The sequence below is a fragment of the Equus caballus genome, chromosome 5 (genome assembly GCF_041296265.1).
Source record: "Equus caballus isolate H_3958 breed thoroughbred chromosome 5, TB-T2T, whole genome shotgun sequence".
Lineage (NCBI taxonomy): Eukaryota > Metazoa > Chordata > Mammalia > Perissodactyla > Equidae > Equus > Equus caballus.
This window is the reverse complement of record NC_091688.1, coordinates 62,446,037-62,590,215: the sequence shown is the minus strand read 5'-3', so window position 1 is coordinate 62,590,215 and position 144,179 is coordinate 62,446,037. Positions and strand designations below refer to the sequence as shown.

At 39.3% G+C, this 144,179-nt stretch overlaps 3 protein-coding genes and 2 long non-coding RNA genes across 20 annotated transcripts; 2 read left to right on the top strand and 3 right to left on the bottom strand.

Moving 5' to 3' along the window:
- Positions 1-54,288: 54,288 nt before the first annotated feature.
- Positions 54,289-75,769, bottom strand: DRAM2 (DNA damage regulated autophagy modulator 2). Of its 10 annotated transcripts, none has more exons than XM_070267222.1 (11): positions 75,577-75,718; positions 73,422-73,476; positions 72,810-73,038; positions 70,005-70,091; positions 68,799-68,943; positions 65,307-65,374; positions 63,933-64,072; positions 58,414-58,591; positions 57,268-57,350; positions 55,759-55,851; positions 54,289-55,233 (listed from the first exon to the last, which is right to left on the bottom strand). In XM_070267222.1, the coding sequence occupies exons 5-11, from the start codon at positions 68,927-68,929 to the stop codon at positions 55,126-55,128; spliced, it is 801 nt and encodes a 266-aa protein (XP_070123323.1). In that variant the 5' UTR covers positions 68,930-68,943; positions 70,005-70,091; positions 72,810-73,038; positions 73,422-73,476; positions 75,577-75,718; the 3' UTR covers positions 54,289-55,125. The 10 variants fall into 10 exon arrangements, with proteins under 10 accessions (XP_070123323.1, XP_070123326.1, XP_070123328.1 ...); XM_070267225.1 differs by having other exon boundaries at positions 69,974-70,091; positions 75,577-75,717; XM_070267227.1 differs by having other exon boundaries at positions 69,974-70,091; positions 72,925-73,038; positions 75,577-75,717.
- CEPT1 (choline/ethanolamine phosphotransferase 1) lies at positions 74,821-108,375 on the top strand. 4 transcript variants are annotated; one of them, XM_070266373.1, is made up of 9 exons: positions 74,821-75,326; positions 83,049-83,458; positions 86,768-86,915; positions 88,600-88,741; positions 101,715-101,799; positions 105,596-105,727; positions 106,211-106,369; positions 106,874-106,999; positions 107,595-108,375. In XM_070266373.1, exons 2-9 carry the CDS (start codon positions 83,120-83,122, stop codon positions 107,712-107,714), a joined length of 1,251 nt encoding a protein of 416 aa, XP_070122474.1. In that variant the 5' UTR covers positions 74,821-75,326; positions 83,049-83,119; the 3' UTR covers positions 107,715-108,375.
- Positions 94,613-100,585, bottom strand: LOC138924111 (uncharacterized). Its single transcript, XR_011438765.1, has 2 exons — positions 100,443-100,585; positions 94,613-94,791 (listed from the first exon to the last, which is right to left on the bottom strand). It is a non-coding gene; the product is annotated as an uncharacterized lncRNA (long non-coding RNA).
- Positions 108,376-110,620: 2,245 nt separating the features above from the next.
- Positions 110,621-128,606, bottom strand: DENND2D (DENN domain containing 2D). Of its 4 annotated transcripts, none has more exons than XM_023641427.2 (12): positions 128,352-128,606; positions 123,695-123,870; positions 122,708-122,820; positions 121,675-121,744; positions 120,866-120,943; positions 119,575-119,715; positions 118,262-118,410; positions 115,670-115,847; positions 112,680-112,721; positions 112,172-112,253; positions 111,598-111,837; positions 110,621-111,142 (listed from the first exon to the last, which is right to left on the bottom strand). In XM_023641427.2, exons 1-12 carry the CDS (start codon positions 128,407-128,409, stop codon positions 111,066-111,068), a joined length of 1,404 nt encoding a protein of 467 aa, XP_023497195.2. In that variant the 5' UTR covers positions 128,410-128,606; the 3' UTR covers positions 110,621-111,065. The 4 variants fall into 4 exon arrangements, with proteins under 4 accessions (XP_023497195.2, XP_001498288.3, XP_070123321.1 ...); XM_001498238.5 differs by lacking the exon at positions 128,352-128,606 and adding an exon at positions 124,466-125,851; XM_070267220.1 differs by lacking the exon at positions 128,352-128,606 and adding an exon at positions 124,466-124,758 and having other exon boundaries at positions 110,621-111,148; positions 111,604-111,837.
- A 9,378-nt stretch (positions 128,607-137,984) lies between these two features.
- On the top strand, positions 137,985-139,477 carry LOC102147677 (uncharacterized). The gene is made up of 3 exons (XR_002808155.2): positions 137,985-138,406; positions 138,879-138,959; positions 139,288-139,477. It is a non-coding gene; the product is annotated as an uncharacterized lncRNA (long non-coding RNA).
- Positions 139,478-144,179: the final 4,702 nt, after the last annotated feature.

Here is a 144,179-nt window from a genome sequence, read left to right as displayed (position 1 = left end):
AGGGCACAAAGGAGGTGAATGAGAGGAAAGATCTACTGGTTGGTAAAATGATGACAGATGGTAAAGTAATAATTATAGCAATATATTGAGTTTGTAACATTAATAAATGTAATATGTATGACAATAATATGTATGACCACAAAAATGAGGAAAGGAATAGGGTTATATGGAGTAGTTTGCTTAGGCTACCATAACAAAGTGTCACAGAATGAGTGGCTTAAGCAACAGAAATTTATTTTCTCACAGTTAGTGAGGCTAGAAGTTCGAGGTCAAATCCCAGAGTTGATTTCTTCTCAGGCCTATCTCATTGGCTTGAAGATGGCTACCTTCTTGCTGTCTCCTCACATGGTCATTTCTCTGTTTGTATTATCTGTGTCCTCTTCTTATAAGAACATCAGTCATATTGGATTAGGGCCCATCATAATGATTCCATTTTAACTTAATTACCTCTTAAAAGGTCCTATCTCTGAATACAGTCACATTCTAAGGTACTAGGGGTTAAGGCTTCCACACATGAATTGGGGGGACACAATTCAGCTCATAACAAAGAACATTTCTATATATTACTGTAATTAAACTCGTATAAATCTAAAGCTGATTCTGTTAAGTTACTACCTATATGGTAAGCCCTGAAACAACCACTAACAAAATAACTTTAAAAATATAGAGAAAAAATCATTAATGAAGTTAAATTGCTTTTAATAAACATGATCCAAATATACGTGTCTAAAGAGAAATATCTTAGATTCAAAGTCACAAATAGATTGAAGGTAAAAAGGATGGAAAATATATATCATGCCACCACAGGAAAGCTGGAATGCCTATATTAATATAAGGCAAAATAGACTGAAAAATGAAAAAAAAAGTTACTAAAGAGGGATCTTTTGTCAATAAAAAAGCATCAATCTATCAGGAAGATATTTTTAAAATATAAACACACATATACCCAAAAAGAGAGCACCAAAATACGTGAAGCAAAAACTGACAGAAATAAGGGGAGAAATAGACATAAATAATATTTGGAGACTTCAATGGCCCACTTTCAACTGTGAATAGTCCTATACAGGAGATCAAAAAATATGCCTGTAGGACATACCACCCATAAATAACAGAATATACATTCTCCAAGACAGACCATATGATAGACCATGAAACAAATATCAGTTTATCTAAGAAAATAGAAATAATACAAAGTACATTTTCCAACTACAGCAGAATGAAATTAGAAGTCAATAACAGGGAAAAACTTGAAAAACTCAAAAATATATGGAAATTAAACCACACTCCTAAATAACCAATGGGTCAAGAAAAAATCAAAGAGTACATCAGAAAATACTTTGAGATGAATGAAAATCAAGGCACAACATACACAACATATAATATACAGATAAAGCAGTGCTTTGAGGAAAATTTATAACTGTAAATGCCTACATTATGAAAGAAGAACTATCTCAAATCAAGAGCCTAAGTTTCTACGTTGAGACACTGGAAAAAGAATAGAAACCTAAGCCTAAAGCAAGGTAAAGGAAGGAAATATTAAGATTAGAATAAAAAATTAATGATATAGAGAATAGAAAAGCATTAGAGAAAATCAATGAAATCTAAAGTGGCTCTTTGAAAAGAATAAAAAGTCAACAAATTTGTAGTTTTACAAAGGGAAAAAGAGAAGGCTTAAATTACTAAAATCACAAGTGAAAGAGGGGACATTACTAATGACCTTACATAAATAAATAGAATTATAAAAATTACTATGAACAATTGTATGACAGCAAATTAGATAACTTAGATGAATTGGCTCTTAAGCTTTCTATTCAAAATTATACTTGAGGTGCTAGCTGGGAAATTTGGGAAGAAAAGGAAATCCAAGAAATCCAGATGGGAAAGAATAAAGTAAAAGCATATCTATTCATAGGTAATATCATCCTGTATATAGAAAACCCTAAGGAATTTACTAAAAAATTAAAAAATAACTATTAGAGCTAATGAATGAATTCAGCAAGTATACAAGATCAGTACACAAAAATCAACTGTATTTCTATAAACTTGTAATAATCAATTGGAAAATAAAATTGAGAAAACATTGAAATTCACAATAGCATCAAAATAAATAAAATATTGGAAATAAATTTAACAAAAGAAGTGCAAAACTTAGACTTTAGACTCTGAAAGCTACAAAACGTTGAAAGAAATTAAAGCTAATCTAAGTAAATGTAAATACACTCACATGTTCATGAATTGAAAGATTTAATATTGCTGAGATGGAAATACTCCTCAAATGGATCTGCAGATTAATATAAAACTGATTAGAACCCCAGCTGATTTCTTTGTACAAATTGATAAGCCAATTCTAAAATTTCTAGGGAATTTCAAGAGAACCAGAACAGCTAAAACAATCCTGAAAAAGAAGAATATAGTAGGACTCACATATGCTGATTTCAAAATTTTCTTCAAAGCAGTGGTAATCAAGACAATGTGGTACTGGCACAAGGATACACCTACATTACAATGGAATAAAGTTGAATGTCCTAAAATAATCTCATACCTCTATAGTCACCTGATTTTCAACAATGGTTCTAAGACAATTCACCAGAGAAAGAATAGTCTTTTAAATAAATTGTACTCAGACAACTGGATATTTACAAGCAAAAAAAATAAAATTGGGCTCTTGCTTCACACCATATACAAAAATTAACTCAAAATGGATTAAAAATCTAAATGTAAGAGAAAAAACTATAAAACTCTTAGAGGAAAACATAGAAGTAAACTTTTGTGATCTTGGAATTGGCAAAGAATTCTTATACATGACACCAAAAACACAAGCAACAACAAAAGTAGATAAATTGGACATCATCAAAATTTAAAACTTTGTACATAAAAGAACACCAGCAATAAAGTGAAAAAGACAACTCATGGAATGTAGAAAATATGTGTGAAACACATATTTCATAAGGAACTTATATCTAGACTATATAAAGAACTCTTCCAACTTAATAAGACAACCCAAATTTTTAAATGGGCAAAGGATTTGAATAGACATTTCCCCTAAGAAGATATACTAATGGCCAATAAGCACATGAAAAGATATTTGACATCATTAGTCACAAGGGAAAAGCAAATCAAAACTACAATGAAGAAAAACTACAATGAGATACCACTTCACATCTAGAAGGATGGCTAGAATAAAAAGTCAGTTGGGTTTCAGTCTTGTATGTAAGAAGATCAGAAGGCTTCACTCCATAGCAACAATAAATAAAAAGCTCAACAAACTGAATAATCAACTCTTTTGAGATCTATCAGAGAGGTGAAGTCACAGGGCAAACTACCACCCCCAAAATTGGAGCTATAGACACACAGATACAGAGAATCACAATTTAGCAGAGCAAAAACTCATGAGCAAAAACCTCTCTGGGAACCATTACTGGGGTTGGAAAACCTAAACTTTTTAACTGAGGAATTGCTAGAGACTCAGTGTGGACAAGTAAAAGAGTTAAATACCCCAGGGGGGAGCCAGTCATAAGCGTGCCTCCCACACTTTTGCGAGTTTTATCTCCAGGAGCTCTATCAGGATCACACAGTGAATACTGAAGAAATATCCTCTTCTGCTTCCAGCACAAGGTGGGAAAAGTAACCATTTTGAAATATGCCAGAGAATCCTGCTCTTATTAACAACGTCTGTCCTCAAGAGAAACTATCCCATTGGAACCTATTCTACCACAGTTTTATCAGAGCCTAAATGTGATGGTTAATTCTGTGTGTCAATTTGACTGGATCACAAGGTGTCCAGGTATTTGGCTAAACATTTTTTCTGGGTGTTTGTGAGGGTGTTTCTGGATGAGATTAGCATTTGAATTGGTAGACTGAGTAAAGCAGATTGCCATCTTCAATGTGAGTGGGCATCATCAAATCCTTTGAGGGTATGAACAGAACAAAAGTGGAGGGAGAATTTGCTCTATCTTTGCCTGACTGAAAGTGCTGGGACATCAGTCTTCTTCTGCTCTTGGAGTAGAATTTACATTAACTGTTCCTGGTTCTCAGGCCTTTGAACAGGAAACACAGCACTGGATTTCCTGAATATACAGTATGCAGATGGACGAATGGGGGGTTTCTGAGCCTCCATAATCATGTGAGCCAATTCCTTATAATAAATCACTATATATAAATGTGTGTGTCTGTATGTCTGTATCTCCTATTGGTTATGTTTCTCTGAAGAACACTGACTAATACACAAAGCAATCTGTGGGAAGGAAAATACCCAACTCCAACCTGCTTCAGCTCTCCTGTCCCACCTAAGCGAGGGAAAAATGGAGGAGCACTTGTGAAGATCACAGCCTAGGGGCACAGACTCACTGAAGGACTGAGACATAATCATAAGACTACAGACTATTTCCCCTCTCACCACATCTTACCACCACATCACTAAATCCTTCTTTTCTTGTGTTTCTTTTAGTCAGTACATTATGTCCATCTTTCAATGGAAAATTACAAGGCATACTAAAAGGTAAAAAATACAGTTGAGAGAGAGAAAGCACCAAACCATACTCAGATAGGGAAGGGATGTTGGAACAATCAGACCAAGAATTTCAAACAAATATGATTAATATGCTAAGGACTGTAATAGAAAAATATACAAGATGGAAGAACAGATGGGTAATATAAGCATAGAGATGGACATACTAAGAAAGAATCAACAAGAAATGCTAGAGATCAAAACACTGTAATAGAAATGAAAAATGCCTACGTTACACTCATCAGTAGATGGAACATGGCTGAGAAAAGAATATCTGAGCTTTAGGATATATCAGTAGAAATTGCCAAAAATTAAAAAAGCAAAGAGAAAAATACTGGGGGGAAAAAAGGAACAGAATATCTGAGAACTTTGGGAAAACTACAAAAGGTGTAACACATACATAGTAAGATTATGAGAAGGAAAAGAAAGAGAGAAGAGAATGGAAGAAATATTTGAATCAATAATGACTGAGAATTTCCCCAAATTAATGTCAGACAGTAAACCATGGGTTCAGTAATCTCAGAAAACACAAAGAAGAATAAACGCCAAAAACAAAAAATACTCCTATACCAAGGCATATTATGTTCAAAGCACAGAAAATCAAAGATAAAGAAAAAACTCCTGAAAAAAATAGGAAACAAACCTTTACCTGTAGAAGATCAAAGATAAGAATTACATCTTACTTCTCCTCAGAAACCATGTAAGCAAAAAAAGAGTGGATTAAAATATTTAAAGTATTGAAAGGAAAACCCCCACTAACCTAGAATTCTGTATACTGCAAAATTATTCTTCAACATGAAGGAAATACAGAGGATTCTAGGCAGATGGCAAAGTAGGAAGAACCCGACACCTGTGTTCCCACCTAGACAACAACTACTTGGCAGAATATCTCCGATTTAACTATTTTGGTACTCTGGAGTCTATTGAAGCCTTGCAACTTCCAAGGGAAAGTTTGGATGGTAAATTTCAGTTAATTTTAGTCAATTTCATCTATTAACACAGTCAAAGCTATCCATTGCCAACCATCAGCCCATGGCAGGCAGCTGTGCACATGATCCTGGAGGAACTTGCACAGAGCGTGCAGGAGCCAGGGTGGGCGAAAAAGACCCTTTTCTCCAAATACTGGAGATCTATGTTCTGATCGTTGATTGTTGCTTCTGATCATAGAGGTGTAGAGAAAAAGTTAGTAGTCACTGTTGTTACATCTCTGCCCATTGTTGCAAGCCCCTCCTTCTCAGGCTAAAGTGACCTCCAGAAGATTTAAAGGGATGGCACTTTCACATCCATTCATTCTCCTATTTCTACTTTTTGGATCCAGACATCGAAGAGTAGGACACTAAAAGTAACCACATATATAAAGGAAATTAGAAAGTTACTGTGCATGTCCAAGAAAAGGCACAGGTTCAGAAAATACCTTAACTTTACACCTCAGTCTGAGTCTCAGCACAGAGACAACATACAACAATAAAAGCAAAAATGAACAAAAGGAGAAAACTCTGGAGAAGGGTGAGAATCTGATTTCCAGAGTTACCATACTATCCAATCCAAATATCCACTTTTCAATAAAAAGTCACAAGTCATTATGGGGTGACATGCGGGACAAGGTGGAGTGAGCTCACCAGGGACTCTCTCCCCGCCAAACTACAATCAAAAAGACCAACTGCTTCCCAACCAAAAAAAAAATCCTAATAATAGAAATTGTCAGAGACCCACAGCAGCCAAATGATGGAGAGCAGAGAAGATGGAGCAGCCCTTGGAGGAGCTGGAATGGGGTAAGAGAGAACTTTGCTCCCTCCCCTAGAGACTGGGATCACAGCCACGGGGGAGGGAAGGAGCGGGGGAGGGACCGCACGTCCAGGGGATCGTCCAGGACTCCCAAAGACCCATGCGGCGGAAACCCTCTAACAGGGGAAAGCTTTCACGTGGGGGGACCCCATCAAGCCAGGGCCCTGGGAAACCAGAGAGTGAGCCCTGAATGGAATCCAGGTCTGCGTGGGAGAGAAAGTGCCCCTCCTTCCCCAACCAGCCCTGCGCACTGCCATTGTGGCTGAAGGCAGAGGGCTCAGAACGCATGGCTCTTGACCCCCACCTAGTGGTGACAGGCTCTAACTGCAACCGAATAATAGCATGTGCAAAAACCGCTCCTCTGTCATCCAGAAATTTATAAAAGCTCCAGACCAAAAGGAAAATAATAAAAACACAGAATTATGTCCTGAGGACTTGGAAATAGGTAAACTAAGTGACAGTGAATTCAGAGTATCTATCAGCAAAAAAACTCAATGAGGTAAAGGGAAATATAGAGAAACAAGTCAATGAGTTCTGGAGTTACTTCACAAAAGAGATTGAAACTATAAAAAAGAAGCAATCAGAAAGACTAGAGATGAAAAATACAATGGATCAGATAAAATAGAATACGGATTCCCTGAATACCTGTGTAGACACCATAGAAGAGAAAATTAGCATAATTGAAGATAGACAGGCTGAATGGCTCCAGACAGAGGAAGAAAGAGAACTAAGAATTTTAAAAAAACAAAGAAAATCTCCAAGAATTAGCTGACTCAATGAGAAAATGCAACTTAAGAATTATCGGAATTCCTGAGGGCATGGAAAAGGAAAATGGAGCAGAAAGTGTGCTTAATGAAATAATAGAAGAGAAATTCCCAAATCTAGGGATTGAGACAGAAATGTGTGTGGAGGAAGCTTTCAGATCTCCTAGGTTTGTCAATGTAAAAAGACTTACTGCAAGGCATATAGTAGTAAAAATGGCAAAAATGAATGACAAAGAAAGAATACCCAGGGCAGCAAGGCAGAAAAACATAACCTACAAAGGAAACCCTGTCAGACTTGCAGCAGATTTCTCTACAGAAACCTTACAAGCTAGGAGAGACTGGAATGACATATTCAAAACTTTAAAGGATAAAAATCTTCAGCCAAGAATACTCTATCCAGCAAAAATATCCTTCAGATATGAGGGAGAAATTAAATCTTTTCCAGAAAAAACAAAAGCTAAGGGACTTTGTAGCCACAAGACTGCCACTACAAGAAATCCTCAAGAAGGCTCTCATACCTGAAAAAAGAAAAAAAGGGAGAAAGGGGTCACAAAACACAGAGTAGGGAGACAAATAGAATCAGAATAGGATAACAAATATTCAACTATAGCATTAGGATAAAGGGAAGTAAATCACCAAAGCAAAGACAATCTTATCACTCTAACCACAAACTCACAAGTTGGAATAAGAATTAAAATAATAATTTAGGAGTGGGGGAGGAAAGGGACTGAATCAGTCTAGCCTAAGGAAGTAAGAGACCACTAGAAAATGGACTATGTTATACATGACATTCTGAATACAAACTTCAGGGTAGCCAATAAACTAAACAACAGAACAGAGACACAAAACATAAGGAAAAATCTAAGAAACCCAGCATAAGAAAATGCAGAAGTCAATGGGTAGGCTAAAACACACAGGACAGAAACAAAGGAAATGCAGGAAAACCGGAAAACAAGCAACAGAATGACAACATTAAGCCCTCATGCATCAATAATCACCCTCAATGCAAACGGATTGAACTGTTCAATAAAAAGACACAGAGTGGAAAAATGGATTAAAGAACAAGATCCAACAATTTGTTGCCTCCAGGAAACACACCTCAGCTCCAAGGACAAACACAGGCTCAGAGTGAAGGGGAGGAAGAACATACTCCAAGGTAATAGCAAACAAAATAAAGCAGGTGTTGCAATACTTATACCAGACAAAACAGATTTCAAGTTAAGGCAGGTAAAGAGAGACATAGAGGGCCAATATATATTGATCAAAGAGACACTTCATCAAGAAGAAATAACGCTTATAAATATCTATGCACCCAACACAGGAGCACCAAAGTTCATAAAGCAACTATTAACAAACCTAAAAGAAGATATCAAAAATAACACAATAATAGTAGGGGACCTCAACACCCCACTCACATCAATGGACAGATCATCCAGACAGAAAATCAACAAGGAAACAGTGGACCTAAACAAAAAGCTAAAAGCGTTGGACTTAATAGACATATATAGAACACTTAATCCAAAAACAGCAGAATACACATTCTTCTCAAGTGTGCATGGAACGTTCTCAAGGATTGACTATATGTTGGGAAACAAGGCAGGCCTCTACAAATTTTAAAAAATTGAAATAATAAGAAGCATCTTCTCTGATCATAATGCTATAAAGCTAGAAATTAATTACAAGAAAAAAGCTGACAAAGGCACAAGGATGTGGAGACTAAACAATATGCTATTGAACAAGCAATGGATCATTGAATAAATTAAAGAATAAATCCAAAAATACCTGGAAACAAATGAAAATGATAACATGCCATATCAATTCATGTGGGATACAGCAAAAGCTATATTAAGAGGAAAATTCATCGCAATACAGACACATCTTAACAAACAAGAAAAATGCTAAATAAGCAATCTTAAACTACACCTAACTGAATTAGAGAAAGAAGAACAAACATAGCCCAAAGTCAGCAGAAGGAGAGAAGTAATAAAAATCAGAGCAGAAATAAATTCTATTGAAACAAAAAGACAGTAGAAAGGATCAATGAAATAAAGAGCTGGTTCTTTGAGAAGATAAATAAAACAGACAAACCCCTACAAAGACTTACAAAGAAAAAAAGAGAGAAAGCTCAAATAAACCAAATCAGAAATGAAAGAGGAGAAATAACAACAGACTCCACAGAAATATGACAGATTATAAGAGAATACTATGAAAAACTGTATGCCAACAAAATGGATAACCTAGAGGAAAAGGATAAATTCTTGGACTCCTACAATCTCCCAAAGCTTAGTCAAGAAGAAGCAGACAATTTGAACAGACCAATCACAAGGAAAGAGATCGAAACAGCAATCAAAAGCATCCCAAAGAATAAAACCCCAGGATGAGATGGCTTTCCTAGGGAATTCTATCAAACTTTCAGAGAGTATTTAACACCTATCCTTTTAAAGCTATTCAAAAAAATTAGGGAGGATGGAACACTTCCTAACACATTCTATGAGGCCAACATCACACTGATACCAAAGCCTAACAAAGACAGCATGAAAAAGGAGAACTACAGACCAATATCACCGATGAACGTAGACGCAAAAATTTTCAGCAAAATTTTGGCAACCCAAATTCAGCAATTCATCAAAAGGATCATACATCATGATCAAGTGGGATTCATACCAGGGACACAGGGATGGTTCAACATCCACAAATCAATCAACATGGTACACCACGTCAACAAACTCAGGAATAAAAACCACATGATGATCTCAATAGATGCAGAGAAAGCATTTGACAAGATCCAACAGCCATTTATGATAAAAACTCTGAACAAAATGGGGATAGAAGGGAGCTACCTCAACATAGTAAAGGCCATATATGACAAACTCATAGCCAACATCATACTCAATGGGCAAAAACTGAGCACCATCCCCTTGAAAACAGGAACAAGACAAGGATGCCCTCTATCACCACTCTTATTTGACATAGTACTGGAGGTTTTGGCCAGAGTAATTAGGCAAGAAAAAGGAATAAAAGGAATCCAAATAGGGAGGAAAGAAGTGAAACTCTCACTGTTTGCAGATGACATGATCTTATATATAGAAAGCCCCAAAGAATCCACTGGAAAACTTTTAGAAGTAATCAACAACTACAGCAAAGTTGCAGGGTATAAAATCAATTTACATAAATTAGTAGCATTTCTATACTCTAATAACAAACTAACAGAAAAAGAACTCAAGAACACAACACCATTCACAATCGCAACAAAAAGAATAAAATACCTCGGGGTGAATTTAACTAAGGAAGTGAAAGACTTATACAACGAAAATTACAAGGCTTTTCTGAAAGAAATTGATGATGTCATAAAGAGATGGAAAGAGATTTCATGTACATGGATTGGAAGAATAAACATAGTTAAAATGTCCATTCTACCTAAAGAAATCTAAAGATTCAGTGCCATCCCAATCAGAATCCCAATGACATTCTTTACAGAATTAGAACAAAGAATCCTAAAATTCATATGGGGCAACAAAAGACCGCGAATTGCTAAAGTAATCCTGAGAAAGAAGAACAAAGCTGGAGGCATCACAATCCCTGACTTCAAAACATACTACAAAGCTACAGTAATCAAAACAGCATGGTACTGGTACAAAAACAGGTGCGCAGATCAATGGAACAGAATTGAAAGCCCAGAAATAAAACCACACATCTATGGACAGCTAATCTTCGACAAAGGAGCTGAGGGCCTACAATGGAGAAAAGAAAGTATCTTCAACAAATGGTGCTGGGAAAACTGGACAGCCACATGTAAAAGAATGAAGATTGACCATTCTTTTTCACCATTCACAAAAATAAACTCAAAATGGATCAAAGACCTAAAGATTAGGCCTGAAACAATAAGTCTTCTAGAAGAGAATATAGGCAGTACACTCTTTGACATCAGTTTCAAAAGAATTTTCAGACACCATAACTCCTCAGACGAGGGAAACAATAGAAAGAATAAACAAATGGGACTTCATCAGACTAAAGAGCTTCTTCAAGGCAAGGGAAAACAGGATTGAAACAAAAAAACAGCCCACTAATTGGGAAAAAATATTTACAAGTTACTTATCTGACAAAGGGTTAATCTCCATAATATATAAAGAACTCACACAGCTCAAGAACAAAAAAATCAAACAACTCGATCAAAAAATGGGCAGGGGACATAAACAGACATTTCTCCAAAGAGCATATAAAGATGGCCAATAGACACATGAAAAGATGCTCATCATCACTAATCATCAGGGAAATGCAAATCAAAACTACACTAAAATATCACCTTACACCTGTTAGAATGGCAAAAATATCCAAAACCAAGGGTGACAAATGTTGGAGAGGTTGTGGAGAAAAAGGAACCCTCATACACTCTTGGCGGGAATGCAAACGGGTGCAGCCACTATGGAAAACAGTATGGAGATTTCTCAAAAAGTTAAAAATAGAAATACCTTATGACCCAGCCATCCCACTACTGGGTATCTATCCTAAGAACCTGAAATTAGCAATTCCAAGAGTCCCATGCACCCCTTTGTTCATCGCAGCATTATTTACAATAGCCAAGACATGGAACCAACCTAAGTGCCCAGCAACTGATGATTGGATAAAGAAGATATGGTATATATATACACATATATATATATACACAATGGAATACTACTCAGCCATAAAAAAGGACAAAATCATCCCATTCACAACAACATGGATGGACCTTGAGGGTATTATGTTAAGTGAAATAAGCCAGACAGAGAAAGACGAACTCTGTATGACTCCACTCATAGGTGGAAGTTAACATTCCACATAGACAAGGAGACATTAACATTAACATAGACAAGGAGAACTGATTGGTGGTTACCAGGGGAAAGGGGGGGAGGGGGGAGGGCACAAAGGGTGAAGTGGTGTACCCACAACATGACTAACAATAACGTACAACTGAAATTTCACAAGGTTGTAAACTATCATAATCTTAATAAAAATAAAAAATTTTAAAAAATGCAGGCAAAGAACAGATTAGTGGCCAGGAAAGGTGGGGTGGGGGGCGGGCACAAAGGGTGAAGTGGTGCACTTACAACATGACCGACAAACAATAATGTACAACTGAAATTTCACAAGATTGTAACCTATCATTAACTTAATAAAAATTAAATTAAAAAAATAACAAGTCATACAAAGAAGCAGGAAAGTATGGTCCATACAAAGGGGAAAAATAAATCAACAGAAACTGTCCCTGAAAAAGACCTGATAGTGGATCTACTAGACGAAAGTTTAAAAATAACAGTAGTAAAAATGCTAAAAGAATTAAAAGAAGATTTGAAGAAAGTCAATGGTTCCTGAACAACATGGAAATATAAATAAAGAGATAGAAATGCTCAAAAGACATCCAAAAATTAGGAGCTGAAAATTACAGTAGCAAAAATAAAAAGCTCACCAGAGGGATTCAAAGGCTGATTTGAGCAGGAAGAAGGAAGAAGGAAGAAGGAAGAGGAAGATAAGGCAATGGAAATTATTGAGTTTGAGGAACATAAAGAAAAGTGAAGAAAACCAAAAAGACCTGTGCAACACCATCAAGCAGACCAACATATGCATTGTCCGAGTCCCAGAAGAGGAAGGAGAGAAAGAGGAATATTTGAAGAAATAAAGGCTAAAATTTTCCCAAATTTGAAGAAATAGGTGAATATAAACATCCAAGAAGTTCAACAAACTCCAAGTAGGACGTTCTCAAAAAGCTCAACACTGAGATAAATATAATCAAACTGCCAAAAGCCAAAGACATGGAGAATTTCAGAAGCAGTAAGAGAGAAGCACCTCATCACATAGAAATGACCCTCAATAAGATTACCAGTAGATTTATCACCAAATACTTTGGGAGCCAGAAAAACAAGGGGTGATACATTCAAAGTGCTAAAAGAAAAAAAGCCTTCCAACGAAGAATTCTATTTCTGGGAAAACTCCTTCAAAAGTAAGGAAGAAATTAAGAAATTTCAGATAAAAAAAGCTGAATGAGTTCAATGCAACTAGACTTGCCCTATGAGAAATGCTAAAGAGAAGCCTGCAGGATGAAATAAAAGGACATAGTAACTCAAAGTCATGTTAAGGAATAAAGATTTCAGTAAAGGTAAATACACAGGTAATTATAAAAACTGGTATTACTGTAAAAATGGAGTATAACTTCACTTTTCATTTTCTATATTATTTAAGAATCTAATTCATTAAAAAATTAGTCTAAAAACTAGTATTATTGTAATTTTGGAATACAACTCCATATTTTGTTTTCTACACAATTAAAGGAACTACTGGATTAAAAAAAAATTTTGTTTTGGCTACACAATGTATAAAGATGTAATTTTGTGACATCAAGAACTAAAAGGAATGGGGACAGAACTGTTATTGTATGTATTTGAAGTTCAGCTAGTATAAAATGAAAATTAGGTTGTAATAACTTTAGGATGTTAAATGTAATCTCCATGGCAATTATAAAGAAAATAGCTAAAGAATATACATAAAAGAAAATTAAAAAGGAATTTAGCCATTCCACTACAAAAATCAACTAAACACAAAAGAAGACGGTAATTGAGGAAATGAGGGACAAAAAAGTTAAAAGGGATATAGAAAGCAAATAGCAAATTACAGAAAGAAGCACCTCCTTATTAGTAATTACTTTAAATGTAAATGAATTAAACTCTCCAATCAAAAGACAGAGATCAACAGATGGATAAATGAAAAACATGATCCAAAATTTCGAGTGGCAAATATTTAGTTAGATGGACTATGAACAAAAGAGAAAATTCAAATTACTAAAATCAGAAATGAAGGTGGGGACATTACTCCTGATTGTACAGACATAAAAAGAATTATAATGGAATACCAAGAGCAATTACATAGCAACAAATTGGGTAACCTAGATGAAATGGACAAATTCCTAGAAACATAAAACCTACCAAAACTGCGTCATGAAAAAACAGAGTAGAATAGACTACTAACTACTAATAAGATTAAGTCAGTAATCAAAAACCTCCAGGTCAAGAAAAGCCCCAGACTTGATGGCTTCACTGGTGACTTCTACCAATCATTTAAAGAACTAAAAGTCTGCAAAACTCTTCCAAACTTTGAAGAACAGAGAACACTCCCTAACTCTGTGAGGCCAATATTACCCTCATCCCAAGGACAGACAAAAGCACTATAAGAAAAGAAAACTAAAGACTAATACCCCTTTAAAAATTCTAATGCAAACATCCTCAACAAAATACTAGCAAACTGAATTCAGCTGAATATTAAAAGGATTATATGCCATGAGCAAGTGAAATTTATTTCTGAAATTCAAGAATGGTTCAACATATTAATATCAATCAATGTAATACACTATATTAATGGAATGAAAGAAAAAAAACCCACATGGTCATCTCAATTGGTGCAGAAAAAAAATTTGACAGAATTGAACACACTATCATGATAAATACTCAACAAACTAGAAAGAAACTACCTTAACGTGATAAAACCATATCTGAGAAGTTCACAGCAAACTTTATAGTCAATGGTGAAAGGCTGAAAGATTTTCATCTAAGATCAAAACAAAGCAAGGATACCTACTTTCACCACTTCTATTCAACATAGTACTGGAAGTTCTAGCCAGAGAAATTAGGCAAGAAAAAGAAATAAAAGGCATCCAAATTTGAAAGGAAGAAGAAAGATTATCTCTGTTTGCACATGATATAATCTAACATATAGAAAACTCTAAAGATTCCATAAAAAATCTTAGAACAAAGGAAAGAATTCAGCAAAGTATAAGGATAAAATGTCAACACACAAAAATCATTTGCATTTCTATACACTAAGAATGAAAAATCTGAAAAGGAAATCACAGAAACAATTCCATTTACAGTAGCATCAAAAAGAATAAAATACTTAGGAATTAACTTAAGCAAGGAAGTGAAAGACTTGTACAATGAAAACTACAAAACATCACTGAATGAAACTAAACAAGATATGAATAAATGGAAAGACATCCCATGTCATGAATTGGAAGATTTATTGATGTTCAAATGCCAATATTACCCAAAGTGATCTGCAGTTTAATTCAATCTCTATAAAACCCCAATGACTCTTTTTGCATAAATAGAGAAACCTAAAATTCATATGGAATCTCAAGGGACACTGAATAGCCAAAAGAATCCTGAAAAATAAGAACAAAACTGGAGAGTTCACACTTACTGATTCAAAACTTACCACAAAGCTACAGTAATCAAAACAGTGTGGTATTGGCATAAAGACAACATATAGACAAATAGAATAGAATAGAGACTCCAGAAATGAACCCTCACATATATGGTCAAGTGATTATCAACACGGGTACCAAGTCCATTGAATCAGAAAATGACAAACTTTTCAACAAATAGTACTGGGGAAACTGGGTATCCACATTCAAACAAATGGAGTTGGACCCTTACATACCACCATATATAAAAATTAACTCAAAATGGAGCCATGACCTAAAATTATAAACCTCTGAGAAGAAAGCATAGGGGAAGTTTCACAACATCGAATTTGGCAACAATTTCTTGGATATGACACCAAAGGCACAGGTATCAAAAGAAAAAATTGGGGGGCCGGTCTGGTGCCATAGTGGTTAATTTTGCTCTCTGCTTTGGTGGCCTGGGGTTCATGGGTTCAGACCCTGGGCACAGACCTACACACTGCTCATCAAGCCATGCAGTGGTGGTGTCCCACATACAAAATAGAGGAAGATTGGCACAGATGTTAGTTCAGGGACAATCTTTCTCAAGCAAAAAGAGGAAGATTGGCAATGGATGTTAGCTCAGGGCCAATCTTCATCACTAAAAAAAAGAAGAAAAGAAAAAAAATTGGACTTCATAAAAATTTTAAAAATTTGTGCATCAGAAGACATTTTAAACAGAGTGAAAAGATTACACACACAATGGGAGAAAATATTTCCAAAATCATATCTGGTAACTAATATCCAGAATATACTTAGAACTCCTAAAATTCAACAACAACAAAAACACAAATAACTTGATTCAAAAATGAGCAAAGGACTTGAATGTATATTTCTCCAAAGAAGATATATAAATTACCAATAAGCACGTGAAAAGATGCTCAATACCACTAACATGGAAATGCAAATCAAAAGCACAATGAGATACCACTCACATCCATTAGAATGACTACTATCAAAAAACCAGAAAGCAACAAGTGGTGGTGAGGATATGGAGAAATTGGAATCCATTACTGAAAAAATATAGTGGTTCTTCAAAAATTTAAAACAGAATTAACATACAATCCAGCACTTCTGCTTCTGGATATATACTCAAAAAATTGAAAGCAGGGTTTCAAGAGACATTTATACACTCATGTCCATAGCAGCATTAATCACAATTGCCAAAAGGTGGAGGCAAATCGATTGTCCATAGATGGATGAATGAATAAGCAAAATGTAGAATATACATAAAATGGAATGTTATTCAGACTTAAAATTGAAATAAATTCGGAAATATGCTACAATATGGATAAAACTTGAGGATGATATGTTGTGAAATACGCCAATCACAAACAGACAAATACTGTATGATTCTACTTATATGAGGTACTTAGAGAAGACAAAATCATAGAGATAGAAAGTAGAATGGTGGTTCCCATGGCTGGGGTAGGGGAGAATGGGAAGTTATTGTTTAATAAGTATATAGTTCCAGTTTTGCAAGTGAAAAAAGTTATGGGGATGGATGGTGGTGATGGTTGCACAACAATGTGAATGTATTTAATATTGTTGAACTGTACACTTAAAAATGGTTAAAATGTAAATTTTATGTGTATTTAACCACAATTTAAAAAGTAGGAAAATAAAGTGAAGGATAAATAAAGACTTTCTCAAACAAAAATTGAGGGGATTTGGGGCTGGCCCAGTGGTGCAGCAGTTAAGTTCACACTTTCCACTTTGGTGTTCTGGGGTTCTCCAGTTCAGACCCCGGGTGCAGGCATGGAACTGCTTATCAAGCCATGCTGTGGCAGGCGTCCCACATATAAAGTAGAGGAAGATGGGCATGGATGTTAGCTCAGGGCCAGTCTTCCTCAGCAAAAAGAGGAGGATTGGCAGCAGATGTTAGCTCAGGGTTAATCTTCCTCAAAAAAAAAAATTGAGGGAATTTGTTGCCAGTAGAACTGCCTTGCAAGAAATATTAAAAGAAGTTTTTCCAAGACAAGAAAGATGATACAGGTCAGAAACTCAGATTTACATAAAGAAAGGAAGAACATTAGATAAGGAGTAAGTGAATGTAAAATAAGGACTTTATTTTTTTATTCTTAATTAAAATAACAGATAATAGATTGTTCAAAGTAATATCAATAATACATTTGATGATTGTTGTCTATGTATAAGTGAAATGAGTGACAGTAATGATAAAAGGGATAGAAGGGAGAAATTAGGTATATTTTGTTATTAAGTTACTTGCACTATCTCGGTAGCGATAGAGTGTTATTCAAAAGTGGACTTGGATTAGTTGTAAATGTACATTGCAAACTCTAGGGCAATCTCTTAAAAAAGTAAAAAAGGAAGTATAATTGATATAGTAAGAGAGAAGACCAAATAGAATGATATAAAATGTTCAATTAAGATTGCAAAAGGCAGAAAAAGAGTGGAAGACAAAAATATGAACAAAGACCAAGGGTAATCAATAGAAAACAGTAACCAATATGGTAGTCGAACTGTATCAATAATCACTGTACATGTCACTGGTCTAAATACACCAATTAGAAGATAGAAATTGTCAGTGTTAAAAACAAATATGAAATGAAGATCAGACTTGAAAATTCCCTGAGCAGACAAATCCAATTAAGCCATATAAGTAAAACTTTAAGCTTTTTCTGCAAAACAGTGAAATTTAACTTGGGCTGCTTCTTGTAAATGCCTCTGGAAATCATAAATGAAACTTATGCTGTTCCTCAAAATTGGCATGACCTAGGTGCTGGCCCAGTGGTGTAGTGGTTAAGTTTGCACTCACCACTTCAGTGGCCCAGGGTTCACAGGTTTGGATCCTGAGTGCAGACCTAGCACCACTCATCAAGCCATGCTGTTGGGGCATCCCACATAAAATAGAGTAAGATTGGCACAGATGTTATCTCAGTGACAATCTTCCTCAAGCAAAAAGAGGAAGATTGGCAAGAGATGTTAACTCAGGGCCAATCTTCTTCATACACCCCCAAAAATTGATCTTTTAACCAAACCCCTACCAGTAGGAAAATTCTAATGCTATGATCAATCATTATAAAAAATAGATAGACTCTGCATTCTCACAATATAAGCTGTCTTATAACAATATTTCTCTGAAAGCCTCATTCCACTGTTGCTTTCAGAACTCCTAGTTCATGAACTATTTTTATGTGTACAATAAACTCTTACTAATTACTATTTCAATGACCTAGTGGTTTTACTTTTGCTATTTCTGGAGTTTTGACATCAGAATAGATTTTTTAAAAGCCTTAATGATATGTTATCTATGAGAAATCAACTTTAACTATAAGAACACATATAGATTAAAATTAAGAGAAGGAGAAAGATATACCATGATAAAACTAATCAAAAGAAAGCTGGAGTAGCTTTATCAATTTCAGACAAAGCAGAATTCAGAGCAGGGAAAATTATCAGGTATAAAGAGCAGCATTATGAAATGATAAAGAAGTCAACACTCCAAGAAGACAAAACAATCCTTAACATGTATGTGCCTAATAATAGGGCATCAAAATACTCAAGCCAAAACTTAATACAACTACAACGAGAAACAGACGAATCTAGTAATATAGTTGGAGATCTCAACACTCGACTGTCAGAAATGGGCAGATCCAGCAGGCAGAAAATGAGTATAAACATATTTGAACTCAACAGCACCATCAACCAACTGGATATAGTTGACATCAATAGTCTATTAATCCAACAGAGGCAGGATACACACTCTTCTCAAGCTCATGTGAAACATTCACAAGATAGAACACATTCTTGGACATAAACTGCACCTTAAGAAATTTAAAGCAATGGAAATTATACACTGTATGCTCTCAGACCACAATAGATTTAAACCATAAATCCATAACAGGAAGATAGCTAGAAAACCCCCCAAACACATTGAAATTAAGGAACATACATCTAATTAACACATGGGTCAAAGAAGAAATCTTAAAAGAAAATTTTAAAGTGTTTTGAACTAAATGAAAACAAAAATACAACTTATCAAAATTTGAATTCAGAGAAAGCAGTTGCCCTTGTCCACTTGGGCTGCTATAACAAAACACTATAGATTGGACTGTTTATAAACAGCAAACATTTATTTCTCACAGTTATGAAGGCTGGGAAGTCCAAGATAAAATCATGAGTAGATTCAGTGCCTTGTGAGGGCCTGATTCCTGGTTCAGAGATGGCTGTCTTTTTGCGGATTTCACACGTCAGAAGGGGGAACAGAGCTCTCTGGGTTCTTTTTTATAAAGTCACTAATCCCATTTATGAGGGCCCTGCCCTCATGACCACCTAATCACTTCCCAAAGGCCCCACATCCACATACCCTCACATTGGGATTAGGTTTCAGCCTATGAATTTTGGTGGGGAGACAAATATTCAGTCTACAGAAGTAGTGCTTAGAAAGAAATTTATAACTTTGAATGCATATATTAAGAAAGATCTAAAACGAATAATTTCAGTTTCTTCTATAGGAAACTAGAAAAATAATAGCAAATTAAATTGAATGTAAACAGAAGACAAGAAATAATAAAAATTAGGGCAGAAGTCAGTGACATTGAAAACAGGAATTCAACAGAGAAAACCAGTGAAAGAGAGAGGGTCAAGATGGTGGCATAGATGGACTCTGAACTCACCTCCTCCCATGAGCACAACCAAGTTACAACTAGTTTTGGAACAATTACCCCTGAAAGAGAACTGAAAACTGGATAAAAAGAACCCCCACAACAAAGGACAGTCCTGACTAAGGAGGAAGAGGCAGAAATTCCTGTCTGGAAGGGAAAAAGTCAACTTAGCAAGCCATGGAGCTTCATGGCTGGCTGGCCAGGAGCAATCCTAACAACTGCAGCATTCCCTGGAGGAATGGGGGATCTGAGCATGGGCATGTTGCTGCTATAAGCATCCTTCAGACTCAGCACAACTGAGATGAGTCTCATAATATATGGCTTTGCTGGCTATTAACTACAATGGAGAATACCCCTAGAAAACCTATAGACATAAGCAGAAAAAGCCAGCTCTTAAAGGGCCCATGCACAAATCCACTGATTTCTTAAAGCAACCTAAAATCACCAGAAAGAAAGGTGCACACTCCTTTGGTGAAAAGAGACTCACCTGATAGGCTCTGAGTGCATCTCAGTGAGAGGTGAGACCTCTCCAGGGATTAAGACATTGGCAGCAGCCATTATTGTGACCTAGTACAGGCATGATGACACAGACACTGCCAGATGCCATTGGAGTTGTTCCCCTGGCCTGTGAGCCCAGGGTCTGCCCCACCCACTAGAGTGCTGATTTAATCCAGCTAAGCCAGGGCAGGGAGCCTACCCTAGGGACTGGCATCACCCAACAGCAAACCCTCAGGTGACTTCACAGCCTGCATAGACTGGTTGCCTGGACTTCTGCAGGCATGCAAGTGGATCTGCATCTTTAGGGCAGGGTGTGCATGAGGAATGGGTGGAGAGTGTGGGGTATTGGTGGAGTGTGTGTGGGTCTCTGCAATGGGGTGACTGGGTCCAGTCCAGAAGGTCGAGAAATATGCACAGGCCTGGACTGTGTTTATGGGGGGTGTGGACCTATGGGCCATGGGGCTCATCAGCAACAGAAGACCTGTGCTTCTCAAACAGCCACATAAGGGATCGACCCTTCCTTCCAAAGCCTGAAACAATTTGGCACTCCTGTCCTTGGGGCCATTCCCACTGAGCTGAAATCCTGAGAGAGCTGACAACAACCTTGCAGGCCAGAGGCCTACAGCAATTTTAAGCCCAGCCATGCTGGGCTGGGGGCCTATTCACTTAACAGAGAAACTGCAACAGGAATGTGCTATTAGACCTTGCAGCCAACTGTGCTGCGACTTCCTCACCCAATAAACTGACTGAAGGGTCCATAGTAGCCACATGCAGCTAAGCACTACAACCAGCCAGTCAGGGAGACAGCCTAGAATCCCTGAGCACCTGCAGCAAGAGCAACCCTGCCACAAGAGACAGATATATGTAGCCCAGACAGGGGTCACTCCTGGAACATTTGGAACTGGTGATGAGAGGGAAGCACATTGCTGGGCCTCCAAAAGGGTCTCCTACATAAGCCCATGTCTCCAATATCAGGAGATGTAGCTGACCCACCTAATAGACAGAAGCACAGAGAAAGAGGCAAGAGGAGGAGTCAAAGGAATACATTCCAAGTAAGAGAACAGGACAAAACCCCAGAAAAAGAACCAAATGAAACAGAAATAAGCAATCTACCTGACAAAGAGTTCAAGCAAAAATTCATAAGGGTGCTCACAGTTCTTGGGAGCAGAATGGATTAACACAGTGAGAATGTCAACAAAGAACTGGAAAATATAAAAAAGAACCAAGAAAAATGAAGAATATAATACTTGAAATGAAGAATTCACCAGAGGGACTCAATAGCAGAGTAGATGATACAGAAGAATGGATCAGCGAGCTGGATGAAAGATTAGACAAAATCACCCAAGTTGAACAGATTAAAGAAGAAGAATGAAAAAGATCGAGAACAGCCAAAGGGAACTCTGGGACAACATCAAGTGCAGAAACATTTGTATTATAAGTGTTCCAGAAGGAGAAGAGAGAGACAATGGGGCAAAGAATCTATTTGAAGAAATAATAGCTGAAACCTTTCCTAAGCTAAGGAAGGAAAACAGACATCTAAGTACAGGAAGCACAGAGAGCACCAAACAAGATAAACTCAAAGAAGCCCACACCAAGACACATTACAATTAAAATATCCAAAATTAAAGATAAAGAGAGAATACTAAATGACAGAAGAGAAAGGCAACAAGTGACATGCAAAGGAAAGCACATAAGGCTATCAGCTGACTTCTCAGCAGAAACCTGACATGCTAGAAGGAAGAGGCATGATATATTTAAAGTGCTGAAAGGAAAAACCTACAGCCAAGAATACCCTATCCAGCAAGGTTATCATTCAGAATGGAAGGAGAGATAACAAGTTTCCCAGACAAGCAAAAATTAAAGGAATGTATCACCAAGAAACTGGTTTTACAAGAAATGCTAAAGGGACTTATTGAAGTGGGAAAGAGAAGGCCACAAATAGGAATAAGAAAATTATCCGAAACCAAAGGTAATAAAACCACTGGTAAAGGGAAAAATACAGTGAAGGTAGCAGATAAACCACCTATGAAGGTAATATAAAGGTCAAAAGACAAAAGTACTAAAATTACCTATTTCAATGATAAAAGGGTAATGGATACACACACACAAAGAGGTTAGATATGATATCAAAAACATAAAATGTGAGAGGAGAGGAGTAAAAGTGTAGAGCTTTCAGAAAGACGTCAAACTAAAGAGACCATCAACTCAATATAGATTGCTATGTACGTAGAATATTATATATGAACCTCATGGTAATCACCAGCCAGAAACCTATAATAAATAAACAAATAAATAAGAAAAAGGAACATAAACACAGTACTAAAGAAAGCCATCAAACCACAAGGGAAGAGAGCAAGTGAAGAATAAAGGAACAGAGAAGAACTATTAAAACACCCAGAAAAAAAGTAACTAAATGACAATAAGTACATATTTATCAGTAGCTACTTTAAATGTCAATGGACTAAACGCTCCAATCAAAAGGCATAGGATGGCCAATTGGATAAAAAACAAGACCCATTGACACACTTCAGACCTAAAGACACTCACAAACTGAAAGTGAAGGGAGGGAAAAAGATACTCCATGCAAATGGCAATGAAAAGAAAGCTGGAGTAGTGACACTTCTATCAGACAAAACAGACTTTAAAACAAAAATTATAACAAGAGACAAAGAAGGGCACTACTTAATGATAAAGGGACCAATCCAACAGGAGAATATAACACTTGTAAATATCTATACATCCAATATAGGAGCACCTAAATATATAAAGCAATTGTTAACACACATAAAAGTAGAAATAGTAGCACAATAATAGTAGGAGACTGTAACACTCCACTTACACCAATGGATAGATCATCCAAACAGAAGTTCAATAAGCAAACATTAGCCTTAAATGACACACTAGACCAGATGGACTTAGTAGATATATAGAGAATATTCCATGCAAAAACTGCAGAATGCACAATATTTTCAAAAGCTTATGGAACATTCTCCAGGATTGACCACATATTAGGCCACAAAACAAGTATCAATAAATTTAAGAAGATTAAATAATACCACACATCTTTTCTGACAACAAAAGTATGACACTAGAAATTATCTACAGGCAGAAAATAAGAAAAGCCACAAATATGTGGAGAATAAGCAAAATGCTACTGAACAACAATTGGGTCAATGAATAAATCAAAGGATAAATAAAAAAATACCTGAAGACAAATGCAAATGAAAATCAGCATGCCAAAATTTATGGGATACAGCAGAAGTGGTTCTAAGAGGGAAGTTTATAGCAATAGAGTCCTAGCTCAACAAAGAAAAATCCCAAATAAACATTCTAATAGTGCACCTAAAGGAACTTGAAAAAGAAGAACAAAGCCCCAAAATAGCAAAAGGAAGGAAATAATAAAAATCAAAGCAGAAATAAATGAAATAGAGATTAAAAAGCAATAGAAAAAATCAATGAAACCAAGAGCTGGTTCTTCAAAAAGTAAACAATATTGACAAACCTTTAGCTAGACTCACCAAGAAAAAAGAGAGAAGGCTCAAATAAATAAAATCAGAAATGAAAGAGTAGAAATTACAACAGACACCTCAGAAATATAAAACGTTATAAGAGAATACTACAAAAAGCTATACACCAACAAACTAGATAATCTAGAAGAAATAGATAAACTCTTAGAATTACACAACCTTCCAAAACTGAATCAAGAAGAATTAGAGAATTTTAATAGACCAATCACCAGTAAGGAAATCGAAACAGTAATCAAAAACCTCCCAAAAAATAAAACTCCAGGACCACACAGCTTCCCAGTTGAATTCTACCAAACAGTCAAAGAAGACTTAATACCTATTCTTCTCAAACTCATCCAAAAAAAAAAAATGGAAGAGGAAGAGAAGGTTCTTAATTCATTCTATGAAGCTAACATCATCCTGATACCAAAACCAGACAAGGACAACACAGAAAAAGAAAATTTAAGACTATTGTCACTGATGAACATTGATGCAAAAATCCTCAACAAAATACTAGCAAATCAAATACAGCAATACTTTAAGAAGATAATACACAATGATCAAGTGGGATTTACCACAGGGATGCAGGGATGGTTCAATATCCACAAATCTATCAATATGATATACCACATTAACAAAATGAAGAATAAAAATCACATGATCATCTCAATAGATGCAGAGAAAGCATTTGAGAAGACACAGCATTCATTTATGATAAAAACTCTGAGTAAAATGGGTATAGAAGGAAAATACCTCAACATAATAAAGGCTATATATGACAACCCCATAGCATATCATTCTCAATGGAGAAAAACTGAAAGCTATCCCTCTAAGAACAGGAACCAGACAAGGATGTCCACTTGCACCACTCATATGTAACATAGTTTTGGAAGTATTAGCCAGAGCAATCAGGCAAGTAAAGGAAATAAAAGGGATCCAAATTGGAAAGGAAGAAGTGAAACTGCCACTATATACATATTACATGATTTTATAGAGAGAAAACCCTAAAGAATACACTAAAAAACTTTTAGACATAATAAATGAATACAGTCAAGTTGCAGGATAAAGTATCAATATACAAAAATCAGTTGCATTTCTATACACTAACAATGAAGTAACAGGAAGAGAAATTAAGACTACAATCCCATTTACAATTGCAACAAAAAGAATAAAATATCTAGGAATAAATTTAACCAGAGAGGTGAAAGACCTGTACACTGAAAACTATAAAACATTATTGAAAGAAATTGAAGAAGACACAAAGAAATGCAAAGATATTCCTTGCTCTTGGATTGGAAGAATTAATATATACTTCCTAAAGCAATCTACAGTTTCAATGCAATCTCTATCAAAGTTCCAACACAGTTTTCACAGAAATAAACCAAAGAATCCTAAAATTTATATGGAACAACAAAAGACCCCAAATAGCCAAAGGAATGCTGAGAAAAAAAGAACAAAGCTCATGGTATCACACTCCCTGATTTCAAAATATATTACAAAGATGTAGTAACCAAAAGAGCATGGTACTGGCACAAAAACAGACACACAGAGTATTGGAACAGAATCAAGAGCCGAGAAATAAACCCACACATTTATGGACAGCTAATTTTCGACAAGGTAGCCAAGAATGTACAATAGGGAAAGGAAAGTCTCTTCAATCAATGGTGTTGGGGAAACTAGCCAGCCACATGCAAAAGAATTAGACTAGACCACTATCTTACACCATACACAAAATTAACTCAAAAAGGATTAAAAACTTGAATGTAAGACCTGGAACCATTAAACTCCTCGAAGAAAACATAGGCAGTATGCTCTTCGACATTGGCTTTAGCAGCGTATTTTTCAAGTACCGTGTCTGACTGGGCAAGGGAAACAATAGAAAAAATAAACAAATGGGATTACATGAAACTAAAAGCTTCTGCACAGCAAAAGAAACCATCAACAAAATGATGAGACAGGCTAACAACTGGGAGAAGATATTTGCAAAGTATATATCTGAAAAGGGGTTAATATCCAAAATATACAAAGAACTCATACATCTCAACAACAACAAAAATTAACAACCCAATTGAAAAATGGGCAAAAGATCTGAACATTTTTCCAAAGAAGATACACAGATTACCAACTGGCACATGAAAAGATGTTCAACATCACTAAATATTAGGGAAATGCAAATCAAAACTACAATGAGATATCACCTCACTCCTGTCAGAATGGCTGTAATTAACAAGATAGGAAACAATAAGTGTTGGAGAAGATGTCAAGAGAAGGGAACTCTCATACACTGTTGGTGGGAGTGCAGCCACTATGGAAAACAGTATGGAGATTCCTCAAAAAATTAAAAATATGTATACTATATTATCCAGCTATTCCACTGCTGGGTATTTATCCAAAGAACACGAAAACACACATGCATAAAGATATATGCACTCCTGTGTTCATCACAGCATTACTCACAATAGCCAAGACTTGGAAGCAACCTAGGTGCTCATCAAGGGATTAATGGATAAAGATGTGGTACATATACACAATGGAATACTACCCACCCATAAGAAACAACGAAATATGGCCATTTGTGACAACATGGATGGACCTTGAGGTTATTATGCTAAGTGAAATAAGTCAGAGGGAGAAAGTCAAATACCATATGATCTCACTCATAAGTAGAAGGTAAAAACAATGACAACCAAACACATAAAAGCAAAGACTGAATTGGTGGTTACCAGAGAGAAAGGGAGAAGGGAGGAGGGTGAAAGGGGTGATTAAGCACATGTATGTGGTGATGGATTGTAATTAGTCTTTGGGTGCTGAATGTGTTGTAATCAACACAGAAATAGACATATATAACAATGCACATCTGCAATTTATATAATGTTATAAACCACTGTTACCACAATAAAAATAAAAGAATAAAAGATTAAAAAAAACAAACAATGAAAGCAAAAGTTGATTCTCTGAAAAGATCGATAAAATTGATAAGCCTCTAGCAAGGCTAAGAAAAAAGAGAGATAAAGCAATTACTAATATCAGAAATGAAAGAGGGATATAACTACAGATCCCATGGACATTAAATTATAATAAAGGAATATTATGAGCAAGTCTATAACCACAAATTTGATAACCTAGATGAAGTGGACCAAATGAAAGCCTCAATCTATGAAAATTCACATAATAAAAAGCAGTAAATCTGATTAGGTCTGCACCTATTAAAGGAATTGAATCAATAATTAATAACTTTCCACAGTAGAAAACACTAGGCCTAGATGGGTTCACTGGTGAATTCTATCAAATGTTTAAGAAAGAAATTATGTTAATTCTCTACAATCTCTTCTAGAAGATAGAAGCAGTGGGAATAATTCCTAACTCATTCTATGGGGCTAGCATTACCCTAGTATCAAAACCAGACAAAGATTACAAGAAAGGAAAACTACAGAGTATGACATCAGCAAGATGGTGGAGTAAGAAATCCTAAACCGTTTCCCTGTCCTCCCACACACACCAAATGAGCAACAATACATGGACAAACTTGCTTTGTGAGAAGTCCAGAAACTAAGTGGATGGATTCTATACTGAAGGTGACTGCAAACCCAGATTCACAAAACTCAGATTCAGAATACCCTCTCACTTGAATCCTTGCCCATGGCACAGTGCCATGTGATCAGAAAGAGACTACTTAACTTCCGACTTCTACCAGGGAGGGAAGAATTTGATTATCATGTCCAGCTCCCCAACATTTCTGAGGGGGTTCCACAGAGAAATGACCTCTGCCCTGCCAGGACTGTGGAGCTAGGATGGATTCACCAGAGGTTGTCAGCTTCAGGAAGAATGGAGAAGGCAGCTTGGGCTTGTATACATCACAGCTACCCTTTCTTCCCGGCACAGACCAAGGGGACAAAACAGCCAAGCTATCAGATTCTCCTTGTGGAGGAAAAGAGTAGAGCCTTTTGTACAATGACCCAACTTCTCAGAGAGGGCTCCCTAGAGTACTGACCCCTGTTCTGCCAGTCTTGGAGTTCAGATATGTCTACAACAATTTAGAAGCCTACAGGATAATGGAGACTACAGTTTGGGCTCACAGACACCATTACTTGTCCTCCTGCTTAGCACACAGTGAGGAGACAATAAAACCCAGCTATTAGCTTCCGCATGGAGAAGGTAAGAGTAGAGTCATCTTTACAATGACCCAACTTTCCTGAGAGGTATCAATAGAGAACTGACCTTGGTCTTACCAGTCGTGGAACTCAGACAGGTCCACCATAGTCTACTGACCTTGGGGAGAAAAGAGACAGCAGCTTGGGCCAGCAGATGCCATAGCTCACCCTACTGGCTCACCACATAGTGACCTGACAAAATCCACAGCTGTCTGCTTCTACCAGGGAGGGAAAGTGTTAACAGAGTACCTCATAATCTCTAGTTGGGCTGATTTGCGGGGGTCATTTCTAGTAAAAGTCCAGCCTATCATGACTGTGAGAGGTGCCTGCCTTGTTTACCTTTAAAACATAAACACAGAGAGTCAAAGAAAATTTAAAAATGAGTCAAAAATGTTCCAACAAAGGAACAAGATAAATCTTCAGAAACCAAACAATGAAACAGAGGTACAAGATTTATCTGAAAGAAAATTCAAAATAGCTGTTATAAAGATGCTCACTGAGGTCTAGAGAATGATGCATGAACAAATTGAGAATTTCAACAAAGCGATAGAAAATATTTTAAAAATTCCAACAGAAATTGGGGAGTAAAGAACACAATAATTGAACTGAAAACTTCACTAGAGGCATTAAACAGCAGACTAAATGAAGCAGAAGAAGAGATCAGTGAACTCAGAGGTCATTGGAAATAACTCAATCAGAGAAACAAAAAGAAGAAAAGTTCAAAATGTTATGAAAGTTTAGGGGACTTATGGGACACCATCAAGGGGACCGATATACACATTATTAGAATCTATGAAACATGAGAGAGAGAGAGAGAGAGAGAGAGAGGATTTGAAATCTTATTCACAGAAATAACAGTTGAAGAAGTGGACATTCAGGAAAAAAAAAAAAAAAAAACAGACATCCAGATAGAAGAAGCCTGAAAGTTATCAGATAGGAAGAATTCAAAAAAATCCACACCAAGACACATTATAACCTAATTTTTAAAAATCAAAGACAAAGAGAGAACTTTGAAAGCCTTAAGGGAAAAAGTCTCATTACATACAAAGGAACCCCCTCATAAGATTATGAGTGGATTTTTCAGAAAAACCCTTGTGGCTAGAAGACAGTAGGATAATATATTCAAAGTGTTGAAAGAAAATAACTGCTAAGTAAGAATATCATACCTGGCAAAACTCTCCTTCAAAAATGAAGGAGACTTAGAGACATTCCAAGACAAACAAAAGCTGAGGGAGTTCATCCCCAGTAGACCACCTGCCTGACAAGAAATGCTAAAGGGAGTCCTAAAAGTTGAAATGAATGGATGCTGAACAGCAACATGATATCATAAGAACATATGAAACTCATTAGTACAGGTAACTATAAAGACAAATAAAGAACACTGTATTACCATATTGGCGGTGGGAAGATCACTTCTAATTTAAATGTATAAGTAAAATAAAAAAGTATTAAAAATAACTATAACTACCTACATGTTTGAAAATAGATAATATAAACAGATGTAAACTGTGACTACAGTAACATAAGGGGGGGAGAAGTTAAAGTGTAGAGTTTTTGTAAGCAATTGAACATAAGTTGTTAATTCAAATTAGACTATTATAACTATATGTTATATTACATAAGCCCAAGGTAACTGGAAAACAAATAAAACTATAGAATTTATACAAAGGAAAAACAAAAAGGGATCAAAGTGTATCAATACAAAAAAATCAACAAAACAAAAAGGAAAACAGCAAGAGAGGAAAAGACAGACAACAGAACTACAAAACAGAAAACAACTAACAAAATGGCGATACTAAATTCTTCCCTATCAAGAATAACTTTACATGTAAATGGATTAAATTCCCTAGTCAAAAGACATTGAGAGGCTCAATGGACCAAAAAAAGAAAAAACATATAGCAACTATATGCTAGCTACAACAAGCTTACTTATTTTTTTTCCATGGCTTTACTGAGGTAAAATTGAGAAATAAAATTGTATATATTTAAAATGTACAATATGATGATTTCATATCATATATGTATACATTGTGAAGTGATTACCACAATCAAATTAATTAGCACATCTATCACTTCACATAGTCACCTTTTATTGTTGTTGCTGAGGACACTTTAGACATACTCTCTTAGTAAATTTTCAAGTTTACAATACAGTATTATTAAGTGTAGTCATAATGCTGCAATTACATCCTGAGAACTTACTCATCCTATAACTGAAAGATGGTACCCTTTGACCAAAGTCTCCTCATTTCCCAGCCCCTGGCAACCACCCTTGTACTATGTATTCATATCTATGAGTTTGATCATTTTTGTTTAGATTTTGCATATATGTAACAAGATACAGTATTTATCCTTGTCTTCCTTAATTCACTTAGCATAATGCTTTCCAGGTTCATCATGTTGCAAAAGGCAGGAATTCCTTCTTTTGGTTGAATATTCCATTGTGTATATGTGTGTGCGCGCGCGTGTGTGTGTGTGTGACATTTTCTTTTTCAACTCATCTGTTGACAGACATTTAGGTTGTTTCCATATCTTGGTTATTGTGAATAATGCTACAATGAACATGGGAGTGCAGATATCTATTTGAGATACTGATTTCATTTCCTTCAGATATATACCCAGAAGTGGGATTGCTGGATCATATGATAGTTCTATTTTTAGCTTTTTTATGAACTTCCACTCTGTTTTCCATAATAGCTGTACCAATTTACATTGCCATCAACAGTATATGAGAGTTCTCCTTTCTACACATCCTTGCCAACACTAGCTATCTCTTGTCTTTTTAATAATAGCCATCCTAACAGGTATGAGGTGATATTTCATTGTGGTTTAATTGATTTAGATTCCTCTTGTGATTAGATATGTTCAGCACCTTTTGTGTACCTGTCAGTTATTTCTATATCTTCTTTGGAAAAATGTCTATTCAGGTCCTTTGCCAATTTATTAATTGGATTGTTTGGTTTCCTGCTATTGCATTGTAAGAATTCTTTATATTTTTTGGATATTATCTCCTTATTGGATATGATTTGAAAATGTTTTCTCTCATTCTGTGGATTGCCTTTTCATTTTACTGCTTCCTTTGCTGTGCAAAGGCTTTTTAGTTGGACATAATCCCACTTGTTTATTTTTGCTCTAGTTGACTGTGCTTTTGGTGTCAGATCCAAAACATCATTGCTAGGATCAACGTCAAGGACCTTTTCCCCTAGGTTTTCTTCTAGACATCTTACAGTTTCAGGTCTTACATTTAAGTCTTTAATACATTTTGAGTTTATTTTTGTGATTGATGTAAGATAGAAGTTCAGTTTCACTCTTTTGAATTTGGATAACCAGTTTCCCCAACATCATTTATTGAAGAAACTAACCTTTCCCCATTGTGTGTTCCTGAAAATCTTGTCAAAGATTAGTTGACTGTATACATGTAGATTCATTTCTACACTCTCTATTCTAGTCTATTGGTCTATGTGTCTGTTTTTATGCCAGTATCATGTTGTTTTCATACTATAACTTGGTAGTATAGTTTGAAATCAGGAAGTGTGATGCCTCCAGCTCTATTCTTCCTTCTCAGGTTTGCCTTAGCTATTTGGAGTCTTTTGTGGTTCCATATGAATTTTAGGATTATTTTTTGTATTTCTGGGGAAAATTCCACAGTAGTTTTGATAGAGATTGCATTGTATCTGTACATCACTTTGGATAGAGTGGATATTTTACAACTTTAATTCTTCCAATCCATGAATACGGGATACCTTTCCATTTATTTGCGTCTTCTTCAACTTTTTTCATCAACTTCTTAGAGTTCTCAGTGTACAGGTCTTGCACCACCTTTGTTAAATTTATTCCTAAGTATTTTATTGGTGCTATTGTAAATGGGGTTGTTTTCTTAATTTCTCTTTCAGATAGTTCATTGTATATAGAATTATAACTGATTTTTGTATGTTGATTTTGTATTCTGCAATTTTACTGAATTTTTCAGTTTTAAGGGGTTTTTGAGTTTTTTGGAGTCTTCAGGGTTTTCTATATATAAGATCAAATTATCTGTAAACAGAGATGATTTTACTTCTTTTACAATTTGGATTCCTTTTATTGCTTTTTCTTGCCTAATTGCTCTGGCTAGGACTTCCTCTACTATGTTGAATAGAAGTGGTGAGATGGGGCATTGTTGTCTTTTTCCTGACCTTAGATAAAAAGTTTTTAGCTTTTTACTGTTGAGTATGATGACACGAATGATGTCAGCTAGATGGCAGAGTAATTGACAACAGCCTTCATCCCCTCAAAATGACAACAATTAGATAGTTATCCAGAAAGAAAAATAGCCCTGGGAGAGCTCAAAAGTATAATTAAGAACCTTCAGCAACACAGTGGAACAAAAAGTGGAGATCAACCAAACAGAAAGGATCAGTGGGGAGATTGCCTTAGTTGAGATATATGGACATGGCTGGGGAAAAAGAAGGATGGGGTTATCAGTATCAGTCATGTGGTGTGTGTCCTCATGTTCCTCACTGGCCTGCTCTGCAGAGAACCCTGGTGGCCTTTGCCACTGAGGACCTCAGTAGCCCCCAAGACAATCTGAGTCTCCTGTAGCTTTCACAGTGGAGGTCCCTGAAGTGTTCATCAGTGTGGGACCTAGAAATCTTGTCCAAAGAGGACAATAGCAGCTTTTGCCACTGAGTTAACCAGCAGACGTGACTTCCATGGACTCCCTGGAGAGGATGCAGCAGAAGAAGAAATAATAAGGAAATTAATTGTGATAAATGCATACATTATCACGGAAGAAAGATGTTAAATAAACAACCTAACTTTAAACTTCAAGGAACTAGAAAAAGAGAAATAAACCAAACCCAAAATTAGGAGAAGGAATAAAGTAACAAAGATTAGAGCAAAAATAAACAAAATAGAAAATAGTAAAGCAATAAAAAGAAAAACCAGAACTGAGTTGGTTTTTTGAAAAGATAAATAAAACTGATAAACTCTTAGCTAGACTAAGGAAAAAAGAAAGAAGTCTCAAATAAAATTAGAAATGAAAGAAGAGACATTAGAACTGATGACACAGATAAAAAGGATCATAAGAGACTACTATGAACAATTATGCCAAAACAAGGGATAATTTAAAAGAAATGAATAGAGATTTCTGGGAAAATGGTGGCATAGGAGGACTCTGAACTCACCTCCTCCCATGGACACAAGAAATTTACAACTACCTTTGGAACAATTGTCCCTGAGAGAGAGCTGAAAACTGGATAAAAAAACTCCCACAACAAGAAACAGTGCTAACTGAGGTGGAAGAGGCAGAAATTCCTTTCTGGAGAGAAAAAAGGCATATTCTAGTCATGGAGCTTCACAACCGGGAGCAATCTTAAAGTACAAAGCATTTTCTGGAGAAGCAGGGGATCTGAGTGGGGGTGTTTTGCCACAATAAGAAGCTTTGGACTCAACACAATTGAGATGAGTGTCACAATATCTGGCTTTGCTGGCTATTAACAACAAGGGGGAATACCCCAGAAAGCTATTGAACATAAGGGACAGAAAAAGTCTGCTCTTAAAGGACCCATGCACAAATTCACCCATTTCTGAAAGTAACCTAAAATCACCAGAAAGAAAGGTGCACAGTCCTTTGGTGAAAAGAGATTCACTTGATAGGCTTTGGGCACTTCTTGACAAGAGGTGAGATCTCCCCAGGCTGGGACCATTGTCCCAGGGACTGAGACATTGGCAGCAGATATCACAACCTAGTAAAGCATGCTGACACAGATGCTGGTAGACACCAATGAAGTTCTTCCCCTGGCCTGTTAGCACAGGGGTTCCACCCACTAGAGCACTGATTTAATCCAGCTCAGCCAGAGCAGATAGCCCACCCTAGGGACTGGCCTCACCCAACAGCAAGACCTTGGGCAACTTGTGGGCCTGCATTGGCAGAGTATGTCAGAACTCTGAAGTGGGGCAAGTGGGTCCACCTCTTCAGGGCAAGGCACGAATGAGGGGCAGGGTGTATGTGAGGGGTTGGCCTGCATTGGCGGAGCATGTGAAGCCTCTGCAGCAGGGCAGGTGGGTCCACTTCAGTAAGCTGGGGTGTGCACATGGGCAGGGCTATGTGTGAGTGTGTGGGCCTGTGGTCAGTGGGACTTCAGCTGCAGCAGGCTTGTGTTTCTTAAACAGCCACATAGGGGATTGGACCCACCTTCCAATGCCTGAAACAATTAGGTGCTGACACACTTGGGGCTCGCCCCACCCAGCTGCACTACTGAGCAAGCTGACACAGTCTTGCAGGTTGGAGGACTACAGTAATTGTAAGCCCCTGAGCCTAGCAATCAGTCACACTGGGGGCCTACTCACTTAACAGAAAAACTGTACCAGGAATGTTCTATTAGAACTGAAGCCAATTTTGCTGGGGCTCCCCATGCCTGACAAAGTGACTGAAGGGATCATAACAGCCACATGCAGCTGAGCATTCTAACCAGCCAGCCAAGGGGACAGCCAAGCCTCCCTCTGCACCTGCAGTAAAAGAAACCCTGCTACAACAGAAGCAAAAATGTAGCCCACACAAGGGACACTCCTGGAACATTTGGAACTCGTGACTAGATGGAAGCACACTGCTGGGTCTCATAAGGCATCTCTTATATGAGGCTACCTCTCCAAGATTTTGGGGGATGTAGCTGATCTACCTAATACACAGATGTGAGCACAGAGAAAGAGGCAAAATGAGGAGACAAAGTAATATGTTTCAAATAAGGGAACAAGACAACTACTCAGAAAAACAACTAGATGAAAGAGAGATAAACAATCTACCTGAAAAAGAGTACAAATCAATAGACATACAAATGTTCATTGATCTTGGGACAAGAATGGATGAACACAGTGAGAATGTCAAGAAATAACTGGAAAATATATAAAAGAACCAATACAAAATGAAGAATACAATAATGGAAATGAAAAATTCACAAGGAGAAATCAATATCAGAGTAGATGATATGGAATGGATCAGCGAGCTGGACAAAAGACAAGAGGAAATCACTCAAACTGAACAGATAAAAGAAAAAAGAATCAAAAAGATCAAGAACAGTCTAGGGGACCTCTGGGACAACATCAAGCACACTAACATCTGTATTATAGGTGTCCCAGAAGAAGAAAAGAGAGACAAAAGGGCAGAGAATCTATTCAAAGAAATAATAGCTGAAAACTTTCCTTAAGGAAGGAAACAGATGCCCAGGCACAGGAGGCACAGAGAGCATGAAACAAGATAAACCCAAAGAGGCCCACATCAAGACACTTTATAATTAAAGTGTCAAGAATGCAAGATAAGGAGAGAATCCTAAAATCTGCAAGAGAAAGGCAACAAGTGACATACAAAGGAAACCCCATAAAGCTATCAGGTGACTTCTCAGCAGAAACTTTACAGACTAGAAGGGAGTGGCATGATATATTTAAAGTGCTTAAAGGAAAACATCTACAGCCAAGAATACTCTGCCTGACAAGATGATCATTCAGAATGGAAGGAGAGATAAAGAGTTTCCCAGACAAGCAAAAACTAAAGGAGTTTATCACCAAGAAACCAGCCTTACAAGAAATGCTAAAGGGACCTATTTAAGTGAAAAAGAAAACAACATAAATAGGAATAAGAGAATTACCAAAAAATAATAATAAATGAAATAACTGGTAAAGGCAAATATACAGTAATGGTAGCAGAACAAACACCTATGAAGGTCAAAAGACAAAAGTACTAAAATTATCTATTTCCATGATAAGGGAGTAACAATACACCTGCTCAAAAAAGAGGTTAAATATGATATCAAGAACATAAAATGTGGGACCAGAGAGTAAAACTTCTAGCAAAAGGTCAAACTTAAGAGACCATCAACTTAACATACATTGCTATATATATAGTTATTATATATGAACCCCAAGGTAATCACAAACCAAAAACTTATAATAAAAACACAAAAAATTAAGAGAAAGGAACTCAAACATAATACTAAAGAAAGCCATCAAACCATAAGAGAAGATAGCAAGAGAAGAAGAAAAGAACAGAGAAAAACTACTAGAACACCAAGAAAAAAGTAACAAAATGGCAATAAGTACATAGTTATCAATAGTTACTTTAAATGTCAATGAACTAAATGCTCCGATCAAAAGACAGAGGGTGGCCAATTGGATTAAAACACAAGATCCATATTTATGCTTCATACAAGAGACACACTTCAGACCTAAAGACACTCACAAACTGAAAGTGAAGGGATGGAAAAAGATACTCCATGCAAATGGCAATGAAAAGAAAGCTGGAGTAGTGATACTTATATCAAACAAAATAGACTTTAAAACAAAAACAGTAATAAGACAAATAAGGACACTACATAAAGGTAAACAGACCAATCCAACAAGAAAATATAACTTGTAAATATCTATACACCCAACATAGAAGCACCTAAATATATAAAGTGATTATTAACAGACATTAACAGAGAAATAGACAGTAACATAATAATAGTAAGGGACTTTAACACTCCACTTACATTAATGGATAGGTTATCCAAATAAAAGATCAATAAGGAAACATTGGCTTTATATGATACATCAGACCAGATGGACTTAGCAGATATATACAGAACATCCCATCCAAAAATGTCAAAATACACATTATTTTCAAATGCACATGGAACATTCTCCAGAATAGATCACATATTAGGCCACAAAACAAATTGCAATAAATTTAAGAAGATTGACATAATACCAAGTATCTCTTCTGACCAAAACAGTATGAAACTAGAAATAAACTAGAGGAAGAAAATTAGAAAAGCCACAAATATGTGGAGATTAAACAAAATGCTACTGAACAACTATTTGGTCAATGAAGAAATCAAAGGAGAAATAAAGAAATACCTGGAGGCAAATACAAATGAAAATATGACTGCAAAAATGTATGGGATGCAGCAAAAGCTGTTCTAAGAGGGAAGTTTATAACAATATAGGCCTACTTCAACAAACAAGGAAAATCTCAAATAAACAGTCTAAAAGTATGCCTAAAGAAACTGGAAAAAGAAGAACAAACAAAGCCTAAAATCAGTAGAAGGAAGGAAATAATAAAAATCACAGCATAAATAAACAAATAGAGACTTTAAAAAATAGAAAAAATTAATGAAACCAAGAGCTGGTTCTTCGAAAAGATAAACAAAATTGACAAACCCTTAGCTAGACTCACCAAGAAAAAAAGAGAGAAGGCTCAAATAAATAAAATCAGAAATGAAAGAGGAGAGATTACAACGGACACCTCAGAAATGCAAAAGATAATAAGAGAATACTATGAAAAGCTATACGCCAACAAACTGGATAATCTAGAAGAAGTGGATAAATTCTTAGAAACATACAACCTTCCAACACTGGACCACGAAGATGTAGAAAATCTGAACAGACTGATCACCGGTAAGGAGATCGAAACAGCAATTAAAAACCTCCCAAAAAATAAAAGTCCAGGACCAGATGGCTTCCCTGCTGAATTTTACCAAATATTCAAAGAAGATGTAATACCTATACTTCTCAAACTCTTCCAAAAAAATTGAAGAGGATGGGAAGCTTCCTAACTCATTCTATGAGGCCAACATGAACCTGATACCAAAACCAGACAAGGACAACACAGAAAAAGAAAATTACAGGCCAATATCACAGATGAACATCGATGCAAAAATCTTCATCAAAATACTAGCCAATTGAATACAACACATTAAAAAAATAACATACCATGATCAAGTGGGATTTATTCCAGGGATGCAGGGATGGTTCAACATCTACAAATTAATCAACATGCTACACCACATTAACAAATGAAGAATAAATATCACTTGATCATCTCAATAAATGCAGAGAAAGAATCTGATAAGATATAGCATCTATTTATCATAAAAATTCTGAACAAAATGAGTATAGGAGGAAATTACCTCAGCATAATAAAAGCCATACATGAGAAACCAACAGCTAATATGATAATCTATGGAGAAAAACTGAAATATATGCCTTTAAGAATAGGAACCAGACAAGGATGCCCACTTTCACCACTCTTAGTTAACATAGTATTGGAAGTCCTGGCCTGAGCATTTAGGCAAGAAAAAGAAACAGAAGCAGTCCAAATTGGAAAGGAAGAAGCGAAACTGTGACTATTTGCAGATGACATGATTTTGTATAGAGAAAACCCTAAAGAATCCACCAAAAAACTTTTAGAATTAATAAATGAATATGGAAAAGTTCCGGGACACAAAATTAACATACAAAAATCAGTTGTGTTTCTATACACTAACAATGAAGTAGCAGAAGGAGAAATTAAGAATACAATCCCATTTACAATTGCAACAAAAAGACTAAAATATCTAGGAATAAATTTAACCAGAGAGGTGAAAGACCTGTACACTGAAAACTATAAACCATTGTTGAAAGAAATTGAAAAAGACACAAAGAAATGGAAAGATATTCCTTGCTCTTGGATTGGAAGAATTAACATAGTTAAGATGTCCATACTTCCTAAGGTAATCTACAGATTCAGTGTAATACCCATCAAAGTTCCCATGACATTTTCCCAAGAAATAGAACAAAGAATCTTAAAATTTACATGGAACAACAAAAGACTCAAAATAGCCAACGGAATCCTGAGAAAAAAGAACAAAGCTGGAGGTATCACACTCCCTGATTTCAAAATATACTACAAAGCTATAGTAATCAAAACAGAATGGTTCTCACACAAAGACACAGAGATCAACTGTACAGAATTGAGAGTCCACAAATAAACACACAGATCCATGGATAGCTAATTTTTGACAAGGGAACCAAGAACATACAATTGAGAAAGGAAATAGAAGATAAGAACTACAACAACACACAAACACATAGATGCAGAGATTAGTTTGATGCTTACCAGAGGGTAAGAGGGGAGGGAAGACAGTGAAAGGAGTGACTGGGCACATGTGTATGGTGATGGATGGCAATTAGTCTTTGGGTGGTGAACATGATGTAATCTACACAGAAACCAAAATATAATCATGTACACCTAAAATTCATATGTTATAAACCAATATTACCTAAATAAGCAAATAAGTAAGTAAATTAAATTAATACAAACTACCAAATCATGAAGAAATAAAAAGTCTAAACAGACCCAAACTGGAAGGGAGATTGAATCAATAGCCAAAAACCTCCCAATAATGAAAAGCCCAGGACCAAACAGTTTCACTGGTGAATTCTATAAAATATTTAAAGAACTAATGCCAATCCATCTCAAGTTCCTCCAAAAAATTGAAGACAAGGTAACACTTCCAAACTCATTTTAAAAGGTCTGCATTACCCTGATGCCAAAGCCAGATAATGACACTACAAGAAAAGAAAACTAAGGACCAATGTCCCTGATGCTATAGATGCTAAAATTCTCAACAAAATATTAGTAAAGTGAAATCAATAACACATCACAAGGATCATACACCATGACCAAATGGGATTTATTCCTGGGATACAAGAATGGTTCAACATATGTAAGTCGCTTAATATGATACACCACATTAATAATATAAAATCATAAGATCATCTCAATAGATGCAGGAAAAGCATCTGACAAAATACATTATTTCATGATTAAAAACCCTCAATCAGTTGGGTATGGGAAAAACATACTTCAACAAAATAAAGGCCATATATGACAATCACACAGCTAACACCAAACTCAATGGTGAAAGAATGAGAACTTTTCCTCTAAGATCAGGAGCAAGACTTGGGTGCCCATCTACCACTCTTATTCAACATAGTACTGGAAGTCCCAGCCAGAGCAATTAGAAAAGACAAAGGAATAAAATGCAGTCAAATTGGAAAGGATGAGGTAAAACTGTCATTATTTGCAGATATGATCTTGTATATAGAAGATCATAAAGACTCAACCAAAAAACTGTTGGAACTAATTAATAAATTACAGAAAGTTGCAGGATATGAAATCGACATACCAAAATTAGTCGTGTTTCTATACACTCACAATGAAATATCTGCAAAATAAATAAAACTATCCCATTCACAATAGAAAGAAAAAACAAAAAAATACTTAGGAATAAATTTAACCAAGGAAATGAACAGAAAGTACAATGAAAACTACAAGACTTTGATGAAAGAAATTAAAGAAAATACAAACAAATGGAAAGCTCCATGTTCATAGACTGGAAAAATTAATATTATTAAAATGTTCATACCTCCTAGAATCATGTATAAATTCAATGTAATCCCTATCAAAATTCTAATGGTAATTTTCACAGAAATAGAAAAACAATCCTAAAATTTGTATAGAACCACCAAATATCCCAAATATCGAAAGCAATCCTGAGAAAAAATAACAAAACTTGAGTATCAAACACCCTGATTTCAAACTATAGTACAAAGCTATAGTAATTAAAATAGTATGGTACGGACATAAAAATAGACACATAGTCCAATGGAAAAGAATAGAGAGCCCAGAAATAAATCTCCATACATATAATCAACTAACATTTGACGATGGATCGATAAACACTCAAAGGGGTAAGGATAGCCTCTTCAAAAAATGATGCTGGGAAAACTGGATAACCACATGCAGAAAAAATGAAATTGGACACCTATCTTACACCACTCAGTAAAATTAACTTGAAGTGGATAAAAATGTATACAGCAGACCTGCTACTGTAAAACTCCTAGAAAAAAATGTAGGAAAGAAGTTCCCTGATATTGGTCTTGGCAAGGATTTTTTGGATATGATATCAAAAGCACAGTCAACAAAAGCAAAAATAAATAAGTGGGACTACATCAAACAAAAAAGCTCCTGCACAGCAAAACAAACAATCAACAAAATGAAAAGAAAACCTACAGAATGGGAGCAAATATTTTCAAACTGTATATCAGATAAGGGTTTAACGTCCAAAATATATAAGGAATTCATACAACTCAATAACAAAAAAGTCTGATTAAAAAAATGAGCAGAGTAAAACAATAGACAGTTTTCCAAAGAAAACATACAAATGGCCAACAGGTACTTGAAAAGACGTTCAACATCACTAATAATTGGGGAAATACAAATCAAAACTACAATGAAATACTACGTCACACCTGTTAGAACAGTTATCATGTAGAAAACAAGAAATAACAAGTGTAAAAATGTAAAGAAAAGGAAACTCTAGTGCACTGTTAGTGGGAGTGTAAACTGGTACAGCCACTATGGAAAACAGTATAGATGTTCCCCAAAAATTAAAAATAGAATGACCATATGATCCAGCAATCCAACTTCTGGGTATATATCCAAAGGAAATGAAGTCAGTATCTCAAATAGATATCTGTATTCCCATGTTCATTGCAGCATTATTCACAATAACCTAAATATGGGGACAAACAAAGCATCCTTCAATGGATGAATGGATGAAGGAGATATGATATGATATGATATGATATGATACATGATATATATATATATATATATACACACACACACAATGGAATACTATTCAGCCATGAGAAAGAAGAAAATCCTGCCATTTACAACAACATAGATGGACCTTGATGATATTCTGCTAAGTGAAACGTCAGACAGAGAAATACAAATACTACATGATATCACTTACATGAGGAATCTTAAAAAGCTGAACTTATAAAAAGAGAGTAGAATGGTAGTTACCAGGGGTTGAGGGGTGGGGGAATTGGAGAGATGTTGTTTAAGGGTACAAACTTGAAACTAGTAGATAAGTAAGTTCTGGAGATCTAAGGCATAACATAGTGATTACAGTCAACAATACTGTATTATAAACTGCAAAGTTGCTAAGAGACTAAATCTTAATTGTTCTCACAACACTAAAGATTTCTTTATGTGACTGCAATTAGAGGTGTTAGCTAATGCTAAGGTGATAATCATATTGCAATATATAAATGTATCAAATCAACACATTGTATACTTTACACTTACACAATGTTATATGCCAATTATATCTCAATAAAAATAAAAAATAATCTTTGCTCATTTTTATCATGTTATGTGCCTTTCTGTTATTGAGTTGTAGCAGTGTTTGCCTTTTAATTAAAAAATTTATCATTCATATTTATAATTATTGGTATATTTGGATTTAAATCTATGAACTATAGATATATTCTATATTAATCTCATTTGTACTGTTGCTTTTTCAGTCTCTTCCCTCCTTCTGGCTTAAATAATTTTTGTTATTTCATTTTCTCATTTATTAGCTCTTAATTATGCAGTTTTTACTGAGGTATAACAAAAATACAGTATTGTATTAGTTTCAGATATAATATACTGATTTGACATTTGTATATATTCTGAAATGGTCAACACAGTAAGTCTAGTTACCATCTGTCACCTTACAAAATTAATATGATATTATTAACTATATTCTCTGTGCTGTACATTACCTCCCCAAGACTTATTTTATAACTGGAAGGTTGTACTTAATCCTCTTCACCCATTTTGCCTCACCCCCTTACCTCCCTCCCCTCTGGCAACGACCAATCTGTTCTACCTATGAGTCTGGGTTTTGTTTTGTTTGTGTTTTAAATTCTACATATAAAGGAAATCATGTGGTATTTATCTTTCTCTGTTTATTTCACTTAGCATAACACCCTTAAGGTCCACCTATGTTACTGCAAATGTCAAGATTCCATTTATTTCATTTGACCATATATGTGAGGGTTTATTTCTGGGCTCTCTGTTGTATTCTATTGGCCTATAGGCCTGTCTTTATGCCAATATCACACTGTTTTGATTACTGTAGCTTTGCAGTAGGTTTCAAAATCAGGAAATATGAATCCTCCAGCATTGTTCTTATTTTTCAGGAATTTTTTGGCTCTTCAGGGTTCCTCGAGATTCCATATGAATTTTAGGATATGTTTTTCTATTTGCGCAAAAAAAAAAATCATTGGGTTTTGTTAGGGATTAAATTGAATCTGTAGATGCTTTGAGTAGTATTCACATTTGAACAATACTAAAGTCTTCTAATCATGAACATAGAATGTGTTTCCATATATTAGTGTCTTTCAGCAATGTTTTGTAGTTTTCATTGTACAAGTCTCTCACCTCCTTGGCTAAGTTAATTCTTAAGTATTTTATTCTTTTTGATGTTATTGCAAGTGGAATTCTTTCAGTAATTTCCTTTTCAGATTGTTCATTGTTAGTGTATAAAAATGAAACTGATTTTTTGTATGGTGACTATGTATCCTGCTACTTTGCTTAATTCTTTTATTAGTTCTAAGCTTTTTTTGTGGAATCTTTAAGGCTTTCTATATATGATCATATGATGTACAAATGTATATAGTTTTACTGCTTCCTTTCCAATTTGGATACCTTTTATTTCTTTTTCTTGCCTAATTTCTCTGGCTAGAACTTCCAGTACTATGTTGAATAGAAGTGTTGAAAACAGGCATCCTTGCCTTCTTCCTGACTTCAGAGGAAATGTTTTCAGTCTTTCACCATTGAGTATAATGTTCACTGTTGGTTTTTCATATATGGCTTTTATTATGTTAAGGTAGTTTCCTTAATTTTGAGTGTTTTTATCATGAAAGGGTGTTGGATTTTGTCAAATGCTTTTTATACATCAACTGAGATGATCATGTGGGTTTTTTCTCTTTCTTTCTGTTGATGTGATTTGTGTGGGATCAGAATTGGCCACCTCAAAATGTCTCTTTGCCTTGATTATTTTCAAGAACAAGACTCTGAAAGAAACTTTGACCTTCCCCCTAACTGCCTAAAAGAAACTTAAGATAAAAGGCCTGTCCCCAGGACAGGCCATCACCACAGATAACTCTAGGTATCAGTAGACTGTGAGGGTCCTTGCTAAGCCCATTTTTATCAAAGTTCTGTTTACCAAACATTTGCCTTTCAATTTCCATGTGAATTACCTTCATCCCCTTTGAAGCCCCAAACCACCACCCCAACATCCTCCTTTGTCTTTAGTGGAAGATGATACTTAAGGTGACAGCTTTGGCCACTCTAGTCAGTTATCCAGTTTTCCTGGGTTTCTTCTATGTATACATGTTATAAAGCTCTGTTATATTTTTTCCCATTATGTCTCATGTCAATTTAATTCTTAGGCCAGCCAGAAGGACCTAGAGAGGGTAGAAGATTTATCTTCCTCCCCTACGGATTACATTGATCAATTTTCATGTTGAATCTTCCTTGCATTCAGGAATAAATTCCACTTGCTGATGGTGTCTAATCCTTTAAATATGCTGCCAAATTCTGTTTCCTAGTATTTGTTAAGGACTTTTGAATCAATATTCATAAGGAATATTGGTCTGTGGTTTTCTTGTAGTATCTTTGTCTTTGGTATAAGAGTAATGCCGGCCTCATAGAATTAGTTGGGAAATGTATACTCCACTTCAATTTTTGGAAAAGTCTTAGAAGGATTAATTCCTCTTTAAATGTTTAGTAGAATTCACCAGTGAAGATCTGGTCCAGAGTTTTTGTTTGTTGGGAGACTGTTGATTACTGATTCAATCTCCTTACTATTTTTAGGTCTATTCAGATTTTCTATTTCTTCATGATTTGGTCTTGGTAGGTTTTGTGTTTCTAGAAGTTTGTCCACTACGTATAGGTTATCCAATTTTTTGGCATACAAGTGTTCACAGTACTCTCTTACAATCCTTTTTATTTCTGTAGAATCAGTAGTAATGTTCTAATTTTATTTCCAATTTTAGTAATTTGAATCTTTCTTTTAGTCCATCTAGCTAAAGGTTTATCAATTTTGTTGATCCTTTCAAAGAACCAACTTTTTGTTTCATTGATTTTCTCTATTGGTTTTCTGTTCTCTATTTTGTTAATCTCTGCTCTAATTATTATTATTTCCTCCTTTTGCTAGTTTAGGGTTTAGTTTGTCTTTTTCTACTTCTTTAAATGGTAAAATTAGGTTGTAAAATGGTAAAATGATATTATTACATAACATAATATTATATAATATTTAATTATATGTTTAATTATAATATAATTATATTATATATTAGATATATTACATTTTTTCATGTAAGCATTTATAGCTATACATTTCCCACTTAGCACTTTTTTTCTGTGTCACATAAGTTTTGGTATGGTTTTGTTTTGACTCATCTCTAAGTATTTTCTAATTTCTCTTGTAATTTCTTCTTTGACCCATTTGTTTTTAAAGATTATGCTGTTTAATTTCTACAAATTTGTGAATTTTCCAGTTTTCTTTGTTATTAATTTCTAACATTATCCAATTGTGGTCAAAGAAAATACTTTGTACAATCTCAAGCTGTGGTATTCTGTTACGGCAGTCCTAAAAAACTAATACAGATTTTAGTACCAAGAAGTAGAGTGTTGCAATAAAAAAATCTTAAAAAAAATGTGGCTTTGGAACTAATTAATGATTAGAGACTGCAAGAATTTTGAGATGTTAGAAAAAGCCTAGATTGCTTTGAAGGGGTTGTTGGTAGAAATATGAACATTAAAGGTGCTTCTGGGGACGTTTCTGATGGAAATGAAAAATGTGTTATTGTACACTGGAGGAAAGGTGATCTTTACTATAAAGAGATTAAAAAAAAACTTGGCATAGCTTTTTTCTAGTGTTTTGTGGAAGATAGAATGTGTAAGTGATGAACTTGGATATTTAGTTGAGGATATTTCTAAGCAAAGTGTTGAAGTGGCCTGGTTCCTCCTTGCTGCTTATGGCAAAATGTGACAGGAGAGAGAGAAATTGGAGTTGTTAAGCAAAAAGGAACCAGAATTTGATGACTTGGAATATTCTCAGCCTATCCATATTGCAAAAAACAAGAAACCATGTTTTAAGAGAACATTAAGAGTGTGGCTAGACAGTCATTTGATAAAGAGATTACAGGTGTGCTATAGACTAAATGTTTGTGCCCCTCAAAAATTCATATGTTGAAACCTAATCCCTAATATGATATTTGGAGGTAGGGCCTTTGGGGAGTGATTAGGTCACGAGGCTGGAGCCCTCATAACGAGATTAGTGCCATTCTCAAAAGGACAACCCAGAGAGCTCCCCTCCTCCTTCCTTCATGTAAGGACACAGCAAAAAGACAGTTATCTATTTACCAGGAAGAGGGTCCTCACCAGACACCAAAACTGCTAGCACTTTGATTTTGAGTATCCTAGACTCTAGAACTGTGAGAAATAAATGTGTTATTTATAAGCCACTGTCTCTATGGTATTGTTACAGCAGCCTGAATGTACTAAGACAGAGTGTTATTCATGGATCTAATCAGCTTTCTCAAGAGAAGCCAGTAATAAAGATTGGGTTATAGCAGCAGAAACATTGCTAGCTTGGACGAATGAGAGAGAGAGAGGACAAAATGAAGGCAGGCTATCAGATTTCTGGGATACTACAGAGTTGGACAACAACGTTAACCACCTGTGAATGCTTTTTTTGTTTATGTTTTTTTGGGGAAGACTGGCCCTGTGCTAACATCTGTGCCCATCTTCCTCCATTTTATATATGAGACACCTGCCACAGCATGGCTTGATAAGCAGTCCACAGGGCCATGACCAAGATCCGAACCAGTGAACCCTGGGTCGTTGAAGCAGAGCATGCCAATTTAACTGCCAATTTAAGCCACAGGGCCAGCCCTGTGAATATCTTTTATCTTTCAAGAAAAGGAAAGAAAGACCCTGAAGGTAACAAGAGATCGGCAGGGCTGCCACTGCCACCATGGGGTCAGAGGGCAAAGGTCCATGGGTCAAGGTTCTTTCATCTTCAGTTTCAGAGGGCAGAGCCTCCTCCTGGGTTTCAGCAGGCCAGACTTCATGGGCATCACAGGCAAGGCTGCCACCCAGGGCCTCAAGGACAAGACTACCACCCGAGTAGGCTAAAAAGGTGAGCTACCTCCCCAATGGGCATGGAAGAAAAAGCATTGAGCCAAACATTTTCTTTAGTCTTAAAATCTAATAGAATGTTACCTGCTGTTTTGGATTCACTTGGGACCCATGACTCCTATCTTTCTGATTTCTCCCTTTTCAAATGGAATGTCTACCCTATGTTTGTTACACCACTGTATTTTGGAAGCAGATAACTTACCTGGTTTAACAGGCTCACAGCTGGAGAGGAATTTTGACTCAGGATGAGTCTTGCCCACATGATTTAGATTATATTTAGGTGAGATTTTGGACTTAGAGTTGATGATGGAATGGGTTAAGATATTTGGGCTGTTGTGATGGAGGTGAATGTATTTTGCATATGAGAATATGAATTTAGGGGGTCCAGAGGGTGGAGTGTTATGAACTGTGTACCCCAAAAATTCACGTGATGAAATCCTAATCCCCATTTCCTCAGAATGTGACTGTTTTGGGAGACAGTGCTTTTAAAAAGGTGAATTAATTAAAATGAGGCCATCAGGGTGGGCCCTAATCTAATCTGGTGTCCTCATAGGAAGAGAAAATTTGGACACACTAGAAGATACCAGGGATGTGCATGCACAGAGGACATGTGTGAAGACACAGCAAGAAGCCAAGGAGAAAGGCCTCAGAATAAGTCAAACATGCTGACACTTTGTTCATAGGCTCTAGCCTCCAGAATTGTAAGAAAATTAATTTCTGCCATTTAAGCCACCCAATCTGTAGTATTTTGTTATGGCAGCCCTGACAAACTAATACAGGAGAGTATGTTTTCATGCTACACTTCACACAAAATTTTGGTTACATTGCTTTTCTATCAAAACAAACAATTCGCACATAATATTGAGGTTCTCTATTCTATGGAAATTGGTTGGTTTAAATTTTCTATTGCAAATTAGATCAATTTTGATAAATTATATTTTCTGAGAATTGACACTTTGATGAAAATATCAAATTTCTGTAAGTTTATGCAAAGTAGTATCTTATTATTTAAAAATTTTGCTTTTTCAATTATTTCTCAATAGTTCTCATTTTGTACAGCTGTTTTCATACTTTTAAAAGAAGTTAGCTAAATATCAATTTTACTGATTTTTCCCCAAAGCATCAGCTAATTGTTTTATTTGTTCTACTGTTTTTCTATTTTCTATCTTCTTAATTGAATAAAGAAGTATAGATCTTGTGTTTAACATGATAAGTTGACAATTGTATACATCTGCCACATACATCCCTTTCAAGCGGAAGAATGTTTGCATCAGCCCCAGTAAGATCTTTGTATTACAGTTTGCTAGGGTGCCATAACAAAGTACCACAGACTAGGTGGCTTAAATAAACTTGTTTTCACAATATTGGATACTAGAATTTTGAGATGAAGGTCTTGGCAGGGTTGGTTTCTTCTGAGGCCTCTCTCTTTGGCTATTAGATGGCCATCTTCTCGCTGTGCCTTCATATGGCCTTCCCTCTGTATATCTCTGTGTCCTGATTTCTTCTTCTTATAAGGACACCAGTCACAGGATTAGGGTCCACCCCAATGACCTTAGTTTAACTTAATTATCTGTTTAAAGACACTATCTCTGAATACTGTCACACACTGAAGTACTGAGAACTAGGACTTCAACTTATAAATTTGTGGGGCCACAACTCAACCCATAACAATCCCTCATGTCCCTTTCCAGTCAATATTTCCCATAAAGCACTCACTTTCTGATTTCCATCACCATGGTTTTGCCTGCTCTTTTGCTTCAAACAAATAGCATCATATATTATATATTTGTGTTTCTGTGTGTGGCTTCTTTTGCTCGATACGTTTTTCTTATTCATCCATGTTGTTGAGCATATCTGTAGTTTATTTTTACTGTGAAGTAGTAAGTCATTGCATAAATATACCTCAACTTGTTTGTCCCTTTTCTTCTTGATGGTCATGAGGGTTACTGCCACACTTGCACTATTTTGAATAAGATTTCTGGGAAGATTCTTGTTACAGTCTTTTTGTGAACATGTTTTTATTTCTCTTAGGTAAATTCCTATTAATACATTTTGCAGGGTCACTGAGTAGATATATGTTTAACTTTAGAAGAAATTACCAAACTGGCTTACCAGCAATACAAAAGGTCCAGTTTCTCATATTCTCATCAACATCTGGGATTGTCAGTCTTTTTTATTATAGCCATACTAGGGGGTATGTGGTGATACCTCATTGTGGTGATTTCCACTACTCTGATGTTGAGCATCTTTTCATGTGCAATTTGCCCATTCATATATCTTCTTTTGTGAAGTATCTGTTCAAGTACTTTGCACATCTTTTAAAAACTGGATGGTTCATTCCTTACTTTTGATTTGTTGAAGTTCTTTACATATTCTACATACAAGTTATTTGTATAAGAGACATGCTATGAATATGTTCACCCAGTCTGGTTTGCCTATTCAGATTCTCAGGAGTACCTTCTGATAAACAGAAATCTGAAATTTTGAAAAAGTCCTTTGTATTATTGTCTCGTATGTTCCTAAGAAAACTCTGCCTTCCCAAAAATCACAAAGATATCCTCCTAGGCTTTCATCTAGAAGCTTTTTGGTTTGGGCTTTCCCCAACCATAGGTCTAGGATGCACCTCAAAATGTCTGTATAGGACTGAGGTAAAGGTTGAGATTCATTGTTTTTCACTTGGAGATTCTGGTGTAAAAACACCAGTTGTTGAAGATTTTCCTTTCCTCATTGAATTTTCTTGACTGTGGTTAAAAATCAATTGACTATGTATGCATGATCTATTCTAGGAGTCTACTATGTTCCACCAGTGTATTTTTCTATCTTTATATCAGCACTACATTGTCTTTATTATAACATAATACATCTTGAAATCAGATAGCATAAGTCCTCTAATTTCTTCAAAATTGCTTGTCAATTTCTTCAAAATATCCTGCTGGAATTTTGTTAGGGGTTAGATTGAATCCATAGATAAAGTAGAGATTGGGCATCTTAAGTATATTGAGTCTTCCAATAAATGAATATGACATAATCTTCCACTTATTTAGGTATTTTTAAATTCTTCACAGAAAATTTTGTACTTTTCAGTGCAAAGGTCTTATAAGTCATTAGATTTGTTTCTAGGTATATGAGTTTTATATAATTGTAGATAGTATATTATTTCAGTTTTCAAGTGTTTATTGTTAATATAGAATTGCAATTCATCACTATTGAACTTGCCCTATAATCTTGTTACTTATTAGTAAAAAAGTTAGTTTTAAAAATTTCATAGGATTTTTGTAAATACATTTTCCCTTTTTTCTTAATCTTTCTTTCTTTTTCTTGCTTCCTTGTATGGTCTAGAACTTCTATTGCAAGGGTGAATAGAAGGGGCAAGAACAGATAGTTCTGCCTTCTTTCCAATCCAAGAGGAAAAGGATTTAATATTAAACCACTAAGTATAATATTAACTGTTAAATTTTCACAGATGTCCTTTATCAAGTGGTAGAATTCTCTTTTATTTCTGGTTTGCTGGAAGTTTTTATCATGAGTGTTTAATTTCATCCAATTTTTTTTTTTTTTTTTTTGTATCTGCTTTTCCTCCTTTATGCTAATCCAGTGAATTATATTGCTGGGATAAACCCCACTTGGTCATACTATGTCTTTTATTTTTTCATCGCTAAGTTCTATTTCCTGCTATTTTGTTAAGTATTTTTGTATTTGTATTCATGATTGATACTAATTTTAACTTTTTCTCAAAACGTTTGTCGAGTTTTGCTACCAGGGTTGTGCTGACATCATAAAACTAGTTGAAAAGTTCTCTATTTTTTTAAAGTTTGTATAGAACTTAGTATTATTTCTACCTTAAATATTTGATAGAATTCACCACTGACATAATCAGGGCTTAGAGTTTTCTTTTTGAAAAGACATGTGACTACAAATTCAATACTTTAATATGGAGCTATTTTTAGATTTTCTTCTTGCATCACTTTTGACAAATTACATCTTGAAAGGCATCTGTCCATTTCATCTGAGTTGTTGAGTTTGTCAGCATAAAGTTGTCCATAATACATCCTTATAATTATCTTTAATGTCAACAGGCTATGTAGTGATGCCCCATGTTCATTCCTGATATTAGTAATTTGTGTTTTCTCTTTTTAACTTGATCAGCTTTTTTAGTTTCCTAGGCTGTCATAACAAACTACCATAAACTGGGTGGCTTGACACAACAGAAATTCATTCTTTCATATTTCTGGAGGAAAGAAGTCCAAAATCAAGTCTCTCTCTAAAGGTTATAAAAGAGGATCTGCCTTGCCTTTTACTAGTTTCTCCTTGTTGGCAATCTTTGCCTTGGGGCTGCATTACTTCAATCTCTGCTTCTGTCTTCACACGGCCTTCTTCTCTGTTTGTGTGTCTTTACACGACCTCCTTATAAGAATACCAGTCACTGGATTTAGGGCTCTTCACAATCCAGTATGACTTCCATCATAGGTGATTACATCTGCAAACACCTCATTTCCAAAAAAGGTCAGATTCTGAAGTTCTGGATGGACATGACTTTTTGAGGAATACTATTCAACCTGGTAATTAGTGTTGCTAGGTGTTTATCAATTTAAATCATTTCCAAAAACTGCTTAGATTTTGTTTGCTGTGTTGATTTCCATTAATTTGGAAAAGTTTTGCCAACATCTGTTCAATTTTTTTCTGTATCCTCTCTCATCTTCTCCTCATGAAACTCAATTACAACACATAAGACCATTTGATTTTACCTTCAAAACTCACTCTATTTTTTATTTTTACTCCTTTTTTTCTCTTTGATATTGTTTTTATACTTCCAGTTACCTGTTTCCAAGTTTATCAATCCTTTCCTCTACCCATACTGGTATCATATTCTAGAATTTTCTTTTTTGTGTGTTTTTCAAAGTTCACATGTCTCTGTTGAAATACTCCATCTCTTCATGCATGTTTCCCATCCTTTTTACTAGCTCCTTCAGCATTTCTACCTTAGTTATCTACCCCTGATAACTGCAACGTCTGGACAATCTCTGAGTTTGGTTCTATTGACTGTTTCCTCTCTGGTTCAAATTTTTCTGCTCCTTTGCATGTCTTATAATTTCTTACTGTATGCTGGATATTTTCTATAGAACAGTAGGTATGAAGACAATTAGTAGTTCCCTTCAGAAAAAGGCATGCCCATACTTTCGTCAGGATCCTAGAGTGGGTGGCTGAGTTAATCCATAGCTGAGGTGATGAGCTTTGTTGCTGATTTAGTTTGACTCACTTTATCACTGAACATTGGTGAGATTGTAATGAAATCTTTGTGCTTTTCAGCTGAGTTGCCAGCTTTCCAAACAATGAGGGATTTCTCTCTGCGCTACATTCCAATTGCATATTTTAGAATTTCTGAGGTATTATCTTTGTACTCTACACAGGCTTTCTGAATAGGTAAACTCTCTGTTTCAAATTACCATGCCTTGTGAAGGATATAGTTGCTTACACTAAGACTCATAAGGCCTCAGAAAGATTTTTCCCTTGTTTTCAGTGTTCTATATTCTAATCACCCTAACAAATGAGTACATTCTTTCTAAAACCAGCATTTTGGCTGGATGAAAAGAGGCAAAATGTACATCATGGATTTACAAGGACACTAATAAGCTGTGATTTACTGAACTTCATTTCACAGTGAATGTGTGACAGGACACTGCAGAAGACATAAGAAAAGCTGTCTTTCTCTTTCATAAATCTATTGAGCATTTACAATATATGACACTATTTTAGAAATATACAATATAATCTTACTAACTGGAATGAATAAAAACAGAGTTCCTAAATTATACTAGATTTCTAGTTTGATTTTCTAAAATCTGATTAAAAGTGGATTAGTTCAGCTCCTTCCACCATGTGACTCTGCTGTCTCCTAAAATCTTGTCATCAACATCCAATTAGTATAAGGAGAAAAAATTGGGAAAGAACATTCCTGTTTTTCAAAACCTTAACATGGAAACAGCAAACACATTCCTTTCATTTATATTTCATGGCTAAAATTCAGTCTCATGCCTAATCTTAATTGAAAGGGAGGGTGGGAAATGTAGCCTTGTGTACCCAGGACAAAAAAGAAAGAGATTTTTCCCTATCAGTTCTTTGGATCCGCTAATTTTGTTAGCTTAAAACCTCTTATTCTTAAAGCTAAACATTCAACACAAAAATGTTGATAAAAGTAAAGAGAAACGCCTTATCCATTCATCCAAGCTACTGGATGACACTACTGAGTGTAGGCAAGGCATATTTTGAAGGAGGATATGGTTGTTTTCCATTACTTCAGCCTTAAGGTGAGGGATGAACACATATTCAAAATTCCTCTTTATTTATAATCCCTTTTTGAATCTACTAATATTTTCAGCCTATGTTATCTCTTAGGGTAAAAGTCTAATGAAATTAAAATATTATCAAAGTAATATTTTTTGTCATAAAATAATTTGTCAGCATAAATCTCTAAGCCTAATATTCTAGTATGAACATCAAGTCCATGCTCTTCCCTGTGCCATCTTCCCCACACAATTTATAATCTTATGAACTTTGATTCTATTTATTTCCCTCTCACCATTCTGTGGTCCTTCACAACTTGAATGACAGCTTCCTTGATGCATAGCAATCAGGCCTGGATGTGTTTCCCAGGTGTGGTTGCACCAAGAGTTTCAAAAGCACGATAAAAATTTTTTACAGTTTGCATCCAATTTTTTTTCTAGTGATGCCAGATTTCAATCAGTCGATGTTTATCGAAATGTGTCTCATGTTCACCGCCACTTGATATAGGTAAAAACAGTATTTTATTCCATTTTCTGTCTTAATAAGCCCAGAAGTCTTCAGAAATATTATTTATAGAGTCCTATATCTAGTAACTTATTCATAATTGAGATCGCTAGTTCCACCATATAACCATTTTCCCTTAAATTGCTCCCTCTTTCACATTAAACTTGTTTGCACCATTTTTCATTCTGGCTACAGAAACATTTCTTCTAAAAAGATAAACCTTGTTAATTAATCTTCTTCAAAGATTCTTTTGCAAACCAGTTTGTCACTGGGTACCTTCTACGTGAACATTTTCTTCTTTTGAATTTTATCTGCGATATGTTAACCATTCTTTATCTGCACAAATAGGGATCCAAGCAGAAGTTATCCAATTGCTGGTATGACCAGAAAGAAAGAGAGAAAATTGTTTTCATGGATGCATGTATCACAATTACTTTGTACCTAGTTTTTCTCGGATTACTGATTTTGTCCTTTAGAATTTGGGTTCTACAAAGATCACATCCCACTAGAAAAGCTGAATATTTTCCTGTTCAAGGTTACTTTTATAAGTAATTATAATTTGCTATAAATGAAAATCTAAGAAGCTCTTGACTGCGGTTTGAGGTGACTTTTATTTGAGATTAATCATATCTGCTGTTATTCACAAACTTCTCAGTCTTGTGTGTGAACACTAACCCTCATTTTATGTAAAACATGATTGGAGTAAATTTATCTATAGCTACTGCTCTTATTCATTAGTGATTAAAATCTCATAGCAGAGAACAAACTTCACGAAATGATCGCAAGCACATATGACAGACCAGTTAGCATATTATCCGGCCTTGTGGCAGGAATCAAATTAATACCTATAGAATCTCTTGTGCAAAGATTAAGCAATGAAAACGTTCACGTGAATTCAGGTCTGCTTCCCTTTACAGGTGGATTCCAGAAGAAAGAAATTTTATAAAGACTGTAAGAAATATATTAATATGATAAAACTATTACTTCAAAACCCAATTCTAAAGGAGCTGCTGAGCAATGTTGATTAGGAGGTCGTGGACAATGCTTCTCATAAAAGTGCTCCAAACAAAACATGCTTTACGATGATTTACAAGGTGTGAAAGGCTGGGTTTTGCAGACTGCTTGGTGCACTTCTGGCTGTTTCTCTTACACAAAGTAGAAAAAATCTACAGTGCTGTAGTCCTTTGGTTTTATTTTCTGGGATAAAAAACGTATAGGCATAAATCTTTTTACATGATCCTCTTGATGATGTCCTTTAAAACAACTTATCAAGTGGTTTAACTAATGTCTCTTGATTATCAGTATTCATCAATGTCGCTGTCAGTCTTGATTAACTGGTTGAAAATTTCAGAGCAGAATCAGTAACTTTCATGAACATTTTCCCAATCCCTGAGAATTATAATCACCACAGAAGTAGTTTATGCTTTCATCATAAATCTCTGGGAAGTAGCCGTGTTCGTTCATTGTTAATAGGGCAAGGAGCAGTGTCATAGAGGGTTAATCCGTGTAAATTGGCTTCCACCCGTAAAGAAATTTTCTGGAACAGAAAAGAAAATTACACACAGAAGTTTGCTCCTTAAAGACAGATCACATCTTCAATACGTTCTGTAGACTATCTTTTGTGATTAGGAATGTAAATCAATTCTAATGAGCAACAGAGTGACACAGCTGTTGTAGGGCAAAGGCATCATCTGTAGTACCAATAGAGCTGGGAAAACCATGCTTCTCTACTCAGAAGTCCCTCAGGTTTTCTTTGGTTTCTATGAAAATCAGTAAAACTAAATGTTGAGGACGGCCTACGTAAATGTAGACAGAATTGATGAAAATCCTGTGAAAGAATTTCTGCAAATTTTGTTGTTTTACAATCCTATTTTCAAAGCTGAACCTCGCTAGCAATACACTACTTCTCCAGACAACAGGACAATTCACCTGAGAAGCTACACTTTCAGCAGCACTACTTATGAAGTTAACTTTCGAAAAGGTTGGAGACTTGCCAAAGACAGTTCTGTTATTCCACCTGAAGGAAGTTTGACTGCATAAATCTAATTCTGTCTTTTCTTACCTGAAAATCACGGATATAAGTCAGGAAAAAACCAAAGAAGGAAAATGACATAGACCATTCTGCTGCAGTAGTGATCATGTGAAGCACATAACCCTTGAGTGACAATGGAAAAAAGAATAGTTCTGTGAAATTGTATTCAAATGACCTACAACTTCCCTCAAATAAAAACCCCATAATTCTTATGAACCAATCTGCCTTCTGAAAATCAACTCTTGATTTATTGAACATATCTCAAGAATTAAAGGCAGCCATTAGGTAAGTCTTCCTAAATGATCTAGCCATGGTAGTTTCCTCTTTGTTGTTGTTCCAGCCAACCAGTCAAATCTGACTCCTAGCAACCTTGTGTACAACAGAGAGAAACCCTGCCTGGTCGTTTTGCATCATCCTCTCACCTTCTGGTGCTATATCAGACAATGCTACAACGTCTAGTGCTGTGTACAGACAATGCCTATGAATAGGTTTTCATGGCCAACGTTTTTGGAAGTGGGTGGCCAGGTCCTTTCTCCTAGTCTGTCTTAGTCTGGAAGCTCCACTGAAACCTGTCCACCATGGGTGACCCTGATGGTATGTGAAATACCAGTAGCATAGCTTTCGGCATCATAGCAACATGCAGCCACCACAGTACGAATCCAGCAGATGGGTGGTGTGGTTCCCTGACCAGAAAAGGAACCCAGGCCATGGCAGTGAGAGCACCGAATCTTAACCATTAGACTAGGAGGGCTGGCTACTCTCATCTAGAGCAAATAAAATTTCCATTTGAATAACTAACACAGAATAGGAGAACTCTACAATCAAGAAGTTACTGCCTTTCCCAAAGCCATAAGATTCATAAAATGTCACTAAAAAAAGTTTAAGTAAACAATGCTCATAAGAAATTTAGTGTTATTTTTAGAGCCTTAAATAATATATAGATTATAATGAGAATCTAGTAAATTATGTCATTCATTTATTCTCACAAACATGTCCTATCCACCGTTGATTCTTTAAAAATAATTTAAAATAAACTGTCACTGAAAGTGTTGTGAAAACAGATGAACTCAATTTATTATCTATTTAGTACATGTCTTTTTTCTCAGGATCAAAGATGCTGTGTCCATTCAGATATCCACTATATTAGAACCTGAATGCAGAGTCTAAAATAATAAACTTCCAGATTACAAAAAATGGAAGAAGATATCTTTTTAGTTCAGAAAACAAGCATTCTAATAATAAAAGATCTCAGTTTGGTATATTATATACTATATTCATATGTAGAGAAGTCAATTTCTGAGAAAACTCTTTGCCATTATAATTCTCTTCAAGTCTTGAAAACATCCACAGATCACAGGTGAGAGGAGAATATGGATGGTTCTACATAAACTCTATTATATATAGAAAACAATCCTAATATCTAACTGATTAGTCTACTGAAAAAGTTTCATTTTAGTGATGCAATGAAAAATACATGAAAATCAACCAAAATAGTCATCTTTAATAAAAAACTAAGTTTTAGAGACTCTCAGTTCTTACTTTGTCCTTTGGGCTCCAGTGGAGCTTCTCTACTATATCAATGCCAAAACTGCCATGGTACAAAAGTGATGAGCAAGTCAGCACTACAAAAAAGTAAGTCAAGGAAGAATCTCAGAGAAGACCTGTTTAAATTAGATTATAACAAAAATCACTTTAAAGGTCCAAAAAATTACTCATACATTTGTTCCAAAGGTTCATACCCAGTTTCTTAAAGGCTTCATGTTACATGGCAGTAGTAAAATTTAAATTGTGCCCAGAGAATTACCATGAAATGGTTCACATGGTCAATCCCTCTTTGCTCAGTAAACTAGCAGCTCTATCATAAGCCTTTGCAAAATAATTGCTCTCAAAGATGGCACTAACTCATCCTTCATATCTTTGAAGTGAGTACAGTAGTCCCCCACTTATCCAAGGAAGATACGTTCCAAGACCCCCAGCGGATACTTGAAACCACAGATAGTACTGAACCCTATATATACTATGTTTTTTCCTATACATACATACCTATGATAAAGTTTAATTTATAAATTAGGCACAGTAAGAGATTAACAACAGTAACTTCTCTTTGGAATACCCGAATTGCCAGAATCACTACTCCTGCACTTTGGGGCCATTATTAAGTAAAATGAGGGTTACTTGAAAACAAGCACTGTGATACTTCGACAGTCCATCTGATAACTGAGATGACTACTAAATGACAAAGGGGTGGATAGCGTACACAGCCTGGATACAATGGACAAAGGGATGATTCATGTCCTGGGCAGGAGGGAGCGGAATACTCAAGATTTCATCATGCTACTCAGAAAATGGCATGCAATTTAAAACTTACGAATTGTTTATTTCTGGAATTTCCCATTTAATATTTTCAGACAGTGGTTGACAGTGGGTAACTGAAACCACGGAAAGTGAAACCATGGGTAACGGGGCACTACTGCATGATCAGTCGAAACCTTATCTTTGTTCCTAGCTCTGTTACTGAGGTCCTACGCCAAATCTGAATTTCATGTTTCCAATCTTTTAATTTAGGGTTACTAACCCAAGAACCTCACACATAAAAGGACTGTTTACAATATGTCAACAGTGTTCACTTAAATTTTGTTATTCAATTCTCTTCTAAGTGTAGCCACATTTTACAGCAAAGGATACTGCTAAATGCACTTACTCCACACCAGATAACTAATAGCAGTCTGATCCAGAAGACTTGTTTGCCATGAATTTTGGGCTGCATTTGGTAGGAAAGGATGGTCTGAACAAACATATATAATGAGCCCATACCAAAGGTGAGCACAGCTCCACATACATGTATAGCAAAAAAGGTGGTTTTCTGAGAGGTAGAAAGAAGAAATAAGTAAAAGAAATTCAAAACACATTGCCAACACAATATTTAAAGGGACAAGCCAGTCATTTCAATAGGACATTTTCTGACTGGAAAAGCTCTGCAGATTCTGCAAATTACTTCCTGAAGTAATTTTCTTTCATCATACTCAGCACAAACCTGAGGATTACAGTAAAACCAAATTATTTCATGTGCCACTACTGAAAATATAATAGTTCTTATTCATTTACTCATTTTTTTTTGGTGAGGAAGATTGGCCCTGAGTTAACATCTGTTGCCAATCTTCCTCTTTTTCTTTTTTCCTTCTCCCCAAAGCCCCAGTACATAGTTATATATAGCCTAGTTGTAGGTCCTTCCAGTTCGTCTATGTGGGATGCTACCACAGCATGTCTTAATGAGTGGTATGTAGGTCCATGCCCAGGATCTGAACCGGTAAAGCCCCAGCCGCTGAAGCAGAGCGGGCAAACTTAACCACTATGCCACCAGGCCAGCCCACTCATTTACTCATTTAAGAATATGTTTGCTTACAAGTGCCTCACTGTTCTAAATACTCAGATATGTTAGTGAACAAAACAGACAAAAATCTGGCCCTCAAAGTTTACATTCAAGTGAAAGAGCACAAATAATAATAAACTTTAGAAATAAGTAAATTCCACATATATTAGATGGTGATAAGGGTTACAGAAAAAGAGCAGTGCAAGGAAAGAAGATTAGGATGGTTGGGAATGCTGGGCGTAGGGAGCTTCTATTTAAATGTAATGGCAATTTAAAGACTCAAGAAACTAAAACATTTCCCCTTGGCTCTAGTTTGGTTGGTTTTGATAAATTATACAAAGAGATTATCATAAATTGTAATTTTTTTCTCCTTTACCTTACTTTTATCAGTATCCATTTACATTTTTTACTTTTTACTATATATACCCTCTGCTTAAAAGTGAGGACAGTAATTCTTGAAAAATTCTATAATCAAAGACTTTTAGTTGAACTACTCTATTTTTCTAAACTGATGCTGTCTGTATGTCATTTGGCTGAGAAGGTACTATACAGCACGTGGCACAGAGGGTATGACTAAGGTAATAAAAGAAGAGAAGTTAGGGTGGGTTTCCCTTCTTTTATAAGCAACTGAACTAACCCACAAACACAGAGTAAATTCCCTTAGTTGAAGGTATAGGAAGTTTCTAGTATAAAGAAGTAAAAGATAACTTATTTGCCAAAGGCATTGGTTTCCTTTTGGAGAGAGAAAGGGCTACCTTGATATGGTTTGGGGTGTTATAACTGGCAATAAGTTATGAGCACTGGGAAGGGAAAAATAACTGTCATTACCGTTTTGGGTAACCAAAAAGAAATAAAACATTCAGCACCCATAAAATAACAGAAAATGCTAATACCTTCTCGCGTCATAATTATGTGAATTTATTTACACATATGCATAAAGTCTGCAAAAATATAGGCGAAAATGAAAATAACTAAAAGCAGGAATATGGGTGAATTTTCCCCCCTAAAAATATTCTCACATATATTGATGAAGCTAAATACAGATATAGCCTGATCAATGTCCACTTGTAATCAGCACACAATTCCATCAACAAATTCTGTGAATTAAAAAGCAAACATAAATAGAGAGCATTTACTCCTGTAGTTTTATAATTAAAATAGAAGTATATAAAACTGGTTTTAACTAGCTGTTCTTTTGCTTAATATAAATTAATATTAATTATATATAATATATAACTATAAATCATGTAAATTATATTTTGTCATGTATGAGAGCATGTTTGTGCTAAGCACCATGTTAGATGCTGGGGATACCACAGTGAACAAAACCACTGTGCTTATAATTAATGGAGAAATATACCAACTAAAAAATTTAAAAATAAATTTAAAGAACAATAGCTATAAAATTAGACTATAATAAGTGCTATAAAGAATTAGTTTCCAGAGGCTTCGAGAACACAAAAAAAGAAAACTTGAAATGTACTGGAGCAAGTCTATTGACAGAAAAAACTTCCCTGAGGAAGTATAGTCTGCACTGAGATCTTAAAGATGCCAAAATCTATTTAGGCTTGGGGTTGGGGAATGTCTATCAGAAGAAACAATGTACGAAATGGAGTAACATAAATTTGCCTTATTTAAGGAACAAAGAAAGGCCTGTGTTACGCACAACAGAGACATTAAGAAGGGGAATGATGCAGAATGAGGCTGGAAAGGCAGACAGGATCCAAAACATACAAGACCTCTGAGTTAATTAAGCAGTTTGGCAGTTTATCAAATTAACTGTTTCTCTCATTATATCTCTTTTCATGCAACTTTGGACCTGTAGAGCTTTAAGCAGGGGTATAGGGAAACCGAGTGACATGTATATAGTCATACACTGCATAATGACATTGGTCAACAACGGACCACGTATATAACGGTGGTCCCATAAGATTAGTTCCACATAGCCTACGTGTATAGTAGGCTATGCCATCTGGGTTTGTGTAAATATATTCTATGATGTTCACACAATAATGAAATCACCTAATTACACAATTCTCAGAAGGTATCCCCGTCGTTAAGCATCACATGACTTATAACATATAATTTACAAAAGATTACTTTGGCTACAATACTAAAAAAGGGATCTAAGAGTGAGTACAGAGCAGCTATTCAGGAGGACATGGCAGTAGTGCAGATTAGAGATGATGAAAGCTGAATTGGTTGAGAAGGAGGTGAGAGGGAAAGAAACAGAAATGGAAGTGGAGAGAAGCAGATGCTTTCAAGAAATACTCAAGAAGTAAAACCAACGATTCCCTACTTTAAAACACAGTGCTCGTCTCTCTTCCAAGTCAAGCTCTGTAACTGTAAACCATTTATAGACCTGGTTTGTACAAAATTTTTTTATATGAATCAACTAGAGTTTGTCTCTGCAAGAGAGAAGTGGGAAGAGGAGGAGGAGGAAGGCACTCACCACATTAAATAAGCAGTAAAAGTTACATTAGAAAGGAAGGAAGGACAACTGTTTGATATTTGGGTAATGCTGTAGGGTTTGCTTATAAACAGGGCCCAGCAAGGAAGCCATCAGTGAAAGATGCAGAGAACATTCAACAGGTGCAAAGTTGTATAAAAATAGATGTAATCAACAGAGAAAAAGAAATTTGATTCAAAATTACAAGGCCAAGAGGCCCCCTGTGGTGAGGGTGAATTAGAATGAAAGCTGAAAACAAAGGAATACAGAAAGCACATAAATATAAACTGTGTTAATAGATGAATGAGATAAAGGCAGAAACGCAGCTTGCATGGGTGCTATCAGGAACTGCTACTAGAACTTCCCGGGCTGTGTAAACAAGTATCAGTTACTAACAGAAGGAGTATGCTAAATGTGGAGGTGACTTTGAGATTCATTTTTACCCTACAGTGATGATATTGTTAAATTGATCAAAGGACAACTGGAGCAAAGAATGAACTATCCATACACTAAAAATTTCAAAAAACATATTTTTAACATTGAGCTATTAGAAACTGATTAGGAAAAACAGGACCTTAGTTGAGGTAAAGTCAGCCAGCTAGATGTCCACCAAAATTTTTGTGTCCCCTCCATAGTATACAGTTGTCCAGGGAACTAATGCACACCAAGACTACATTTCCAAGCCCCCTCAATGCATCTTGCAAATGAATGTCAGTGGAATGATGTGAGATACCGCCAGGTCAAGGTTTTTAAGGAACAAGCGTGATTTTTGCATGTTCTCTTTATTTCAGCCAGCTAGATGCAGAAGACAATAAGGACTTACGGAATGGCAGAGACCAAAGATAGATAGTGTAGGGGCCTTAAATCACTGTGGGAGGAAAGCCATCTATCACCAACAAAACCTGCACTGGATGCATGCATGTAAGAAATAAACTTCTATTGTGTTAAGCCATTAAAATTTTGGGCTTTGTTACAGCAGCAAGCACCACCCTAATATGTACCTGATATACTTACAGAAATTACTAGTATTAACCATTACTAAAAAACTGAAAAACAGGAGACACCAATCAGAAGCAGTATAGGAATGGAGAACTTTGAATAAGAGGGATAGAATATGCCTATATATGTGTACTTGATACGACGAATGTGTGTTTATATGTCCAAATAGTTATTAGATGTCTAAACAGGTTATCAAATGTCTACACTGAAACTTTAAAGACTTCAGAGAGAGACATCAAAAAGCACCATATGTCCAGCATGCAGTTGATATTACCAAAGACTCATCTGAAAGAAGGTCAACAGAAAGGAACATGGAGAGTGTGCAAACATTTGGTAAAGGTTGACTGCTGCTTTAACATTAAGAATTCTCTGAGATGGGGGGCCAGCTCCGTGGCCGAGTGGTTAAGTTCGCGCACTCCGCTGCGACAGCCCAGGGTTCAGATCCTGGGTGCGGACATGGCACTGCTCGTCAGGTCACATTGAGGTGGCGTCCCACATCCCACAACTAGAAGGATCCACAACTAAGATATACAACTATGTACGGGGGGTTTGGGGAGATAAAGCAGGGAAAAAAAAAAAAAGATTGGCAATGGTTGTTAGCTCAGGTGCCAATCTTTAATAAAAAAAAAGAGAAAAAAGAATTCCCTGAGAGGGGCTGGCCCGGTGGCGCAGCGGTTAGGTTCATATGTTCTGCTTCTCAGCGGCCTGGGGTTCGCTGGTTCGGATCCCAGGTGTGGACATGGCACCGCTTGGCAAAAAGCCATGCTGTGGTAGGCGTCCCATGTATAAAGTAGAGGAAGATGGGCACAGATGTTGGCTCAGGGCAAGTCTTCCTCAGCAAAAAGAGGAAGATTGGCAGTAGTTAGCTCAGGGCTGATTTTCCTCAAAAAACAAAAAGAATTCCCTGAGAAAAAGCTGGAAGAGCTACAGATCCTCCCTTTACCCCCTTATATGAGGTACTGGGCACCTAGGAATTCAGGCGACAAATGGCAACATCTAAACAAGAATAGAAAACAGGTAAATGAGTATAACTTATTAGGCATATTAAAAAAAAGTTTAAGTTTGAATTGTGTCGCTTATCATTTATATCAATTCTCTCTGGCCTTGGAGTAATCTCCAATTAAGTAGTAATACAGTCTAATAACTTCCTGTGGATCCCCCAAAAACTTAGAATAATTTATACATGTTCAAGAGATTATTGAGAACGAATTTTTATAATTGTGAATGTAGCTATTTCTAAGAGGGTCAAATAATTTAAAGGTGGTGGATTCTATTTTGTTAAGGTAAAGAAAATAACAGCATGTAACTGAATGTTTCAGGTTTACTTTTTTAACAAGGATCATTATGTACTTCAGGAAAATACCTATGCTGGACTAAAACACAAACCTGGAAGTTTGCCACAATAGAAAGTCCTAAACAACTCAGTAATCCAAGTACAAGGCCGGCCTTGTTTAATCTGATGATACGATTCTCTTCAGGATTCAGAGCCTGAACTTGCTTATAACGAACATAAATAGTAGCAACGCCTGGAAGAGATAATCCGAAAAACAATAAAGTAGTAAATAAACGAGGAATAAAGTTGCCAATAAAGAGTTGACAAAAGTCACTGCTATTCAGAAACATAGACTTTCCTTTCAAAGTTAATCTGAGAGAAGAAAAAAGACAAAAAACAAAAGCAGCTGTAGATTTTAAAGAGCTTTTAAGGTTGCGTTAAGGAACTACTGATATCTGTGTGACTGAGCAAGTTATTTGCCTCCTGTGGGCCTCATATTTATAAACATTTAGGATAGAATTTAAGAGAGAAGTTTGATGTTTTCTGAAAATCTCTAATGATAAGTGTTATATATAAAACACAAAATATTCTATATGATTAGCATTAAAGTCTAAAGTAATTAGTTCTAGAATATGGATAAAAATGGACATAGGCAAAAAACACCAAAAGATTATTTGTCTTTCATTTCAATTTATTTCAAATTACTACAACTTGGCTCAATCAGACATAGTTGTCAATTACACAGAAAAATCCCCACTTAAACATCTTTATTAGTCAAGAAGGGGCCAAATTGAACTTTCCATTGCAAAAATATTGCCAAAGAACTCAGGAGTGTAGAAAACATAACAGAGATATGCTTTTGAAAACTTTAGTTATAAGATGAACTTCTGTACATTGAATCATTTTCTTGACTTCAATTTTTGACCCGATAAATAATAAACATACAGAAGAACACATATTTAAAACAATCAATTGATGAAAGAAACAACATTTTAGTATATGATTAATAAAAATTTGGTTCAAAAAATAAATAAACAGGAATATAAAATACTATAGAACACTCCATTCCTTTGGCATCAGAATATCACTCAAAAGTCAAAACGTGGTTCCATCACTATTCTTAAACTTCTAAACTGTTTATCCTAAAGGAATTTAAATTAGGGTTAGAGTGATCAGTGTGATTATAGCTGTCATCTGCTGGCTGCTTAAGAAACCCACTGTAGGCCTCAAGGAATATTTGGTTACACTTTACAACTTCTATCTGGATGAGCAGTCAAATAGCCTTCTAGATACTTTTTTAAGTTTATTTTCATAATTTAGCATTTCTAGAAATTGTTTTTCTTTTAAAAGGAACACATCTGTGATCAATAATTTAGTGATAACATTCCTTCAAGTATAACTAGAAAATAAAACAAGTAACACATAGTGTTTAAAGAAGGGCAATTTAGCTATTAATTTCGATTGTTAAAACCCCTCTCATTACTTACATAAAACTGCGGCGATATTTAACATGGCCCCAAACAAGCATTTTTCTGGAGCGACTGTACCAGTGTCGCTGAAAGAAAAAAAGAAGGTGTGTGGATTTCTCACACTAGATATACACATGTATGTCTGCTAAGGGATAGGAAATAACAGAGGTTACTTCAAATCCTTTATCTTTTTATAAATCCATGAGTTCAACTCATATAATCTTACAATGAGAACATGACAATTTGGGCTCACGATATTTGCCTATTCACTTTTTTCTCATACCACTTAAGACTACTTCTTCTTCACATAATAGAAATCAATGTAAATTGATAAAAAGCTATCCTTGGCATGTTAAGGCTGTATAATTGACATTTATCAGTCAGGCAGATGTGTTTATCTATCTCACCTGAATATTCCCTAAACACCAGAGGTCCTTTCACAACTCTGTCTCTTGGTATCTGTTGTTGACTCTGCCTACAATTACCCTTAATAACTTCCCGATTAACTAAAACATTTATCAAGCACCTACCATGCAGCAGACAGCATTTTAGGGACAGGAATACAGTGGCAAGTAAGAGACAAGGCCCCGCCCTCCTGCAGCTTCTGTTTAAGAACGGTTTTGAGGCCCCTGCTCTCTACAGCCTTGGCCAAGTCCTCTGGCAGAATGCTGACTCGTACACCACTCTGTCTCGACTTCTATTAAAATCACTTATCACACTGTATTGCAGTACATCTGTCTACATGCCTGTCTTTCAGGGCTGTCTTTCAGGGCAGTGTGGAATACACAGATCCAGATTCACAGCTCACCATTTACTAACTGTGGAACTTTGGGTATGTTCTTCTATCTCCCTGAGACTGTTTGCTATCTGCAAAATGGGGCTACGAATTCCCTCCCAGCCTCATGGGATCAGTATGAGGAAATGAAACTGGGGTGATGCATGTGAAGTATCTAGCATAGTAGCAGGCACACGGGAGACATCCATTAAATGTTAGTTCCTTTTCCTTCCCTCAAACTACTGCAAACACTAAAAGGATAAAGTTTTTAGTCTCAAAGTGAAGTACTATAGGAAAGAGATAATAAAGATGTCAACCGAGACAATGTAACGGGAATAAAAAAGAAATGTAAAGTCCTATCTGGTAGGGAATTAGTAAGATTTGGAGAACACCTGGATTAGGAGGTTTAGGAATACTAAAGTATCAAAAATAAATTCTAAGGATTGCTCCTTCCGACTCTAAAATGTATTTTCAGATACAAAAGATTTTGTTACGCTGTGATCGTCTTCAGGGAGTAGAGATTAGAGTTTTTTTGTCATTGTTGTTCCTTCGACCTTTCAAGTTTCAAAGAATAATGTATATGAATTACTCTTATAATCAGAAAAAAATCCATAATGTTAATAGTTGTATTCCAAATGATGCTCCTATTTTGGATTACCCCATAAGTAAACAGCAGCAGTCATTTCCAAGATGGCTGGCTAAGTGTGCTCCCTCTTCAGCTCTGGAACAGAACGACAGAAACTACCCTACAAGTGAAAATGGCCATGCCCATCACCTCATCAGCACAGCACTTCAACCCAGCGGTCATCAAACTATTTTGATCACACACTATCAAAAAAAAATGTCTCATCATGTAACTTCAAAATATATGCATTTATTATATTATTATTATATGTTAAATATAAGTTTAAATATTTTGAGATTAAGAAAATATACATATAAGTTCTAATAATTTCTTCTCATACCCTAGTGCCCAGTTTCACGCACCCTATTTGGGCATCTGCTACTTGGACCAACTAACAGAACACCTGCAGCTCCCTTCAGCGGAACTGTCTTTGAGGTGAAATTTGCATTCAGTTACGTCCTTTGAGGCTATTACAATTAAACCTCTTAGACAGGGTCTATGAACTGAAAGGAACTTTGAAGAGTATCTAGTTTAACTTAATCATTTTTCAGACAAAGGAAATGAGTCTGAGAGAAGCAAAAATAAGTACCATTGAATTTAAATATATTAGAAACTTGGAGAAAAATCCCAGGGTAATACTACTAAGTTCACTAGCAGAAAAATAAACAGGCAAAAGAACAGGGACAGAAAAGGAACTGTCTAGGGTACTGTCTATCAGAAAATCACATGCAGTACCATGAGAGAACTGAAACTGAAAAAGAACTCAATGGTCCCTTAAATTATTAAAAGCTCTTTAAAGTGAAAGTAGACAAGTTCCTGAAGGGGAAATAAAAATGCTGAAGGATCCTCATGAATCTTATATATGTATCCTCTCTTGGAGTTATTAAAGAATGAACTGGCTCTTTAAGCTACATATTCCTGGTAAACAGTGGTGATTATTTATCAACTTATTCCTAGAATTGGAACCTTAAATTTTAAAATATCCTTGGGTTTTGTAAATATTCCCAAAGTGCACTCAATTTGTTGATAGCCTTTGTGCCATACCATACCATTGCGGAAACAACAAATGTAGATGGTTAATGCCCTGATCTCTTCTTGACATTTTAAAAAGATAAATTTAGCCTTTTGGTTTCTCATCCTTTAAAAGTTTACTATTTTCTGTGTTGGAAAGGTTATTTTTCATAAGGTAAACAAACAAATGAAACAACTACAACAACAACAAAACAAACCAAGCTCTGGAAGGAAATCAACCAACCATGAAACACCTTGCCGGGGGCAGAAACTGGAAGGGGGCTGCAAGACACTTTCACTTTTTCTTTTTATAAGCACTCCAGTATTGTTTAAAATTTGTTATAACAAGCACATATTGTCTTCATAATTGGAAAAAAAGAGGGTTATGGACATAGCACATGCAACTGAGTACCCACACTTACATCATTAGTAGTTTTGAAATTTCAAAAATATTACCAATAAATTTTGATACTTAATATGTCAGAAAGATCTATGCAACATTTCATAAAGAGTAAGAGCACAGCCTCTAGAGTCAAATTGCCCAGTCAAACTGAACCTTGGTTCCAACAATAACTGAGTTGCATGCCCTTGGACAAATAAACAATGTAACCTTCCTGGACCTTATTTCCTCCTCTCTCAAATAGGGGTTGTAGTTCCTACTTCAAAGGGTGGTTGTAAGGATTCAATTCTTTAAGACGTGAAGAATGCTTAGAACATTACCTTGTACAGAGTAAGCTGATCAATGTTTGTCATTACCATTGTCTCTTAATATGTTGCTGTTTGTAGCATTTTTGAATTTTAAGAGGAAAATAATTCCAATTCTGTCTTCTGAGACGACTTCAAACAATTATTTGGAAGACATGGCACTAAAATGTCGCAATTCACTAACATATTCAGTCACTGAATCTTGCCCGTCTGTCTCCACATTTCTCTATTACATAGAAAGTGCCAAATACAACTTCCTTTTTATGTTCCTTTTATTGTTGTAATGTCAAACACAAAATGTGAATTTTAAAATGTTAACATTAAACGTTGGCTCCAATGTTAAAATATGAACGAGACATAAACATTCTCCTATAAAAGAATACATTTCACTGACCTGATATAAGGCAAAACAGGGTCAACATGGTGGAGAGTTATGGCAGTAATGTATGAAAATATGAAAGCAGCAGCCGTCCAAATTACGAGGGCTGAAGGAAGGAAACTGAGGCCTTGCTGAAACCACCACATCTCAAACAGGTCTTCTAAAGTAGAAAAAACAAATTAGAAAAGATTATTCACAACTGTTTCATCTGTTCTACTTTAGCCACCCACTCCCACAACCTTGTACTTATCACTCTGAGCTGTTCCACTTCTGAAATCACCCCCTGCTCATCTACTAACACCTGCTCTCCTTTGATTTCTCCGTAAATGGAACCAAGACTCACCCACTTGCCATATCCAGAAACTTTCTTTCTCTTGCATCTTTCCACGCAAAATCAAGTACTAGGTAGTTTATTCTGCCTCATAAATTTCTTTCAAATCTACCCCTTCTCTCCATCTTCACTGCCCCTACCCCACCTAAGCCACCATCATTTCTTGGCCATATTATTATTATGACCTCCTAAATGGTCCTCCTCTTGTCTGGACCACAACCAATTTAAACTCCACCTTTAAACCAGAGTGATTGTTCTAATTCTAAAATACCAATCTGTGCACCTGATTCTCCTACAAAGAATCTTTCAGTGTCTCCCTTAAGACTTTATAAATTGTCTTTCCTCCTCTGCATGGTCTATAAGGTCCTTGCATTCTCTGATCTCTACTTACCTTTCTACATTCATCTTTGGCTACTCTGTTCCCAATTCCTTGCTCTAGCTATCATCATCTTCGTCATGATTACAAAAGCAAACACAGGGTTTACTCCATGTCAGCAATGTTACTAAGCACCTGAAATGCATGATTTAATTTACTCCTCTGCAAAGAATTATACAGGTTAAGAGAACTGCCCAAGGACACAGGGCTGGAACATGGTAGAGACAGGATTCAAACTCAGGCAGTTCCTAACACCAAACACTATGCTGTACTCCCACAGCTAACTTCTTTCAGACTTTCAAATGTGCCATGTTCTCTTGTGCACCTTTAGACCTCCATGCATGTTGTTCTGTCTGGATGGCTAGACTACAATGCTTTCAGCCCGCCCTCCCCACTACCACCAGTTAACGCCTATACGTTTTCAAGTTCTAACTCTTCGAGCTTCAGCTCAGTGTCCCCTCTGTTTCCAATAGCACCGTTTACCTCCCCAATGAGGAAATTCATCACACTCAACTGTTACTTGTTTGGTTTTATCTTCCTTCTAAACTTTAATTTCTGTGAGAGCAGGAAGCAATGGTTTTGTTCATCATATTTCCAGCTCCTACATGAGGGAAAAAAAAATGGACCTAAATACACATAATACACATCACCACTTTCTCCCTCAAATCCTGGACTGAGGAAATTTGTAATAATGAGTCGATGTGAATTAGAAAACATAAATGTATCTTCATGCATTTAATTTTTTTAAAACATATACAGAAATACTTCCAAATTACAAGAAATTACTCCTATGCATGTGAAAATACTTTCATGTTTGGATGAGCATTATCTCGTAGTTTGACGGAATGAAATTTAGTATACCCCATGAACTCTGCAAAACTTACAACTCTTTATCTCCACATCCTCCAACGTGCTCAGCTTCCTCATCTCAGACTGACTTCCAAATATGAAATCTCAGCCACTTTTGACTTACACTCGGTATCTACTCTGATCATCTGACTTGTTGCTAAATATGTACATTTAAATCTTGCTAAATAAGTTTCTTTTCCTTTTCCCCTGAAGTCACCATCATAGACTAGAGTTGAATAATTTCCTGCCTGAATATATCATGATCTCTTCTTTTCCGTTCGTCTTCCCTAGTCAGTCCTTAACATCCCATCAGAATTTTTTTCTTCATCTATTTAGTTAATTATGACAATTCCTCACCAAGTTCTTATAGAGGTTTCCCCAGTATAAATTTCTAGGACAATAATTCTCAATTTTTGTAAATTTTGAATTACTTCAAAAATTTTTAATTTTTCATCATTCATCTCTTTAAACATTATTTTAATTTGTTTCTGATAATTCCAATCTAAAGTCCTTAGGAGTTTAGATCCATATTTGTTGGTTCTGCCAACGCTTGCAGATGTGTTTCCCAGTTTTTTGGGTTTTTTTTTAAGATTTTATTTTTATTTTTTTCCTTTTTCTCCCCAAAGCCCCCCAGTATCCAGTTGTGTATTCTTAGTTGTGGGTCCTTCTAGTTGTGGCATGTGGGATGCCGCCTCAGCATGGCTCCATGAGCAGCGCCATGTCCGCACCCAGGATTGGAACCAGCGAAACCCTGGGCCAGCGCAACGGAGCGTGCAAACTTAACCACTCGGCCACGGGGCTGGCCCCATGTTTCACAGTTTTTGACTGTGAACTCATATTTAGACGATCTTAATCTGGAAGCATTCTAAAAGGCTTAGATTAAGGGTGAATCATTCCAGGGAGGATATTATATATTTCTGCCCGGCACTCTGGCACTTTACTCACATGGGCCCTTTTAATCTCTTGGTTTCCGAGGTTTTTTTTTTAAATCATTTAAATAAGTAAATTTGAACCTTGAATCTAAGTCACAGCAGACCCTACAGTTTCAATTTCTCAGGTGGTTTATTCCCCTACCTGGAGCTGTGGTGGAAACGAAAAACTTCCTCTGTGATCTCTCTTTGCCAGGAAGGAGATATTTTTCAAAGCTCACTTTTCACTGAGTGTACAGATTTTCGAGGGTCCTAGCTGAATTTGAGGGGAGGTGGTTCTACAAGGCTATGAGTCATACAATTTCAAGCGGAAACATTTATATTTTCTTTTTTATGAAAAAGTCATCCCCTGAAACACAGGCACCATTTACACAAACTACCCTTTGAATAGTATCTCCTGGAGCTGTATACCTGGGAGGTCAAAGGGGTATGAATTCTACCTCTCTATAGCCTGGGTGGGAAGCAGGGGGAGCCTGTAATCTGCCCCTAATTGTGCTTTATTTCTGCCACCAGCCAAATACCCCCAAAGGAGACAGACTGCTAGTTTACTACTCTGGTTGCAGCTCTATCTTTGACTTTTTAGCCCTGGGGATTTCCCTTTCCTTCCTACAAGACCTGCTTTGCATTTAAAAGGCTAATTTATTCAGCATTTAGATGTTTTGGCAAAAGGGATTTTCAAAATATTTTGTCCACCCCATTGCTAGAAGCATAACCTCCTTCTCCATTAATCGTTTTTGCATGTCCAAATGCTTCCTATTCTTCAAAATTGAGCTCAAATACTGTCTTCCACACACAACTTTCCCTAATCCCTTTGCATCTGGAAACAAGCACTCATCCCTCTGAGCACACTTGATTTGCACATCTCTTACAGTTCACTATCTTCTACAGTACAAAAATTTAGGAGGCTGTCTTCTTCAGTGCTTAAATCCTTGAAGAGGTACTCCACTTCTCTACCTAAGCAGAGCAGAGGGCTTTGCCCAAAGTAATCACTCAATAAATACTGCTTGAACAAACAAATAGCCAAAATCGAATCCTTTCACTCGAAAAAGGTTTTATTATTTTCCTATTTCAGTAAACAATGTTACCATTTTTCCAGGTTATCCAGAGTCTAAGACCTCAGAGTAAGCTCAGATTCTCTCTTCCAAAGCCCTCACACGCTGCCAGTAAGTGACAGCAATTCCACCTCCAGTCATTTGCAACCATTCTTCCTCCCAGTTCCCAGTGTAAATACGCAAGTCAGATTCTCAATTCTCTTGGCCTAATTGCTTTTTTTCTTCCCCTCCATCTATTCTATACACACTGCCAAATTAACATTCCTAAAAATTCTTGTGTTCAAAAGCTTTTTTTTTTTTAATAAAATTGTGTGAATTTGGGCAAGCTTTACCAATTTCTCTGAACCAGTTTCTCCTTTGAAAAATGGGAATCATATTATTGGCAAAGGCTGGCACTGTCCAATACAGTAGCCACTGGGCATATGTGGCTATTTAAATTTACAATTGATTAAAATAAAATAAAATTCATTTTTTTTTAAAGATTGGCACCTGCGCTAACATCTGTTGCCAATCTTTTGTTTTCCTTCTTCTCCACAATGTCGTGCGGTACATAGTTGCATATTCTAGTTGTGAGTGCCTCTGGTTGTGCTATGTGGGACGCCACCTCAACATGACCTGATGAGCGGTGCCATGTCCGCGCCCAGGATCCGAACCGGTGAAACCCTGGGCCGCCGAAGCGGAGCGCGCGAACTTAACCACTCGGCCACGGGGCTGGCCCCTAAAATAAAATAAAATTTAAAATTTCAGTTCTTCAGTCATACTGTCAACATTTCAAGTGTTCAAAAGCCACATGTGTCTAGTGGCTACCATATAGGATGATAAAAATGTAGAACATTTCCATTATTGTGGAAAAGTTCTCTTGGACTGTGCTGGATACTTACTGCAGAGATTGCACTCATGTAACACAAGTAAAGAACCTAACACATTGCTGAAACATAATAAATATTGAATTTTAGTACTAACTGATAAACGGTCTAAAATAAAATAACACCTGCTTCATAGAGGTTTATTCAAGAACTAAATGAGATAATATATGTAAGATACTGTCACAGGTGGTCAATAAATGTTTGTTCCTCTTTTAGAATGTAAAAGGCGAATTACCTGTTCACATAATATCAGTCTTCAAATCTGTCCAAACCTGCACCTTTCGTAAATCCTAAAATCCACATACAAACAAAATAAGAGGTGGTTTCATCTCATATGCTTTTAAACACGTACAATTTCAAGACAATGCACCAATATTGTTCATGGGCAGAAAATTATGCTACAGCACTATTAACAGATTTTTTTATGTATTTTATAATTATGTCATATCATCTGGAATTAAATATTTTAAATCTAGGATATCAATTTTCTTAAGCTTTCTCATTTTAGACACCTTTCACTGATCTCAAAAAGGATTAAAAAAAAAGAAAAACAGAGTTTCCTCCTATAGAAGGAAAAATAAAAATGACAGCTTATTGTTAAGCAAAATAAAGCATTAACTACTCCGTGTGATGCAATGGAGTTGCAAAATTAGATATATCTAAGTGCAAATCCTAGCTTTATCAGGTCCCAGCTGTATGATTCAAAGAAGGCAAGTTACTTACCTTCTTTGAGTTACAGTATTCTAATTTGTAAAGTAGCCATCTAAAGGATTGTTCCTTAGAGTAGAACAGAAAAGGCACAATACATAATAATGATAGCTGAGTTAACAATTCTGTACGATCGTTATGAGCCACAGGGATGGGAAACGACAATACAATTCTTTGTATATATAAATCATCTTGGATTCGTATCTCCTTAGCTTTGAGGGTTCTAGTTGTTTAAACTGACAACTTAGAGAAGTAGGGCTTGAAATAGCTTATCACTTGGCTAACAACAACTGAGAAATTCAAGTGCACCAACTAGGTGAGGAAAACCATTGCCCACGTATTTTCACATTGGAAAGCTGGAAGAACGGTTGCCTACTGCCAATCAAGGAAAATTAGAATTCTAATGGTTAATAACCTAAGAAACCTTTCAAAATACTTGAAAATATGCAGGAATAACCTTCAATAGCAGTAAGAGTGTTTAACAAAACGTTCTTGCATCTCTCATCTATCTTCTCCGCTTTCTTTGAAGATCCCTGAATCAGAACTGCAGTTACAATTTTTAAATTTCACAGATATTTAAATGCCACTGGTAATAAGATGAATTTCTTATGCTGTCTCCTCTAAATGCTGACTGCTAAGATACAATAAGAAAGTAAATTCTGGATATTCCAAGTGAAGAGAGAAAGCCCTAAGCTTCTTTAAGAGATGCACAGAACCATCAGGCCCAAAGTATAATAGAAAATGGTTATTTTTCTAAACTCTAACTTAGCCTCTCGACAAGTATAATATTCTTGTAATGGTTAAATCCTAGAGTCGAGAAGATTAAGCAATTTTTTAATAAGTGGAATCAAATGTTACAGGGAGAGAAATAGGGGAGAACCTGATGATGCAACGCAAACTACAGAGCTGCATTTGGGTACCGATTTATAAATTAAAATTTGAAAGAACAGGAAAAATCATTTCTGGGGTGTGTTTTGTTTTCCAAATCTATCTTAAGGTAAAGCTCGGCTGTGAGGATACAAAGGACTTGCCGCGTACCTTTCAGTATTGGGCCCCCGCCCCCCGCGATAGAATTGAGAATAGCCGACCGGAGCTTCGCGTAAACACAAGGTCACCACAGATCTCAATTTCAAACCTTCCTTCCTTCCCCCCCACCCCCAAGGAATGTGAGCCCAGGAGTGACAACTGGAGCGCGTATTCAACCGCAGATTTTGTGGCACTGGGGCGAAGGTTCTTGGTAACCGCTTAAGACACAAAAAACGGAATGATTTAGACCGCTGCCTCCTTCCCGAGGAGCGAAGCACTCCGACCAAGATCTCGGCTCCGCTTTGCCTGCGGCCGGGAAAAGATAGGGGAGGCGGAGCTTGGCCCGGCTTTGGGAACCGGGGTGGCGGGGGAAGAAGGGGAAGAGACCAAGGACGGAGACCGACAGGTGAGTCGCGGACCACCCGCCCCCGGGGACCCCGGAGCCTGCCTGCAGCTCCAGCCACCACCTGGTCCCTCTCCCGTGCCTCGCACATTGTGGCCCCTGGAGACTAGGCGCGCCAGCACGCGAGACGCCTGCCCGCCACGGGGGTGAAGGGCTCCGGGCTGCGTCCACTTTCCCGACCCGCCTGATGGCATCCTCAGACACACACCCTCAGAGCGGACCGAGGCCAGTCCACATCCCCTTTCCGGCCTACCTTGCTTGGACGAGCCCGCTAGTGCTGGTGGCCGGGTCCGGAGTCTGCCGGCCGGACGGACATGGGGCGGGGCCCCGGGGCGCGCTCCCGAGCAGCCCGGCGGGGCCCGGGGCGCGCTTACCTCCCCGAGGAGCGCGCCCGCGCCCCCGCTCGTTCGGACTCTGTATCCCTTTACGGCAATCGCGAAAGTGTCGTGAACGTGCTGCCGCAGATCAGAGTCACCCAGTCGGCTGGAGGCGGAGGTCTTATTTCCAGGGGTGTGCTTTTTGCTGTCAGGGTAAGGCTGCGGGGCTCGGTCTTGGGAGGATGGCCAGAGAGTGAAGGACGTGTTTGAAGGGCGCGACTCCGACGAGGGGTGGGGAGAGGGCTGCATGCTCTGGGGTGGAGCGTGGAATATAGCTGTGTATGGACTCGCGCGAGGCAAACGCAGTTCTTCCTCGCTCGGGGTGGCCTGGCGCGCGGGGTTGTCGGGAGGGCGAAGGGCGACTGCCCCTAGGAGAGATTGAGATGGCAGAGTGCCAGCGCGGGAGCCCGGGGGCTGCTGTGTGGGCTCCGGGAGTCGGAGTGGGCAGACCCTCGGCGGGCCGGGGCCGGGGCTCGGCGGGCCGAGGGCTGGGGGCGCTGCCGGCGCGGAACCGACCTTGCCGGTCAGGTCCACACCCTCCTGCTCCGGGGCTGCCCAGTCCACAAACCGTGTTGCATCCTGTGCCGGGGTTGCCTTCCCTTTGGAATGCGGTGCTGGTGTTTCGTGCCTGGGCCACTCTTTTTGGTCAGCAACTTTTCTAGAAATTTCAGCGTATATTGACAAGCTCTGAGATTGCCCGCTAGGGTTCATTTCCGCAGTATTTTGAAAGAGAAAGGACACGAGGGTTGCTAGTGTTTGTCCGTGTTCCCAGGGACGCTGGATGAATGAGATCTTTACATTCAGCTGCGTTTAACTTGTTTTCTCTAGTTCGGCGCTTGGCATTTTTGTGTTATTTTTGGTGTTTTGCATCATTGGTATTCTATATGTAATTTTGCTTTGAGTCTCTTAGTTCATTAGTGAATCCATATTACCATAGTAGGCAAATTCATGGTTGTCTTTCAACAGATTAGCTTCTTATCTTGTATGTGGACAAAGAATAAAGATTCAGTTTCTGTTCTCGAACTAGTAGTAATGTGTTCAATGTGTGCATGGAATTGACTAACATCACAAGTTAGACTGGTAAGGGCGTTTAGAAATTACTACTTTAGAACCATTGGTATTCACATAACATTCCAGAGGTTGAAGTTCTAAAAGCATTTTGCTGAGAAAAACTAGTCAAAGCCCCTTGTACAATTTGTGTTTACAACCCTTGCATTGAAGAAATGTTAGATAAATCCGCCTCTTCTATTAACCTGTTCCACCACAGGCATCTTTATTTGTTGTCCAGTTAATTTACAACTGTGGTTTCATAAATTCATTCTCCTTCTTCTCCCACACCGAGTCTCTCTTAAAAATTACATTATAAACACTAAAAAATGTTTGATATATAACTAAACTTTTTTTATAATCCCAAGTACATTTTATTGCGTAGTTGATTTGTTTTCTAAGCAGCAGTAGACTTGTTGTTTAAGTTGGCTGAAAGTACTGGTGATTTTTCTTTTATTTTTGAGGGTCATGCTGTGCTGTCTTTTTTAAGGGAATAGGAAAATAATCTATAAAATGCCAGGCTTTTGCTTTTTTTTTTCCTGGAGGAAGCTGTTTCCTTTTTTTAAGGAATTCAGGATTTTACTTCAGCAAAACAGTAGATCTAAATTGTATTACACAGTACCGTTTCTGCTTCCAAGTCTGCTGAAAAGGCTTTTGTTTTTTGCTAACTTGTTCTGTGTATCACTTGTTAAATAATGCTGAATGTAATCCTGTGATCCTATTAGTTTTCTTTCCTTTTTTTTCACTTGCTTTTTATAATTTACTCTGCCTCCCAAATAGTGTTGTCCTTTAGTATTTTCCTGTAGTAGTGCCATAAAGGTTGGAAAGAGCTGTGTAGTCACCAATTCCTGTGAAAAGACGATAAACATACTGCTGAATCAGTGCAGCTCAAAACTTGGCACTCTTAGACATGGGGTGATGGGACTTCTGGAATCTCTCCCTATCGGTTAGAGGTTGTGTGAGCTTACCTTATGCTCTGCTGAGCAGTTGGAGATTTCTTTTTTAGTGTAATACTTGTCAGATGTTCTCCAGTGCTGAACACAGGAATAATATAGGCAGCATGCCCTTATCCTCGGCTGCTGTAAGCACAGATGTTCTACATCATAGATTTGAGGTCCATAAACTGTGCCTAATTTTAGTAAAAATATTCATTAAATAGGTCTGATTATATTTTTGTACCTCTGTTGGACTTTTCACATAAATATTCATGCCTGCACAAAGAAAATTCTTTATTAGACCATATGTATGCTCTCCTCTGGACTCCCACAACAGTTTGTTCACAGCATGTTATAACTTAGTTGTTTACAAGACTGCCTCCCACCACTCTTTTGAGCTTCTTGAGGGCATAGATGGCATATGGTAGTTCCCCCTTATCCATGGGGGATATATTCCAAGGCCACCAGTGGATGCCTGAAACCACAGATAGTACTTCACCCTATCTGTTACTGTGTTCTTTCCTGTACATACATACCTCCGATAAAGCTTAATTTGTAAATTAGGCACAGTCAGAGATTAACAACAACATTAATAATAAAATTGAAGAGTTATAACAATATACTGTAATAAAAGTTATGTGAATGTGATCTCTCTCTTGAAATATCTTATTGTAGTACTCATTCTTTTTGTGATGATGTGAGGTGATACCATGCCTACATGATAAGATGAAGTGAGGTGAATGACATAGACATGTGACTTAGTATTAGGTTGCTATTGACCTGACAGTCCTTCAGAAGGAGGATCATCTAGCCATGACAATGTTGATGGGTGGATGTCAGGAGCAGACATGTCGATGATGGGTGGGGATCCAACAAGAGGATGATTTACATCCTGGGCGTGATGGAGTGAGATTTCATCACACTACTCAGAAGGACATGCAATTTAAAACTTGTGAATTGTTTATTTCTGGAATTTTCCATGTAATATTTTCAGACCATGGTTGACTATGGGTGCTGAAACCATGGGAAGCAAAACCACAGATAAGGGTTGACTATTGTATTTCAATCTTTCTGTTTCTTCAGAGTGTAGAACAACTAGGTGCTCATTAAATACTAAATGAATCATACGTGTTCCTTGTTCCACAAATAAGTGCTGATTACCTACTTAGTGTGTTAGGTGTGGTATGAGATTCTGGGAAAAAATGTTAAGACAGTCATAGCCCCTGCACTCATGGAGCTTACAGACCAGTGTATGGGGAAGACAAAAAAACAACAAACAAAGTCCAAAATGTGGTAAGTGTTATGAGGGGAGCAGTGTTATGAGGTGGAACCAGGTTATAACAGAGGAGGGGAATTTGCTGTTTAGCAGTGGAAATGTTACAATAACTGTAGGGCTCTGATCAGTATCATCATTAACTGAATTCTAGGTGACAGGAAGTTTTTACAGTTTAAAATATTCACTTTTACTATTATGACTTATGAAAACATATCTTCAGTTAACAAATGTGCTGTGCTACAAAATTACATGTTTCTTTATAAGCTCATTGATGGCTTTCTGCAATATCAGAATAAAATCCCAACTCCTTGCCATGGTCTACAAACCTCTGCCTTGTCTGGCTTTTCAAACTTTATTTTATCCCAGTCTTCCATCTGGTTTACGACTTTCTAGCCATAGTGATCTCTAAGGCACCTGAACAAGATAAGTTCTTCCTTGCCTCAGGGCCTGTTCCCTTCTCTTGGACTGTTCTTCCTCTTGCTCTTGGAATGGTTAGCTCTTCCTCTTCCTCAGAATTTGGTGTAAATGCTACCTCTTCATAGACTTCAACCACTTTATCAAAAAGGTGCACTCCCCAACTATTTTCTGGCTCTGCACTTTGTTTTCCTCAAAGTACCCCTTCGTAATGTGTAATGTTATTTGCCTGTTTACCTATTTTTAGTTATTTTCCCATTGGACATGGGAGCTGGGACCATGTCTGTCTTGTTTACTGTACTCAGATCTTGGCTGAATGCATTTGGAACTTGGAATCCATTTTCACATAAAACCTTATTACTGGTGGCTAGGTTTCTAGGCTATCCAGCACTCATTTTAATTTCATACCTTAATTTTTTTACTTCCTTATAGTGTGGCAAGGAAAGCACATTTTCTCTTCACCCTTTTGGGCATAGGCCTGACTCCAGATAAAAATCTCAAGTGGCTGAAATAACTTTTATAATATTCATACCTCCTTTCCATATTCCCGTTCCACATCCTTTTTCCCTTTCTCTCCGTATAGTCCAATCTTCCCATTGTAGCCATCTACCCTGTCCTGCTCCCTTGAGGTATGCTTGCTTTTCATTTGCTGAAATTTAGAAGCTCCTGTTTTTTTCCTGAAATAGTTTTTATGGCAATAGCCTCTGGGTCTCAGGTATGATGGGAAGAAGGAAGAGTAGAGGGGACCTGTGGCAGTATGTGTTGAAAGCATAGTAGCCATATGTCAGGGGCTACATGTATCTGAATTTATATTTGCAATCTTGTTGCTGATAGCTTCACAGATACAATGTTGCCAAATTGAAGTGTTCGGAAACTCATTGGCTTTTTTTCAAGGATGAATTATATAATGGCTAGATCTAAAAGGTTTGTCAAAATGTAGATTTTTCTAAAAGAGAAATAGAAGGTAAAAAATAAAAATCTAGGTCAGAGGCGTAAAACAGAAGGAAAGTATCAGTTTATCGTATAGTCCTGCCAAATGCTCAAACTTAAAACCGTTAGGATCAGTTGCTTATAGGTGTTCAGTGCCAAAAGCAGGCCAGCACCCTCAATATGTCACCTTTTCTTTTTAACAATAGAAGAGTGGAACACTACAATAATAAAGCATAAATTGAGTTGACTAAAATTTGTATTCCCATTTAAGTAGAACTCCATAAGAGCTGATTGATTATAGCTCACCAAATATGAAAATGCATGATTCAATTTAACTCTAGAAAATTTGGCTACTATAAAGCTAAGTGTTTTGGTGGTTATCGGTCTGTCATTTGATCTAAAATGATCTTGTAACCAGTTGTTTGACATTATATAAATATTGCTTAGAAGCAGTTTTAGGGGCTGGCCCGGTGGCACAGCGGTTAAGTGTGCACATTGCACTTCGGCAGCCCCGGGTTCGCTGGTTCAGATCCCAGGTGCAGACATGGCACCATTTGGCAAGCCATGCTGTGGCAGGCATCCCACATATAAAGCAGAGGAAGATGGGCATGGATGTTACCTCAGGGCCAGTCTTCCTCAGCAAAAAGAGGAGGATTGGCAGCAGATGTTAGCTCAGGGCTAACCTTCCTCAAAAAAAAAAGTAGTTTTAAAGTTGCTTTGTGATACAGTTGGGTATGTGGAAAAATTCTTTGAAATAAGCTTTCATTTGCCTTGGTTTAAAAATTATTTCAGTATTTTTATTTCAGAGCACTTCACTTAGTTAAATTGTGGCACTGGTGGTTCTTTTGAGATTTTTGAAAATTTATCTAAAGCAGTTAATGACTACAATAACTATGTTCTTAACTATGTTCTGAACTAGTTATTGAGATACATGATTGACTGAGATTTTGGATGCCACTTTAGATTATTAGTGACATTGAAATTTTGGAATTTGTTATTTATGGTAATGGAGGGAAGAAGTCCTGTGCATGTTTTGATACTAGGTCCATTGCTGAGATGTCCTAGACCCTGTGTCACCGTCTGTATTCCCATAGTGCAGCATTTCCGGGAATTTCATATTGCATTCTGGATAGCTTCTATCCAAAGATCAAATACACCTGTCTTGGTTCAATGCCACTACTGTTTTTTAGGTCTATTAAGATTATTCCTTTTTTTTTTTTTTTTTTAATAATCCTCTTATGGCTTCTCTTCCTCTTGCTCACTAACCATGAGTTTCCCACAAGGTTCTTAATTCTTTTCCTTTTCTCTTGATACTTAATCCTTTCAAGAACTTTTCTACTTTCTAGTGTTTAAGTAGACTTTAGCTTTTAAGTTGATAACTTGAAATTTTCCTCTCTTACCCAAACTCCAGCTGTTTGATTTTGTCTAAAACATCTCTACTTAAAAGTCACCTGTGTGCCTTTCCTACCCTCATCACCAGGTCCTCTCTCTTCCCCAGCAAAAGCCAAAATAACAGTGATTTTCCTTTCCAACCCTCGCTTTTGACAGTAGTGCCGTTAGTCTCTGACTGTTGATTCCTTTTTTCTTCTGCTCCTTCACCCCTCATTTCTAATCCCTACGTACTTTCTCTTGATTCTTCCTTCTAAATGGAAATTACTCACAGACTTGGCTGTCTTTCATATTTCCATTTTTACCACCCTACTCTCGGCACTCACTACTTCAAACCTTGAGGTCACCATACTGATTTTTGTGTTCTCACTACTTTGTCCATTCTAATGAATATATATATCTACCTGTTAATCTTGAAAATATACTTGTCATTATTTTCTAGCATTGCTTAATAATGTAACAATTATGTTATCTCTCATCTTTTCTAAGGGCAAGTACTTCAAAGATTAAACTCTGTCTTTTATGAACAGTCATCACTTAATGCACGTATACTTTTTTCTTACTACCTCAGTTCATTACAACACTCTGCTAATATGTATATACTGTCCTCTTGAAGTTAATTTTTTTTCATTGCTTTTTATTCCCGCTTGGAATACCATCTATATCCCTTTCCACTAATAAGTTTTATCTTTTAATTTAGCTTACATAGAAACCCTGGGTTTGTTTGAACTCACTTACCAGCTGTATGAGCTTGACCAACTTAATTAGCCTCCCTGAGCCTTAGTTTCATTTTCTGTAAAAATGGGGATAATTAATAGTCCTTACCTTCTAGGGTTGTTTCAAGGATTAAATGAGTTAATATATAAAAACGTGCTTAAAGTGTTTAGTACATAGTAAGTGCTCAGTGTTAGCTGTTAGCATTAAATAAAAATCTAGTTTAAGACCCATTTTATTCAGGTCATTCCTCTGACATTAATACTAATTTGTTAGCTATCATTGAATATGCCTTTGGATCTCAGTTTCCATATATGTGAAATGATTAGGTCATTTCTAAGATTTGTTCCATTATTGAAAGTGTGAGATAGGAAAAAAAGGGTGAGCTTTGAAGTCAGACAAACAATAAGGTAACAAGAAGCATATTACTATTTAAATCCTTTAATATTTTTCACTTAAAGGTGAGGTTATGTGACTTCCTTTGGCTCACACCATCAGTAAGAATTAGAACGAAAGACAATCCCTGGTTTTCTGATCCCCGTTTGATACGTATTACTCTATTACCAGTTTGGTTTTTTTTTTTTTTAATTTACTGATAGTGATATAAATAGTGGCTGACAAATATATCTTTTCTTTTTTTCAGGTAAAGACCAGCCAATAAAAGCTATAAAACAAGATAAATTATTTTCTACAAATAAAAGAAGGCCAAGATCCATGAGTGGGCATCGGTCAGCGAGGAAACGATGTGGAGATTCTCACCCGGAGTCCCCTGTGGGCTTCGGGCATATGAGTTCTCCAGGGTGTGTATTAAATAAATTGTTTCAGTTGCCTACACCACCCTTGTCAAGACACCAACTAAAGCGACTAGAAGAACACAGATATCAGAGTGCTGGACGGTCCCTGCTTGAGCCCTTAATGCAAGGGTATTGGGAATGGCTAGTTGGAAGAGTTCCTTCCTGGATTGCCCCAAATCTCATCACCATCATTGGATTGTCAATAAACATCTGTACAACTGTTTTATTAGTCTTCTACTGCCCTACAGCTACAGAGCAGGTAAGAGGAATTTCTTAATGACAAATATGAACATTTGTTATATGCCAGAAACACTGTAATTGGGATTTTTAGGTTCTTTTAGCTAAAAATAAGATAATCTGACAGCTATTTGTCAACTGTTTAAAAATATCCTATCGCTCATACTGTTAATAAAGCTCATAACTACAACCTAGTTTATACACTATGCTTATGAGAAACCAGAAGCAAAAGGTGGACTGTGATCCTAATAGGTAAATTAATGTTAGCAGGGATTAATATGTAAAATATTCCTTTTAAAGTCAGTAAATCTCGATTGTTTATAAAAGAGTTTTATTCCATTTTTTAAAAATGACTGAATAAAGTCTTAGCAAAGTTTAAAATGACCAGAGAGAAAAGTCTCTGGTAGTGAGATGGCATGGCTGTAAATCAGTCTTATCAAAAGTGTGTTTTTCAACATTCCAGTGAGATTTTTGAATATGCCTTTTCTCTTCCTGTAAATGTAGTGGCTGATAGACTTCAGGTGTATCTCTCTTACTCTAACAAAGCAAAAGCAATGTAAGAAAAAGTCGATATAATGTATTTCCTGTTCTGTATCCTGCTGTGGCTGCCAGTAAGAAAGGAATCGTGGTATTGCTAACAAAGACCCTCTCCCTGGGTCTTCTCAAGAACAAATCTCTCTACTTGTGTTCCCTCTTTTACCCTCTATACCCATTACTTAGAGCCAAAACTAAAACTAGAGCCTTTTATCAGAATGGGTAAATTAACGTTTATTTCTTTGGTTTTAAAATTTCCATGTCAACAAGTGAACTAAAGTAGTTAGGTAGATGAAAGAGAATCAGAAACATTTGTTGTGCCTGTCTTAATCAGAATGTTGCCTCACAGGTAACCCAAGAAGGTAGAAGACGATCCTCATCTAAAGGTGTAAAAAGTGACTGAACCATATGGAATCATAATAAGAACATTCTTTGTCTTGTTTTAAGCTTGAAGTAATGTTTTTTTTTAAAAAAGCAGCCTTTTCAGATGATCTGTCCTTTGAGATAAAATTATCACCATCCAACCCTCTATCCCTTTCTGCTTTTGTGAGTTCATTTGTTTTCACATATAGCTCTTAAAGTAAACAGCTGTTGAGGGTCACAGTAACCTATAAAATACGTTTTGGTTTTCTTTTGTTTTCTTCCAGGCACTCATTTCTCCCTCACCCTTGAATACTTCTTTTTTTTTTTTTTTTTTTTTTTTGAGGAAGATTAGCCCTGAGCTAACTGCTGCCAGTCCTCCTCTTTTTGCTGAGGAAGGCTGACCCTGAGCTAACCTCCATGCCTATCTTCCTCTACTTTATATGTGGGACGCCATGTCCACACCTGGGATCCAAACCAGCGAACCCTGGGCCAGCGAAGCAGAACATGCGAACTTAGCTGCTGCACCACTGGGCCGGCCCCTGCCCTTGAATACGTTTAATTCCTCCTGTACTATACAAATACAATCCATACTGTCCAGATTGTATGGCTGTATTTCTGGTATTCCCTCATTGTCTTAACTGTCTTGCTTTACATCAATCAGGAAGCTTAAAAAACAAAAATCAATATGATTGTTTAAATATGTCCTGGGATTCTTTATCACCTGTCCTTTGGGCTGTTTACCTGTGGCTTACTTGAGGACCTGACAGCTGCTTCCAGAGGAATTTGGTCCAGATCTCACACATCCTTAGAGATAACAGCAAACAACAGGGAAATGGGTCGATTCCTTTGGAAACCTTGCAGTAGTCCTAAGCTAGTTCTAGGATGGGGATCAGGGTATGAGAGCAGGTTCAAAGGTAGCTCAGCCACGAACAGTCATTTATTGAACACTAAGGATGTACCAGGCACCATGTTCCCTATAATAGTTTTCCTCAGCTTCTGTTCTTAAGTGATTTGGAATTATTGGACTAACCCTAGACCCAAAGGCTAGAAATGGGGTTCTTAGTCACACAAAATTAATCACTCAGTCCAGTGTGCTTGCGTGTAAACTGGCTACATGACCACAGTTATTGCTTTCAGAGTTTGTAACTCTGGCTCAGGGGAGGTATATACTATGGTCCTTTTAATAGCCGCAGTGTCGTAAAATATGAGACTCCAAGAAAATGTCCTTATCTTTAATAACTGAGAAGTAAATAGATCTCTATCAGAGAGAAACCTCTTTGCAGTGCAGAATATACTGAAGATTATTTGCAGCTCTGAGCGCTTAATTCAGTTTAACTTAATAAATAATATCTGAGAAAATATCTTGTGATTATAAAAATTTTTTCATGGCCTAGACATGGGAAAATAGTGAAAAATGGTACAAAGCACTCTTGTCCATTTTTAAGGAGAACAAACCAAATAGAAGCTCTCCTTTTTTAATGCACAACATTTAAATTCAATATCAGTGGTTCAATTTCTGTCTGGGAAAAGAGAAACTATTCTTTGAGTATGTGATCATAAATACTTGAAAAATAATGTTCTAAGGACTTGTGTATGGGCCGGCCTGGTGGTGCAGCAGTTAAGTTTGCACGTTCCACTTCTCGGCAGCCCGGGCTTCGCCGGTTCAGATCCCGGATGCAGACATGGCACCGCTTGGCAAAAGCCATGCTGTAGTAGCCGTCCCACATATAAAGCAGAGGAAGATGGGCACGGATGTTAGCTCAGGGCCAGGCTTCCACAGCAAAAAAGAGGAGGACTGGCAGTAGTTAGCTCAGGGCTCATCTTCCTCAAAAAAAAAACAAAGGACTCGTTTACTAGATCATGATTTCCCTAATGTTGTTCCATGGAACAGTAAAGAGGTGTGTTTAAAAATAAGTTACATGCTCAAATAAATTTGGAAAATGCAAGCATATTGTGTCCTCTTCCTGAATGTTCACAATATGTGTTAGCATCGTCAAGGGCTGGAAGAAGCCCTGCAGTAGAGAAGTCTGTGTAATGTTGTTTAATCCGGTCTTTCCCATGTGAGTTTAACATGGGATTTTTTTTTTTCACGTAATACCTGTAAACATCTTGAAAGGTACAATTTGGGAAAACTGTATTGCATTATTCATTAATTGACTCTTAGAATCTGAAAGTTAGGGGGAATCTTACAGAACTTAACTTAGTCTAATCTCTGATGGAATTTCTGTAATACTCTGTGAAGTAGTTATTGAGCACCATTACAAAACAGGGAATTTAATTCTTTTACAATTCTGATTGTACACAGCACTTGATCTTCTCCCCCATAGCTTCTAACCAGTAGTATGTCTCTGGAGAGTGAAGATAAAATATCTACAAGTAAAACATAGAAATTCATACATCTTAGTACTCTTGCTTTTCTTACTTTACTCCACAGGCACCTCTGTGGGCGTACATCGCTTGTGCATGTGGCCTTTTCATTTACCAGTCTTTGGATGCCATAGATGGAAAACAGGCAAGAAGGACCAATAGTAGTTCTCCTTTGGGAGAACTTTTTGATCATGGTTGTGATTCACTCTCAACAGGTATTGTTGATTTTTTAGTGTTAATGATTAATAATGATAAAAGGAATGTGATAATGTTGGAATAAATAAGTTTATAGTGTCATAATAATTATCAGAATAATTTTGCATTGTTTTAGTATTTTCAGAAAACTATAAATCTGGTTACTATTTGTTCATTGTTGTCAGTATTGGGAAATTTAGAAATTAAAATAATTTCTACTTAAGCTGTTTTTAACCCTAAAGATTATTGTTTTGGCACCTGTTGTTTTTAAAATCTTAGGGCATAATTGTTATCATTAAAAAACTCATAAATTATAGATGAGAGTTCAATCGTAGAAAACTAAGAAATTCATAGTCTTTATATTGAAGTGGATATTATTAGACATTTAAAATTCAGCTGTCACCTTGGAGTATAACTGTGATAATGGGCCTGGATAAAAAGGCTTGAAAGAAATACACTAAAGTGCTAGCAATAGATGAGTTACTATAGTTGGATAATAGGTGATATGTCTTTATTTGTACTGTTCTTAAAATAATATTTGAGGTTTCAGTTTCGTTTTGTTTTGTTTGCTGAGGAAGATTGGCCCTGAGTTAGCATCTGTTGCCAATCTTCCTCTTTTTGCTTGAGGAAGATTGCTGCTGAGCTAACGTCTCTGCCGATCCTCCTCTGTTTTGTATGTGGGATGCCACCAAAGCATGGCTTGGTGAGCGGTGTGTAGGTCTGCTCCCCGGGATCTGAACCTGCGAGCCCTGGGCAGCTGAAGCCAAGCATGCAAACTTAACCACTGTGCAACCAGGCCACCCCCTCAGTACTTTTTTAAACGGAAAAAAGATTTAGAAACTAAATGACAGTTTCTAACTAGTCTTCCTGACAGGAATTCCCCCACATACACACACACTTAGTTTTATTTAGTTCTTGTTGGTTTCTTGTCATTTGGCATAGCATTTAAAATATTTTAAAAGAAACAAACAAAAACTGTTGATAGTTTTACGTTGTGAAGTCAGATTCGCAGATATAGGCACATGTTAAAATCATCTTGTCAGTGTATCCTGACAGCAGCTTTCTTAATGGAGGAGAAGGAACAGCTAAGCTCCTATAGCTTTTAAGACTCAAGAAAAACTCAAAACTTCCAATGAATAAAGGCTAGTTGGGCATCTTGAAAGGCTATTATAATTTAATTAGAGGACAGGAGAATGATAGGTATCCTTTGTTTATAAGTGATGATCATTTTTGCACTGTAGTTTGAGTTCCAGACTTTTATAGGAAGACTTTTTCTGTGTATGTCACACGTAGTGATGTTTGCTAAATAAGAAAAGGCAGCTGTCAGGCTGAAGCAGGTAGGTCCCTTTTTGAATTATCTAGGCCTTTTGTTTTTCTTTCTTTTTGACTCTGCCTTGTAATTTTTTATTGCTCACTAGTACACTGTCGCTAAGTTGAGAGAATATTCCAAAAAATGCTACAGTATTTTAGTTGCTTTCAAAAACTTTATTTGCACTAAGTGGTATAGTGAAAGAAGAGATTGAAATTAAGGGGTAAAAAATTATGTAAAAGATTATATCTGACTTTCCTGTTAACCATAGATAACTGACAGAAGATTATACACTCATGGCATATCTTCTTTTCACCTCATCTAAAATCATTTCCAGTTCAGTTCATGTTTGTTATTCGGATTGTTCAATTTTCATTGGGATCTTTCTTTTGCAGTTTTTGTGGTTCTTGGAACTTGTATTGCAGTGCAGCTGGGGACAAACCCTGATTGGATGTTTTTTTGTTGTTTTGCTGGGACATTCATGTTCTATTGTGCACACTGGCAAACATATGTTTCTGGAACATTGAGATTTGGAATGTAAGTAACACTTAATGGTGACTTTCTTTTCTCTTTCAAATATGGAGAATGTTGCTTACAGATATTTGAGTATTAGGAATTGATCAAATCTCTAAATTAGTAAATAAAAGAAGTTTAAAACTCATTATTATAGCTGTTACCTAGTGGTCTCTATCCTGTATCCTTCTATCACACTTTCTAAAAGGAAATATTAGAACCTCCCAACCAGTATTTTTAAAGCAATATGAAAAGCAGTAGCCTGTCCTCACCTATATCCATTTGTCTTTCCCTCCAGCAAGTTTACTTTCCTTTTTCCTACTGTTAGTTCACTTTAACTCTGTGTTTTATTTTGACATATTAAAATGCATTTTCAGGAAAGAAAAGATATTTATGAGAGCAAAGACCAACTCTCGTCTCTAAATATCATAGCTTAATTAGATTTTCTTTTCATGTTTTTTATTTATAAGTCTATAAAAATCTAAGCTCTTGATAATTCTGTTGACATAAGCACATCATATAGATTATTATTGCCAACAAAATGCCTAAGAATTTAAAAAATGAAATACAAACTTCCTTCAAACTATAAAATGAATAGTACTGGTGAGCAGTACTTTTCCATGAACACTAATGAGAAAACCACTTTCAGAGGCAAAGAATGGAATTCATCCACTGGTATTTAAGTATCACAGATCCCATTTACGCTGGTCAGGTTAGTCTTTTATTTCTTTCATGGTGTGGGATTAAAAGAGAAAGAAGGAATACTTCATGAAATGTCAAAATAAAAATCTCTGATGGCAAATGATACGAGAACATCTTAACCTAGTCTCTAATTAAGATGAATCATTAATGGGATTTTTAAAATTTAGATCCCTAGTAAACTTAGTTCTCTAGGCCTTGAAAAAACTAGAATGCATAGAAATTCAGCTATTTCCTACAAGTTCAGTTCAGATGATTTTTGCTAAACTTATTTAAATAGGTTTTAAGATGTTCTTCACTTATGACAGTAACTGAATAATTGTTAATACTTTGGATGTTAACTAAAAGACATATCAGAATAATTTCAATATAAAAGGGCTTTAGAGAACATGTTTAAGGCCCATCTAGGTGGTATCCTTATTATAAGTGACAATAGTGGAAATGAGTGTCCGCTTGCAAACTGTATGCCTGCACATTCATCAGCAATTTACAAAATGATCAATGCTCAGAAGATATTGACGATTTCTGATATAAAAAAAGCAGCAATTGAAAATATTATGTTCAGATGTTTTTTCTCAATATTGTTTTCATAGCCTTTACTTTATCTCAGTAATGTTTTCATAGTCGTTCTCTGCATTAGGTAAAACCACAAAATATAATAGACTTCTGAGGTCACTTGGTTTACCCTAATTCAGTCTTAATTTTTAATGGCGTTAACTATTTTCAAAAATAGCAGAATTTGTAATATCTGATTTTGCATAGTTTATCTTTCATTGGTTTTTATCTCACAGTTAACTTTCAAGCCATTATTTTGAAAGCTTATTTATCATCTAGTCCTAATTTATTCTCTTTCCCTTTCAAGTAAAATGGCACCAACCATATGGTATGGGAACTGAAGGAAGGAAAGAGAGTGAATGGAAGCAGGGGAAGAGTAAATAGTGTTTTTAAGGCGCGATTTTATATCACAGCTTTCTCTTTGCTCATCTTAGAATTTCTTTTGTGGTATATTCCTTGGATGAAATGTGTACTTGGAGAACTGCAAGCAGTTCCGTATTGTTAGATCATAAGATGCCTGTAGGGGAGTGGCAGGAGATAACGCTGGAGAGAAGATCCAGAAAATCAAGGGCCTTCTGTGTCCTGCCAAGAAATGTGGGCTTTTTTGCTGAATCTGTGGGGAACTTTGCAGGACCTAAAGCAGGGAAATGACAAGAGTCATGATATTTTGGAAAGATCAGTCTGGCAACAATTCAGAGGGTGGATTGGAGTGTGCTGTGGTGGAAGTAAGGACTCCCCATAGGAAGCATCAGCGTAATTGATGTGAGGAGTGATGAAGTCTGAACTAGCACAGTGACAGTGCTGTTGAAGAGAAAGGAATAGGTTGGAGAGACTTAAGAGGTAGAAACTATAGGACATAGTCTCTATTTGGATATGGAGAGTGAATGAGAGAGCAGAGACTGGAATAACCCCCAGTTCCCCTCCTTGGGTGCTTGGAGAAAGGCACTACAGGAAGAGGAACGTATTTGAAGGGATAATTCTATCTAGAACATGTATGTGAGGGATTTTAGGCATTCAAATAGAATGAGAATAGCAGAAAACCTAGAGAGCAAGCCTAGAAAGAAGCCCATGAAAATTATTGAGCAGCTAGAGTAGGAGGAGACATACTGGAATGAAAAGCCAGAAGAGGGATGAATTTCAAAAGAGAACAATGCTAAATGCTGCCAAGACTCAAAATGAGGACAGAAAATTGTGCCTTGAATTTGGCAGTATGACACCATCCAGAGTAGTTTCTCTATAGTGATGGGGTAGAAGCCAGATTGGAGGGGGTGAAAAGTGAATGGAATAAACAAACATACAGTACAGGTTACTTATGAAATATGTGGCTGTGATGGGAAGGAGTGAGGCATCGGTTAGAGGAGAGAACCTGGTCTCAAAGGAAGGAGAGTTTTGTATTTTTAATGGGAAAGGTTTAAGCATACAAAAGAAATTGACTAGAGAAGAGGTTGAAGATATCTGATTTATGGAGTTAGACTGCTGAAAATTCAGGACCAGAGGAGTTTGGGGTAACAGACAAGAGGGCCTAGATAGTGGGACACTCTCCCCCTGAGACTGTAGTGCTTCCTAACAATGGTGTGAAAAAATGTCTGGGAATATTGAGGCCAGTTTGAATTTAATGTCTCAATTTAAATTAAATATTATAAGGGATTGGTTTCGATTTGGGAAAATTGTATACAATTTTCTGAAATCCCACGTTCATATTAAAGCAACACTGAATTTCTTTTTTAAATTAAAAGCAAACTGTAACATTCATAGAAATATGCTGCGAGTTCTTTACATTTAAGGAGATATTTATCAAAATACCAATGTAATCGAGGCATATGGAATAAAATAGGTCTTCCTAAAGAAGTCTTAAAAATGCCATTTTAGATTTCACATATTTTTTTCAAGAGCAGATAGAATAGGCAGTTGTATAATGAGTTAAAAATATTGAAGTAAAGTTTGTATGTGTAAAGGGGAAAGTCCAAATTTTGTTTTAATTAGGAAAGAACAAGGTTAATTCTCAAATGTAATTTGAGTAAAGAAATTTTTAACAATGGTTTACTTTTTCTTACTCCTTAGGGGAAAATAAAAGCAGCCTTAGGCAACTTAGCAATTTTATTTTAAAACATTTTTATTTTGTTTTGATGTTTACACATTAGTGAAAAAAATCAGGAGGATTTTTTATATAGTAAATTCAAGTTGTTATACATTTAATAACCTTATAAAATAGTATGTTTGACAAATAAGGAATTTTTATTGTTTTTCTTAGTCTCCTAATGTCACTATTTTTAGTTGCTATTAAGTTTATTCATAGTATCTTGAACGAAAATAGGTACAGTAATTTAATTCATCCATAACTAAATAATTTCCATTTAAAGTCAGGTATTGTGAGGAAGCCAATGTGATTTGGATATATCTTCCCTGAAATTTTATCTTCCAGCACTTTGCTCTGATCACAGCTACAAGCTGCCTTGCACAGAGAATATTAGTACTTGTCGTATCTGGACAGATCCCTGTCCTGACAGTGCTACTGGACTGAGCAAGCAGAGGTGTGGTGGGTATGCGTACTGCTCAGTGGGATCCGTCCAGACCCAGCTTAGCCCTGTAGGACTTTTCCTAGCCTGGATATGAAAGATGGGGGAGGAAAATGGTCTTAGAGGCTGGAACTTCATAGAAGGATTGAGCCAGTGGAAGAAGATAAGAATTATGAGTTGCAGCTTGTAAACATTTGTAAAATATTCTTAAACATGTTTACGGATTATATTAAATGGAAGAGTTCACATTTCCTGTCTTAAGGCCTAAACCTTCTATATCTAGGTATTTTTAAATTTATAACTTGAGTGTATAGAATCATTTTTGTCAAATGCTTAGAAACCCTAAACAATCTTTAATAAAACTAGATTTATGCAAAAAATGGGCCTTAAAAAAATCTTCCACGCTGTGAAAGGTAAAACTCTTACTTAAATTATCATTTCAGGAAAACAGAAATAGTCTTAAGTTATCAGAGAAGAAAAGAAAGAATAAATTGAACTCAGGCCGGTCTATCTTGCCTCAAGTATTACCTCAGAATTGTGCCGTCTATATATCAGCTTGGGCAAGGCCCGTAACTTGCGTGGGCCTCGTTTCCTAATTTGTAAAATAAGAGTTTTGGATTAGATATCTAAGATTTCTTCTGTGAGTCTATTAATTTTACAGATGTTATTTCTAGTGTACTTATTATTGATAATTATGGCAGAGTATTTATCTTCACTTTATCACACTTTGCAATTCATGCTTCTAAGGTTTCACATTTACATTACCTAAAAACCCTGCCACCAAGCGTTTATTTCTATGTAAGTAAATAACTTCTGACTTTTTCTTTTCTGTAGTTAAATGAAAAAAGTTAATAGGCTACGTATTCTACTGGTAGTCTGACAAACCCAGTCCATCTTCCTTATCCAAGTGACCTCTAAAGAATAAGTATTTGGGGGGAAAAAAAGAATAAGTATTCAAAGACCTCTTAGTAATTAAAAACTGTTGTCTGTTAATGTATAATCCACTTTCTGTGGATTAAGAATTAGGAAACTTGCTATTGAGTGCCTTTGTAGGATCTGCATATCTTTAAATGTTTAAGATTTATTACATGAATTATTAAATACCAAAGATTTTCCTTATAGTTTCTAGTTTCCTTGTCTTTTTGTTTTCTCAGCAATGATTCATTCATCTGTACTCTTGCCCATTTTAATTTTATCAAATTATTATGGATAATATCCTAAAACAACTATTTTTATTAATGTGAAAACCTAGATTGCAGTTTGGATTCTCAGATCATTGGGTAAAATCGTGGACCTCTTTCTGTCTTATTAGCATTCCTCAGTTCTTAATTTGGATTATGTAGTTTTTATTTGAAGCATATTCTATACTGCTACCTTTTCTGTCACCATCTGTGTTCCAAAACTTCTTTAGTGATTGAATTGGATGTTTTACTCATTTTTACTACTAATAAACTAATCCAATGTAGTAGAGAGTTATAACACTGATGTGGAATTAAGGAAAGAGAAAGAAGAAAAAGGATAAGATTCTGGACTAGAGATTCTCAGGAAACAGGACCAAGTGATGGCCTGTTTGATTTTTATTCTAACCATATGCGGAGAAGTCACTCACACCTCCCCACTTGCCCTTTCCATGAACATCTGCTGATTTTACTGAGATAGAGAGGCAGGAGTGTGATGAGCTATCGGGCAGTGAAGGGGTGTGAGATGATTAGTGGTTTTTCAGACATATAGGTGACTGTCCACTGGGGCTTCTGGGAAGCACTCCTATCCACAGGGAAGGATGGATATGCTCTGGCACTGAAGGGACCTATGTCACAGACAGTGTGACTATTTGGCAAGTAGAATTCACCATTCCTAAGTAATTGAGAGTTGACTGTGTTTTTAGTTCTAGTGTTTCCACCTGCCTATTTCTAAGTCATTTATTCAATGTGTTACAGTTTTAATTTTTAAACTTTTCTACTATTTTGATTTGGGTAAGAAATATACATGTGTGCATAAGGATAGTAATAGTACTGTGTGAATTGTAACATTGAGTCTTTAGATGTCTTTATGGAGAATGCTACCTTTTAAGTCTGTTTTTGCTACCTGTCTTAGTAGGAGTTCTTAGCAAAAGCTCTGAGTAAAATTATTTTGAAATGTTTATTTCCTTATGCATAGATTCGATGTTACAGAGTCCCAGATCATAATTATAATATGCCAGCTTCTCACAGGAACCCTGGGACCTTGGTTCTGGAACTTCACGGTAACTGCCAGAATATTCATGCTGTCCAGTCAATAATGGCGTGAACTCAATAAAGACAGCACCTTTGTCATGCACAGAGTAATTAAAAAACAAAAAATCAACAGTCTTCCTGGTGGTATTTCACAAACAGGTTATTAGAAGATGAATAATTTTAATATATAATAGGGCAATAAAAATCCACCCTATTAAACAACATTTTTTTTAAAATAACATTTCTAGTGATTTGATGGTAAAACCAATTTTCTCTCCCGTTTACCTACTATACCTAATATCATTTTTGCTCTCTGTAATATTCTTAAAATAAATACCTTTCCACCATTAAATAGAATTTTTTTGGCCTTTATGTTTTGAAAACGGAATAAAGCAAGCAGAGTTTTCCTTAGGTAAGTCGAGAGGACTCTATAGTAATGTAGGAAAGATTCTGTTTATTCTCTTGACTTAGCATATCCTTTAAGCAATCTAATACTACTTCTTCCACTTCTGTTTTCAATGATCTTGGTTTTTTAAAAAATTAATGCTAGAAGCTATTCTCACTTCTATTTGTTTTGTTTACTGTTTTCCTCTCTTAGTTATGCTTTTAAAGCTAAGTGTCCTTAGCTTTTCATGTTCCTATAGTCATCCTTTGAATACCCTCCTTTTTCAGATTTGGGGGGTTTTTTTAGTAAATACATATTTTCTTAATGCTAACAGTAAGTAACGTACCTTTTTCTCTCATATTAGAATTATAATTTTGACCTCATGACTTTTAAAAGTTCAAAAAGATTTATTAGGAAATGGTTTCCCAGTAGAATAGTCTGGAATCCTTCACACTTTAATATGAAAAGGTTTATTTACGAGAAAAATACAGCTAAGATTCTGTTTATTTTGCAATTCAGAGAGTGTTGGGGAGCTCTTCATATGGACGCCTGACAGATAGTTCTAGCAATACAAGACTGCATTAGGTTTCCTACACTTGAGTCCCCATGCCCCAAACTGCTTCAATAATTTGCCAGAAATAGTGAATCCCTGGTAGCAAAGTTCTTTCTGAAACGTATCTTGCAGGATAGTAAATCCAGCTATTCAATGGCAGTGATGATGGCTTTAGGGACAAATTAATAGTAAGAGATATTCTACATCGTTTTTTCAAAAAAAACTTGGAATGTGGAAAATACTGAGAAGTACCATAGGCATGTTTTGGTAGCAAAACTAAAGCCATTTTCAATTGAATGTACAGTGTATTTGCATAATTATTTGTGGGATTCCCTCCTAGGGTAGAATAATGTGCATAGTTCAGGATGTGTCATTCTTTAGCAAGCCTTTACCCTTAACCTGTCTTCTGGTTCTTTCTCCAAAAACCTGAAGCTTTATGCTTGCTGCAGTTGTCTAGATTTATATTTTTAGGTAGCTCATTTATTATTATTATTAATTATATTCGCAATAGGTCTTTTCCACCAGTGTTTTTATTGAAATTAATAGTCAAGATATGGCTGTATTATTTACTTTCACCTTGTCTGTCTATGGTAACAAAGTACCCTATATTTATAGAGCCCTCACTATTAAAATGTTTCTAGAAACTAATGCATTTTAATTTTAACATCATGAAAAATGTTTTGGAAATCTGGATTTTTTCCTCGAGATATACTGTCTTCACTTTTACCAATCACTAACTTGCAGAGATTTTCTTTTGCTTTTAATATTTGTTGCTTTAACTGATTTGGTCATTGAAATGAAATTGTCAGATGTACTTTTTTCTCTTTTTTCTACGAAGTTCAGGGGAAAAAATAGGCTTCAGAAAGAGTTGTTCTCTCTAATTTGTTTCCAATTTAATTTAATTTATTAGTGTCCAAACTTCCTATGTCAGCTGTTGCCTTTTGTAGCCTCATATTTTAAGGAAAATTGTGTTAGAATATGATAAGCATCATCCTGAAATGTATAGACACCTTAGTGATAGCAAGTTAAAAACATCTGACAGATGTTTGTTCCAGTTGATTAGTAGACTAAAAATTAGAAGAGTTGTAGCACTGTGTAGCAGCAACACTTCCAATCTCTTTCAAGGCTCTGCCACTTGCTCTCTCTGTAACCTTGGAGAAATCATTTAACCTGACTAAATTTCCTCATCTATAAAATGGTGATAATAGTTCTCACCTCCTACAATAGTTGTGAAGATTAAAAGAATCAAAAAATGTAATGTGCTAACTACAATGCCTGGCATGTAGTGAGTGTTCATTATCATTATTATTATATTAATTTTAAGACCTGCTAGTAACTTCCAGTAGTTTACAATTTCTTCCAGAATTGATTGTGCTAGTTTGAGAGGAGAAATATGTCCTCGATCCCTTTATTTAACTCCAGGATTGTTACTGAATGAGGTGAGAGGACTCTGTTCTAATTCTTCTCTTTGCAAAGGTGATAAGGATAGACTGCCCCTTAAATCTGAGACCTAAACTTTAGTTCTTCTCAGAGGACTCTTTCTTTTCTTACTCAAAGTCACTGGATGGGTTGTTGTGGGTTTTCTTGTTTTGGTTTTTTCATTCTTCTCAGATAATCTACTGATCCATAATAGTCATTCATGTGGTAGATAATACTGTTTTAAATAATTCATCTTATCTCAAAAATAGATGCTTAGACTTTCTCTGTATATAACACTGGAATTTAAAATCCTCATAGTTATCACTCAGCTGAACAGTTAGTGTAATTTGACATTAATCTAAGCTTGCCATGCCCAGTTTGCCCCTTATCAAAGGTAGAAAGTAAAATATTGGAAGGCAGTATGTTGAATTTCTAGACTAATCTTCATTCCAATCTACGAATACTTCACTCCACCCCTGGTATTTCTGGTAACATATATAATGAATGCCATCTTCTGGTTATGCATGAGTCCGCTGAACTTCAGATCCATTGACAAATAATTGCAAATCTGTAGTTTATAGCAATCTGATCCTTGAGTAGGGTTCCATACACCTTCAATGACTTTTTAAACAAAATGCTTCTTTTTAAATAATAGCTCACAAGTCAAATTGTACAAATCAGAGTTTCTTTGACATTGTGAATTTAGCCCTGATGCATATTCTGTGCTAACCAAGCCAATAGCCAATACAAATTACCACACAGTTATATTTAGTATGTATAGCTTAACAAAAAATTTGTTTACAAATTAGCTAAGTTTATTTTTGAAGTGCATATGTCACATGTAGAAGAAAAATAGATTAAATTGTCTTGTTTCTGATATTAGAGAGGAAAGACAAAAAATTCTGGGAAAAGATGATTAACATGCTTATCAATTCTCACAGAAGGTCAGTTAAATCCTTTCACACCCTTCAGTTAATACTGAATCTTGGAATTCAAACCAAATGTATTTGTTAGGTATTTCTCAGAACACTGAGAAATAAAAATGAAACATTCAAAGTAGAATTTTTTTTCATAGTTAGGTAACTTAATTTGGAGTTCTTATACCCTGTAATCACTTTTAAAAGCTGTACTTCTTATATAATAACTGCCCTGATCAAAGAGCTTTCTAAGCTGCCTTTCTGTGGTGATGAGGGCCCCCTGGGCTTCTCACTCCAGCTAGGGAGATTCTCTGTTCCCTGTTAGAAGGTAAAATTACTCAGATTCATTTAGGATACCTTGATCTCTTTACCTTTAATCAATAGACCATTCGGATATTGTAAGGCATGATGGGCCCAAAGCATTTATTATGAGTGTTGAAGGTTATTTTGACCATGGACTGCCATACTTACAGCCTCCTCATCAGAAGAATGGGAGACCTTATTAGTCTCCACAACTGGTGGAGACTTCTTTCCATTTTTCTCAGGTGACAGCCATCAGAACATTGTTTCTTGCTGGCTTGTCATAATTTAAGTATGTTCTAACCAGAGTACTCATTATGGATTATCCACAGTAATTGAGGAAGTTCTTTTTGTCTTTTGACAACCTATACTAAAATAAAGTAGAAAAAGGATTTAAGCAATACCAGTCAAGGTATTCAAATAGCTTCATGGTTGCAGAAAATTATGTTTATTATCATGTAATTTTCCCCCTCTGAAACTTTTAGACTGTGGAAATCTCATGCTGTAGACATGAGATTTGTTTTCCCATATGTCTTTTTAAAAAATCACTCTGGTGTTTTGGGTGCTTTTCTACCACATATCCCTTATGTCTTGAAGGGCTTATTCTTGGCACAGTCTTGAAGGTTGGTTTTTTGTTTTTTATTTATGAGAAATAATCCCAACACCTGGGGCTATTATTCACCCTTGTTTTTTTGTGTTTTTCTTGAGGAAGATTAGCCCTGAGCTAACTACTGCCAATCCGCCTCTTTTTGCTGAGGAAGACTGGCCCTGAGCTAACATCCATGCCCATATTCCTCTATTTTATACGTGGGACGCCTACCACAGCATGGCTTTTACCAAGTGGTGCCATGTCCGCACCCGGGATCCGAACCGGCGAACCCCAGACCACTGAGAAGTGGAACATGTGAACTTAACTGCTGTGCCACCGGGCCGGCCCCTCACCCTTGTTATTATTTTGAAAATAATAATAATAAGGAAGTGACTACAGAAATGCCAAATTCCTGCCTTTGTATAGTATTCTCCCTTCTAAATAACTCTATCTTTCCTGACAAAAAGAGTAAAATGAGCCCCCTCCTAATATGTATTATAGTAAATTCAGCCCATACTGAGTTAGTGGAAAGGTAGAAAAATGGACTGTCATGTAACCAGCTGTCTTGTAAACAGAATCGTTAACTCTTTTGTTATTGTTAATCATTTCTGCCACCTATCCCTCTTGGCCTGCTTAATTCCTGTCTCTGGGGACGGTCTCATGCTGCACCCTTTTTCACTGGCCATCAGGATTAGAGGCACACCTCCAGGAGTGCCGATAGGCAGTTCTCATGATTCAGAGCAGGAGGGCCTCATCCTAGAGTAGAGAGTATTCCTCTAAATCAGATAAGCAAACAGGAAAAAATATTCCTAACTACCTACCAACTGGTAAGTAAGTTTTCCCTGGCTCTCCTTCCTAATATTAAGGCACTGTTGATCAAAATACAGTGACAATATCTCAATGGTTTAGAAAATTCTGTCTTCCAAAATTTCTAAACAGGCTAATCCATGAAACTTTCCCTAAGAAGCCCAGTTATGACTTTGTAAAGATCTTTCATGTTTCCTATTCTCTTTTACATTCATCCAAGGTACAAAGATTAATTGCATGAGGTTCCCTCCATTTTTATTTTGTAATTCTATACTTCTGGCCCTTCCCCTCCCAAAAGGCTACTTCATATATCCAGCAAAATGTTGTAAGATGTCTACCCTCCTCCACCCACGACAGAGTCGATCATCTATGACACCTGCTTAGTCTCCTGAGTCTGCTACTGACTGTAATTCCCCTTATTGGCAACACCACTCACCAGGTCAGCTCTACAGATTCTTTTTAGCCTAATTCAGTCCATTTTTTTCCAATAAATGTGTATATCAAGATAACTACATCACTATATGTTTGCAGTTTAATAAGCTTCTGTTTAAAAAACGTTCTTGAGCAAACATAGATCAATTTTTTAGTTGTAAGAGACTGGTTTCAACCTAGTTACTTATGGGCATGAGAGCTCACATTATAGATTGTCTGCTTTAAGTATCAGTTTTAGAGATGGGGGCTCTATTCTTGGAACTGAACCCCCTTACTGTTGTTGATACCTATTTTTCTTAATCTGATTTTTTAAATTTACTTTAGTAGAAACATTACTCACAACATTATAAAAAAGGTATGCAGCGATCACTCTCCTTCCCATCCTCATCTCCCAGCTGTCCGGTTCCCACGCTGTCCTCTCCCAGAGGGAACCATTGTTCTTAGTTTGTAATGTGTCCTTCCAGAAATTTGTTATGTAAACTACTGGAAAAAACAAAAAGAGAATATTATTTTTCTTCTTTTTTACACAAAAAATAGCATATCCACATTCTACAACCTTTTTTTCACCTAATATAACTTTGATATTTTTCCACACCACTATATAGGGAGCTACCCCACTCTTTTCTTATAAGCTACCAAATATTCCATTGTATGGAAGTACCATAATTTCTATAACCACTCCTTCATTGAGGGATATTTTTTAAATTTTGCTGTTATAAATAATACTGTAATGAATGACCTTGTACATTTTGTGCAAGCATATCTGTAGGATAAATTCTCAAAATTAGAAAGCGTTTGATCTAATCTGAGAATGATAATCTCAAGATTATGTAAAGTGCTAGTCTGCAGAAGGAAAGGGACACCAGTTTACACTTTGCTCCTCAGTCTTTTTACCCATATTCTTTTGCTCAGACTTTCAGACTTCTAATTTCTACTGCCCTATTTTTGTATCAGGTTTGTCTCTTCTTGACTGTAAGATCATTTTCAGCAATCTCAAAGCTAATTCTTGGCTGCTTTCAGTATCCTCTTTCCAGAAATCTTAGAGTAGTTGACCTCATAAGCATAAGAATTTCATTGAGAATTGGGTGATTTTTTTTTCACACCCATCCCATGGGAGACATTAAATGAATATATCTAAAGGGCAGTTAAGTTTTGCAAGGTGTCTGTGATTTATGTTACTTTAGTAAAAGCGCACCATTTTTTCCATTTGATACTACGAAGCACTTGATAAGATCTCATATAGCAGTACAATGCAGTCCTCTGCTTGACACTCAAAATTTCATACACACACACACACACGCCTTTTGTTTGTTTGCTTGTTTTTGGTGGGAAAGGTTAAGCTATAGTTTCAGCCCAAATTCAAAGAATCAGAAATTTCCTTTGAAAAGGAGGGGTTTTTATTGCTCTGTGAAATTCATCAAATTAAATTAAAAGATTCTGGATTTTATTTGATTTTGCTCATAACAAATTTTTGACACCTCCTTTTCCCCTTTCCTCAATATTTGAGATTTTTTCTATTGTGCATGATAGAGGAATGCTGCTAAGCTTGCAAGTAATTAACTTGAAATTGTTTTGAATAATTCTGCTTTTTTGGCTTTTTGTACCTAATCAGAATTGATGTGACTGAAGTGCAAATCTTCATAATAATCATGCATTTGCTGGCAGTGATTGGAGGACCACCTTTTTGGCAATCTATGGTAACTTTGTTCACGTTGTGTATCCCATGTAATGCATGTTGTCTTTTGCTTGTGTTTTCTAATACAAGATAATCTAGTTAAAGGGTGATATGTAAAATTATTTTATTCCTTCTGAAAATGAAAAGTCACAGCAGTGGTAAGACACTAACTTCTCTTTAGGGCATGGTGAATTTTGGACTTGGAGTTACGTGGTACATTAAGTCCATTCCAGGGCTACTTTTGAAACAAAAACAGAACATATTTTTTGTGTATTGCTTCCCCAAAAGAATATATCCTCTTGGAATGTCTTGGAACATCTTCCATGATAGCACTCTTTAAAAAACAAAAAAAGAATATCATCACTTTGAAGGGGGCCCACATATAATCCCCCTCATGATTATTTTCACTGACATTTGATTCTTTTAACTGTAATAGTTGGTTAAATGTGTATTAAACCATGAGACACCTTCTGGAATCCGTTAAAACAAATGGTGAGTGGTATAGCAGATGGTGAGTGTTACTACAGGGAAGTTTCAGAATTCATTAGTTAGAACTGAAGACTTCATATGTAGTGTAATTTATTTGTATCTCATTCTTAAAATGAAAGACTTAAGAAGTGCCCTTACACTTAAGTAATTCAAACCTGGTGATTTTCCTTAAACACCTGGTGGATACTGTAAATATGTTACATTGTATTTTGATGGAATTAGCTTATATTAAATGTATTTACAAACAGGCATTCCCACATTCTTGGGAAGAAAGTATCTAATCTCAAAATGATGCTTTCTATTTCTGCTGAAATTTACAAAGCCTGTAAGAACTTTTTATTATGCTGGTGAGAAAACTAGTGTAACAGTTTAGGAACTGATATTCTGCATTAATCCAAACTACTAAACCAAAACATGTGTCTGTTATAGTCTGGTAGATCTGAGAATTTAACGGTTTTTTTCCATCTTTAATCCTTTTAAAATGAATTACATTAGTTCGATGATATTTGGATGTATAATTTCATGGTATGAACCCAGAAGGTTTTCCGTTGGCTCTAGGGCGGACACCATGACTCAAAGGAGTTCTTATTCTTCCCAGTCTCAAAGATGCCGAAACTGGGTAGCCCTGAAATAAAGGTGTTTTCAGTACAACTGTCTGGCTGTTTCTATAGAGTGGATGTACTTGACTATCTTGGATGAATTCCAGGATGAGGACAGAAAGGGAAAGACTGGGAACGACAGAATGTACCCACTCTCTTTGAGCTTGGGTAGGAGGTAAAAATGGCAACACTTTTAGTGCTTTTTATAAGTGGATCAGTTGGGGCCGATTTTTAAGGGATCACCTGGTGAGACGTGGGATTCCTCCGACACCAGCTTTCCCTTTACTTTGCCTCAGATTTTCTTGTAGCTAACTTCCTGTTTCCTTCTTAATATGGGGACAAGATGTGTCTTCATACTCTCTCAAGCAGTAATTCTACAGAGAGAGTAAGAGAAAGGCAAAAGATCTTAATCTTCATTCAGCAAGTGTATATTGAGCACCTACAATATCCAGGGCTCTAGAGAGAATATAAAAATCAATTCAAACAAAATCCTACACTCAGGAGCTTATGCTTTGGTGTATATAGCTATAATATGTGACAGAAGTGAAGAGGGCCCTTGGAATGTTTATGACAATTTGCTCCTCAGTCTGTAGCTTGCTTACTTTGTGGTCCAATCCATTTACTAATTAATTTGCCTGGCTTTTCTAATGTTTCTAGGGTTTTTTGTGGGGTTTTTTTGAGGAAGATTAGCCCCGAGCTAACATCTTCTGCCAGTCCTCCTCTTTCTGCTGAGGAAGACTGGCCCTGAGCTAACATCTGTGTCCATCTTCCTCTACTTTATATGTGGGACGCCTGCCACAGCATGGCTTGATGAGCAGTGCCATGTCTGCACCCAGGGTCCGAACCGGGAAACCTGGGCCACCAAAGTGGAACATGCGAACTTAACCACTGCACCACCAGGCTGGCCCCTAATATTTCTGTTTATTCTTTCTTCTTTCAAAGGGCAGCAGTTCCCGTGATCCTAAAGCATTTTCACCAAATTTTAAATAGAGTTGTGACACTATTCAGTTCGGTTGTGGCAGAGATTACTGCTACACCAGAGTTAGCACTCATTCAGTACCCTGGCCCTAATACAGGCATCCCCCGTAATGGATTAATACTTTGCTTCTTTTGAAATCTGAGGGCGTGTAGTATTTCCCCCTTTGCCAGACAGGTCCTTTGTCTCTGGAGGGAAAAGGAAACTAGACGAAGTATTGAGTTTCAGCCAGGTGCATCAGATTTAGATTGTAGTATCGCTAGTTTTCTGAACTGGAGGAGAAAAATCTGTTGGAGTTTAAAGCAACCATGGTGTTGATTTTCTCCTTTATTGAAAACTAGTTTTGAATTTGGGCTATAGGGTTTGGAGATGAATTAGGGAGGGAAAAAGACCATTTAGGATGCTCCATAAATGGGCTTGATTTTTGAGATTGATTTTTAAGTTGTTCTGGGCTTGATTTTTAAGTTGACCTATTTCACTTTAGAATATTAAACACTGCCACAGTGCAACTTGAAATTTGAAGTTGATTTCAGTTTGTTTTGAGCTGTAGTTTTGCAAGAGGTCATAGAGTTGTGTAAACAAACTGAGTTCTTGAGAGTTTTGAAGAAATAGAGTATCTAAACATTAAGATTTATGTCTCTACCACTTTTACTGGGATTTTATACATGCAAAACATGTCACATTTGCTATTTGATTTTAAAAGTGTAGGCACATGGCAGCGCTAAAAAAGTACAAACAGCCCTAATTAAAATATTTTCATTATAAGAACTCATTAAACCATTGTGGGCTTATGGAATCTTGTTCCTATAGTCATTTGTTTCTATTACTAGAATATATCATTTTACTATTGATTTCTTTCCATTCCATATTGGACAAAATTTAAGGTTCAGAAAAGCTAAAGGAAAGCTACAAAAAGGAAGAGAATCTTAAATGATTTTAAAAATTTAGTACAAATTAATTTCATTTGAAATAATGGATATTGCGCTTGCAAGATTCAATACATGACCTCAATCCACTCAGAACCCCTTTAGGTAAATCAACCCATATTTTCAATATACTCTAAAAATATATTATTTACTTCTTTTGAAAAGTAAACTTATATGTTAAAACTTTGGATACACAATTGTAGAGCTGTACCTCCTTGGATGTGCTGGACGTGTTTTTCCCTGCATATGAATGCCTTCTTGGTTGCCCTCTGCTTTTACTCGCTGCCTGTATCCTAACAGTTTGGAGATGGGAACACTTCTGAATAGAACTTTTGTCTTCCATTCTCTAGTTTACAGATTTTTTTAATCTAGTTGCAAATATTTTTAGTCTTTTTATGCTCCACTCTTTCTCTCTCATAACAATTAGAAACAAATTACAGATTTAGAGGTAGAGTTCAAAAACTGCACACAGAAAAAGACAAAGTATCCTTCTTTTATTAAAAAACCAGGAGACAGCCTGGTTCACTGCTGTCAAGTCTTCTAGGCTTCATTAGGTGAGCTTCACTGAGTTTGTGACACAAATTAGTAAAGTTGGATCAGTTTTGTTTTTTAAAGGTTGGTGTCAGAAGTGAGATTAATTTCTTTATAGCCTCATCTCTTGAGACTTGTTCTATTGCATGTGATGGAAAGGAGAGGAAAACTTCCATTACTTTAAGTATATACTAAACTAAAGGGAATGGAGAATATATCAGAATATGAATCAAATGTTCTGTTTTCTTATTTTAATTTGTATGTATTTTAATTGTTCTCTCTTTCTACCCGTTAAAGATTCCAGTGCTGAATATTCAAATGAAAATTTTTCCTGCACTTTGTACTGTAGCAGGGACCATATTTTCCTGTACAAATTACTTCCGTGTAATCTTCACCGGTGGTGTTGGAAAAAATGGATCAACAATAGCAGTAAGTATATCTTAAGATTTCCAGTGATTGTTTATGCTAAGACTTGATTTTGTGGTCACTTTATTTTTCATTCAAATTGTATAAAATCACTTGTTTAGAGTTTCAAGTTAGTCTTTAAAAAAGGTAATGTCTAAAACTTCTCAGTTTTATTTATACATGCATACATTTATGTGCTTATATAGCATATTTTTCTGCATGGACACACACACAGACACATGCACTTTTATACACGTATATTAAAAAAAGTATGACCTGCTTTGTAAAATAAGCCTGGCTTCTTGAGTAAAATCCTTAGTTTGTTGCCTAACCAGTCCATGCTGCTGCTTTTTATTAGTTGTTCTGGTATTCGGTTATAGAAACTGCTGGCCGTTAGGCATCATGAGGTTCTTAAAAGTTTGAGTTGATCTCTCTTACAGCAGATCCGTGTAGTATCTGATCAGTATTGAATACCATTAATTCCTCTCCCTTCTTTACTGTTTACAGGGAACAAGTGTCCTTTCTCCTTTTCTCCATATTGGATCAGTGATTACGTTAGCTGCAATGATCTATAAGAAATCTGCAGTTCAGCTTTTTGAAAAGCATCCCTGTCTTTATATTCTGACATTTGGTTTTGTATCTGCTAAAATCACCAATAAGCTTGTGGTAAGCACCAAAATTTTTATTTGTTTTGTTTTTAACTTTCATCTTATTTTGGTTTTACAGCCATAGTTTTATTCCACAGCTTCCAAAGCAGTTCTAGACTTTACCCTCCTCCGCTCAGAATATTTTGATATCAACATGGGAGCTGTTTTTACTCTTCTGTGGAGCTACAATTTGAGATTACCAGAACCTTTACAATTCTTCTCCTTTCTATCCACAGTTTAATTTAGTTGTTTAGTTTATCTGCATTCGTCAATCTCAATTTCTACACTCAAATTAAGACTCTTTGTGCAAAGTCTCCTTTTGGGGACTTCGTTGATGTGGTATACCCCTTTGATGTATAGCTCTCACACACACCATGTTGTCAGCTTTTTAGTTTTGGAAATTCAACAAATATTGCTAAAGAATTCTTGAAACTTGGTATTTGAGCACAGTACTGACTGACTTGTAGCTCACAATTGCTGTAATATGAAAATGCGTACATCATTGATTCTCTTTTATTCATAGGTGGCACACATGACTAAAAGTGAAATGCATTTGCATGACACAGCATTCATAGGCCCAGCACTTTTGTTTCTGGACCAATATTTTAACAGTTTTATTGATGAATATATTGTACTTTGGATTGCTCTGGTAAGTATTGTACATTGTCCTATATCATAATTTGGAGGCTACTTGTTTTCTTGTTTCAGAGGGCCAGTCCTTAGAGATAGATCATATAATTGTGATGATTTGGAATGTCAGAAAACCACATTTATGGGACTTCGTGAGAGTTCCTTGTTTCTTTGTCTTTGAGCCATTTTTTGCATTATTCTTATTAGCCCTGCCTACATTAGGATTCATAAATTTCAGATTTCTGACTGTAAAGCAGGAGTTGGCAAACTACACCCTGTGGACCAATGGCCTGTTTTGTAAATAAAGTTTTATTGGAACACAGCATGGCCATTCATTTATGTGTTGTCTATAGCTGCTTTTATGCTTCAGTGGCAGATTTGAGCAGTTGTGACAAAGACAGTATGGTCTGCAAAACCTAAAATATTTACTCTCTCTCTAGGAGTTTGTTGATCTTTGGTGTAAAGGAAAAATCTGTGAGTAAATTGAGTTATTAAATTATATGGAATTGAAGGTGAATCTGAAGAGAAGTCAGAAGCCACTCCTCTTCACTTTCAGGAAGCTTAGGGATGGCCTAAGTAGGTCCTGAGAATCTAATAGTCTCTTTTCTTTCCAGGTCTTCTCTTTCTTTGATTTGATCCGCTACTGTGTCAGTGTTTGCAATCAGATTGCATCACATCTGCACATACATGTCTTCAGAATCAAGGTCTCTACAGCTCATTCTAATCATCACTAATAATGTAACTGGTGTTATATAGGAAACATGTTTTCTTCAGGAAAGAATCTGAACATATTAAGGAGAATGGGTGGATAAGAACAAATATAATTTATAATAATCAATGTTGTATAACTTTTATTCTTTGTTACTGGTAACACTCCTTATCTATCCTGTGGGAGAATGAGAATTGCAAGTCCCATCCTGTAAATTGTACATGTTGTCATACAGGATTTGGCCCAAGAAAGCATGCAGGAAAAAATGCCATGTGTTTGTAATTATCCTGGATTCAGAATAAAAATGTCATGGGGAGCAGATCCCCAGTGGTGGAGATTTCTAATGCAGAATATTTGCAGGTCACGAGATGGTTGCTTTATAATTTTAACAAATCGTCATCTTTTAGTGACATCCTTGTTTAGTGTCTTCTCAGTCTTTCTTTATGAAGGAGCTCAGCTTGTGGCACAGATAGATCCCACTAGCTTGTGAAGTGGACCTAGTGATGAAGACCTCGAATTTGGATTGAAAGGTTTCCTGTCTTTACATTGTTGGGGAAGTAAGTCATTTTTTTATTGCTCAAGAAATGATCTCTCTCACGAGCTTGGGAAATCCTGTTAGCATGCGGAATAATGTAACTTTGTCACTCCATTTTATTTTTTTAAATAAATACGTGATCTGAAAGCCAGCCTTTTTCTCACTTTCATTTAGTGGAAAGATAAGCTAAGTTTTAATGTCATTTTAAAAAATTTAAACAAAATTTATGTCTGTTCTTTAATAAGTAAGGAAATTCAGTCAGCTGCAGTGTCATTATGTGTCCTATGACTTTTCTATTTTGTATGACTTGTTTAGCTTAAAACATAGAAATATGTTCATTTTTCCTCTTGATAGGTTTTTTTGTTGTAGTTGTCAGGTTGAGATTATGAGTCTTTAGGAATGTCAGACCCTTTCCCCAAATTTTCAATAAGAGAGGCCTGGGCCTCTTTAGGCAGTTATTGAAAATGTTCGGTCTTTTTTCTGGCTGCTCACTATCTATACTGCAATTTGAAATGAGAACCAGGTGTGTTCAGTAACTATAAACAAGATCCGTTTCCATTGTATGTAGATAGTTCAGTTGCTTGAATGAAGAGGCAGAGAGCAGAAAGGGTTTAAACTATTGGCTAAAATGAAGTATCTTATTATTGATTTTTATTTATACCTGTTTCCATAATCATGGATAAACAATAGCTGTATTGCCTTGCCTGCCAGCCAGAACTCTGCTTTCTTGCACTTTTAATGATCCCATTAGTCCCATGTAATCTGGATTAGCAATGGCAGTGAAATCTTTAATTTCTTTGCTAGACTGTAGCAGCAAAGGGAAATCTCTCATGACCTTTGCTTGCTAGCAACTTCTCCAGCATCTGGGGTGGAAAAATACATACAGGAAAATGCTAGGGCAGATTCAAGTTTTGAAAGCAAGGACAAATGAGGAAAGAGAAGGAAGGATAATTCTACTTCTTTGGCACAGTTACATCTACTGTCTTATTTGATTATTACAAAAGACGCAGCAGATGTTAATTACCTTCAGTGGAAATTGAGGTCTGGAGAAGCTAAAAGGCATACCACTGTTACACAGTTGCTGCTGTTCTGAATGGGGACTAGAATCTGGATCTCCTGAATCCTGGTCCAGTGTTCTCTCCTATACCCTACTAAGTTTTAGCAGACTAAAGCTGTAAACCGAGATGCTAGAACCTTTTTCAGCCTAAAAGGCTGAAATTTCCAGGTTGGAAGACACTCAGGTATTTGGTGTGACAGATACTGTCTATGGTGATGGTGGTAGAGGCCATCGGCTTCAGGTCAAGGGTGCATTTATAGTAAACTCCGCTGGCCATGATTCTTCTTGTGATCGTATACCTGGCTAGGTATCAAAATTACCTGAAGAAGCTTTAAAAACTACAGGCTCCCAGGTCCTATCTCTAGAGATGATTTGGTAGGTTTGGGATGGGGCCTCAAAGTATTTTCATAAGCTTCCCAGGATTCCAGTCCTTGTCCTAAAACCTTTTGAGGTACAACTGGGTTTAGGAACCACTGCCATAATCTACCTAAAAAGGCGCAATGACTCTTAGAAGCTGTGAAGAATAGCAGTGTGGTTCGGGGTGGCATGTGGACGGCGGAGTATCTGCCATCTGCAGTATGTCTCTATGCCCCAGAATCAAATGACATTGGCTTTAACTTCAATTTGGTAACCCCAGATCCCATACCCACTCCAAAAACATCTGTGTTCTTTGTATAGAATTCAGAGGCCTCTGAGGGCCACACTCATACACATACATTAAAAAGATGGAACTTCTGAAAAACAAGATGCTTCTAAAAGTTTCCCATCCCTTACAGTGTTTCACAGAAGCTACCAGTAGAGGTATGGAGGGAAGATAGACTCTTAAGATTCTGACTCTCTTTTCTCAAAGGGAAAAATGTCAATGCAGGGAGCTCTCCATCTTTAGCTAAAGAGTTGAACTGGGCTTCTCAGAATAACAAAGTAGGATGACTAAACCTGAAGGTTCCAAACTTGAAGTGATGCAGACAGACCTATTTACGGAAGCAATGTAGCGTTCTTCACTGGCTTCTGTTAACTACAGTCCTAACCCTCAAGTTTCCCTAGACTGCAGGTGCCGCCCTCTGGCTAGCAGCCTTTCCTCCCCGGATTCTGGGAAGCACACCTGACTGGAACCAAGAACTGCTGCCCTGGCCCCAGTACTGTTGCTGCTTTTACCAGCATCCCCTCCTCTTCCTATCAGAAGTGGAGCTGCTGACCCCCGTAATGCTGCCACTCCAAACAGAACCCCAGAGTTGTGGCCCACTACGACCAGGGCTGCCTCCTCTAGTCCAGGTTATTCTCACATCGTATTGTCTTGTTTTCCTGATTCCCCCCGAACAGTGGAAGCCAAAGATACATATAAACAACAAGATCTTCATCTTTATTGTTACCCTCACATGTCCACAGATCTCTTTTCTTACGTGGAGAGACTGAGCCTTTCGGCCACAACTGCTTTCTCTGTTGAGGATTTTGTAATAGTGGTTCTTGGGAGAGGGCAGTTACAGCAACTTCTAAGTCTCTATGACACCTGGACTACTGTTCCGTGCTCTTTGTTGCCTCTGCAGGAAATGCAGCTTTGAGCCCAGCTCTGTGAGCGCACAGCTCAGAGCCTTCCAAAGTCCTGAGAAAGCTGATTCCAGGGATCCCATGCTCAAGACACCAGCTTGAAGCCAGACCTAGTTACCAGGACTCGGAAGGAGGCTGTGGATTCTGGGGGCTGAGAGCTTCACCGAGCCTAGCATGCCAGCAGGGGCCAAAGTCCAAAGCTGGCCTGTAGGTCTAATCACTCCTGTCCACCACAGCTCTTATTTCACAGTCTTTTCCCTTGATTTCTTCTGTTTCTTCTGTTCCTCATATTCAAGTATTTTCTGTTGGAAATAACCTGTGGGTTCAGATAGATGTGTCAGAGGCATCTAATCTGGCCAGGCCAAGTGTGGAGCGAGGATCAGAAATATCCCCTCTGTCTGCTCCCGCGCTCCCCCGCCACACCCACATTCCTGCTGGGGATTCTCGCCCTCACGGGCCTCTGGAGATCCAGGTATTCAATTTGGCCCAAAAAGAGGCCTACAGACAAGGAATCATTAATAGGAATTAGCTCCAGACTAAAACAGCAAACAGCCTCCTGCTGGCTGATGAATAGACTTCTACAAAATGTCAGCCCAGGAGCATTTTCTTAGGCTTCAGGTTATTTCCTTCAAAACACACTGATAAGGTGACAGCTGTTTTGTGGGCCCCTAGAGAGAAAGGCTCTTTCCTCCCTTCCTCTTCATCCTAGGGCCACAGCTGACTTGGTGACCCTCTCCAGGCTTAGATTGACAGGGGGCTGCCAGTGTATACCTGCAGGAGGGTTCTTGCTCTTCTCAGCTTCCTGGATGAAAAGAGAAAAGAGCTGTGTCTTCACGAACTTCTTCACGAATCGCCGGTTGGTCTTGGAGGTCAGCGCCTTACAGAAGGCCCGTTCTTGGAAGTGGCCTTGCCCATTTGCCTCCCGCTTGATATAGGAAGCATAGTGGCCCACAGTCTTGACAAAGAACTGCACAAAAGGGCCTGAAACATGCTCGTTGATTTGTTCCGAAGCTGCAGGGGACATATAGAGGCCATCTCAGAGGGCAGCAGCCGGATGAAACTACCCTCCAAGTGGCTTTCATTGCTTGCTGAAAGCTCCCAGGGAAGGGGCTGGGCTGGGGTTCATAATTACTGAGGGACTGACTACAATGGGAGACTGGGTAGGGGTTTTCCACCGTTGCTTAGGAAGAATAAGATCTCACACTCAGACTTGCTGAAGAATCCAGGCCTCTGGGACTGGCCCAGGACTGCTGAGTGAGTTCATTTTAGTTTGGAAGTTAATGGTTGGGAATCATGCCCTCCAGTTCTTTGGAGAAACCCAAAATAAGAGGGGCCTAGGACTTACTCTGTAAGTCGCTCCCCTGACTAAGAGAGTCTAAGATGTCTTCCTGAAGTTTGGGTGGTAGGATGTCTTTTTCATCACCAACCTAGGAGAGGACAGAGTGAGCTCAGAACTCCAGCAGTCAGGGAAGAGGTGTGAAGTTTTGGTCGAGAGCATGAGGAGGGCACGAATTCCACCCCTCCCCACCACCCCCAAAGAACTGGCCACACAGGAGAGAAACGGCAGAGGGTGTTTCTTGGTCTTCACTTTGACTCTAAACATTAGCAAGTCTCTGCTCTACCCCTGTGGCATTTGATTTATGTCCTGGCTCTAAAGGCACTAACACCAACTGCTCTGTTGAAAGTCATCTGTGTCTTTGTGTGTCGTGACTCCTTGAGAGAGGAGAGGTCTTATTAGCATGGGTTCTCATTCAACAAAAGTACTTCGTTTGTTAAAATGAGTGGAACATGGATGAGACTAGAGTGATTGAGTTGGTGGTGAGCCTGCAGGGCACCTGAACCCAGACACTTACTGACATTAAGAAGGTTCCTTCACAAAGGTTCACCAACAGGACCTGAAAGAAACACAGAACGGCTTTATCTCTTCCCCTTTCCTCATAGACCTCAGGAGGACTTCCCATCTCCAGAGGTACTAGTGGAGATGGTACCTTTCAGCCCAAATAGCAAAAAAATCAGCATCTTCAATTCTCATTTCCTGTGTGACACTCTCCTTTCTCACTATTCCCCTCTGGAAATCGCAGTTCCCTTCCTGGGTATGAAAAGGTATGAGGGTGTAGGGAGAGGGAGAAGGGAGAGAGCCAAGGGAGAAGGGAAATACAATATGGGGAAATCATAGCCAGTCACTCCTTAATAAAACATTGGTCGTCACCATTGCTTTATAATGGAACATTTAGTACCTGGCACACACGGTAACTGCTCTGCACATCTTATCTCATTTAATCCTCCCAATAGCCCTAGAGGCAAGTGCTATCTCTGTTGTGCAGGTGAGGAAACAGACTCAAAGGAGTGAAGTTGCCTGAAGTCATACTGCTAATAGAAATAGAAGCTTCCAAGCCTGGACTGTGCTGTCTTTGGGATGGCAGTGCTCTCCTGACAACGCTCCTGCAGCTCTCTGCCCTCTGGTCAGCTTTAGGACAGGGATGCAGATCTTTTGATCTTTGAATGCTTGCAACAGCTTTATGTACAATTGCCTGGATAGAATAAAATAGAACTATTTCAAAACCCCCCTCAGAGCTTCCTTCCCACAGGAAACAACAAGAGAAGGAAATGAGCCCAGGGTCAGCAGGAAGAGGGAAGGAAAGGTAGTGAGGAGACCATGTGTCTACAGGCTGCAGACAAGCACAGGCTGGAACCAGAGGGCCTGCTTCTATAGCAGCCCCATCACTGCCTGAAGGGCCTGCTGTCTAGCCCAGAGGCGACAAATAGGCCTCTGCTGGTTGGGTTCCAGCCTGCAGATGTGTTTGTTTGATCCTCAGAGTATTTTTAAATAATTCAATTCGTTTCCAATACAGTCATGCGCCGCATAGTGATTTCGGTCAACAACGGTGATCCCGTAAGATCAGCACCATATAGCCTAGACGTATAGTAGGCTATACCATCTAGGTTTGTATTAAGTACACTGTATGATGTTCGCACAACAAAATCGCCTAATGATGCATTTCTCAGAACGTATCCCCGTTGTTAAGTGGCACATGGCTGTTTTTAAATTGGAAAATTTCACATAAACTTTGGATTTGGGGCTTCTGAAAAGTAAGGAACTCTACCACTGGTCCACGTTTCTAAAGGACAACATTCAGATGGAACTGAGTGCAGCCACCCCTTCAGGCAGGCATGTGCTCAACAGTTCACCATGTTCCCCCAAAGCTCACGTCGGTCATTTAAGTGCCTGCTGGGCCTTCTTTTCAGTTTGGACCCTTGGTCTTGATAAGAGGGTGAATGATCCCTCCATGCTCCCTTCTTCCAAACAAACAGAAAGAGAGGGACTGGAAAGCGTGCCAAAAGACAGCGCAGGCACTGTAATTATCCGTCATCAGCGGAGAAAAGTTGAGCTCGTCCAGACCTGAAACCACTTGTATGCATAGGCTCAGATGCCTTCATTCAGGGGAGGCTGTTCATTTGGAGGTTGGGAGGTAAGAATGTGCGAAGAATTTTTATGTGAAGTTGTTCCCAAAAATCTTTCTAGTGTTTGGGAATGTTACTGTCCGTTGAGTAATCCCTTCCAGAGCGCTTGTGTGGAGTCAAGGAATCCCTTCTCCACACCCACCCTGGCCCTGGCCTCCCCGTCCCTCATCCCTGTCCATTTCACAGAGCAGCTGCTGAGCAGTCAAACAGGCCAAGGCTCCGGGATAGCAGGAGCTGCAGTCCAGCTGGCTGTAGCTTCCAAGAAGCTGAAGCTACAGCATCAGGAAGTTTCATAATTTCTGGGGTTGGGACATTTTAAGTCTTATTGCTAAACACAGGGCTGACACTCTGTCCCAGTTAGTCACAAGGCAGAGGCTCGTTCAAAGGGCGTGTGTACTCAGCAGTTCTGAGGAGGGCTGGGACGGCCCGGGAAGCGAGGAAGGGAAACAGCCTGCTTCTTTACTTCTCAGCAACACTTGTGTAAGAACTGTGCTAGGTTCCATCATTGCCTATGTGGCCTCAGATAAGTCAATTGAGTTCTCTGGACCTCGGTTATTTCTTATTTAAATTGGAGAAATCTTCCCATTAGGGCTGGTTCTATGCCTCTTTAGTAGCTTACTTCTGGACCTTGCCTCTCCCCATGGTAGGCCCTTTGTCTGCACAGAGGGAGTCAATGGTTAGCCAGTGCAGACATGCCTAAGCAGAAGTTCTGGCTTGAGATTATAGCAACATGCTATCTTTTGAAAGTTCCTACTGACCATTCAAAGCAGAACACATGTTTTGAATTGTTCCTCTAACATTGGAGGTAGATTTCTGCTATTAATGCCCATTTTCACCACTGAGCCCTCTGATGTGTCTGGGGCACTGCCAAGAAATAAGAAGCTGACAAAATCAAAGGGAATTTGGACCTGTATCTTCATTAGCCAACTGAGTTCTGAGCTAATCAGAAAGATGGCTCTTACTACAAAAATCTGCATTTTCAGAACTCCTAGTTTGCAGGAGGGCTCCATTAGCTCACTTCCAAGGAATGTGAATTAATTCCAGTGGAGTGTGTATTATATAGACCAGCTGTGCTCATCCATTCAGATGAGAGATGGGACACCCCAGAGCCTACTCATTAATCATTCAAGAGGAGGGAGCTGACGCTCACTGAGCATCAACTCTGTGTCAGGCACGAGGCTAGAAGCTTTATGCAGGTTATTTCCCCTAGAATCCCTAGGAACCAGACACTGTCATCCCCATTTTACAGATGAGGAAGGTCAGGCTTAAAGACATTAATTAAGCAACTTGCCCCAAATCACACAGTTATTAGTGGCAGAGCTGAGATCCAAATGCCTGTCTTCCTGGCTCCCAATCCCGCCCTCTTCTTGTGGCATCATACCTCTTCCATGGGGCTGTCCATAACCTCCTGCCGAAAACGCATCTGTACTCCAACCATGAAGGGAGTGGGGCAGCACACGGTGGCCAGAAGGCTCTCAGGGACAACAGGAATGTAGGTGTGTGCCCAGCTGAAGGGGTAGAGCAGTGCGGCCGCAGCATGGATGCACTGAGACAGGGTGCTGGGGACAGGGCACACAGAACGAGAGTGAGAGGGGCCTCCCTGCGCCCCAACCCTTGTGCACCCCCACACAGCCCACCACCGACAGCAGCTGCTTCCAGAGCTGCCTGCACCAACGCAAAGGCAAGTGTGAGAGCCAGGAGGGTCACAGAGCTTGTGACTGCTCGGAGCTGAGAGGGCAGGGCCAGAAACCAGGGGAAGCTGAGGCTCCTCTCATCAAGGATGGGGCCTCTGTTTGATCCTTCTTTTCCCACTTAGTCTTCTCAAGTCCCTACTGGCCAAAAATAAAAGTTGTCTCTCAAGAGAGGAGGGAAGAAGAAACGCCTTCACTCAAACAGATCATTGATTGAGCCCCTGCTGCACGTCACCACTGTGCTGAGGACATGGAGAGAAGGAAACAGAAGACACTCTGCTTTTAAGGAACTCACAGTGTCGCTAAGGAGATAAACATGTAAACACTGGGCACAGCAGAGGGGCGAAGCCCTATTTCCTCATGTCTGTCCACCCTCATCCCCGGTCTTTACCGCTCACAGCTCCCTCTGGCCACTTGAGGTTATTTAAAGTTACCAGGTTGGTGCTTCAGTTAGCCTGGGAAATTCCTAGCTTCCAGGAACCTCTGCTCAGCAATTCCTACCCGGAAAGTCCCCCAGAGGTGGCTCCCCTACCCTTTCCAGTGAAGTATTCCCTGTGTGATTACTGCCTAAGTCACAGCTCAGGCCCCACTCCTCATCTCCTGACGGACACACACACACACAACCCAACCCCGCGCTCTGATTTCTCTATTCTCCACTACCTTTCCCGGCTCTCCATTTCTCTAAATTGCCCCCAAACCAAGGCCAATAAAAACAGAGATGCGGAAACTTTGTTTCAATTCTTAGTATCAAGCTAGCACTTCCTGAGTTAGAAGGAGTGTCTCTGCGAGTCTGGCCAAGGCTTAGGTTGACTGGAAGTCCCCTCCCTGCCTGTGCTTCAGAGATCTGACAACACCGCGTGGGAAGGATGGGAAGGAAATGGCGGGTGGTGGGATTGCCCTGGAGAAAGTTAACGCCTGAGACGTAAGTCCTGCCAGCCTTTGCCCATGTCCAGGCCAGCTGACGCCTGGAGTCACCTCCACTCCCTAAACACTCATCTTAGGGGGAAAGGCCAGAATCCAGCTCCAGCCACAACAGAGACTCTCACTTCCCTACAGGGCTGAGAGTGGGAGAACTATTTTCAAAGGAAAAGATTAGACCACTTCCCTCAAGGATTAGCCTAGAACTAGTGCCGTTTTGGTTATCACTGATTTTTATAGAATTTCCAACCCACAGACCCCGTCGCCTGCCCAAGCTTCCTTTTCTCTGAAACCCATAACATTCACCTGACCCTCTGGCCTCACGTTTGGGTCCCTAACATCCCGTTTCTTCCTCTCTTCCCTAAAAGATAGAACCAGGATTGTCAGCCCAATATCATCAGCTTTCTCCCTCCCCAGACATGAACAGAAGGCCAACCTCTGACTGCTTTATATTTTTTTTCCTTCACCATTCTGTCACATGTCTCCCCATGTCTTTCTCAGACTTGAAGCCTCTAAGACATAGAGACCAGGACATGACAGTACCCTGCTTCCACTATACACACGGATATATTCAACTGTGAACTTATTATTAAGAATAATAGCCAGCACTTACCAACATGTGCCTGCAGGACACTAGGTACCTAAGGTGCATTATTTAATTTAATCCTCATCACAACCTTATGAGGTAGGTACAATCATTATCTCCATTTTACAGATAAGAAAATCATGACATCAAAAGTTAAGAAACTAACCTAAGAGGAACCATGTAGCTAAAGGTGGAAGAACAGGACTCGAACCTTGTTCTGCTGATTTCAACACCTATGCTTTCAACCACTACATAATTCTACATCCCTTTAAGGTCAAGGAACCATGTCTTATTTGTCCATATCTTCTTAATGGTTGGCATCTGGCAAACAGTTGACACACAATACATGTTTGCTGAATGAGTGAGCAAATGGACAGATGAGATGTGTTTGCTGTTACAGAAGATGGGCTTGACCTTCATACCATTATATGCCTTCCTGCCCTGTCCTCATGCCGGTCCCTCCCTCAGCCTTTCAAGAGCACAATCATATCTGCATCCACCCTAATTAGTCTGTGCCTGGGCTGGCCCAGGAACGCTTCATGCCCTTACTCAGAACTAAATTGGGAACCTTCTTCAGGCTTAGGCAGCAGTCAAGTTTGGAGGCAGAAGCAGGGGAATTGCAACAGCTATTTCTCTAGACGGCGCAGATCAAGACCTCGACGCAGCAGGTGAGCACACGGGTCCCACAGCCTGATTTCCTCTGAGGGCCCTCCAGCATGTTCCCTTGAACCCAGGGATGCCAGTCAGTTTAGGTGAGCCACTCAGTGTCTGGACCCACCTGAGACCTTCTGCCAGGAAGATGATTTTTCTCTCCAGCACTGCAGAGGCAAAGATCTGCAGAATCTGCTCGAAACGGAGACACTGCAACAGAGAACTAAAATCCACGTGTTCTAGGTGGGAGTCCAGAGGCCGCGTCAGTGAGATGAACTGTGGGGAAACCAGAGAGTCACCACACTGAAAAATCACACAGATCCCAAAATGCTGGGTCTTGACCAGCCTCCACTCCATTCTCCCAACAGGAGTAAATCCGATCCTGTCTCTCCCCTGCTAAAAACCCATCCATGGTTTCCCTCGGCTCTGAGGATAGCACTGATGTAATCCCTGGCAGGGCCCACACTGAGCGCACCCCAACCCCTCATCATGCCGCCACAGCAGTCCTTTCTGTTCCTTGAGTACATCGCTCTTCCCTCCTGAGGTCCTTCAGAGGTTAGGCCCTCCCCTGGATGGCTCTTCTCCCTTCACTCTCATCCTCCTTTTTGTCTCAGAGGACTTCCCGGGCCACACACCTAGTGCAACATGTATTTCCCATCATTTTCTTATGTAGTATCCTGTTTTTTTCCTTTCATCACAATCACATGATTTTTAATTATATATTTATTTGTGCTTTCTCACTCAACGTCCCCCACTAGACTTTTAGCTCCATGAGATCAAGAACCATGTTCATTTTATTCACTACTTTATATCCAGAAAATAGTTTAGCTTGGCACACGGCAAGCATTGCATACTTATTCTTTGAATAAGTGAAAAAGCCCAGCCCCTCCCTTTATTTTTGCAGGGGGAAGCCAAGGTTCAGAGGGACACACAGATGATCCAGAGGACCAGGGATCAGGACTGGAATTCTGAAAACAATGTTCTGTTTGCTGCCTCAGTCTGCTTAGTGCCTTAAAACAATGGCATCCCCGTGTGGCATGGGTGGGGACTCAAGGGTGGGGACAGGTGATAAGAAATAGACAGATGGCACCCAGGTAGAGATAACAGACAGACACAGGAAGATAAAGGTGGTAATGGGAAAAAGTGGTAGTTTGGGGGCTGGGGACGAAGTCCATCCTAGCACCAGGAACCTCACCTTACATGGTTTATTTATTATAAATAAAAGTCTGGGTAGCTTGAACAGTGAGTTCAAGTACATCCTTGTAAGTATCAGGTTGGGAGGATCAGAAGATCTGGGTTTGATTTTCAGCTCTGCCAAGAATTCTAGTCAAGTCCCAGTCCCTGCCTGGCTCCGTTCTCTGTATATTAACCTGGTGAATGAAGGACTGTGATGAGAAGTGCCACAGAAGCCTGCCCCTCCAGCCCGTTTTGCTGACCCACCTCAGTGCCCGAGTCAGGGATGAAGCTCTTGAGGGTGACAGTCTTCCCAGGAGCAGGGAAGGCCGCCTCTCGCAGGCCCTGCATGAACGGGTAGATGACTGCCATGGAGATCTGATGCCTCTTCTCCACTTCATCCAGGATCTGCACAGAAAAGGACCACGGGAGGCGTGGCTCAAAGGGATGCTACCAGGAGGGTGGCAGAGACCCCACGTGTGAGGCTCCCTCACTGGTGCAGCCAATCGTCATGTACCTTCGGGCCTCTCCGACACCTGGTTCTCTCTCTCAACTGTGAGAGACCAGTCTGCTATTTATGTCCTGCACAAGACCTGCTTTTTCCTAGCCTTCTTCTTTTCATCCTCTCTCTATCAACCCATATTCCTCCCTTCTCCTAACATCAACATAAAGCACCTTCCCCAGGAAGACATCCCAGAGTAAACTCATCATCCATGATGGTACCATGTTCTTTATTGCTGGTGGGAGGGGGAGCCTAGAAGGCTGGGCCTCTTGGGCACCACTCGGCCCTCCAACTTCCCCTGGAGACTCCCCAAGGCCAGGACTGCCTCCGTCCTTCAGAGCCCTGCACAGATAAACGCTCTTCCCAAGCAAAGGCTGACGGACTTTCCTCCCTTCAACCTCCAAGGGGCCTGCTGGGGGCAGAGCACACTGAAGCCCTTTTGTGGCCACTAAGACACACCCCATCCCTTCTGAGGGACTCTGCTCTGCTCCTGACTCAGGAGTACTGGGTCTCAGATTAGCTCCAGCAAGAGAGTCCCGGGGGCCTCAACTTCTCTTCCAACCTGGAAGGAGTCGGAGGGAGTCTCAGGACCCCCACTGTATAATCATTGTCTCCATATCTGTTTAGTGCTCTCCCTTTCTCATATATCACCTCATCCAAGCCTCACACCTGCCTGTAAGGTAGGAAGGTGAGGGATCATTATATGCATTTGACAGAGGAGGAAAATGAACCTCAGGGCAAAAGTTTCCTGAAACTCCCAATTCTTAACCTGGGCTCTTCCCACTGTCCTACTCCAATTGCTTTCTCACCTGACTAGAGTGGGAGCAGTGGGTCTCCCAGCAGGGAAGACAGTCCCCTAGGTTCAGTTCCCACTTTTCCCTAAAATCAAGTGGAGTCCAAGCCCCTCTCTGCCTCAGTATCACCAGTGTGCCTCTGCTGCCCCCAGCTTTGAGGTAGAAGCTCCACTCAGGGCTCAGAGAGCACAGGCAGGGCAGGCAGACCTGGAAGCTGAACAGGCCAAACAGGCCCCTGAGGAATCCCGTCCCACCCCCCTACCTTGGAGAACAAGCCGAAGCAGCCAATGCAGCTGATGATGCAGTACACCTTGGGGAGGCGAGGGCCGCGGCCGGCGGGCTGGGGGAAGACAGAGAGTTTCCTTCAGTGCTGCAGCATCCCTGGGGCCTCACCCGACTGGGGCTGATGGGGCACGAGGCTGGGGGCTGCGGCTGGGGGATTCATGGTAAATGGTGGGCCAGATGGAGGAAGGCCTGGATGCGCTGGGGTCCCATTCACGGGATAAGCAGCAGGGAGGCCAGAGGGGCCACCAAAGTCAGAAGTTGGCCTTGAGGGGTTGGGTGGGTTCACTGGCAAGCACTGCCGCCATCAGCACCAATGCCATCTGGGGTTAGCAAAGACAGGAAGCAAGAGTGCTGTAGAGATGAGGAAGTGGCTAGAGAGGAGAGCCCTGGAAAAGTGACTCAGAGAGACCCAAGAAATGAACCTAGTTGTCCAAATCCTAGTGTATGTTCTGCGAGGCTCCACCGGCCACAGCAACGAGGCCGGGAGGGAGAAGGTGGAGAGCAGCTTAGGCTGGAGCCTCCCACAGACGGGAGCTGTTGAAAGCTGGGGAGAGCAACAGCTGAAGCCTGGTCAGCAAAGGTCCCCCGGGTGGGCGAGGGGGGGCGTGTGTCTCTGTTCTCGTGGGGTTGCAGAGGGCACTACCATGGCAGCAGGTGCTGGGCTTTGCTCTCTCTACAAGCACCACTGCCAGCGAGCCTTGGCTTTTGCAGCTGAGGCTTGAGCCAGCCCAGCTGTGGAGCCGAGCAGGCTGCAGAGAGGAGGGGGCAGTTCTGGGCTGCACAGACCAAGAGGCGCCTGCAGTATCCAATCTTCCTGCTCCCATCCACATTGGTCAGGACGAAGGAGAAGGTCTCCCTGGGGAAGAGCAGACAAGACCCGGTTTGCATTGCTCACGAGATTCTATTTTTTTTTTTTTCAGGAAGATTAGCCCTGAGCTATCATCACCACCAAGCCTCCTCCTTTCACTGAGGAAGACTGGCCCTGAGCTAACATCTGTGCCCATCTTCCTCTACTTTATATGTAGGACGCCTGCCACAGCATGGCTTGACAAGCAGTACCTAGGTCCTCACCCGAGATCCAAACTGGTGAACCCTGGGCCACTGAAGGGGAGCATGTGAACTTAACCACTGCGCCACTGGGCCGGTCCCTGCTCACAAGATTCTAAGACAGGAAGGTGGTCAGCATCAGAGGGTGCTGAGTGGGGTGAAGTGGGCAAAGGGGAGCTGCTGATTAATAAGGAGAGTAAGAATAACGCCAGTAACTTGTTAAGAGCTTATTAATGTCACGCTCTAAATGCATCATCTCATTTAATTCTCACAACAACTTCTGAGGTGGGTTCAATTATTATCCCCACTTTAAAGATGAAGGAACTGAGGCTCCGAGAGGAGGTTTTTATCCAAGGTCATTCAACACATAGCAGTAAAGCCAAAATTCAAACTCAGGCAGTCGAATTCCAGGGCTCATGCTGTAAAGGACTTTGCTATGTGGCCTTCTTCGAGGCCAAACACCTTCTTTTAAGTCCAGCTTCTGCCAGTAGCAGAGTCAAAACACAGTGACCCTCAGTCCTAGGGCAGGTAAGAGAACCTCACCTGTCTCTGGAAAGAGGTGACTGGTCAACCAGGTTAACTAAGATCTTTGGCCTTAAGGGACCTCAGGCAAGAAGTTTATGAATGAACCCGCTCCAGTCCCTCCCAGCGGGAGGGAAGCTGGCAAGAAGTCGGCCTACACACAAAGGGAGGGGCCACAAGAACCACATGGCTCACACTTGTCCCTTCTCCCCCAATCCCAGATTCCCCCGTACCAGGACCAAGCAATTACCTGGGATACTCAGTGAGTGGTGCCCACTCATTCCCATCTGGGAAGCAAAACAAGGGGATGGCTCCGAGCAGCCGCTCCTCCTCCTCCTGTTGGCCCCGAAGCAGGTTCTCCCGCTATAAGGAACAGGAAAAGAGACAAGTGGATGGTGGAGGGAGGGGCAGGAGGAGGGCTGGAGGCCTGGTGGGCTTCTTTTGAGCCTCTAAAGCAGTCTGAGAATAAGCTTTTCCACTGATGGGGGCTCAAAGCGTGCCTCTGCCTGTCACTGCACGGGGACATTATTCTGGGTCTGGCTGGAACGACCCCAAGGCTGAAACAGCCCCTCCTGGGCCAAGTCTACAGGACCCTGAGTTGGACTTCAGTATCCTGAAGATCTACATAGTCAGGAAGGGGGCCAGGGCCACGGCCCAGACAGGCCCAGAGACCGGCTCGCTTCCTGGGAGGACCACATTAGAGAGATACCACATGAGAGACAAGAAGCAGCCAGCTCAGTTGCCACGCCATCAGGGTTAATGAGAAGGATGTCATATCCCTGCCCCTTCACCCAGTGCTGGACCAGACAAGAAGGAGCCTGACACTTGAGCCGTGGCCACAGGCTGCGCCTGCCCACCAGCTACGTGCCTGCCCACCCTCCTTCCCATCTATCCCAGGGAGGGGATTCCTGCAAGGAGCTCTGGCAGGAGGTAAGCTTCTCTACAGAGAAGGGTGACTGAGGATGGAATTTGGAAGAACTCGGGGTCCCCAAAGGGGCAAAAGAACTAGCCTAGTTTCCTGGCCAGGGAGCCTAGATCAGTTCCTCACAAAGAAGCCAGGCCTAGATTCTGTGGGTGATAACAGAAAATAGGGCTGGGCCTGAAGGAGACAGGAGCAGCCAGCTCAGGGCAGCCCCAGATTCAAGCCCGGCAGGGTGGGGAGAGGGAGAGAGCACCCGCCTATACCTCTCAAGCAGCCCAATCCTCTGTCTCCCCCTGCCCCCTCCTCAGTCCTTACCTTGGGAAACTGGTAGGTGATCGTGGGCTCATAATCATCCCCTGAACGCTTTTTTTTGAGGGAAACCACAAGGAGGTATTCAAAGAAGTGCTGCCCTCCAGCAAAGTTAGGTAGACAGAGCTCCTGGGCTCTTTCCGGCTCCTTTACAGCTTCCCCCTGATTGTCCTGGGGAGGTCCTGAAACCAAGACACCAGGGCCCTTTTGGTATCTCATTGATGCATGCCTCAAGTAGAGTCTGTGAGGCTCCAAGGAACTTCCGCACCCGAAGGCCGCCATGCCAACGCTGAGGTCCCTGGAGCCTGCCCAGCTCCTCAGGTCCTGGAACAGGACCAGAGCCAACTGGGCAGTTTCCATGCCTGCCCTGGGAGACTCGAAACAACAAGGAGCCAAGAGGAGGAAAGAAACCACTGATTTGGAACCCAAGGAAATGTACTGGGGAGGCCACCTGGGTCGCCCTCTGCCCCAGAGCAGCACAAAGACTCTGCCTACAGTGGGGGCCCATGGCAATGCCTGGAACTGTGCGCCTTGATCAGACTTGTACTTGCTAAATCAGAAAAGGCCCAATGACACGTGGCTGTGACCACACCAACCCCCAAGAAGGGCATGACCAGCTCCCAAACCAACAGGGGAAACCTCCCGGCCCAGTCACATGGGAGACTGGGTAGAGGTCAAGATATAAAAGGAAGAGGAGGAAGAAGCATTTAAGGGAAGAAACAGCCCCATCGACAAGGGTTACCCTGGAACAAAGGAAGTGGGCAATCCAGTCCAGACCTGCGCGGAGTCGAGGAAGGCGGTTGCGGAAGAGCCTGAACATCCCGCCTACTACTTGTCCTTCCATCTTCTCGGACCTGCAGGGCATGGAGTGCTTCTCTTTCCTCCAACACAGACTAGCTACAGAAAGCCTGAGAAAGGGGCTGCTGCTTCAGTCTCCAACCACGGCTCTATGAAACCACACCACGCGCCATCTTCCAGATAGGGGAGAGCAGTTTCCATCCTGTGCACCCAATGGCTGAGCAGGAAGGATGTGACGGGACCCAGGAAGGCAGCAGAACGCCCGTACTGACAGAGACAGCATCCTGGCACTACAGCTCAGACCTCAGCTCCTCCCAGGAGCCCCAGGGTGTGGTGAGACTAAAAAGGTCATGAGCAAACACCTCCAAGGCCCAGCTGCTTGTGGGCTAAGAGCTCTGAATTCTGGGTTGCAGATTGTGCAATGGTTTTATTTACAAGCTCGGGACAGTGAAAAATGCCAGATAGCACCAGACTGTGGGCACTGGAACCTCACCAGCCCCAGGACAGAGATTTTATATCTCCATAACTTTGATTCCTGGCCTTTCACCTCTCAACTTGGTCAAAGTAATGGAAAACTCGTGCAAGGCCACCTGCCACGCTCCAGAACTTCCAGGACTTCAGGGCTGCAAGCAAGAGCACAGGACCAAACAGTCCCCACAGCCAGGAGGCCATCGCCCCCCTTGGTTAAGATCAAGAGACTTGGCCCACTAATTATCTAAATGGAGAAACTGTCCTCGCAAGAGGGAGTCCTGGAAATGAGTACAAATCTACAAGCCTCCTCTCCTGGTGATGAAATAGGAAGAACGTCGATCTCTGAGCTGGAGAGCTCCTGATACTTCAGGATGATCTACAAGGGTGCATCCCTCACCCCCTGTAAATGTCCTAAGACAGACTTCTCTCACTGAGCCCTATTCTGAGCCTCCAGCAAAGAATCCCTCTTCTCAATAGGAAGCACTGACTCAGGACATTCTCCCTGGGCTGGTTAAGGGACTGGCTGCATCAGGAGCCTAAGGGTCGCTCAGCACAGTGGAAAACAGCCGGGTGATCTCCACCCCACCCCGACTACTGCTCAGTCTTCTTTCCCTGTTGGGCCAGGTCAACAGTTCTGCCCAAGCTAAAAGCAGAGCAGCTGGCCCCTGGGGCTCTAGTGGTATCTAGAGGCTGTGTCTGGAGGCTGGGGAAGAGAGAAAGAATAGCAATAAGTCACCTAGGATTCTCAGAGAAACCCTTAAATAAGTGAACGCATGGGGTAAGAGAGAAGGACTTCTGCCAGGAAGCTGCCTCTAAGAGGAGCCAGGAAGTAAAAGGGTTTGGTGCCAGTGTCTGCCATCCCTGCAAGAATTAGAGCCCTTGGGAAGAAAGTGCAGTGCTGGAATAGGGGTGCCTTGTTCTTAAGAGCTCCAGACTTGACTCTTGTGGGCCTAGTAAAAGCCAGTAATCAATGGCCCAGCCGTGACTCCCAGGGGGAAACCCAGTCACAGTAAATAAGGATTTAATGGTGAGAACAGTGACCCAGAACACTGTGAACCATCACCACGCCTTATTCACAACCCGCGTACACTTGTTGCTCAATCTTCAACACCTGTCTGAGGAACAAGCTGATACAGATAGAGAAACTGAGGCACGGGGTGATTCAGGGACTAGTCTGGGACTATTCACAGTATGTGTTGGGGGTGAGAATTATGAGTTCCATGTGCATGCTCTGCCTTCTGGATGTAGTACACACCACACATCCTACAAATGTGGGGTGCCTCCTGTTGAGGGCTTTGAGAACCACAATCTTTTCTCTGATCATTCCAGAACCTCAGGAAATTATTCCTTTCCCTAAATCCTTTGGGTTGCATTTTGAGCCCCTTTCCTCCTGGTTTATCATGAGAGCCAAGAGAACAACAAAACTCACAAACTCAAACAAAAAAAAGTTAATAGACTTTTGGGCTGAGGCTCCAGAAATCCAGAAAAAGATTCCTTTCTCCTCCCTTTCAACAGAAGAGGAAAGCAGAAGAGAAAACATCCATCAAATACACGTTTAATATAGCTCATCTCATTCAATCTCCAGTGCCCTAGAAAGGAATTATTATCCTGAGTTTTCAGTTGAGGAGGGAGCCACCCTTTCTAGGGAAGTCAGGAGTCTGGTTACACTTGTTCCTCCACCCGGAAGCCACTCCCACAGCCACCTGAAGAAAGCCCCAGAACCAGCTAGAATAGGTAAGAGGACATTCTGGAACCTCCATCTGGAAAGCTGGCCCTTCTTCTTCTGGCTCAGCAGCTCTCAACCCAGAACCATCACCACTGCCACTCCCCCCACCAGGATCATCTGCACATGCGCACACACACACACACACACACACACACACACACACACACACCCTCCTACCACACGATTACCCTGGGGCCAAAAGGGCAAAAGGAGGGGAACTCCCCAGGAAGGTGGAGGATGGTATAGAAGATGAAAAGGGCACACTCTCCTGGACAGACAGGTGCCAGACCTCAGGACAAGAAATACAGCTGCTCATGTCACAGTTCCTCAGTGTCCAGGAAGCTGCTCCAGACACAATCATCAGGCCTGTTTGGGGGCCCAGGTGGGTGGGAACAATTGGCCTGTCTCCTCTGGGCTGCAGGGAGCAGACCCCTTCCATTCACACAGCCTTCTGAGGGTTGAGGGAGACCAGGAAAGACCAGGCCAGTGCTCTCCAGAGAAGAGAGGACCCCAGCGCCACCCTGCATTCTGCGCCGGCCACTGTGCCATCCCAGGCCTCTGCGCCAACTCATGGTCTCTGACCTCTCTGCCTTGAAGTGGGTGGAACGACCAGATACTGGAAACCTGTGTTTAGGGAGAACAGCAAGGGGGGCAGGGGTGACGGCAGAAGGAGCACGGATCACACCCCCAGGTCTCCCTAGCTCTGGGGCTTGGAGCAGGAGGGGGTCTCGCTCCACCTCTTGACTTGCCAGTGTTAGAAGGGGTGGGATGTCTGGGAATGACGCTTGCTTATTTTTCAATTGGCTCTTTTCTCCTCAGAAGGTGAAACCTCTGGGCAAAGTATCCAAGGGTTACGGCTGCTCAGCCATAGGACCCACGGGCTAGTGGTAAGCAACAACAAATGTTTGTTGAATGAATGGAAAAATGACTGAATTCCGAATTGCCTTTCTTCCAACGCCCAGCACCCCTGCTAAGAAGAACAGAAATGAATATCGATTTCTAACTTACTCCCCACAACCCTAGAGGGGCAATTATTCTCACTTCACTGACAGGCAGTCGGGGGATATGGGAGGCGTGACCTGTCTGGTTCACAAACTAAGGAAGCAGCTGAGCACGTTCTAGCCCAAGTCCCGCTCGCGCCACGCTCTCCAGGGCTCCTCGCCGCCCGCGGGTAGGGGTGGTAACGTCGTAGGGGAGACGAGCTGCTGTAGCCCGTGGCGGCCTGCGGGGCAGGGGCGCGCGCCTGCGTCCCGCCTGGCTGGGCTCCGGGGCGGGGCGGCCGCGGGTCCGAGGCGGGGTCTCCCAGGAGGGCTCTGCGGCACGGGCGCTTCAGGCACCCTGCGGTTGCGCCGCAAGCTTCCTGCTGAAAGGACACGTGGCCCCGGGGCCCCACAACGGTTTCCTCTGGCCGGCCGCCTCCCCCCACCCACGCTGCCTGGACACTCCTCCGACCTCCGACCCAGTACCCACCTGCCCCTTTCCATCTCTACCTGCGCCCTCTCTCCAGCTCCCTGACCCCTGCCCAGCCCTCCTCAAGGCCCCTCGCAGTGCCCCCAGCTCCCGACCCTCCGCGCCCTCCCCTGGCCCCCGCGCGGGCAGCCTCCTGTCCTGTCCCGGTCCCCGCGCTGCCCGCGCCCCGGCTCCGGCGCGCCCCAGCCCGGCACTAACCCCCATGGCCGCGCTTCAGTCTCAGGCTGGCTCGGAGGCGGCGGCCGAGCCCATCCATGGCCCCTGAGTGCCCGGCGCCCGCTCCCGGGTCCGCGCCGGCCCCGCCCCCCCGTGCGCGACCTCCGCGAGCCCCGACACTTTCACTTTCACGCGGGGGGAGGTCGGGGGGACAGGCCTGGGGCGGGGCCGGCGGCGCACCTTCCGGACTGCGGCCCAACCCCCGGCGCACCTGGGCGGGCCCGCTCTTCCCTCGGCCCGGGCAGGGCGGCGTGGGGTGACAGAGGGCGCTCGACGCGCGTCCGGGTGGAGGCGGCGCCGCCTCGTTCCCACCCTCTGTGGGGCGCCCCGGGAAGCTAGACTTTCCGAACCCCGCAGTCCCCGAGCGCGCGGGGTCGAAGTCACCCCCTACCTTCGGCAAGGACCGAGAGTGCCCTGTGGGCATCGGTGCACCTTCCAGGTGGCTCCGGACTCAGCCCAGAAGCGGCTGGAGTTTTCAGAGTTGTCGCACCTTTCCAACCCCTCCATCTCTCTCCCTGCAACTGCTTTAGCCTCTGGCCATTTCTAGATCTCTTGTCACATTTGACCTTCCACCCGGGGGACACGTGTCCCTGCGTTGCTCTTGTCCCTACTTCACTTTCCTAGCGAACCGACGGGAGCCCTCATAGGCTCCTGAGGAGGGACTAGAGATGTGGCTTAGTGTCCTAACCCTGCCTTCCATATAACATGTTCTTGGGGGGTCAGCAAAACTGGGGTAATTCCTGCCCTGCCACCCCACAGAGATGTGAAAGTGAAGGAATAGAAAGCTCTTTGTAAAGTCTTACGTGCTACAAATCTCAGGGATGATGATGATGATGATAATGGCACTGATGATGGTCGCAGCTATCCACACTTCCCTTCTTCTAATCCCCAATCCTAACACAGCCTTTCAGCTCGTCCTCCACCCTTCTTACCTTCATTGGCTTCCAAACACACCCAGACCTCAGGCTTCAGCTGTCGGGCATGAAAATTTGCATCTGCTAAACCCCATTTGCTCTGGGGCATCTGCCCTGGCTTCCCTCGCCCTCCCAGAACCTGTACCTGTAGGGTGAGAAGGGTGGACGGAGTGCAGAGTCCATCTGAAGTTTCTCCATTCACAGAGGTTTTAGCCTCAGTTTCAGGTGTGAGACGCAGAGGGAAGAAGACACTGTGGCAGAAATATGTCTGGGATCTATGGAATTGACCCCCAGATTTACAGCCCCTTCTCTCTCCCATGCATGGCCTCCAGGTGACTCTCCTGTCACAGACTATGGATGAGCAGGGGTGAGGAATCCAACCCTGGTATTAAACTGTCTGGTCTTAGCCCGGAGGTTCTAAATGTTGTCTCTACTCTGGGCCTATGCAATTTTGTACTTAATTACACCGTCTGTTTCTGTTCCCTATTCTCTGTGTGTTCCCATATGCAAGGACACATCTCTTCCTCAAGTCCCTTCTCTTGGCTGCATCGGTGTTTTATGCATCTCTGCGTAAGTGTAGTGGTCATTCATGATAAACTTGTCCAATTGGTTGAATATGATTGTGCCTTAATTTTCCCAATCTATTTTATGGTGGTTCCAACCAAACTACTCCCTTCCTTTAAAAACAGATGAAGAAATATATGCATATGTACACAAAAAGACATGCTCAAGAATATTCATGGAAATCTTAGTAGAAATAACCTCAAATGTCCATGAACCATGAAATGGATGAATTGCAGCATAGTCTTACAATGGAGTACTATACAGGGGTAAAAATGAATGAACCACTGCTGCATGCAATAGCATAGCTACCTCACACAAGCATAAGGTCAAGCAAAAGAGCCAGACACAAAAGAGCACATAATGTAAGCTTCCATTTATGTAAAGTTAAAAACAGGCAAAAGTAATATATCAAATAAGAAGCCAGGATGATGTTACATCTAGGGAGGAAGGAGGGAGTAATGACTGGGAGAATACCGTAGGGCTTCTGGGGTGCTAGTGACATCCTGTTTCTTAACCTGGTGGCAGTTACATAGGTGTGTTCCCTATGTGATCATTCTTTGCACGGTACACTTATATGCACTTTACTGTGTGTATATGAAACTAGTTTAAAAAGGTTTTTTTTAAGTATTCATTAAGATGTTAGGGTAACATAAATGGAGGCATAAGCTAGTTGAGTTGAGAATGAACTGAGAAATTATTGGGATGTAAGGAAGTAGAGGGAATAACTATAAATCTTTGTTTTCTGAGAAGTGTGGATAACAATAGGAAAAAGTCAATCAGTCCATAGTTAGAAGGAGATTTGAGTTTAAAGTAGTGGATTAAGGTGGGAGAGATTAGAACGTATTTATGGGCACAGGGGTAGGAACCAGCAGGGACGGGATGGAAAGTACAAGAAAGAGAGCGGCAGATGGAACAGGGTCTGAGAGGAGAGGGAGAAGGAAGCCCGGGGCTTAGGTAGAAGAGTGGCTTAAATGGGAAAAGAGAACTTTATCTGAGGGGAAGAAAAGAGATGAGAATGGGTGTAGGTGTTGATTCATTTGTAGATGAGGAAGTGGGAAGTTAAAGGAAAAAGCAAGAAGCCTCAGTTTCTGTTAAGAGAAAAGTTTTTCCCTCTTTTCTCTGTGCAGTTGCCGTCTCCCACTCTATCCCTCGGGTTCTCCCGGTCTGGCTGTGGAATGGAAGAAAATGACACCATCTTCTGTTCTTGAGGGTCTTGAAAGGAAGCCCACAGATAAATTTTATTGAGAGAGGCAGTGTGGCATACCAGAATAACCGACTTAGCCCCGCGCTGCCTTTTGCCTGTCCTGCAGGCTCGGGTTAGGCATTTCCTGAGCCTCACTCTCCAAAATGATAGTCACCTTGCAGGGTGGTTGTGAGGACTAGAGAGAATAAGATCTGTAATCCAGATGTCCAAACTCTCCACACCCTGTATGCCTAAATCACTGTAGTCTCGACTCCATCTCTTTTAATTGCAGAAGTATCGTCTATTAACAGGTCCTGTTTCCAGATACTTCTGGGAAACCCTTAACAAGTGTTTACATGCTCCCCAGACTATTTCTGGTAGTTTCTTCTCATCAAAATCTGCCATAGGGATCCAAATTATTACTTTCCGTTTCTGAAGTTACCCTCATTTGTCTCAAGACAGACTGCCGCTGCTCTCCCCTGTGCCATTTTGCCCAACTTGGACATAGGCCCTATCTCCAGTTCCCTGCAGTGATAGCCAAGATCATGAAATAAAGTTTGTTCGGATTTGCCAAAGGCTTTGTAATAATAGAAGGGTATTACACAAGGGAGAACTTAAAAATGAAGTACCCCTGCTCTTGGGGTCTGCAGAGGGGTCTTCTCTCGGTCACTTCTCTGCCTACCCCTAGGCCCATCCCCACACTGCAGGGACCAGCTGACCTGACTGCAGTGGAAATGCCCTTGAGTCCAGCCCTGCCTCAGTATTCACATATTCCAGAATGACTGTTTCTTATATTCAAGGGGGGGACCTCGCCCCATACACAGGATGTGATCTTGTCCTTTGGCACAAAGACACCAGAACAACAAAAACAAAAGCAAAAATCTTCCAAGGAACGGGCCCTTTAGTACGGAATAACACTGTCAATAGTCCTAGACAATTCCTCTTCACAGCTTGAGGTGAACCGGAGCTCAACCATCCGTCTGTCCTTCAAACCGTCTTGGCTTACGATCTTCCGTGAGAAATGACTTGAACAATAACCCATACATCTGCCAGGAGTGAGCACTGAGAGCCAGGATGAGGAAAGGACGTCTGAATACTGGGAACAAAGACAACCTTTTACATTACCACAAAGAGCTCCTGGAGCCAAAATTCTCAACTCTCTCTCTCCTAGACAAGGGTCTCTGTTCTATATTTGGGTAACCTTGACCAACCCCTCCCCATTTACATCAGATCTCCTGTTACAACCTCAGGTCACACCATTTTCTTTGTTTCCTTAAAAGCCCTTAAAATGATTGGTAGTTAGTTACACATATATTTCTGATTAGTTCAACTACTTTCTCCCTTTCTGGAGTCATCCCCAGAAGGCATGGATCGTGTCTCTTTTGCTCACCTCTGTGTCCCCAGTGCCTAGCACAGTCCCAGGCACACACTAGGTAATCAGAAGATATTTCTTGAGTGAATAAATGGATGCATGGATAGATGTGTAGTCTGCCTTAAGCTTCCATTAAAGAGACAGAAAATTACTTGAAGCATTTTTGTTCTCCTGGGTTCTACTCAGGGCAGACGCTTAGGTTGCCTAATACTCCTTCCACCTTTTATCTTTGTTGGAAAAGTCTTTGATCAGACATGTATCAGATCAGTGGAATCTGATCACGGCAGTCCCAGTCTCCTTTCTCAAGAATGATTTATAGTGGGCACGTGACTCAGCCCTGGCCAGTGAGAGGTAAGGAGATGTTTATCCAAGGCAAGGGGAAGTCTGCTGGGAATTTCTGGTATAGGTTTCTCTAGAAGGGATGTTGTTTTTCTGCCTCTGGACATCATTGGGTTTGGATATGATGACAGGAACTGTTGAGATGAAGCCAAAGCACATGGCAGGACAGGGACATTGTGCTCTCAGAGTAAGGGGGCGGGAGCCAGGCATGGCTGGCAGGAGCTGGAGCTGCCTTGGCTCTGCGCTTCTTGTTACCTGAAGTGATAACTCTCCTGACAGATTAAGGCAGTGAGCTTTCTAAATACACTTTACATGGCATCCCAACACACATATGCACACGTGTAATGCACAAAAAACATAAAAGTTTCACAAAACAATACCATTCCTGTTATGTGCAAGGTATTTCTCCTTTTTTCTTCCGTTCTGTGATTGCATTTTTAAAAATACGCTTTTTTGAGGCACTCTAAAAGGATTTCATCACCCAAAAATGTATGTGACCTACAGTTTAAAACATTTGGGTGTTTTCTGGTAGTTTTTCTGTAGACTCTGGAATCAGACCACCTAAGTTGCTATCCCAGCTCTGCTAGTTACCAGCTTTGTTACGTTGGACAAGTTTCTTAAGTTCCAGACGATTCAGTTTTCTCATACTGGATGGAGGTAAGAATGGTACCTTCCCTCCCAAGGTTGTTTTAAGGATTAATTGTGTTAATGCATGTAAAGCACTTAGAACGGAAGGCCATTGGGAGGTCTGAACAGAAGACTGACATCTCACATAGATGCATAAGGCATGGTCCCTGCCCCCAGAGAGTTTACTTTCTCGTGGGAAAGATATTATAATACAGAGGCCCTGGAGTTAAGAGAAACACAGAGCAATCCAGGAACATGAAGGAGAAACGTGCATTCCAGCCTGAGGAATCAAATCTGATCTCCAGGAGGCAGGACTGGGAGATAAAACGAATTGTGAAAAATCTACTTACTTTATTTTTTTAAATTAACACACTAATTTTTAGAGCCATTTTACGTTTACAGAAAAATTGAATGGAAAGTACAAAGACTTCCTCTATATTCCCTCCCCCCACAGTCACCCACAGTTTCTCATGTTATTGACATCTTGCATTTGTGTGGTACATTTGCTACAATTGATGAGCCAATATTGATACACTATTATTAACTAAAGTCCATAGTTGACATCAGAGTTCACTCTTTCTCCCATACATTCCATGGGTTTTGACAAATGTATTACGGCATGTATCCATCATTAAACATTAAAGTATCATATGGAATAGTTTCACTTCCTCAAGAATCCCCTGTGTGCCACCTATTCATTCTTCTCTCCCTCTCCTGGAGTTCCCAGCAACCACTGATCCTTTTAGTCTCTCCACAATTCTGCCTTTTCCAGAATTCCATAGAATTAGAATCGTATGTATATAGACTTTTCTGATTGGCTTCTTTCACTTAGCAATGTCTACTTACTTTTTAAAGATCTCTCTAAATACAGAATATATTCAGAAGAAAAAGAACAAATAAAATTTGAAAGTGTCCTTTTGGTGCTATTCAGGGCTCTGAGCAACCAACAGGCACAGCTAATTTCCTTATAATAATTTGCTTAATAAATATTTGCTGAATAAATATGAATAAATCCCCAGCACTATGACTACAACATTAGCACATGGTCAATCCGGATTTGTGGAACTGAACTACAGTCCTAATATCTCGTTTACACTTAGGAGCTTCCGAGTTCTCCTTGGTCATTCACTTAATAGGAACCGACAGCTCTCATGGATTGAGCTCTTTACATGTCCAGACACTATACTGAGCATTTTATAAACATGATTTCAAATCAGCACTACCATTAATCCTTTGAGCTAGTATTACTCTCCTTGCTTTATAGATGAGAAAACAGGCTCAGAGATGTTAAGAAACTTGCCCAAAGTCACAAGGCAGGTAAAGTGAACCTTTAATTCACACTCAAATGGGAACCCTATCTCCAGGTTCTTGGGGCACTATTGATGAGTCCACCAGCTTCTGCGGAGCTGACAAGTGGTCCAGCATGCAAAGCCTTACGTGATGTCCTCAAACAGACATCCTGCGTAATTACGGTCAGGCCAGTCTGCTCACTGTTTCCAAAATGCCCTACCCATTTCTGCCTTACACACTGAGGAATTCCCCAGAGTATATGTGGGGTTTTGTTGTTGTTGTTATTTCCTATGTAGGACAGAGGCTCATCATAAGAGGTGTCACAGCTACTAGAAGTCCTCAGAGGTGTAGGTGACCACCCTGGAGATAAGGCAGACATAGGGCTGTGCTATACTGCTGGGAAATGAGCCCACCGTTCTCCATTGTAGGAGGAAAGAAGGGTTTCAGAGGATGCTGCGGGGCTTTGTAATTCATCACAGATCCTTAGACATTTCTCCCGGCAGTGAGAAATGGAAAATGCCTGATTTTCTCCAATGCTTCAAACTTCTGACAGGGAAGACTTACATATCTAATGACCAAAATCTTTCTAAACATGGAAGTGAGTCCTGTAAATCAAACATATCAGCCTGCTAAATGTGGTAGGCAGACAGAGCGTAAATAACGTAGCATAATGAAGGCAAACTGCCTGAATGAACACAATTTACCAAAAATATCGATCCTACATTCATTTAATTGCCTCCATGCTTATTTGTACAATTTCCCAGCACTATATATATTTTTCTCATCTAACCAAGGGAAACTTAAAAACCATCTCAGTCCCATGACCACAGTAACTCACATTTCAGAACCAAGGTTTGGTCTGAGACTCTGGGCGGGGAAATAAAGCTTGCACGTTAATTGCAAGATCATTCTTGATGAGTCATAAAGAAATAAGCTAAAGCCCTCTTATAGTAATAAAGTCTTCTCTGTCCTATACTGTTTCTTGCAATATAGTACATCTTTTATTACCTTTTTGATTTTTTTGAACAGTAACCTTTTATAACACTTTCACTGAGATGGCTTCCTCATGATTTTTTTTTTTTTTTTTTTTTTTTGCTGAGGAAGATTCACCCTGAGCTAACATCTGTGCCAATCTTCCTCCATTTTGTTTGTGGACCGCTGCCACAGCATGGCCTCCAATGAGTGCTGTAGGTCCCCACCGGGAACTTAACCAGTAGGCCATGGGGCTCGCCCCATGAATTTTAATTGACTAATTTGAATTGAAATTCTCTTCTACTTGCCTGAATTGCAATGAAACCTCTTTGTGCCTGCTTGGATTCCACGCTCTGTTTGTTCCTCTGCATCTCACTTGTCTCATTAACCAACATATTCTGGACATTTATTGACAGAAAGAACTTAGAATCATAAAATGTCGAGTCAGATGGGACAGTATCAGAGGTATTGTTATGCCTCAGGCCATCCTTGTCAAGCCTGGCACCTCTGCTGGCGTGACCTCAGCAATAGGAAAATCCTTCCTTGAGAACTCAGAGTCTGCCAGTCCCTGGCCTCCCGGGGAGGGCACACGGTGGGGGTGAACCTTCGTCATCATACAGAGCTAGCCACTGAGTCAGTGGCTGTCAGGACCAGCACCCAGAAGATAGTTCTGCCCAAGCCCCTGTCTTCAGCCCAATGAGAGTATCGGATAGATAACTGTCCTCTATTTTTCCACTTTTTTCACTTAATGAGCAGAGACGACAGAGAGCAGTGAGCACTTAGCACAGCCCTGGAACATAGAGATCAGTGAATACTTGTTCATTGACTGATCAATGACATCAACCCCCAGCTGTCCACGTTCACCCTAATGACAAAGCCCAAGAAGGTATGACTCCTGTGCCCCCGTGGTTCCCTCCCTCTCCCCTCCCCCCTGCCCAGCTCAGAAATGAGCTGTGGTAAACCACCTTCTTAGACAGAAGAGCTGTCTTGCTCCGTGACCACAGCCATCATGTAGAGGAAGCCAAGGAAATGATGAAAGTCTTTGAAAGACAAGCATGTGAAGAAAGATGGAAGGTCGCAATGGGCAGGGACCTAGAGGGAAGAGAGCAGGGTGGTTGGACTGGCACCACCCTCCCAGCCATGGCTGCTCACTTGGGTCTTAGAGAGTGCTCTCTTCTCCTTCCCCTTGGCTCCTGCACAGAATATCATTCCGTCTCATGCCTTAGTCATATTTAAAGAGAGGTATGCCCATAGCGTATGCATACACACACACTTACCTAGGTGCCCATGTGTCTATTTAGCCATACATACTAAATTGACACCTGTCCCCACACTGGACTCTGCTGAATAGAGCCACTCAAACTCACCACCCTCAGGAAGCTTGCACCCTTGGAATTACATATCAACTTGAGGATGAGGGCCAGCCTCTCCCTTGGTGGATGACCTTATAGACTTTTCTAAGAGCTGAAAAGAGCCATAGCCTACTTTATCATTTCTCCACTTCTCTGCTCACTTTACACCATACTTGAACACATCTTTATGCAGCTGTCATTTCCTGAGCATCTTTTGTGTCCCAGGCACCCTGCCGGCTCTTGCGGATTGAACCACACAGACCTGAACCTGACTCCAAGGAGGTACCATCTCAGCTCTCGGAGGAGTTTTCACACCCAACATAACTTGCAGAGTACTTGTGAAGACCAAGGGAGATTTTAGTTATGGAAATGTTTTGAATAATTGGAGTATCCAAGCTAATATTATTGCCATGTACTTCAATGATGTATATATCAGAGCTCACTAGTGTCCTTGCCACCGAGAGGAAGCAGACTAGCAGTTCCCAGCCCTTGATGGGCCACATGAAATACGTGAGGTCTGCGCAGCAATCAAGGTGTGAATACATGAGAAACCACGAGCATCAGATTCCCAGGGTGAATGGGGCTGTACAATAAAAAACTTTGTTTTGTTTTGCTTGCTTGCTTTTTCTTTTTTTTTTCTTTTTGGTAATATAAAAGGAGATGAAATGCACATTGGTACTTTCCTATAGGGGCAAGATGCCAGTCCTTTGCTTATCAGGAAATTGAAAGTATGGGTTGCTGTAGCAACAGAGGCCTGGTTGCAAGAGGCCTGGGGGTGGGAGTTGGGGCTAAGGTTGTTTACCAGCTTTTTTCTGGGGAAGGAGGTGAAAACATCACCCACAGCACTAACCAGAGGAAATGGCCTGTTCCCCAAGGTGCTATGGGGCTTCCTGCCAGAGCACCTGATACTTTGTTTCGTGACTGAGGCGAGCCTTGCCTCAAAGTCTTCCTGTAGACGGAGGGTTTGTAAATGACCAATCAACTGCCTCCCAGCTCAAACCTGAACTCCTTCAGGCTTCTAGGGGGAGGCCGCAGGCAGAAAGAGCAGCAGGCATCTGAATTCTGCGTTTAAATCCTGGCTCTGCCATTTGGAAGTTGCGTGACCCCCTCCCCATAAAATGGGGAGAGGGTATAATGCTCACTGGCTATGACGAGGACAGAACTTTCTCTTGCATCCATTTCATTTTTTTCCCGTTTCCTTCCCAGGTCCCAGGATCCCTTTACCCTTCCTCTTGTGCGGCCAGTCAAAACTCAAAATTCTTCTTACTTTATTTTGCAAGGAATTTAGCTTTCTTTGTTTCATTTTCCGCTCTCTAAGCCAGATCCTGGACCTACCTTTACAGAACTGAGTGATTATGCGAGTGTTTTGCTAACAACAGCCACAAAAGTTCTCCTCCACTGGGAATTCTGCCTCCAGCTTTAAGGTAACATGCTTTCTTTTTTCTCAGATATGTTGGTTCTTCACTCTGCACTTCCCTTGTTTCTCAAGATAGCCTAAAATGAATGAGCTGGCCAAACCGGCCTACCATCTTCTACAGACTTACCAAGTCCCCGGTGCATTTCTTCCCTCACAGGCCATTTTTCTTAACAATCTGAAACCAACTGTGCCCACCCATTTCCCCTCCATGTCCTTCCTATGTCTTTCCTTCAATCGGCTTATTTATGAAGTCTTCCAAAATCACTATTGCATCATACCGACATCACAGCAGTACATGTTTATACTATACACATGCCTAACACGGGGGGCGGGGAGGGGATTGTAACAAAATTGCAAGAAGTAATCAATGGTAGAAATGATCCTTTACCAACCCAACATTCTTCCTGCAGCATGCCCCTTCTACTCTGCTAATAGAACCTCAATTTGTTCAGCTACTAGTAGAAATCTTTTGACTTTAGGGAGAGAAGACCCCCTACTCTGGCCATAAGGAATGAATTGTGATTCGCCTAGAGAACATATAGTAATCTCATTCTCTTAAGGTAGGCTACGTGACCCGATGAGATATAAGGGGAAGTTTGCTGGATGCGGCTTCCAGGAAAGCTTTTGCTATCTTGGGTAAAAAGGGACAAACTCAACTGGCAGGGACGCTTTTGTCCCGTTGCCATTTCTTCTTTTCTGGAATATTGACATTGTGCCTGGAAGTACAGCAGCCATCTTGGGACCATGAGGTACAAGAAAAGGCACAAAGATACAATCTCTTAAAGTATGGTTTATCATATGATCCAGCTATTCTACTTCTGGGTATTTATCCAAAGAACATGAAAACAATTATTCAAAAAGATATATGCACCCCTATGTTCATTGCAGCATTATTCACAATAGCCAAGACTTGGAAGCAACCCAAGTGCCCATCAACAAATGAGTGGATAAAGAAGATTTGGTATATATATAATGGAATACTACTCAGCCATTAAAAATGCAAAATACTGCCATTTGCAACAACATGGATGGATCTTGAGCGTTTTATTCTAAGTGAAATAAATCAGACAAAGACAAATACTGTATGATTTCACTCATATGTGGAAGGTAAGCAAACAAACAAACACATAGGTAAGGAGAACAGATTGGTGGTTACCAGAGGAGAAGGGGATGGGGAAGGGCAAAAGGGGTAAAGGGGCACATATGTACGCTGATGGATAGAAACTAGACTTTCGGTGGTGAACATGATGCAGTATATACAGAAGCTGAAATATAATAATGTACACCTGAAATCTACACAATGTTATAAACCAATGTAATCTCAATAAAATAATTTTTTTAGAGTATGGTTTAATAAAAAGATAGCAAGAGCGCAGGATACTGATGGTAACCCTGAGTAGCTGGCCATCCTTGGTCTAACAAGGCATGTGAAACAAACAAGCCTCCATTTGTTTATGTTGTTGGGTTTTCTGTTATATATACCTAAAAACAGTCCTAACTGATACATAGTTCTTAAGAAACGGTTAATGGCTCAGTATATACATCTTGACATCGCTCTTGATTCCAAATCCAGTGCATGAAAAAATCCTGTCTGCCCTGCCATCAAAATATATCCCAGATTTCAACCACTTCTCATTGTCCCTGCTGCTATTAACCTGGTTTAAGCCACTGGAATGCTGTAGTATTCTCTTAACAGGCTACCTGTGTCTATCTTTTCGCCTCTTCAGTCTACTCTCAACACAGCAGCCAGAGTGATTCCATTAAAATGTAAGGCAGATGGTATCATTTCACTCATCAAAACCTTCCTTTGGTGTCCCTGTTACTCAGAGTAGAAGCCATAGTCCCTAAAATGACCTGCAGGCTACTTGCATGATTTAGCTCCTGTTTTTCAATTTTTTGTTTTAGATAGTTTCTTTTACTCTGCCTTCAAGTGTGCTGATATTTTCCTCTTCAGGATCTAATCTACTTTTATGCCCATCCAGTGAATTTTTCATTTTGAATATTGTATTTTTCAGCTAGTGAGGTTTCATTTTTTTCATGGTTTCTATTTCTCTCTTCATTACATTCATTTCCCTTTAAATCCTTGAATATATTTGTAATAGCTGCTTTAAGTCTCTTCTGTTAATCTCTGTCATTTCTAAGTCTGTTTCTATTGACACGTTTTTCTCCTTGGTTGTGAGTCACGTTTATTGTGTTTTGGTGTATCTAGTAATTTTTTATTGGATGCTGAACATCATAACTGTTATGTCACTGAATATTTAGATTTATTGGTAGGCAATTTAATTTACTTGCAGATTGACTAGGGCATTTTTTTTTTTTTTGAGGAAGATTAGCCTGAGCTAACTACTGCCAATCCTCCTCTTTTTGCTGAGGAAGACTGGCCCTGAGCTAACATCCATGCCCATCTTCCTCTACTTTATATGTGGGATGCCTACCACAGCATGGCTTGCCAAGCGGTGCCATGTCCATACCCGGGATCCAAACTGGCAATCCCCAGGCAGCTGAGAAGCGGAACGTGCAAACTTAACTGCTGCGCCACTGGGCCGTCCCATGACTAGGGCATTTTGAAGCTTGTGTTTAAGCTTTGTTCAGAAAGCTCTAGAGTTGTCTTTAGGACCAGTGAACCCTTTACTAAGGATTGAACAATTTAATTTTCTAGCTTCTCAACCAAGACTTTCCACTCTAGCCAGTCTTACATCAAATATCGCCCAGCCCTGTGCAAGCTCTAGTGTTTGTACAACTTTCGGCTCTCTGATGGTGTTTTTCCTTGGTTCTTTACCCATTCTTCTAGTTTCATCCTATGTACACACTGCTTCGCATTCAGCTGAAGATCCAAGGGAACCCCATGCAGATTTCCAAAGCTCTTTTTCTGTATTGCTCCTTTATCTCTGGTATTCTAGTGCACAGTTTCCATACATCTCAGCCTCTTCCAACTCCAATCTTTGTCTCCTCAGCTCCGTGAGACCACCATGCTCTTCATAAGTCTCCTTTCCTTGTGTTGCAGCCTGGAAATTGTCCCAAGGCAGGAATCTGGGGTATCAGTAGGCTCACCTCATTTGTTTTCATTCTCTCAGGTTCACAGTCCTACACCACATGTTGCCTACTGTCTGAAAACAATGGTTTCGGGTATTCAACCTAGTTTTCTAGTCTATGGGATGAGGGTTACTCAGTCATAACTGGAAGTGGCTACAAATACTTCTTAAACTCGTAGTGCATTTCAGCCTCCATGCTGGTTACTAGCATGTGAAGTTGAGTGTGAGTACATTGGCAGGTGGCGGAGGAACTGAAACTCAGAGTGGGGAAATAATTTGCTTAATACAAAGCTGTAGTTGGACCTGGAGTAGTGTCCAGGTGCTTTGTGTTCTCAGGCTGTTCTTTATGCTCAAGTCATATAATTTTTTCCCCCAGTTTAGCTCCCCTGAGTTCCCTCCCCGCTTAGTTCCTGCCTTCTAACACTTGGAATAATGACTTCTTCAGCCAGCACCTCCCCCTGCCCCCATATCTCCCCCACACCCTCTTTCAGACTAACGGGGAAAGGTCTTTCAGGCCCAAGTATATCAGACAATTTAGAAGGACTGAAACCCACTCACTCCATCATGAGCCAGTGGGATGAGCGTTCGGATTTCCCCACTTTGACGTCTGCTTCAGATTTGCCCTAAAGACCCCTCACACCAACATGCAACTAGATGAGACCATGTCTGTGAAATTGTGTTGTGAACAGCAACTCTTAAATAAATGGGGTTCATAAAAAAATAATTAATGTACATCTGCCTCTGTGTGTCAGGTCATGAGGGGCTGAGGGTCACAAATAAAAGGCCTCTTTTCTCCAGAAGCACTCATTCTAGGGACCTGCTGCCCAGCTGAAGGGGTGCATTGGTAGGCAGCCTCCTGCTGCAGGCTTTCTCGGGGTCTGCCTCAGATGCAGACATCCCCCTTTCCCAAGGTCATGTCTTACCAGGGTAGCCCACATCTGGGGATGAAATGAGCTGGGAGTATAAAATTCCAGGCATTTGAGTCTGAAGCAGGACAACTCTGATGGACACCACTTGTTCTGGAGCTCCTGGCCCATCCTCAGAGCTCTGTCATGGCTGCATGGTGACTCAGCTTCTCCTCCCGCCCAGTCCTGCCCCAGCTCCCTTTCTTTCACAGGCGTTAATTCCTGATGAATGACTTGTGCCCAAGCACTGACCTGGACATAGGCAACCACCACTGGGCTCTGGCAGCTACGTACAGCCCAGGTTCCCTGAAGCCAGGGCCTCAAGGTCAGGCAGTGATGACTCCACAGGAAGGTTGCCCTGACACCACAGGTTTTGGCTCCTCACACTCTCCACCTCCCTTCTTTACCAATGTGGCAGAAAATTGAACTGAACATCTAGAAGGTTTTAGAAAATAATACTAGATATTTATTGAACGTACATTCTGATCCAGGCACTATGCTAGGTGCTCCACATGCGTGATCACATTTTATCCCCACAAACAATCCCGCAGGGAAGGTAATCTTATTATCCTCCTTCTAAAACGACCTTCCTCGGCCTCTGTCTGTGACGAGTTGGGGCAGGGCCATGGATAGATGATGTGTCTCAGGCCCCTCCAGGATTCTGGCCCCATCTTCTACGGCATGAGCCCCTGACAACGGCTTCCTTCTCGTCTCTGGCTGCTGCTTACATCCTCTTTGTCCTCCTTCCTCCCCCCAACTCTCAATTCTGCAGACCCAGCAGCCCCTGTGGAGGCCCCACTAGCAAATCAGAGGCACTTTCAGGGTCTAACCCCCACTTTCAAAAATAGGAAGGTGAGAAGCTCTCAGCCCACATCCTGTATTTGAGCAAAGTTTCCCCCGGTGGTTCAACCCAGGCAAGCTTTTATGTAACAGCTCACCGCCAGCCCAGCAACCACCAAATCTGGGCTCCCAAAAGGTCACTCACTCATTCATCCACTTATCAACAACGAACTCCCAACAATGGACGTACTGTGTACAGGGGAAAGGCACAGATGAATGACCTCTTCATTTATTGTTACCCTTGTTTATTTAACAATGACTTACTGAGACTTTATTTTGTTTGAAGCACAAGTCCTGAAGATATGACGGGGAGCAAGAGACAGTCTTGACCACACATTCCCCTGGAAGGGAGAAGGGTTACAGTCCATTCTTAAACTACTATAGTCCAGTCTCACGCACAAAGCTCAGAAGAATGTACACAAGATTTTTAGTTCAGGTTTGATAGTAACTTCTCACACAAAAGGGGTCCTCAGACAAGGTAGATATTTCGGTGTCTCCTTCGGTTTGTTTTCTTCCTTCCTGGTTTTTTGGGGGCTGGGTCTTTCTATGTAGGTTCTCTGGGTGCCTCACCCCAAGAAATACCTCTCTCCGAACCTGCTTTTTCCTCTTTTCCTGATGGACACTTGGCCTCATTTAACCTCCTTGTTTCATAGATGGGCCTCTCTTAGCACCATCCCACATGTCCCCAGGCTGACATATGCTGGAAGAGCCTTGTCTCTTCCTCGGCCTTAAGGCACATTATCAAAAGCCCCTTTCTGTGACACCAAGTTTAGGCCTGAACCAGGCCCCAGAAAGCAAGGTGGGGAGGTGCCAAGCCTCAGGAATGACTGCGTGTTGGGGCAAGCAGGAAAAATCCATTTGCCATATTTAGAACAGAACATTTTTTCTCCTTTTTCTGCATTTTCTCCTTCCACCTGCCTTAGTGTGCTCCTTCTGCTCCCTCCTCTGTTTTTGGAGGACGTGAGCCAGGTCATGGACTCATTTCCCTCTCCCTTCTCATCCT

What these genes read in the sequence shown, in the direction of transcription:
- DENND2D (XM_001498238.5), bottom strand. Translation starts at nt 124,553, where the DNA reads ATGCCCTGCAGGTCCGAGAAGATGGAAGGACAAGTAGTAGGCGGGATG. An exon ending in CCACTCACTGAGTATCCCAG is followed by an intron (nt 121,745 to 122,707) that starts GTAATTGCTTGG and finishes GCTCTTCCCCAG; the next exon opens with GGAGACCTTCTCCTTCGTCC. An exon ending in AAGGAACCTTCTTAATGTCA is followed by an intron (nt 112,254 to 112,679) that starts GTAAGTGTCTGG and finishes GTCCTCTCCTAG; the next exon opens with GTTGGTGATGAAAAAGACAT.
- CEPT1 (XM_070266373.1), top strand. Translation starts at nt 83,120, where the DNA reads ATGAGTGGGCATCGGTCAGCGAGGAAACGATGTGGAGATTCTCACCCG. An exon ending in GCCCTACAGCTACAGAGCAG is followed by an intron (nt 83,459 to 86,767) that starts GTAAGAGGAATT and finishes TTTACTCCACAG; the next exon opens with GCACCTCTGTGGGCGTACAT. An exon ending in AAAATGGATCAACAATAGCA is followed by an intron (nt 105,728 to 106,210) that starts GTAAGTATATCT and finishes TACTGTTTACAG; the next exon opens with GGAACAAGTGTCCTTTCTCC.
- DRAM2 (XM_005610336.4), bottom strand. Translation starts at nt 68,929, where the DNA reads ATGTGGTGGTTTCAGCAAGGCCTCAGTTTCCTTCCTTCAGCCCTCGTA. An exon ending in TGGAGTAAGTGCATTTAGCA is followed by an intron (nt 57,351 to 58,413) that starts GTATCCTTTGCT and finishes ACTTTTTTGTAG; the next exon opens with TGCTGACTTGCTCATCACTT. An exon ending in ACTGGAGCCCAAAGGACAAA is followed by an intron (nt 55,852 to 57,267) that starts GTAAGAACTGAG and finishes TTGTCACTCAAG; the next exon opens with GGTTATGTGCTTCACATGAT.